The sequence below is a fragment of the Monodelphis domestica genome, chromosome 1, assembly GCF_027887165.1.
Source record: "Monodelphis domestica isolate mMonDom1 chromosome 1, mMonDom1.pri, whole genome shotgun sequence".
Taxonomy (NCBI): Eukaryota; Metazoa; Chordata; class Mammalia; order Didelphimorphia; family Didelphidae; genus Monodelphis; species Monodelphis domestica.
This window is the reverse complement of record NC_077227.1, coordinates 720,156,472-720,300,650: the sequence shown is the minus strand read 5'-3', so window position 1 is coordinate 720,300,650 and position 144,179 is coordinate 720,156,472. Positions and strand designations below refer to the sequence as shown.

Genomic DNA, 144,179 nt, shown 5'->3' with positions numbered 1-144,179 from the left:
CCAACCCTACTTCTAATGCCTAATAATTGTGTGACTCTCGTTATGTCAACTGACCTCTATGACCTTCTGTTTTCTCAATATAAACTACAGGAGGTTACATTCTTTGATAGCTAATAACCTTTTGAGCTCCACATATATGTTCCTGTAGGTTCCCTTCTTCTCCAAACTGTCCTTAAACTAACCATAGTAATAGCAAGAAGCAAAAAGAAAAAAGAAAAAATTATTCCCCTAAAAGATGACATTAGCACCATGTCCAGCTTAGATAGCCTTCCCCCTGACTCAAAGGCATCAAGTGATGACAATGGAATCCTTGTGTTCCTGGGACAGGATCCCCAAACAAAGAACAATAGCATGGGGAGGAGACATTGGGACATTTTAAGAACAGAAACCCAGGAGAGCCTGTAAGTAAAATGAGGTCAGAGTTGGTAAGAAGAAAATAAATAGGACATGCCAAACAACCTTTTTTTTTTACTTTTTTATAAGGCAACTAAAATGTTGCATGAATGGGTAACACTGCATCACAAGGCTACCTGGTTGTGAGAAAAGCAAGGGGTTGTTTCTCACACTATTCTCATGGAAAAGAGGGGAGCTGTGAGCTAAATAGTTCCATTAAAGAAAAAATTAACATGACACTCTGTAATATACATGCAAGTCTGCCAGGAATTGTTTTTATTCATTTAACAATATTTTATGTCTAAGTAATTTCTACTTAGAGAAAAACATGCAAACCAGAGAAGTCACCTCAGGCATGCCCCCAACATTCACAGAAGTTTTCTCTCTCCCCTTCTAAAGTTCTCTATTACAGCTGAGGAAACCACCATCCCATCATTTTCTCTAGGTTGCTGACCTAATGATAAGAGCTAGCATTTATATAGCCTTCATTCTCTGCCAGGAAATGTGCTCTGCACATTTATAATTATTAATCTCATCTGACCCTCACATAACCCATGTGGATAAATAGTACTTTTATGCCCATTTTACAGATGAGGGAAGTGAGGCAAACAGAGGTAAGATCATTTGCCTAAGGTCACACAGCTAGGAAGTGTCTGAGGTTGGTTTTCAACTGCAGCCTTCCTGACTCTACACCCAATATTCAAATAATTGTAGCACCTAGTTTGGCCAAAGAATATCTTCCTCAACTATTCATTACTACTCACCCAACATATCCAATTTTTTTGCCAAAATCATGTCAATTATAATTTTGCAACATCTCTTGAACATATTCCCCTTTCACCTCTGATATTGCCACCAACCTATTGCCTGACCCATATCTCCTCTCACCTGAACCATTGCAGTAGCCTGTTAGTGGATCTGCCTGCTACAAGTATCATCTTCATGCAAGTACATTCTTCACACACTTGCAAAAGTGATTTCCTAAAGCACAGGTCTAAGCATGTTATACTCATACTCAACGATCTCCAGTGGCTCCCTCTCACCTCCAGGATCATATAAAAAATCCTCTGTTTCAGGTTCAAAGATTTTCAAGATTTAACTCACCCTACTTCTCCAGCTTCTTATGTTTTACACTCTGAATATGCTTTTATTCCAGTGACATTGGACTCTTTGATCGACCTCAAAGCATTTTTTTCTGATTGATTTCCATGCTTGGATTGCTCTCTCTCTCCTGGTCTCTCCCTTCTGGCAACCCAAAAGTCCCAGGTAAAATCCCATCTTCTACATGAAGCTTTTTCTAATTCCTCCTAATTGTAGTTACTTCCCTTTTTTGATTATTTCTTATTTAAGCTCTACATTAATGTATGTACAGAGTTGTTTATACATTATCTTCCCAATGAGAGTATGAGCTCCTTGAAAGCAAGGACTGTTTTCTGTCTTTTCATTCTTTTTGTTTAGCATACAATTGTGCATGTGTCCTCTGTTTATTGCTTTTATTTCTCCTGGTTTTGTTACTTCATCATCCACATTTGCTCTTTTATCACATTGAGTTTCTAGTTTCTGCTCCTTTCTTTTTATTCAGATTACCTAAAGATTTGTCTATTTTATTAGTATTGGCAAAGAATCACCTTTTATTGATCATTTCTATGGCTCTTTCCTTATTAATTTATCTATTTGCTTCTAATTTTAATAACTTTCATGCTTATTTTATGTTTTTGATTAGTTGGGTTTCTAATTTCTAAATGCATATTCAGCTTATTGATTCTTTTATCCCTATTTTGTTAAAGTATATTTGTATGGATATGGTTTTTCCCCAAGGGCTACTTAAGGTATTTCCCAGAAAATATGGAATGTTTTTATCACTACTTTTTAATCTTACATCAATATTAATTATTTCTATGATTTCTTCTTTGAATCACTCATTATTTAGGATAGCATTATTAAGTCTCCATTTGGGTGTCTAAGAACTATTATTCTTATGACATGTAAACCTCAAAATTTCTCAGACTTATGAATGTTAGGGGTTTTCCCCATTGGGGAATCTTCTACTTTAAAAAATTCCCTAGAAGATAGTGAGAACTCTACTTGAGTGTGGGGGCTCCTTGCCTTGGGAGTATCCCTACTCCACCCTACTTAAGACTGCTTTGGGACAGAGGGCTCCTTGCTGAACAATGAAAGTGCTTTGATCCATGCTTATGGAAGGGACAGGAAGTTCTTTGAGTCATGACTATTTTAGAATTGATACAATGGGATACTAAGTACCTATAAAGGTGGGGCAACTTGTAAACTACTTAAACCTAAAAGGGTGATAACTTATTCAGAGGTTTTTTTAATGAAATTTGTCGACACAGCAGCATTTTTTCCTGAATTACTAAAGAGATTAAAACTACTCAGCTGTGAATTCAAAATGGGCAGTCCTTTAGAAACATCTACAGTGGTTGGTAGATGTAAGGACTTAGGGGAGGTGACAGAGGAGATTTTGCCCTTAAAAATAAGAGCTCAGAGAAGAGCAAGAGGATCTCAATTTCTGATTCTCATTCTGGAGGATCTCATTCTGAGAGACTCATTTCTTTGAGGACTGATGCTTGAGGGCTCTTTCCTTGGAGATAGATCTCTTTGAGGAGAAGTGCTCCTGGAGGAAATCTCATTCTGAAGGAGAGCTCCTTGAGGAGCTCCTCTGAGGGGCTCTGTCCCTCTGGAGTAGGAGCTCTGGAGGCTCTTGAGAGAGGGCCTTTGAAACAATCTCTGGCTGGAAGACTCTTTGAGGAAGGACACTGGCCTGGTGTCACTATTATCCTTGTTTAGTCAGACCTTGTGGTCAGTGTTAAAAAACTGACTGATTTCTCTTTTAAGACTCAGGTCTACGCCATATTGGCTTGAGGCCCTTCATACTTATTTCTTTCTTACTCTCTCTCTCTTTCTTTGATTACTCATGGTATTGTTAATTAAAATCTCTATAAAACCCAATTGACTTGGGTATTTGAATAATTGGGAATATTTCCCTGGCGACCACCTTATATTTGATTTTAAAACCCAAGACACTGTAGTGAAACATATTTCTGTGGTCAAATTTACTCACCCTCTCTTATATCTATCACAATTTATATCTTCCACTATTTTAACCACTACAGTTTAAGACCTCAACCATTTTAAATCTCACAGACATTGCCCGATGACAAGCACCTCTATAGATTCGTACAGGATCTGAGGGCAATGAATAATCACATTATAAAGAGACACTCTGTAGTTTCTAACATAAATACTATTATTTCCTCTATTCCGAGCACAGCTACATACTTTACAGTAGTAGACTTGTGTTTAGCTTTCTTTTCCATACCTATACATGAGGATTCCAGGCATATTTTTGCTTTCACCTGGAAGGGCTCACAATATTCATGGAGTTGGCTGCCACAGGGTTATGTGGAAAGTCCGAGTTTATTTGAGCAAATTTTGAGCCAAGACACAGACAATATAACATTTAAAAATAGTAAATTAATCAAATATGTAGATGATCTACTCTTGGCTTCAACAGACGCAAAAACATGTCAAGAAGATAGCAAACACCTTCTTTTGGAATTGCACAAAAGAGGACATAAAATCTCAAATGATAAAGTTCAGTGGTGTCTCCCAAAAGTAGAATATTTGGGATTCATCTTGACTGCAGGTGCTGGTTATATTTCTCCAAAACGAATTGAGAATATTCAAAATTTAAGTGCTCCTACTACTAAGAAACAGTTAAGAGCAATTTTAGGAGCAACAGGGTTTTGCAGACAATGGATTCCTTGCTATGGGGAAATTACTAAACCCCTTATAGCATTAACAAAGGATTTGGATCCTGAACCCCTCAAATTAGAGCCTGAACATTTGTCAGCTCTATCAGATCAAAAAAGGCTATCATGTCTGCCCCTGCTCTACGCATCCGAGATTACAAGCCATTTACTTTGTATGTGCATGAGCGAAGAGGAGTAGCTTCTGGTGTGTATACTCAGACTTAGGGACCTTCTCAGCACCCAATTGCTTATTATTCTGCTCAACTAGACCCAGTAGCAGCTGGAGCACCACCATGTCTTAGAGGAATAGCTGCTACAGCCTTATTAGTAACAAAAACTATTGATTTAGTATTGGGATGTCCATTAACAATAATGTGCCCACATGAGGTAGAAGCATTGTTGATAAAACATAGAACACAGGCATTCTCAGATCAGAGAATTACAAAATATGAAATAAACTTATTAAATAGTGAAACATTTTCTGCAGTCAAATTTACTCACCCACTATTTTAATCACTACAATTTATAGCATTCACTCTTTTTATCTACAACAATTTAAGGCCTTCAACTATTTTAAATATAACAGTTTATGGCATCCCACTATTTAAATATAACAGTATCCTCCTACCGCCATGTCTGATCTTGTGAGTAAACTCCTCTAATTAACCCAATAAACCCTAATCAATATGCACATATATAACCAAGGTAATGTGGACTTTCCTTCTTTCTTTGGTATCTCAGTACTCTTGGAGTACCTGCCACCCTACAACTAGCACAATCAGGACAGGATAGTTTACATCTATACACAACTAGAAGATGAAGTTCCTTATGTGAGGAAGAACAAGGAGGCCAATGTCATTAAGTTATAGAGGACACAGAGGGGAGTAAAGTGCAACCATTTGCATTTCCCTAAGCAATTCACTGTCATATTCAATACAGCAGTTTGTCCAAACATTGCCATGTCTCAATCCTCCCCAGTGGCTTCTCCATCTACCATGCTCTTGACTGAGAAACTCAACATATGTCACTGTAACACTGAAGCCATTCCCAGAAAGCTCTCTCTCCTTCAGTCTTCCTCATCTCAGGCGTTTTTCCCCATTATCTCCTCCCTCACTCCTATCTCATATGAAGAGATGGCCCTTTTCCTTGCCTTGCCAAGGCCAACTCCTCTACATGCCCAAATGATTCCATTTCATTCCATCTTCTACAGCAGACTTTCCCCTCTGTTATCCCCACTCTCTTGCTAATCTTCACTATCTCTGTTTATTACCTGCTTCCTCGCTGCCTACAAACATTTCCACATCTCTCTCATCCTCAAAAAAAACCCTGATTTGATCCACCTATTCTGACTATCATCTAATATATCCCCTGCCTTTTATGGCTAAACTCCTTGAGATCCCCTGCAATCATTACTTTTTCCCTTTCTTCTAACCCTCTTCTGTTTTCTCTATGGACTATCTTCCAGTCTCATCATCCAACTGAAAATGCTCTCTTCAAAGTTACCAGCGATCACTTAATTGCCAAATCTAAAATCCCTTTCTCCATTCTCATCCTTCTTGACCTCTACCAACACTTTGATGTTATCAATGATTCTTTTCTTCATATTCTCCTCTCTAGATTTTCACATTTTCAGACAGTCAATAAACATTTATTAAATACCTACTATGTGTTAGATATTGTGCTAAGAACTAGGGATACAAATACTGAAAAAGAAAGACAGTCCTTACCTCAAGGAGATTACAGTCTTATGGAAGAAGATAATGCAGAAAAGGAAGCTGAAAACTAGGGATAAAGATAAGCCTGGCCTCTCTTATTTCTCTATGCTATTTTACTCAGTGGTTTCATGGATTTTGTGGATTCAGTTTTGTGGGTTGTGAATGTCATCCCTTATTTGATCCTGATGAGACCACATTCAGTTGAAGCCCTTCTATTGAGTTGGTACCTATTCATGACCTAGAATAATAGTCATTGCAATTGTAAATAGTTAATATTGATATAGGGTCTTAAAGTTTGCAAATTACTTTACAAATATCTCATTTTATTCCCACAAAACCTGGTAATCTAGGCTCTATAATCATCCATATTTTATAACAGAGGAAATTGAAATGCAGAAAAGAGGTTGTGATTTTGCCCAGGGTCACACAGCTAGTGATTATCTAAAGACAAATTTGAACTCGGGTGTTTCTACCTCCATATCCCTTGCTGTTCCATTTAGCTGAATTAAAATAATCAACAAATATTTAATGAGTATCCATATCTGGAAAACATATGGTGGGAATACATAAAAAAGAATGAAGGCATCTGTACTGAAAGAAGTAGCATTCCAATGGGTAATGGATATACTGTTAATGATGTAATCCTATAAGCAATAGGGACACATTCTATTGACAAATGAAAAAGTTTGGAAATCGAGTCAATATAAGGTTTCTCTTGGAGCCTTTTGTATATACACTTAGTTCTGGCTCTGAAGACAATTACAAAGTTTTTTGTCATCATACTGTTACAGAAAGAAAATAGTCACAAACAGGTATTAAGTCTTTATCATTGTTATTATCATTAAGAAAAAAACTACGTTATAACTAGGTACCAATTCAATATAAAAGACTACAGTTAAATGAGGCCATACAAGGATCAAATTGAGGATAGAATCTAACCCATTAAGTCCCCCTAATAGAGGTTCTGCTCTGGAAATAGTATTCCCTAACCATAAGGAAACAAATCAAAAAGGAGAGGAATTGTGGAGTAGCTAGGGTATGTACTTAGGGTTAGGTGCTTATTGCGGATGAGATATTTGATATTCCTTTCTTCTTATATTTTATCAACTGGGAAAGATGGGGAAAGGGAGAGAAACAAAGAAAGAAAGAAACACACCACTCAGGAAAGGCTGGTATATTGGTGAAGTTGACAAATAAAAAACAAGATGAGAATTGTTAGAGGGGCTGCAGGAAAATTGGTAAATTAATGTACTATTAGTCTCCCCTTTTTTGGAAGGCAATTGGGAAGTGAAATGATTAAAATAAGAAAAAACACTTTTTATATTTTTGACTTTATTAAAGGAAGAAAAACCAGTTTCCCCAGTTGCAATTAACTACCTCCCCACTACTAAGAATCTCCTCCAATTCAAAGTTTCCTCCTAGACATGGGATTGGTCCTTATATAGACCAATCCTACTCAAGGTAGTAGAAAGTAGGGACCCAGTAGGCATGCTGGGAGGAGTTCCACTGGCCAAAACAATTTAAAACACACAGAACCATGCCCCCTCTGAACCTGTACCCTCACTGAACAGCAATACCATTGCTAAGCATATATAGTGAAAAAATAATAATAAAAATAGAGGGAATTAGCCATGCATTCAAATATATTCAGAGCAGATCATTTTGTGGTGGCAACAAATGAATATTTATGGAGTATCCATAAATTGAGGAATAGTTAGACAAATCATCATATATGCATTATAAAGGGAATATTACTGAAACATAAGAAATGATGGAGACAATTTCAGACTGATTCAGAAGGAAGTGAACAGAACCAGGGGAAAAATCTATATTGTATCATAAGCATTTAAAATTTTGATTGGGTTCCTAGATTGTTAAGGTCCTTTTGAGCTCTAAATCCATGATCATCTCATATTTTCTCCTGTTCTCCAAACTGTCCTCCAAGCTAACCCTAGTAATGGCAAGAAGCAAAAAAAAGAGCTGCCCCCCCCCCAGAGAGATGACATTGGCATCATGTCTTGCATAGATGGCCTGCCCACTGGCTCAAAGGAATCAAGGGAGGACAGTGGAATCATTGGGTTCTTGGGAAAGTATCCCAGAAGGGAAAATAATACATGGAAAGAGACATTGGGGAATTTTCAGCACAAAAATCCAGGAGAGCCTCTAAGTAGCACAAACATTAGAGTTGCTGGGGTGAGGAAATGAATATCTAGAAAAGGATTTTTGTATGTAAGCTTTATTGGGACATGGGCATGAACAGGACATTCCAGACAATTTTTTAACTTTTTTACAGATTCACTAAACTGTAATATTAAGTATGATGCTGTATTACCGAGTTTACCTAGATTTCAGTGAAGCCCTGGGTTAAGTTTCTCACATAATAGTGATAGAAAAGTAGAGAACTATAAACTAAGTACTGGTTCCATTAATGAAAAAAAAATATATTGTATTCTCCATCTGAGGGACAAGTCTGCCAGAAGTGATTTTTATTCAATTCACATTATTTTGAATCTAATCACTTGTAAGATAAAAATTAACATCTAGTCCTCCAAATATTATATTTTAAAAGGTTTATTAATAATAACTTGAAGTAGAGGAAAGTAATAGCCTTTAGTAAATAGGAGCTTCCCGTATGACACAAGAAGGCAGGAGAGGCAGTGGAGAGAGAGAGAGAGAGAGAGAGAGAGAGAGAGAGAGAGAGAGAGAGAGAGAGAGAGAGAGAGAGAGAGAGAGAGAAGGGAAGATGGAGTTAGAAAAACTTACTTATACAAGTAATGATACAACATGGGGACAAAATGGAAAGGAATTCTTGGAGATGAAGTCCAAGGGTACAAAATTCTATTTGCACACATTTCTACTTAAAGAAAAAAATGTCCCAACTAGAAAAGTCATATAAGCCAAATCTCTAACACCAGACTTGGAGTAACATTGATGGGGATATTGAGCCAAGAAAATTTCACAGTATAAAAGTGTTTAGGCATAAAACGTTATTTCAATTGGAGGAAGGGAAGACCTTTGTCTAGGAATCTTTCGTGTCACACTTGCTCTTAATCAACAGGGCAAATGATAGGAACTGAACATAGAGATTCTAAAGGAAGGGCTAAACTAGTCCTTATTTTGATGTTAGAGAGCAGCTGCTGTGAGCCTAGGCCCCAGGAGAAAGCAGCTCTTCCCCTGAGTCAGTACTGAATGATATGGGGAGGTTTTTGTTCAGGGCTGAAGCACTGTGTAGGAGGCCAGTGAGTGCTTTGAAAACAGTAATAGATGGCAGCATCCTCAGGCTCCAGACTGCTGATTGTGAGGGTGAAATCCGTCCCAGACCCACTGCCACTGAACCGAGGGGGAACCCCAGAGTAGAGATTGGAAACTCTGTAGATCAGTGCTTTAATAGATTTTCCTTGTTTCTGTTGGAACCAGTGTAGGTAAGTGTTCCCATTACTGTGTAGGAGACTCTGACTGGCCTTGCACTTGATAGTGACTCTTTCTCCCATAGATACAGACACAGAGGCTGGGGACTGAGTCAGAACAACTTCCCCTTGGGAACCTGAAATTAAAGAGAGATTTGAGATTATAGGAACAAGATAGTTTCTGCTCCTTCCCCAAACTTGCCTCTAATCTCTGAAATTTGAAGTATATTAATTCATCTCCACAAAGTTCCTTTGCTCTGACTTCTAAACCACTTCTCAAAGACTGTTCTGACTGAGAAAGAGAATGTGGCAAAGTTCAGATTGCAAAGAAACTCTCCCAGACTCCCATTCTTCATAATCTCCTCCACACATTGTGCTTCCTCACCTGCTAGCCAGAAAAGCAGGAGGCAGAGGACCTGAGTGAGGGATGCCATCTTCACACTGAGCTCTGTCCAGTGCTGATTCATTCCACAACAGGGCAGAGCTTTTAATAAAGATTTGAACAGCAGGGAGGAGTTTAGGGGAAGAGGGAATGCAAAACAGCAAGTAAAAAGAGGGGCCCTAACATGCTCAAAGCTCAGAATATTTGGAGGAGTTCTTCCCTCCCTGTTCCCTAGTAGAAATCAGACCCATTCACAACCTTCAAAGAGTGAGTCTCCTTAAGATGTTCAAATTACAAATTCACAATATTGTCAAAGCTGTTTTCCCCTGAGGTCCTGCCTTTTCCCCTACAGTCCATTCTATGCTTTTCTTGGAAAAAAAAAAACTCTCCTGTCAGTTTTTTACCCTAGGACATATAGTATTTCATGTCACCACATCTTCTTTTGTCTAACCAATCCATTTCAAATCCATTAACTAAAACTTGGGCAAATTCACTTAAAACCCAACTTTCTAATTTTTAAAATGGAGAGAAAATATTTTATTACTTAGTAAAATAATTGAGGAAAATTACTTTGTTAACTTTAAAGAGATAGTAAAATATGAATGACCGTCCTTAGCACTTATTATCTTATTTTTCTCACCTCATTCTAGTAAGTTCAGATGGAGACAAGTCACTGGGCCATATTAATTCTTCCTGTTTAATGTTCTGAAAATGGAAAAAATATCATTTTGTAGTTGAATTGAAGTATTAAGATATAAACTCATCTGGCCTGCTGAAAGTGACTTTCAGACTATAATAATGATAGCTAATATTTATATAACCTCTCTTCTATTTCTCCTATTGTCTCTGTGTTAGTTATTCCAAGTAGCTTGGAGACCATGAATTCCAATTATGATGACCCTTATAAATTGTGATTCTTAAATTTTTATTCATAACGTTAAGTCTAGATGATGTTGGGATATTGTTTGGTTCATGGCAATTCTCTAGTTGAAGTGCAGGTTGAGACCACAAGGATATTTTGAGATACATATTTATAGAATGGGCATTTGTCATTTGTCAATTTGTCAAGATTCTAGTATGTAGTTCTGGTACCTACCCAGGTCAGATCTGAGTCAATAGGTGCTATATTGTATGGGATACAGTCATTCCTCATACTTTGTCTAACATTTTTTTGCATAATCTTTGTTGACCATTTGGCAGAAGCTGTTTTCCCAAACACCCAGCAAAGGAGAAAGAATCACTCCTCTAGAGCCTTTGACAAGAGAACTCAATGCAGGGATTAAAAGCAGATTAAAAAAGAAGATAAAATTTAAAGTCAAATATTGGTGTAGTGGCTAAAGGACCTAAACTATGCAAGACTCAATTCCTGAGTTCCAATCCAGCCTCAGGCTCCTCTCATATTGCCTCTAACCTATTGGCTGGTTCTCATGTCCTCTCTCACCTGAAACACTGCAATAGCCTACTGTTTGGTCTGCCTGTCACAAGAATCTTCCTCACTTAAGTATATTCTTTACTTACCTAGGAAAGAGATTTTCTTAAAACACGGGTCTGAGCATGACACCCCTCCTCAACAACCTTCACTGACTCCCTGTCAACTCCAGGATCAAACAGGAAATCCTCCATTTGGCAGCCAAAGACTTTCTTGATCTAACCCCACTTTTCAAGCAATCTTATACTTTTCACCTCCCACAACACTCTTCAGTCAAGTTACACTGGACGCCTTGCTCTTGCTCAAAACTTTTTTTCTGACTGACCCCCAAGTCTGGAATGTTCTCCATTCATTTCTTCATCTTTTCATAGCCCTAAGTCTGAACTAAAATCCTACCACCAAAATAAACCTATCTTCATTCTTAATTCTAATTCCTTTTCTCTGCTGATTCTTTCCTATTTATCAACTACATTACTTTATTTACATAATTGTTTCCATATTGTCAACCCCAGGAGACTGAATTTTTTGAAAACTGGAGCTAGTCTTTTCCCTTTTACTTTTTTTTTTAGCATATAATTGTGCATGATATATTCTGATTATTCTCTTTATTTGTTCTGGCTTTCTTTTTTTTCCTTTCTTCTGGCTTTCTTATTTCATGTTGCTCAATATTTTATCATATAGAGTATCTTCCCTTATAATTATTCAAATTAATAATGGTTTATTAATTTTATTAGTCTTTTCAAAGATGCAGCTTTAAGTTTTATTTATAACTTATATGACTCTTTCCTGTCCAGTTTATTTGCTTCTAATTTTAATACTTCCTCTTTCATACTTATTTTAAGTTTGTCTGATTGTTGTATTTCTGATTTCTAAATGCATATTCAGCTCACTAATTCCCCCTTCTTTCTATTTTGTTGATGGATATTTCTATGGCTATAGTTTTCCCCCCCGAGGACTGCTTTATCCATATCGCAGAATTTTGGGTATGTTATTTCACCTTTACTATATTCTTGTACAAAGTTACAAGTTAATTTTATGATTTCTTCTTTTAACAACTCATTATCTAGGACTGCATTGATAAATCTCCATTTAGGTCTCTATCTTTTGTTTGTGGCTTTTAAACCAAAGACTACTTTTATGACATTATAGATTTATTACCTGCTTCTGTTTTTATAAAAGATTTATTAACTACTTCTGTTTTCTTACATTTCTTTGCAATATGTCTAGGCCCTATTATATGGTTAATTTTTGTAAAAGCTCCATGTGGTACTTAGTTTTCTAAATATCTATATTCTTTTGCTGTATCATTTAGAAGATTGCACAAGTTCCCCCAGAAACTAACACTTTTGTATTTTCCCCTTTTATCTTTCTGTTAGAGTTGTCTAAAACTGAGAAAGGGATATGAACACCTTTCATTCCTATTGTAATCTTCTATAAAAAATCTTGTAGTTTAGGTAATGTTTTCCTTATGAATTTGGAAGCTACGGAATTCATAGCATTTGTTGTCTAATGTTTTTCTGTGTTATGGAGTTTCCTTATCACTTTTTCTTCTTTGAAGGTTTGTTTTTTATTCATCTGATAGTTTTGCAAAAAATTTTTAATTCATTTAATACATAGCAAATTTTTCTTCTAACTTTTGCCTCTCTTTCTACCTTTTTTATGAAGTAAAATACCTGCATCCCACAGGAGTCACAGAGGCACGTGTTTGAGGATGTGACAGCCAAATGAGCTTTGAAAGGCATTGACCAAGGAGAAGGAGGAGGAGTGAGGTTTTGAACATCGAGTGATGGAAGCAGAATTAGTCTCTTTGCTTCTTTGCCTCACTCTGGGATGCTTATCTCTGAGCTCTTACTTTATCTCATGGTCTCTGGCAAGCAAGAAGTTGGCTGCACTGGAGGATTGAATCATTCCCTAAAGCTAAAAAGACTGAAAACCCTCTTTCTATCTTTCTCTCTTTATTAATAAATGCTTACAAATCTAGTAATAAACCTCCAGATTAATTTCATTTATAACACCTTAAACTACTTAGAACAGTTCCTACCGTAGAGTCTTTTTTTCATAAATGTTTATCAGTTGGCTATTATTATTAATATTATTAATTAATACTATTAGCCAGCCTAGGATGAGCCAAGAACTGATGGCACCAGAAAACTTGTTCCACATCTCAGTGCTTAGATCTCTTAGAATCAAGGACTGGAGCCCACATTGTCATATGATCACAGATATGAGGATGACAGACTACAAGGTGAAAAACCAATGACTTCATATTATGCATGAGGAATATGATTCTTAGAGAATGTATGTGACTTGCTCAGAGACATTCATCCAAGGATCTTTTAAAGATGAAAAAAATCTTTTACTTTCACTTGATGCTTAAGAATTCCAATCCTTCTTCCCCATGTATCATTCATTTAACACTAAAAATAACCTGTTAGTTTGATACAAATGGTATTATTACACCCATTTTACAGATGGTAGAACTGTGGCTCAAAATACTGAACTGGACAAAAGTGACACAGGCTGTCCAGGGTTCCTTCCATGTCCTGCAGCTTCCTGAGCAATGGAGTAAATAATAGGCACTAAAGAAAGGGGTTCTAAGAGGAGAGATGAAATAAGTTTTATCTTGACCCGAGAAAATCAGTTGCTATTAACCCAAGACTCTGGGGAAAGAAGCTTGTCCCCAGAGCTCAGAGACTGAATGAATTGAGGAAGTTTTTGTTAGGGCCTGGAACACTGTGTAAGGCAAGCTAGTAGCTTGCCCACAGAAGTAGTCTGCAACATCCTCAGACTCCAGACTGCTGATTGTGAGGGTGAAATCCATCCCAGACCCACTGCCACTGAATCGAGAGGGAACCCCAGAGTGCAGATTGGAAACTGTGTAGATCAGTGTTTTAATAGGTTCTCTTTGTTTCTGTTGGAACCAATATAGATAAGTGTATCCATTACTGTGTAACAGGCTCTGACTGGCCTTGCACTTGATGGTGACTCTCTCTCCCAGAGACACAGGCAGGGACGTAGGAGACTGGGTCAAAATAATTTCCTCTTGTGAACCTGAAATTAATAATGAGAAATTGGAGGTTAAAGAATCAACAAAAACAAGGAAAGCCTATTAAATTGAGACAGAAAATAGTGCAGCTCAGATGACAAGAGCTCTCCCAACCTCCCATTCTTCTCCATAGTCTCCTTCCCACATTCTCTTTCCTCACCTGGGAGCCAGAGCAAGAGAAAGCAGAGGAACTGAGCTGGGGAGGCCATCTCCACAGGGAACTCTGTCCAGTGCTGGACAGCACTGTGGATAAAGCTGATAAATCACCAGGGAGGAGTTTTGGGGAAGAATGAATGCAAAACAGCATGTAAAATGGGAGCTTTATAATCTCTAAGGCTTAGAACCTTTTTCAGCAGTTCTTCATCATGTATCCCCTGACAGACTTCAGAAACACTTTCAGCCCTCAAACAACAAGTCTCCGTTACATGGTCAAAGTGACAGAATTTCACTATATCTTTAAGGCTGTTTTTCTCCTGTCCTCCTGCCTTTTTCCTACCAGATATTTCCATCCTTTTTCTTAAAAATTTCCCCCTTACAAAAAGTTTCCCCCTTAGTATTCAAGGAAAAATTATATCCCTAAATGCTTATGTCAATAAAATCAATAAATAGCATATAAATGAATTGGGTATGCATCTAAAAAAGAACCTAGGAAAAAAATTAATCCCCCGTTAAAGACTAAATTGGAAATCCTAAAAATCAAAGGAGAAATTTTGTAAGTTGAAAATAGAAAAATTTTATGGAGAAAACAAATAAGATAGATAGAGATTTGGTTAATCTGATTTTTTTGAAAAAGGAAAGAAGAGAATTAAATTACCATTTTCAAAAATGAAAAGGGTGATTACACCTCCAATGAAGAGGGAATTAAAGCAATCTTTTCGAGCAATTTTGCCCTATTATATGACAATAAATATAATAATATAGGTGAAATGGAAGAATATTTTTAAACATATTAATTGCCTAAATTAGCAGAAGTAAAAATAGAATAATTAAATAACCCCATCTATTAAAAAGAAATTGAAGAAGCCATCAATTAACTCCCTAAGAAAAAAATCCCCAAGGCCACATGGATTCATAAATGAATTCTATCAAACATTTAAATAACAATTAATCCCAATATAATTAAGCTCACAGAAAAACTATTTGGCAAAATAAGCAAAAAAAGAGCCCTACCAAATTTTTTATGATGCAAGTATGATCCTGTTAGCTAAACAAGGAAGAACAAAACCAGAAACAAATTACAGATCAATTTCCCTAATGAATATTGAGCAAAAATCTTAAACAAAATGCTAGTAAACTGACAAGAGCAAGATATCTCAAGTATTATTCATTTTGACTTTATGGAATTTATACCAGGAATGCAAAGTTGGTTTAATATTAGATCATATCAATAATAAAACTAACAGAAATCACATGATTGTCTCAATAAATGCAGAAAAAGGCTTTGACAAAAATAAAGCACCTATTCCTAGTAAGAACATAGGAATAAAAGTGCCTTTCCTTAAAATGTTAAGTAGTACTTATTTAAAGCCATTAGCATGTATCATCTACAATAAGGATAATAGAAGCCTTCTCAGAAAGATCAGGAGTAAAGTCAGGATGCCCATTATCATCACTATTATTTAATATGCTAAAATGCTAAAATGCTAGCTTTAGCAATTAGAGAAGGAAAAAGAATGTGAATATTTAATTTCTTCATCACAGAACTGTCTGTTCACATCCTTTGACTATTTCTCAACTGGGGATGATTCATATTCTTATAATTTGACTCAATTCTCTACATATTTGATAAAGGAGGACTTTGTCAGAGACACTTGCTATAAAATTTCCCCCAAAAAATGGTTATTTCCCTTCTAATCTTGGTAATCCTATACATTCTTATAATAGACTTTATTACATTTGGATTTTCAGAACTGTCTTGCTCCCTCCTTACAAAAAAGAAAATCTTATTTAAGAGAGGAGGAGGAGTGGAACCTATTTTTTTCCGTGAACTCCCAGATAGATTAGTTGCAATAGCTTGGAGAAAATCCTGCAAGATAAGTTCATCACTAAGTAATGATACTCATAAGGACTAGAAAAATTATGGGAAAATTGTGTGAATTAATGTAGATTGAAGTAAGCAAAATGAGAAATCTGACTAATATAATGACTACAACATTATAAAGAAAAATAGATTTGAAAGATCTAAGAACTCTTAGTATTGCTATGAGGAGGAGCTATACTTCCTTTCCAGCTTCCTCTCCTCTGCCAAATGATCACATGAATGTATTTTTGAAAACTATTTCAGATTTTGGATTTTCCTCTTACAAACAACAAGTCTTACACCAGAAAGGAGTCACCAAGTTGTATTTGGAGGACAGAAATAAGGGGAGGTCATCAGAGCCAGAGTGCTTGATTTGTTTTGCTTTGTGTTGCTTGTTCTTAGTACCTACATGTTCTTAGAGGGAGATCTGGGTGAGTTTATGCAAGCTGGAATAAAACATAGATTTGGTCATTACTTCACAAGTATGGGATTGGGCAGTGGAGCTACAAGGTGAGGTGACAATACTCAGCTACTACAACTTTGATCCAACTAGATTCAAAAGCATAGAACTTGAAAGTCTCCATAGCAGTTTTCTGAAAGAGGAAGGAGTTGGGTCAGCTAAACACCAGCGATCTGCAGCCTGTACTTTAAGAGGGACTAGAGCAGAGGGGAAGAAACTAAACAATATTTTCATAATCTTTAACCTCCATCTTACTCTTCCAATAAAAGTCTGTTGGAGGAAAGTCTAGACACACCGAACTAGTCAGATATCCATGGATGAAGGATGAAGACATAAAAATCTTGGGAATCTGTCCCTATTTGAGTGGTTGGAGGTTGAGATAACTACTCTCGCCATTGGGTAGAAAATCCTCACTCACTCTGCAGGTGGTGATCTTGCAGGCTAGCTGTTGGGAGAATTCTGAATAAACAGGATATGGATGGTCCCCAGGGCACAAAACCCAAAAAGTTTCTACTCATTTGGCCCCCATCCTGAAAAACATGACTGAACTTTAAGATAAGGAAATCTTTCTCTCTTTTTCTCTTTCTCTGTCTTTATCTCTGTCTCTTTGTCTCACTGGCTCTCTCTGGCTCTACCTCTCTGGCTCTCTGTAGGTGTGTTTCTCTCTTTGTTTCTCCCTCTCCCTTTTCCTCTCTTCCCCAGTTTATAAAATATAAGAATAGAGGAATATCAAATTTCTCACCCTCAATAAGCATCTAATTTCAAAAAGTTATTTTCACTGCAGATTCAATCCAAGAAGTGATTACCAAAATGTACTGTCTTCAAACTACAGGACATTGGGCCCTGTGAATCATAAAACTGCTCAGACTCTACTTCAGGAGATGTGATTAAGCTATTCCCCATTTTTAACAATGGAGGTACTTGGTCAGGAATGTATTGAGAACTTTAAAATTACTCCACCCTACTCAGACAGTGCATTAGGGGAAGATAAAGTTGCAAATTCCTGACTGAACAATGAAAAGTCCCCAACTCATACTTATAGTGAAGCAAAAACCTTAAGCTAGGTCAATTTTTAGATCTAACACAAAAGAGTGCTAAATATCTATAAATGTTAAATTAATCACTAAAAGGTCAAGCAACTTACAAAAGGCAAGCTTAACAAAAGAGGTGTGAAGTACTCAATAGATTTTTTCTCACCAGAGGAGGTGAGAACAAAAGAAGATGTGAACTAAGAATGGATAGTCCTGGGGAAAAGAGTCTACTGTGATTGGTATATGTTAAAATTTAGGGGAGGTAACACAAGAGAAAATTTTCTTTAAAAGGAAGGGGAATTCAAAATTGAAGTTAGTTGGAGTTTGCAGTTAGTTTGGAGGAGTTGTAGACTCTGGACTCAGTTTGAGAGTTGAGAAGTTCAGTGAAAGACTGGAGCTTGCTTGAGAGGATCTTATGGTGAGTGATAAAGACTGACTTGCACTTCCTTAAGGCTGAGGCCTAGGCCATTTGGCCTAGGCCAGTTCTACTATTTCTCTCTCTCTCTCTCTCTCTCTCTCTCTCTCTCTCTCTCTCTCTCTCTCTCTCTCTCTCTCTCTCTCTCTCTCTTTCTCTCTCTCTCTCTCTTTCCTTCCCCTTCCCTTAATTCCTTCATTTATATTAATCAAAATCTCCATAAAACCCAGGTGACTTGGGTATTTTTATATTTGGGAATTTTCCCATGGCGACCACTTAATTTTAGATTTTAAATCAAGACACTAAAAATTATCTTTACAACTTGGCCAAAATCCTTACAGTTTTGGCAATTCACAGTCTGGTAAACCACATTTTCCTGGTTAAAGCCCTCAGGAGAGTACAGGGCAGGACATGAACAAGCCCAAACCTAGATAATATATAGACTCTTGTTATCACCCACAAATATAGAATCACAGCCTGAACCTAGAAACTGATGGGTTTTTATTCCCTTTACTCTTTAACAATGCCCTGATGTTCACTCTGGCCCAACTTTTTCACCTATAGAATGATGTGGAAGGGTCTACAGAGGGGCCCAATATCTGATAGAGAAAAGCAGAGTGACATAATGGGTAAAGTGTTGGACCTTGAATCCCAGGAGGACTGAGATACCAATCCCATTTCTAATACCTTAAATGGTATGCCTGACCATGTCACCTGACCTTTCAGGACCCCAGTTTTAAGGAAAAGGCCGAGTATCAGATTGGTGAAAGTTGGCAAAATAAGGGAAAGGCTGGTATCAGATTGGTGAAGTTGACAAATAAAAAAATGAGAAATGTTGGAGGTGTTAAAGTAAAATAGGAAAATTAATGCACTATTGGTCTCAACTTTTGGGGAATTAAATTGGGAACCATATCCCAAAAGGTACTAAACCCTACACACTCTCTAAGCAGCCATACCATTACAAAGCCTATATATTGAAAAAATAATAAAAGACAGAGGGAAAGAGTCATGCATTCAAACATATTCAGAGCAGCTCATTTTGTGGTGGCAACAAAAGAATACTTGTGGCATATCTATAAATTCAGAATACCTACACAAATCATAATATATGCATTAACAGGAATATTACTAAATGTAATGAATGATGGAGACAATTTCAGACTGATTCAGAAGGAAGTGAACAGAACCAGGGGAAAGTCTATATAGAATCATAAGCATTTTATAAATTAGATTGGGTTCCTGGACTGTTAACTTCCTTTGGAGCTCTAAATCTGTGAACCGATTATTTCTCCTGTTCTCCAAACTGTCCTTAGGCTAACCCTAGTAATGGCAAGAAGCAAAATCAGCTGATTCCCCAGGGAGAGATGACATTGACATCATGTGCTACATACATGACCTGCCAATTGGCTCATAGGCATCAAGGGAAGATAGTGGAATCATTGGGTCCCTGGGACAGTATCCAAGAACAGAAACCAAAACAATTGGAAAGAGACATTGGGGCATTTTCAGCATAAAAATCCAGGAGAGCCTCTAAGTAGCACAAGAATCAGAGCTGGTGGAGTGAGGAAATGAATATCTAAAAAAGGAGCTTTGTATGAAAGCTTTATTGGGACATGGGCATGAACAGGACATTCCTGACTATTTTTAACTTTTTGACAGATTCACTAAACACTGATATTAAATATGATGCTGCATTACAGAGTTTACCTAGATTTCAGTGAAACCCTGAATTAAATTTCTCACATAATTCTGATAGAAAATTACAGAACTATGTACTAAGAACTGGTTCCATTAATGAAAAAAAATTTTGTTCTGCCTCTGAGGGACAAGTCTGCCAGAAACGATTTTTATTTGTTTCACATTATTTTGAATCTAAATAGTTTAAGAATAAAAATTAATACACAATATGCCAAGTATCATATTCTATAAGGTTTATTAATAATGACTGGAAGTAGAGGACAGTAATAGCCTTTAGTAAAGAGGAACTTCCCAGACCATACACAAGGAAGAAGAAGAGAGAGAGAACAGAGAAGGCAGAGTTACACAAACTTATCTATACAGGCAAGGACACAACATGAGGACAAATAGGAAAGGGATTCTGGGAAATGAACTCCAAGTATACAAAATTCTATTAACACACATTTCTACTTAGGGAGGAAAATGACCCAACTAGAAAAGTCATCTCAGCCAAATTTCCATCACAAGACATTTTGGAGTAACATTATTGGGAATATTGAACCAAGAAAATTTCACAGTATAACAATGTTTAGGGATGACATTTTATTTCAGCTGGAGGAAGGGGAGCCCTTTGTCCAGGGATCTTTCATGTCACACTTTCTCTTGAGCAATGGAGATAATAAGAACTGAACATAGAGATTGTAAAAGAAAGGCTAAGATATACCTTATTTTGACATTAGATTACAGCTGCTGTGAGCCTAGGCCTCAGGGGAAAGTAGCTCTTCCTCTGAGTCAGGACTGAATGATATGGGGAGGTTTTTGTTCAGGGCTGAAGCACTGTGTAGGAGGCCAGTGAGTGCCTTGAAAACAGTAATAGATGGCAACATCCTCAGGCTCCAGACTGCTGATTGTGAGGGTGAAATCTGTCCCAGACCCACTGCCACTGAACCGAGAGGGAACCCCAGAGTAGAGATTGGAAACTAAGTAAATCAGAGATTCAATAGATTTTCCTCTTTTCTGTTGGAACCACTGTAGGTAAGTTTTCCCATTACTGTGTAGGAGACTCTGACTGGCCTTGCACTTGATGGTGACTCTCTCTCCCAGAGACACAGACACAGAGGCTGGGGACTGAGTCAGAACAACTTCCCCCTGTGAACCTGGAATTAAACAGACATTTGAGGTTAGAGATCCAAAAGGGGTTTCTGCTCCTTCCCCAAACTTGCCTCTAATCTCTGAAAATTGAAATATATTAATTCATCTCCACAAAGTTCCTTTTTCTGACTTCTAAATCATTTCTCAAAGACTGTTCTAACTAAGAAAGAGAAGGTAGCAAAGCTCAGATTGCAAAGAAACTCTCCCAGACTCCCATTCTTCATAATCTCTTCCACACATTGTGCTTCCTCACCTGCTAGCCAGAAAAGCAGGAGGCAGAGAACCTGAGTGAGGGATGCCATCTTCACCCTGAGCTCTGTCCAGTGCTGAGAGCTTTAAATAAAGATTTGAACAGCAGGGGGGAGTTTGGCAGAAGAGAGAATGCAAAACAGCAAGTAAAAAGAGGAGCCCTAACATGCTCAAGGCTCAGAATATTTGGAGGAGTTCTTCCCTCCGTGTTCCCTCATAGAAATCAAACCCACTCACAACCTTCAAAGAGTGAGTCTCCTTCAAGTGGTCAAAGGACAGAAACACAACATTGTCAAGACTGCTTTTCCCTTGAGGTCCTGCCTTTTCCCCTCCAGGCCCTTCCATTTTTTCCCCTAAAAAAAAATTCTCCCTTCAGTTCTTTACCCTAGGACATATATTATTTCATGTCACCACATCTCCTTTTGTCAAACCAACCATTTTAAACGCCATTAACTAACAGTGCAACCTTAGGCAAATTCACTTAATTGGCCAAAACTCAATTTCCTAATTTGTAAACAGGGGAAAAAATTATTGTATTACATATAGTAAAATAATTTAGGAGTAAAATTACTTTGTAAACTTTAAAGAGCTAGTAAAATATGAGTGATCATCCTTATCACTTACTATCTCATTTTCTCATCTCATTCTAATAAATTCAGACCAAGACAAGTCACTGTGTCATATTAAGTCTTCTTATTTAATGTTCTGAAGATGAAAAAAATATTATTTTAGTTGTTTTGAGACATTAACATATAAATTCATCTGGATTGCTGAAAGTGACTTTCAGACAATAATAATGATAGCTAATATTTATATAACCTTTTAAATATTTCAAAAGCTATACATTAGCTTATCTGTTCTGTATAACCCTTATATGTTTATTTTACAGATTATGTATTTAAAATAATTCTTATTCATTTTACAGATTTCTTTTACAGATTTTGAAGCTGAGGCTGAGAGAGAGCACGTGACTTAACATGGATCACATAGCTAATAAATTACTTAAAGAAGATTGAAATTCAAGTCTTTTTGCCTCCCAATCCTAATCTCTATCCACTCCCCTACCCACACCATTAGAAGAGAACAGAATGATGGGAATTCTATGTCTCATGATATTCCCAAATGCTTTTGATTTCTCCTATTGAGTCTCTTTGTTTTCTTTATTCCATGTAGCTTGGAGATCATGAATTCCACTTAGAATGGTCCTTATTAAATTGTGGTTCTTAAATTTTTATCCATAAGTGTTATGTCTAGATGAGGTTGGGATATAGTTTGTTCAGTGGTAATTCTCTAGTTGTAGGGCAGGTTGAGACTACAAGGATATTTTGAGATATATATTCATAGGATGGGCACTGGTCATTTGTCAGTTTGTCAAGATTCTACTATGTAGTTCTAGGTACCTAGCCAGGTCAGACTTTAGTCAACAGATGCTTCATTTTTACAGGTTACAGTCATTTCTTGCACCTTGTCTAACTCTTTTTTTGCCTAATCTTTGTTGACCATTTGGCAGAAGCTTTTTGCGCAAACACCCAGCACAGGAGAAAGAATAACTCTTCTAGAGACTTTGACAACACAGTTCAATGCAGGGATTGAAAGCAGATTTAAAAAGACGATGATTTAGAGTCAGATAATGGTGCAGTGGCTAAAGACCTAATGTCAGGAAGACTCAATTCCTAAGTTCCAATACAGCCTCAGCCATTTACTAGCTGTGTGACCCAAGTCAAGTCACTTAATCCTGTTTGTTTTAGTTTCCTCATCAGTAAATTGAGCTAGAAAAGGAAATGGCAAATCATCCCAATATCCTTGTCTTCCTGATTCTAGACTCAGCTCTCAAATCATGACATTATCTAGTTGCCCCCAAGGATATCTTCCTCATTGATTCTCTACCATTCCTCCATGATACCCAATATGTTGTCAAGGTATATAAGTTTTTCTTTTGTTATATCTCTTCAACAATCCCCCTAAACTCCTCTGATATTGTCCCCAACTTATTGCCTGGTTCTTGTGTCCTCTCTCACCTCAAACACTGCAATAGCCTGCAGTTTGATCTGCCTGTCACAAGAATCTTCCTCACTTCAATCCATTCTTCACTTTGGAAAAAGATTTTCTTAACACAGGTCTGAGCATGTCACACCCCTCCTCAACAACCTTCACTGACTCCCTGTCACCTCCCGGATCAAACAGGAAATCCTCCATTTGGCATTCAAAGGTTTTCATCATCTAATCCACCCCACACCACTTTTCTAGCCATCTTATACTTTTCACCTCCCACGTCATACACTTCAGTCAAGTTACACTGGACTCCTTGCTCTTTCTCATTTTTTTTTTACTGACCCTCCTTCCACTTCTCCATCTTTTGGCAAGCCAAAAGTCTGAACTAAAATCCTACCACCAAAAGAAGCCTTTCTTCATTCTTCTTAATTCTAATTCCTTTTCTCCATTTATTCTTTCCTATTTATCAACTGTATTAATTTATGTACATAATTGTTTGCAAATTGTCTCCCCTAGGAAACTCTGAGTTCCTTGAAAACAGAGGGCTAGGTTATTGCCTTTTACCTTTTTTGTTTAGCATATAATTGTGCATGATGATTCTGATTATTCTTTTGATTTCTTCTGATTTTCTTATTTCATCTTGCTCATTAGCTTTTTATCATATGGAGTATCTTCCCTTAATATTATTCAAATTAACTAAGGGTTTATTAATTTCATTCATTACAGGAAGTTGCCATACTATAAGAAGAAAAGGAACTAGAACTCTTTTTTGATAGGGAAGAGCATTCCATCGCCTGATTTTTTATATTCTCAGGGATATAGGGAGCCAGCATGATAGTCAAATTTTGTACTTCTATGAGTACTTCACAAAGAGTGTAGATACAAAGAAGTCCTACGACTTATCATGTCAAGTGTCGCAACCTCGAGTCTCACATTAGTATTTCCTGTATGCTCTTTTTGGCACTTTTCAGGTTAAGTCTGTGCTCCTTGTTTTTATCCCATTTCCTGGAATCAGACACAATCATTAATAATAGTCTCATAATATTTTATCAATAAATGGTAGGTTCCCTTAGTTTAAAGCTTTTGGGTATGTATTGACATCATAGCAAGTATATACATGTTAAACTTATATTACTACAAAAACATAATATTAATTATATGTACCTTTAGTACAAGAAATGAGAAAAAAGAAAAAATCATTTATTCTAATCAAAATACAAGAAAAGCAATAATAAAAATAAGGAAAAAATCAGTAATTCAATGTGTTCTCGAAAAACAGCATCCACTTGTCAATGGATTATTATCTCCAATGCATATGATAAGGTACAGTCAATCAGTCCCAACAGAAGGTGCTTTCTTCACATGTGAGCAATGAATCCAAGAGTCCTTCTCTCCAACCTTTATAGATGTTGGAATGGTTAACAATATTTGGAATGGTCCTTCCCATGAAGGCTGAGTTGCTCCAGTATGCTTGATATTCTTAATATACACTTTGTCTCCTGGGTTCAGGTCATGAAGCGAAAAGTCTAGTGGTCTGGCTTGCACTGCAGCTCCGGATTCATGTAATTCATGTAGTTTGTGCTGTAATTCCTGTTTTAGGAAGCAATAGTAATATCTACCCCTAATAGTGATGTATATGCAGGGGGAAAAGTTTTAGCCTGTATAGGTGGATGTCCAAAAAGTATCTCAAATGGTGAGATGTGTAGGTTTCCTCTAGGCCTGCTTCTAAGATAAAATAGGGCCAGAGGGAGAATTTCAGGCCATTTTAAATGTGTCCCAGTGCATAATTTTCCAATCATAGTTTTAAGTTCTTTGTTCATCCTTTCCACTTAGCCTGAGCTCTGGGGATGATATGGAACATGGAATTTGCGAGTTATCCCCAAGCAAGAATATATCGGATTTAGGACAGAATCAGTAAAATGACTTCCTCTATCTGAATCAATACATGCTGGCAGTCCAAAACAAGGAATAATTTCTTTTCAAAGTATCTTAGCAGCAAAATCTGCTGTGGCTCCGGTTGCAGGAAATACTTCTGGCCATCTGGTTAGTTGGTATACAATGAATAGACAAAATTTATAATCTCCAGCCTTTGGCATTGTTATGAAATCTATCTGTAGATGTTCAAAAGGTGTGTAAGCCAGAAGATGCACACCAAAAGCTTTGCCACGAAATGCATGTTGATTATATGCTTGGCAGGTAGAGCAGGCTGAACACACTTTAGAGGCTATGGTAGTTATACCAGGGGCTAGCCATACTCTCTTAACAGAGTCCATGATGTCCTGGGTGCCAAAGTGACCATTTTTATGACCTGCTATGAGCCTAGTACTCTGGGAAAGGCAGCTATTTCCCTGAGCTTAGATGCCAAATGAGTTCTGGAGGTTTTTGTGAGGGACTAAAGAACTGCAGTAGAGGGGCAGCACCCACAGAAGTACTCTGCAATATCCTCAGACTCCAAATTGTTGATTGTGAAAGTGAAATCTGTCCCAGACCCCCTGCCACTGAATCAAGAGGAAAGCCTAGAGTGCAGATTGGAAACTCTGTAGATCAGTGCTTTAATAGATTCTCCTTGTTTCTGTTGGAACCAGTAGAGATAAGTGTTCCCATCTCTGTGTAAGAGGCTCTGATTGGCCTTACACTTGATAGTGACTCTCTCTCCCAGAGACACAGACACAGAGGCTGGGGACTGAGTCAGAATAATTCGCCCTTGTGAACCTGAAATTAATAAGAAGACATCTGAGGTTATAGAACCAAGATTTCTTGTACTCCTTTCCCAATTTATTTAATATCTGATCACTGATATCTACTCATTCTTTTCAACAAAGCTCTAACTCTCATGTCAATCTCAAAGATTTTCCTTATTGAGACAGAGGATGCATCACAGCTCAGCTTTCAAGAGATCTCTATCAGCCTTCAGTCCTCCATAATCTCCTCTCAATATTACCTGGGAGCAAGAGCAGGTGAAAGCAGAGGAGCTGAGCTGGGGACTCCATCTCCACACTGAACTCTGTCAGCGCTGGACAGAGCTACTGATAAAGATTTTAAACAGCAAGGAGGAGTTTGGGGTAGGAGTAAGTGCAAAACAGCTAGTAAGGGAAGGGACCTTATCATCTCCATGGCTGAGAACATTTTGAACATTTCTTCCCCACCTCTCCTGTTGAAAGTCAGACATACTTTCAACCTTCAAATAGTGAGTCTCCCTCCAATCAACAAATAATGGAACCACTACATCTTTTAGGCTATCTTATTCCAACCAGACACTTCCATTTTTTTCTTTAAAAGTCTTCCTTTAATCTTTGGGTTCAGGACAATTATTATTCAACTATCCACAACGTATTTTCTCTAAATTACATCCTACCTCACTACCATTAACTAGAAGTGGGATATTGAGCAAATTCAGTCATGATGAAATTCAGTTTCTTGATCTGTAAATTGGGAAGAAAAACAATTGGGCCACCTATAAGGCAAGATGATGTTGATGCAAAATTACTTGGAAAACCACAATGCCCTATCACAACATTAGTGATTATTCTTAGTTTTTAGTTACATCATTTTTCTCATCTCAATTAGACAGAAGCAGTCCTTATGCAAGTCACTATTTTACTGACTATTATTTTACATTTAATATTCCAAAGTAGGTTAAATGGATCCTTTTGTAGTGAATGAAAGTATTAGGACAATAAAGTTTTTGTATCCTAATATATGATCTGTAGCAGTCCACCCCTAGTTATGGGCAAGGGGAACAGTTGGTATGTAAAAGAACATGCTCAGTCTTGATCATGCTCAGTATTGCACATGGCTGGGAATGCCTCTGACCTTTGACCCCAGCTTCCCCCAGGTTAGGCAGGAACACAGGTTTCTTTGTGCTCACCTGGTTAAGAGAAACCACACCTATACCTTGTCATTAACCAATGAGAATCATTCCTATGTACTGTGTATATTTGCATATCAAAGATTATATATAGCCCAGCAAGCTCCATCTCTCTCTCTCTCTCTCTCTCTCTCTCTCTCTCTCTCTCTCTCTTTCAGGATAGCTGATGGCTGTCCTTGCTGGAGCCTGGCCAGGCTCCATTTCTAATCTTTCTCTATCATCTCTCTGATCTGTGTGGTATTAAATATGGATCTCTGGACTGGTAAAAGCCTTTGGAAGGGTCCTTTGATCAGAGCTTAGCTGTGGCGCATGGAAAATTAATAAAGACTCATTCCTTTCACCTCATATCTCTAATTTGATTCTGTCATCCCCCTTGTGGTATCTAAAACTTATATCCTGTCTCTGTCTTTCTACCTTAAAGCTTCTCTCTCCCCTCTGAGGGAGCTTTATGATCAATTTTTATAGTTACCATTTATCATGGAGAAAAAGATATATTTGTTTCTATTCCCTTTCAGTTCTTTCCAGATATCAATCATATTTTCTTACCTAAGATTATATTTATCTCCTTGATTTCTTTCTTATTTATTTTTGGTTGGATATATCTAGTTCTGAGAAGCATAAGCTTTTTTTTTTTTTGGATCCACTACAAGTATTCTAAGAGTAGTAGTAAAAGCTAAAATTTATATCACCATAAAAGTTTGCAAAGCTTGTTTAATTCTCACAAGAACCCCATGATTAAATTATTATTATCTCTAATCCATATGTGAGGAAACTGAGGCTGAGAGCAACTAAATGAGTTCCCATGAGTCACATTGGCTACAAGTCTAATGTCATCTTCCTCATAGTAGAAAATTACAACTGGCTGCAAATATATGTATATGTATACAGAGATATATTGAGATATGTATGAATGTAGGCATGTATATGTATAACATAACATTATTAAAATACATGTATATAAAGATATGTTAGTAGTCTCTCGGTAACTGAGGATGACGATTGTATTTGTGAGTTTTCATCTATGATGTATAGATGAGTGTGCACAAGGACACTTGTGTATGAAGAAAATTTAAGTGGAAGAGTTGATGCACAGAGACAGTCCCACTCTCTCGGTGTTGGAAGCCTGGGCCCACTGGCATGAAAAATCGTTACTCCTGGAGACTTCCTCAGGTGCATTGGAAGGCCATGTTGTCTTTTGTGCTCCAACACACCCTAAGCACTCCACAGTGTTTTGCTGCGTCGCCATCTCAGCCGTTGAACCTTCTTGTTGGTTTCTTCCGTCTGTTCAGCCGAAGCAGTCTTCACATGCTGAGTGAGCAAAGCATTAGTTCACCAGGGGTCTACAACCCGATGGCTACCCTCACAAGGTTTGGCCGGCATGTTGAAGCTACAAGGAGCCACAAGTGAGAGGTGGGGGTCAGGTGGGGGTCAGAGGCTGGAGAGCTGCCCTAGGAGGGCACAACAAGCCCTCCGTACCAAGGCTGCTACCCCTCCCTGAACACCCCATACACAGATCTAATATAAAAGCGTGCTGAATATCTATAAATGTAAAATTATTCACTAAAAGTTCAAGCAGCTTAAAAAAGGTAAGCTTAACAAAAGAGGTGTAAAGTACTCAATAGATTTTCTCTCACCAGAGGAGGTGAGAACAAAAGAAGATGTGAACTAAGAATGGGCAGTCCTGGGGAAAAGAGCCTACTGTGATTGGTAGATGTGAAAATTTAGGGGATGTGACACAAGAGAAAATTTTCTTTAAAAGGAAGGGGAATTCAAAATTGAAGTTATTTGGAATTTGGAATTAGTTTACTCAGTTTGACAGTTGAGGAGTTCAGTGAAATACTGGAGCTTGCTTGAGAGGATCTTGTGACTGACTCACTCTCCCTTAAGGCTTAGACCTAGGCCAAATGGCCTAGGCCATTTCTATTATTTTCTCTCTCTCTCTCTCTCTCTCTCTCTCTCTCTCTCTCTCTCTCTCTCTCTCTCTCTCTCTCTCTCTCTCTCTCCTTCCCTTAATTCCTTCATTTATATTAATTAAAATCTCCATAAAACCCAGCTGACTTGGGTATTTTCATATTTGGGAATTTTCCCATGGTGACTACTTAATTTTAGATTTTAAATCAAGACACTAAAAATTATCTTTACAATTCGGCCAAAATCTTTACAGTTTTGGCAATTCACAGTCTGGCAAACCACATTTTCCTGGTTAAAGCCCTCAGGAGGGTACAGGGCAGGTCATGAACATCCCCAAACCTAGATAATTTATAGACTCTTGTTATCACTCACAAATATAGAATCACAGCCTGAACCTAGAAGGTGATGGGTTTTTATTCCCTTTACTCTTTAACAATGCCCTGATGTTCACTGTGGCCCAACTTTTTCACCTACAGAATGATGTGGAAGGGTCTACAGAGGGGTCCAATATCCGATAGAGAAAAACAGAGTGACATAATGGGTAAATTGTTGGACCTTGAATCCCAGGAGGACTGAGATGCCAATCCTGCTTCTAATACCTTAAATGGTACCTGACCTTTCTGGCCCTCAATTTTAAGGGAAAGGCTGAGTATCAGATTGGTGAAAGTTGACAAATAAAAAAATGAGAAATGTTGAAGGGGTTAAAGGAAAATAGAGAAATTAATGCACTATTGGGGAATGAATCACCTTTTGGTGAATTAAATTGGGAACCATATCCCAAAAGGTACCAAACCCTACACACTCTCTAAACAGCCATACCATTAGTAAGCCTATATACTGAAAAAATGATAAAAGACAGAGGGAAAGAGTCATGCATTCAAACATATTCAGAGCAGCTCATTTTGTGGTGGCAACAAAGGAATACTTGTGGCATATCCATAAATTTGGGAATAGCTAGACAAATCATCATATATGCATTAAAATGAATATTACTAAAATGTAATGAATGATGGAGACAATTTCAGACTGATTCAGAAGGAAGTGAACAGAACCAGGGGAAAAGTATATATAGAATCATAAGCATTTAAAAAATTAGATTGGGTTCCTGGACTGTTAATTTCCTTTTGAGCTCTAAATCTGGGAACCTATTATTTCTCCTGTTCTCCAAACTGCCCTTAGACTAACCCTAGTAATGGCAAGAAGCAAAATCAGCTGATTCCCCAGGGAGAGATGCCATTGACATCATGTGCTGCATACATGGCCTGCCCACTGGCTCATAGGCATCAAGGGAGGACAGTGGAATCATTGGGTCCCTGGGACAGTATCCCAGAACAGAAAACAAAACAATTGGAAAGGGACGTTGGGGCATTTTCAGTATAAAAATCCAGGAGAGCCTCTAAGTATCACAAGCATCAGAGCAGGTGGAGTGAGGAAATGAATATCTAAAAAAGGAGCTTTGTAGGAAAGCTTTATTGGGACATGGGCATGAACAGGACATTCCAGACTATTTTTTAACTTTTTGACAGATTCACTAAACAGTAATATTAAATATGATGCTGCATTACAGAGTTTACCTAGATTTCAGTGAAGCCCTGAGTTAAGTTTCTCACATACTGATAGAAAATTAGAGAACTATATACTAAGAACTAGGTCCATTAATGAAAAAAAATACTGTCTTCTGCATCTGAGGGACAAGTCTGCCAGAAACAATTTTTATTTGTTTCACATTATTTTGAATCTGAATAGTTTAAGATTGAAAATTAATACACAATATGCCAAGTATCATATTTTATAAGGTTTATTAATAATAACCTGAAGTAGAGGAAAGTAATAGACTTTACTAAAGAGGAACTTCCCAGATCATACACAAGGAAGGAGAGAGAGAGAGAGAGAGAGAGAGAGAACAGAGAAGGCAGTTACACAAACTTATCTATACAGGCAAGGACACAACATGAGGACAAATAGGAAAGGGATTCTGGGAAATGAACTCCAAGTGTACAAAATTCTATTAACACACATTTCTACTTAGGGAGGAAAATGACCCAACTAGAAAAGTCATCTCAGCCAAATTTGCAACACAAGACATTTTGGAGTAACGTTATTGGGAATATTGAACCAAGAACATTTCACAGTATAACAATGTTTAGGGATAACTTTTTATTTTAGATGGAGGAAAGGGGTCCTTTGTACAGGGATCTTTCTTTCATATAACACTTTCTCTTGAGCAATGGAGTAAATAATAGGGACTGAACATAGAGGTTGTAAAAGAAATTTAAGCTAGACCTTATTTTGATTCTAGATAGCAGCTGCTGTGAGCCTAGGCCTCAGGGGAAAGCAGATATTCCCCTGAGTCAGGATTGAATAAAATGGGGAGGTTTTTGTTCAGGGCTGAAGCACTGTGTACACCAGTGAGTGCCTTGAGAACAGTAATACATGGCAACATCCTCAGGCTCCACACTGCTGATTGTGAGGGTGAAATCCGTCCCAGACCCACTGCCACTGAACCGAGGGGGAACCCCAGAGTAGAGATTGGAAACTCTGTAGATCATTGATTTAATAGATTTTCCTACTTTCTGTTGTAACCAATGAAGGTAAATGTTCCCATCACTGTGTAAAAGGCTCTGACTGGCCTTGCACTTGATGGTGACTCTCTCTCCCAGAGACACAGACACAGAGGCTGGAGACTGAGTCAGAACAACTTCCCCTTGGGAACCTGGAATTAAACAGATATTTGAGGTTAGAGATCCAAAAGAGTTTTTGCTCCTTCCCCAAACTTACCTCTATTCTTTAACATGTGAAATATATTAATTCATCTTCACAAATTTCCTTTGCTCTGACTTCTAAATCATTTCTCAAAGACTGTTCTGACTGAGAAAGAGAATGTGGCAAAGCTCAGATTGTAAAGACCCTCTCCTAGTCTCCCATCCTTCATGATCTCTTCTACACATTGTGATTCCTCACCTGTTAGCCAGAAAAGCAGGAGGCAGAAGACCTGAGTGAGGGATGCCATCTTCACACTGAGCTCTGTCCAGTGCTGATTCATTCCCCCCAAGGACAGACCTTTTAATAAAGCTTTTGAACATCAGGGAGGAGCTTGGGGGAAGAAGGAATGTAAAACAGCAAGTAAAAAGAGGAGCCCTATCATGCTCAAGGCTCTGAATATTTGGAGGAGTTCTCCCCTCCCTTTTCCCTACTCAAAATCAGACCCACTCACAACCTTCAAAGAGTGAGTCTCCTTCAGGTGGTCAAAGGACAGAAAATCAACATTGTCAAGACTGCTTTTCCCTTGAGGTCCTGCCTTTTTCCCTCCAGCCCCTTCCATTTTTTTCCTGAAAAAAAAAACTCTCCCTTCAGTTTTTTACCCTAGGAAATATATTATTTCATGTCACCACATCTTCCTTTGTCGAACCAACCTATTTCAAATCCATTAACTAACAGTGCAACCTTAGGCAAATTCACTTAATTGGCCAAAACTCAATTTCCTAATTTGTAAAATGGGGAGAAAATTATTGTATAACATATAGTAAAATAATTTAGGAGTAAAAATACTTTGTAAACGTTGAAGAGCTAGTAAAATATGAGTGACCATTCTTAGCACTTACTATCTCATTTTTCTCATTTATTCTAATAAATTCAGACTGAGAAGAGTCACTGTGCCATATGAATTCTTCCTATTTAATGTTCTGAAGATAAAAAAGTTGTTATTTTTAGTTGAATTGAAGCATTAAGAAATAAACTTATCTGCCCTGCTTTAAATGATTTTCAGGCAATAATAATGATAGCTACTATTTATATATCCTTTTAAAATATTTCAAAAGTTATATATTAGCTTATCTTATACTTATAATCCTACTATTTTTATAACTACTTTACAGATTACAAAAGTGAGGCGGAAAGAGAGCAAGTGACTTAATGTGGATCCCATAGCTAATAAATTACTTAAAGAAGATTGAGACTCAATTCTTTTCGTCTCCCAATCCAAATCTCTATCCATTCCCCCACCCACAACATTGGAAGAGTATAGAAGAATGAGAATTCTATGTCTCATGATATTCAATAATGCTTTTTTCAAAACCCTTACATTCAGTCTTGGAATCAATACTGTGTATTGGTTCCAAGGCAGAAGAGTAGTTAGGGCTAGGCAATAGAGTTTAAGGGACTTGTCCAGGGTCACACAACTGGGAAGTTTCTGAGGCCAGATTTGAACCTAGGACCCTGGCTCTCAATCCACTGAACCACCCAGTTGCCCCCCCCCCCAAATGCTTTTGATTTTGCCTATTAAGTCTCTTTGTTTCTTATTCCATGTAGGTTGGAGATCATGAATTCCAGTTAGGATGGTCCTTATTAAATTGAGGTTCTTAAAATTTTAGCCATATGTGTTATGTGTGTATGATGTTGGGATATAGTTTGGTCAGTGGTAATTCTCTAGTTGTAGGGGAGGATATTTTGAGATATATATTTATAGAATGGGCACTTGTCATTTGTCAGTTTGTCAGAATTCTAGTATGTAGTTCTAGGTACTTAGCCAGGTCAGACTTTTGCACAAATACCCTGCACAGGAGAAAGAATCACTTTTCTAGAGCCTTAGACAAGAGAGATCAATGCAGGGATTGAAAGCAAATGAAAAAAAAAGAAGACGACTTAGATTCAGATAATGGTGCAATGGCTACAGGAACAAAAGTATGGAAGACTCAATTCCTAAGTTCCAATCCAGTCATAGGCACTTACTAGCTGTGTGACCCAGGTCAAGTCACTTAACCTTGTTTGTTTTAGTTTTCCTCATCAGTAAAATGAGCTAGAAAATGTAATAGCAAATCACTGCAATATCCCTGTCTTCCTGATTCTAGACTCAGGACTCAAACTATGATATTATCTGGGGGCCCCCAAGGATAACTTCATCAATGACTCACTACCATTCCTCTATAATAAATGTAGACAGCTCTCACTTGTGGCTCCCAGTAGCTGCTAGCATGCGGCAGTGGCCACAACCCGGGCAACGGCTTCGACAGGTCCGCCTAAACCTTGTGAGGGTAGCCATCGAGTCATCGACCCCTGGTGAACCAGGGCTTTGCAAACCCAGCATGTGAAGACTGCTTCAGCGGAACAGGCAGAAGAAACCAACAAGAAGAGAAACCAACAAGAAGGTTCAACGGCTGAGATGGTGATGCAGCAAAGCACTGTGAAGTGCTTAGGGCATGTTGGAGCACAAAGGGCAACATGGCCATCCAATGCAGCTGAGGAAGTCTCCAGGTGTAACGACTTTTCGTGCCACTGGACCCAGGCTTCCAATGCCGAGAGAGTGGGACTGTCTCTGTGCATTGACTCTTCCACTTAAATCTTCATGCACAAGTGTCTTTGTGCACAAAAATGCACAAAGACAATAGTCATCCTTGGTTACCGAGAGACAACTACTACTACTACTACTACTACTACTACTACTACTACTACTACTAGTACTAATACTATTACTACTACTACATGTAGACAAGGTATATAAGTTTTTCTTTTGTTATATCTCTTTAACAATCCCTGTAAACACCTCTGATATTGCCTCCAATCTATTGCCTGGTTCTCGTGTCCTCTCTCACCTGAAACACTGCAATAGCCTGATATTTGTTCTGCCTGTTGCAAGAATCTCCCTCACTACAGTACATTCTTCATTTACTTAGGAAAGAGATTTTCTTAAAACAACAGGCCTGAGAATGTCACACCCCTACTCAACAACCATCACTGACTCCCTATGTCCTCCAGGATCAAACAGAAAATCTTCCATTTGGCATCCAAAGGCTTTCATAATCTAACCCACCCACCCCCACCCTTCTAGCCATATTACACTTTTCACCTCCCACAACATACACTTCAGTCCACTGACACTGGACTCCTTGCTCTTTCTCAAAACATTTTTTCTGTCTGACCCCCAAATTTGGAATGTTCTCCATCTTTTGGCGAGCCCAAACTCTGAACTAAAATCCTACCACCAAAAGAAGCCTATCTTCATTGTTCCTAATTCTAATTCCTTTTCTCTGCTGATTTTTCCTATTTATCAACTATATTATTTTATGTACATAATTGTTTGCATATTGTCTCCCCTAGGAGACTCTGAATTCCTTGAAAAAAGGGAGCTAGTCTTTTGCCTTTTACCGTTTTTGTTTAGCATATAATTGTGCACTATATATTCTGATTATTCTTTAGATTTCTTCTCCCTTTCTTATTTCTTATTTCATCATCATAAAATAATATTTTATCATATGGAGTATCTTCCCGTATTATTATTCAAGTTAACTAAGAGTTTATTAATTTCATTAGTCTTTTCAAAGATGCAACTTTAATTTTTATTTAAAACTTATATGACACTTTCCTTTCCATTTTATTTGCTTCTAATGTTAATACTTCCTTTCATGCTTATTTTAAGCTTATCTAATTATTGTATTTCTGATTTCTAAATGCATATTCACCTCACCAATTCCCCCTTCTTTCTATTTTGTTGATGTATAATTCTATGGCTATAGTTTTCCCCTGAGGACTGCTTTATCCACATTGCAGAATTTTGGGTATGTTATTTCATCATTACTATATTCTTGTACAAAGTTACAAGTTAATTCTATGATTTCTTCTTTCAACAACTCATTATCCAGAACTGCATTGTTAAATCTCCATTTAGGTCTCTAGCTTTTGTTTGTGGTTTTTAAACCAAAGACTACTTTTATGACATTTTAGATTTATTAACTGCTTCTGTTTTTATTAAAGATTTATTAACTACTTCTGTTTTCTTACATTTCTTTGCAATACATCTGGGTCCTACTATATGGTTAATTTTTGTAAAAGCTCCATGTGGTACTTAGTTTTCTAAATATCTAAATTCTTTTGCTTTATCATTTAGAAGATTGCATAAGTTCCCACAGAATCTAGGTGTTTTATATCTTCTGCCTTTTAGCTTTATCTTAGAGTTGCCTAAAACTCAGAAAGGGATATTAAAACATTTCTTTCCTATTGTATTCTAGTCTATAAGAAGTCATGTAGTTCAGGTAATGTTTTCCTTATGAAATTGGAAGCTACGGAATTCATAGTATTTGTTGTCTAATTCCTTTCAGTGTTATGTAGTATCCTTATCACTTTTTCGTGCTTGAAGTTTTCTTTTTATTCCTCGGATTGTTTTGCACATCCTTTTTTTAATTCATTTAATACATAGCAAATTTTTCTTCCAACTTTTGTCTCTCTTTCTACCCTTCTTATGAAGTAAAATACCTCCGTCCCTCAGCACCCCAGTGGTGGGACAAAGGAGTCACAGAATCTCATGTCTGCTTTAGGATGTGACAGCCAGATGAGCTTTGAAAGCCATTGAACAAAGAGAGGGAGGAGGAGTGCGGTTTTGAAAATCCAGTGAAGGAAGTAGAATTAGTTTCTTTCTTTCTATGCCTGTCTCTGGGCTGTTTATCTCAGAGCTCTTACTTTATCTCTTGATCTCTGACAAAGAACAAGTTGGCTGCAGTGGACAATTGAATCATTCCCTAAAGCTAAAAAGACTGAAAAATCTCTTTATATCTTTATTAATAAATGCGTCCAAACCTAGTAATAAACCTTTAGAATAATTTTTATTTAAAACACCTTAAACCACTTAGTACAGTGCCTGCCATATAGTAGGTTTTTCATAAATGTTTATCATTAGAAGCTATATTCCCCAATTATATGACAATAAATGTAATAAAAAGTGAAATGGAAGAATATTAACAAAAATATAAATTGCCTAGATTAACAAAAGTGGAATTAGAATACTTGACTAATCCCATCTGTTAAAAAGAAATTGAACAAGCCATCAATGAACTCCCTAAGAAAAAAATCCCCAAGGCCACATGGATTCATAAGTGAATCCTATCAAACATTTAAATAACAATTAAACCCAATATAACTAAATTCACATAAAAACTATTTGGCAAAATAAGCAAAGAAAGAGCCCTGCCAACTTTTTTTATACAAATATAATGCTATTAACTAAACCAGGAAGACCAAAACAGAAAGAAAATTACCGACCAATTTCCCTAATGAACATTGATGCAAAAATCTTAAATAAAATACTAGCAAATTTACAACAGCAATATATCTCAAGTATTATTTGCTGAGATCATATGCAATTTATTCTAGGAATGCAAAGTTGGTTTAATATTAGGAAAACTATTAATATATTAGATCATATCAATAATCAAACTAACAGATATCACATGATTATCTCAATAGATGCAGAAAAAGCTTTTGACAAAATGAAATACCCATTCTTATTAAAAACGTTAGAAAGCACAGGAATAAAAAGGTATTTCTTTAAAATAATGAGTAACATTTATTTAAAACCATCAGTAAGTATCATCTACAGTGGGGATAATAGAACACTTCTCAATAAAATCAGGAGTGAAGCCAGGATGCACATTATCACCATTATTATTTAATATTGTACTAAAAATTCTAACTTTGGCAATTAGAGAAAAAAGGAAAGTGAAAGTAGGTAATAAGGGAATTAAACTATCACCCCTTGCAGATAATATGATGTATAGATAATAGAGAGTCCTAGAAAATCAACTAAAAACTAGTGGAAATAGTTAATAACTATATCAAAGTTGAGGATACAAAAAGTGTTTCTAACAAAACTCAGCAGCAAGAGTTAGAAAGAGAAACTCCATTTAAAAACACTCTGGACAGTATAAAATACCTGAAAAAACCTATTTACCAAGACAAACAGAGGAATTCTAGGAACACAATTACAAAACACTTTTTATACAAATTAAGTTAGATCTAAACAATTGGAAAAACATTAATTCCTCATGGGTAGGCTGAGTTAATATAATAAAATTATAATCCTACTGAAATTAGTTGACTTATTCAGTGTCATACCAATCAAACTAACAAAAAAGTTGTTTTATAGAACTAGAAAAAATAAAAAAATTCATCTGGAAGAAAAAAGATCAAGAATATCAAGGGAACTAATGAAAAAAAAATGTGAAGGATGATGGCTTAGTGGTACCAGATCTTTTTTGAAAAAAAAAAACTTATCTTCTCTCTTAGAATCAATACTGTGTATTCAATCCAAGGCAGAAGAGTGGTAAGGTCCAGGAAATGGGGGTTAAGTGACTTGCCCAGGATCACACAGCTAGAAAGTATGTGAGGCAAAATTTGAACCTAGGATCTCCCACCTCTAGGACTGGCTCTCTATACTCAGCTATCCCTGATACCAGATAAAGTAATAATCATCAAAACAATCTAATACTGACTAAGAAACAGAAAGGTGGATCAATAAAGAAGATTAGGGGTAAATGACCTCAGCAATCTAGTGTTTAATAAACCCAAAGATCCAAGCTTTGGGGATAAGAACTCATTATTTGACAAAAAACAAAAATTGCTGGGAAAATTGGAAATGGGTTTGGGAAATTTAGTTTTAGATCAATATCTCACATCCTATACCAAGATAAAGTCAATATGGGTATAGGACTTAAACATAAAGAGTGATATTATGAATAATTTGAAGAAAATAGAATAATTTGCCTGTCGGATCTATAGAGAATGGGAGGATTTATGACAAAACAAGAGAGAAAGAACATTACAAGATGTAAAATGAATAATTTTTATTATATTAATTTAAAAAGGTTTTTTTACAAACAAAAACAATGCAACCAAGATTAGAAGGGAAGCAACAAACTGAAGGGGTACGATTTATAAGAAATTTCTCTGATAATGGTCTGATTTCTCAAATATGTAATGAACTAAGTCAAAGTTGTAAGACAAATCATTCCCCAGTTGATAAATTGTCAATGGATATGAATAGGCAGTTTTGAGATGAAGAAATCAAACCTATTGATAATCATATGGAAAAAATGTTCTAAGAAATGTAAATTAGGAGAACACTGAAGTACCACCTCACACCGATTAGATTGGCCAATATGACAACAAAGGAAAATGATTAATGTTAGAGGCAATGTGACAAAATTGGGATACTAATGAATTACTGGTGGAGTTGCATATCAAATGCAACCTTTATGGAGGACAATTTGGAGTTGTGCCCAATAAACTATAAAACTATTGCATACCCTTTGATTCACTACTAGGTCTGTATCCCAAGGAGATTTTTTAAATGGGAAAGGACTTGTTTGGACAATATTCATACCTGCTTTATTTGTGGTGGAAAAGAATTGGAAACTAAAGGGATATATCTCAATTGGAGAATAGCTGAACAAAGTGTGGTATACAATAGTGATAAAATATTTTAAGCTGTAAAGCATGATGAATAGGATGATGTCAGAAATAGCTAAGAAGACCTACAGGAATTGTTGCAGAGTGCTTTGTGCAAGTCACTATTCTACTTGCTATTTATATTTGATATTCCATTGATGGACAAATAACTTCTTTGCTGTTGGAATGAAAATTTTAGGATATAAACTCTTATTCTTTGGGTCAACTATTCCTAAGTGAAATAAGAAGTTAACATTTAGACAGCTCTTTAAAGTTTGCTAAGCAATTTATATATTACCTTGTTTAATCCTCACAAGAACCTCATGAGGTAATAACTATAATATTCTCTAAATTTCAGAGAAGGAGCCTGAGGCTGAGAAAGAGTGACTTATGTGTTTGGCTGTAAGTTTAACACTATCCACAACACTAACTACAGTTCCAGTAGTAAAACAGGTGGTAGGAAATAATTACAGGATGGAAAAATTGATGGATTTATGTATGGATGGATATTTATAGTGTATTACAAAAATTACATGAGTACTTAAGGAAACAGGAAAATATATAAGTATATATTTATACTTCATCATAGCCCTATATTATTGCTGATTCTATCAAGAATCTATTTTTGAAATGATCTTTGCTCCATATACTTTGGAACTCCTCAGTTCTTACTGTGATGATTATTGTGAAAATATTCTTAAATGTTGACATATAACTGCTACACCCTGGGTATTGAGGGCTATAGTTTTGTCTATGGTGATCCTCCTAGTAGAGGGCATTGGTTGAGTCTTCAAGGATTCTTTGATGTTTATGTGTATATTATGAGGACTTGTCATATGTCTATCCAAATAAAATTAAAAGATTCTTATATGTTATTCTAACTCAACTATGTCATATCTTACTAATGTGGAAATTTCATATTAATCTGAACCCCTTTTTAGTACTCAAAAAACAACCTTTTGATTTTAAAGCAAAAAATCTTTTACATCTGAACATCAGCCCCATATCTCTGTGAGGTCATGCATGGAGTCCTCTCTCCTCTTGTCTACCATGCTAGGAGACACTATGCATGCACTGTGTGGCCATTCCAAACACGACATGATTACTCTTGGTGCCCAGAAACCTGCCTCTTGTATGGAGTGAGGTCTGGATCCAGCAGTCAAAGCAGCTTGGGAAAGGGACATCATGAAGAAGATAAATTGACCCAGGGAACAAAAAGTCACTCTCTTCTCTTGAAACCATAAAGTGAGGAGGTGTACGGTGAGGCTCTGGGCTGGCTCAGTCTCCTCACAAAGCAGGGAACTAGGAAACCTAGCTGGCCTGTCATGTATGGCTCATGTTTCTTCTTTCTCGGGCCTCCTTTTTATTATTGAATAAATAATTGTAAAAGTAAAACATGGTCTCAACAGGATTTTATTTATAACACTAAGTACTCAATAGATGCTAAAAGCATGTAGCTTGAATTGATGTCTTACTCAGTTTTTAACATTTTTCTGCACAATCTTCATTGATCAATACCACCAGTAAAGACTCTTTAAGAACCACCCTTATTAGTAAAAGATTTAAACTCTCTGGTGTAAGTGAAGGGTTTGGAATTAAATAATTGGGAGCTCCTTTCTACCTCATGCATCTTCTGTATTCATGGAAATAATGGCCCTAATTCCTGGACAACTGGTGGCAGACTAGACAAATCTTAGTACATGAATACAGTTGAAAGCTATTGAACCAAAAGCAATGACAGAGACAATTTCAAAGAAACCTAGGAAGACTTTGTGAACTGATTTGGAATGAAGTGTGCAAAATAAGGAGAATAATTTATATCATAACACAAATGTAGTAAATTTGGGGGATTGAATTATTTGACCGCTCTGGTCCTCTGGAGTTCTAAATCTAAAATCCTAAATTTCCCCTGTACAATGGAATGCCCTGAACTCTGATTTTGGTCATGGCAAGAAACATATGGAGCTGAGGGATGGCCCTGGCATCATATCCTGCTTATTTGGCCTTACCAGCAGCTCAGAGACTCCCAGGATTTTGTGGATTCTCAGATTTTCTAGATTATCCTCCGGTGATCATCTATGCCTTGGAGACAAAAAAAAAATGGGCCATAAGGGAAAAGGGTGGAATCCATGTGTTCCTGGGGCAGGATCCCAGGATGGAAAGCAATCCCATTGGAAAGAAGCTTTAGGACACAATGAGCCCAGAGACCTAAGAGAGCTTCCAAATAGCATAAGGTTTAGAGTCAGTGGGATGAGTTTGGATCAAGTAGTTATCATCTAGAAAGGAGTGTTTTGTCCATAAAGCTTTCTCAAGAAAAAGACATATCGGACTAATTTTTTTATGACTAGAAACTGAAACCTTAGATGATGCTGGCCTTAGAGGATCTCCAAGGAAGTCAAGAGTGCTGATGCAGGGTCTGCCTAATGAGATCTTGGGTCCACCCAGAAAGCAAGTGTTTTGATGTTGCCCCAGCTTAATTGACTCTATTTTCAAGTCATCTTACCCTTTCCACTCTTTCTCTGGCAAGTGATTTCATTAAAATCTTTCTAAACTTTTTATTCAGATTTGGATATTTCTTCTCAAATTTACTTGACAGGGGACTAGAAGCTGTGAAGTAAGGAAGGAAATTATATTATGTTGCTATTCACTGAAAAGGCAAGCTTTCTACTAATAAACCTATACTCCAATCAACTCTACCACTGATTTGGCCATCAAAGAGTCATGTACAGGTGCCTATTTCATGAGTCCCAGAATCTGTCTGGTATTTCAGCTGTTCTCCTTTAATCCTCCAGCACCTTACCCACAACTACAGCCACATCCTCATCCTGGAAGCTGCTGGGATTTTATTTCCTTTAATGTTTAGCCCTGTTCCTGATGTTCTCTCTGGCCTGACTTTTTCAGCAGTGAAACAATGTGAAAGGGGCTATATAAGAACCCGCGATACAGGGGAGACAAGTGGGTGGCAAAGCAGGTAGTGTTGGACCTAGAGTCCCACTTGGCCTTGCGTCCCAATTCTACTTCTAATGCCTAATAATTGTGGGAGTCTCATTATGTCTCCTGACCTATATGACATTCCATTTTCTCATCGATGAAAGGAAAACCTGGCATTAGATTCCTGAAGTTGACAAATAAAATAAAATGACAAAAGTTGGAGGGACTATAGTGGAAAAGACCAATTAATACACTATTTCCATCACTTTGGAGGGCAATTTAGAACTGTGCCCCAAAAGGTACTAAACTCTGAATACTCTTTGGATCAGCAATACCATTACTAGACCTATATCCTAAAATGTAAAAGATAGAGGAAAATATCCATATGTACAAACATATTCAGAGTAGATCATTTTGAGGTGGCAACAAACTGGACACTTAGAGAGTATTCACAATTTGAAAAATGGCTAGAAAAATTAATGTATATGAATTAAAAGAAATAATACTGAGCCAAAAGAAATGACAGAGGTAATTCCAGTGAAACTTTGGAAAAATCTATGAACTGATTCAGAGCAAAGTGAGCAAAAGTAGGAGAAATATTTATATAGTAACACAAACAACATAAACTACAAGGGTTGGATTCTTTGATAGCTAATATTCTTTTGAGCTCCAAATCTATGATCCTGTAGGTTCCCCTCTTCTCCAAACTGTCCTTAAACTAACCATAGTAATGGCAAGAAGCAAAAAAAAAAAGAAAAAATTATTCCTCCGAAAGATGACATTGGCATCTTGCCCAGCTTAGATAGCCTTCCCCCTGAATCAAAGGCATCAAGTGATGACAATGGAATCCTCCTGTCCCTGGGATAGGATCCCCAAACAAAGAACAATAGTAATGGGAGCAAACGTTGGGACATTTTAAGAACAGAAATCCAGGAGAGCCTGTAAATAAAATGAGATCAGAGTTGGTAAGAGGAAAATAGACATGAATAGGAAATGCCAAAGAAGCTTTTTTTTTACTTTTTTACAGTCACTAAAGTGTTGCATGAAGGGTAATACTGCATCACAAAGATTACCTGGTTGTGAGAAAAGCAAGGGGTTGTTTCTCACACTATTATCATGGAAAAGAGGGGAGCTGTGAGCTAAATAGTTCCATTAAAGAAAACATTAACATGACACTCTGTAATATACATGCAAGTCTTCCAGGAATTGTTTTTATTCATTTAACATTATTTTATGTCTAAGTAATTTCTACTTAGAGAAAAACATGCAAACCTGAGAAGTCACCTCAGGCATGCCCCCAACATTCACAGAAGTTTTTTCTCTCACCTTCTAAAGTTCTCTATTACAGCTGAGGAAACCACCATCCCATCATTTTCTCTAGGTTGCTGACCTAATGATAAGAGCTAGCATTTATATAGCCTTCATTCTCTGCCAGGAAATGTGCTCTGCACATTTATAATTATTAATCTCATCTGACCCTCACATAACCCATGTGGATAAATAGTACTTTTATGCCCATTTTACAGATGAGGGAAGTGAGGCAAACAGAGGTAAGATGACTAAGGTCACACAGCTAGGAAGTGTCTGAGGTTGGTTTTCAACTGCAGCCTTCCTGACTCTACACCCAATATTCAAATAATTGTAGCACCTAGTTTGGCCAAAGAATATCCTCCTCAACTATTCATTACCACTCACCCAACATATCCAATTTTTTTTGCCAAAATCATGTCAATTATAATTTTGCAACATCTCTTGAACATATTCCCCTTTCACCTCTGATATTGCCACCAACCTATTGCCTGAGCCATCTCTCCTCTCACCTGAACCACTGCAGTAGCCTGTTAGTAGATCTGCCTTCTACAAGAATCATCTTCATGCAAGCACATTCCTCACACACTTGCAAAAGTGATTTCCTAAAGCACAGGTCTAAGCATGTCATACTCCTACTCAACAATCTCCCGTGGCTCCCTCTCACTTCCAGGATCATATAAAAAATCTTCTGTTTAAGGTTCAAAGATTTTCAATATTTAACTCACCCTACTTCTCCAGCTTCTTATGTTTTACACTTTGAATATGCGTTTAATCCAGTGACATGAGGACTTCAAAGCATTTTTAATTGACTGACTTCCATGCTTGGATTGCTCTCTCTCTCCTGGTCTCTCCCTATTGGCAACCCAAAAGTCCCAGGTAAAATCCCATCTTCTACATGAAGCTTTTTCTAATTCCTCCTAATTGTAGTTACTTCCCTTTGTTTATTATTTCTTATTTAAGCTCTACATTGCTGTATGTACAGAGTTGTTTGTACATTATCTTCCCAATGAGAGTATGAGGTCCTTGAAAGCAAGGACTGTTTTCTGTCTTTTCATTCTTTTTGTTTAGCATACAATTGTGCATGTGTCCTTTGTTTATAGTTTTTATTTCTCCTGGTTTTATTTCATCATCCACATTTGCTCTTTTATCACATTGAGTTTCTAGTTTCTGCTCCTTTCTTTTTATTCAGATTACCTGAAGATTTGTCCATTTTATTAATCTTGGCAAAGAATCGCCTTTTATTGATCACTTCTATGGCTCTTTCCTTACTAATTTATCTATTTGCTTCTAATTTTAATAACTTTCATGCTTATTTTATGTTTTTGATTAGTTGGGTTTCTAATTTCTAAATGCATATTCAGCTTATTGATTCTTTTATCCCTATTTTGTTAAAGTATATTTGTATGGATATGGTTTTTCCCCAAAGGCTACCTAAGTTATCTCTGAGAAAATATGGAATGTTTTTATCACTACTTTTTAATCTTACATCAATATTAATTATTTCTATGATTTCTTCTTTGAATCACTCATTATTTAGGATAGCATTATTAAGACTCCATTTGGGTGTCTAAGACCTATTATTCTTATGACATTATGGTCAATCAAGGATGCATTAACGACTTCTGTTTTTTTTTTCATTTTCGTTTGCAATATCTCTCTTCCCTAGTATGTAGGGGTCAATTTTTGTAAAAGTCTTTACTGTATCATTTAGAAGATCACATAGGACTTTTAACTCTAGTTCTTCCAACAATTTGTTCAGTTCCACATTTTCACTATTGGTAAACTTTTTGTTACCCTTGTACAAAGTGTATGTATCTTCTCATAGTTCAGATGTTTTCTTTATGTATTTGGATACCATAGAATTTAGAGTATGCTCATTTCTAATATGGCTTTGTTATATATTATTCCTCTTTAGCTTAATATAGTTATTTTATGTACATCTTTATTTTTTAATGTTTATCTTTGCTTTCTCAAAGAACGTAATTGAAAATAGTTCTTTTCCTCTATTACATATAAAAATTTTTAACATTCATTTTTTTAAGTTTTAAGTTCCATATTTTCTCCCTTCTTCTGCTCCTTTCTTCTTCACGTCCTCCTTACCCACTCCTCTCCCTGATATACTAAGCAATCTGATACAAAAAAATCTTTCTTTAAATTATTTTGATGCATTACAATTTTTTCCTCTATTTATTATCTTTCTTTGTACCCTTATGGCTAAGCATAGTGCCTGCAATATAGTAGATATTTAATAAATATTTTATCAATTGATTATCATTTTAAACTGCCTTTTTGAAATACATTTGAATTCTGAATCTATGAACGTGTCATTCAAGTATGTATTGTGTACCCTTAGAGCAAAGGAACTGCTTAGGATGAGTCATGAACCTATAGCGTCCAGAAACTTTTTCATAACCTGCAGAGTGTAAAAATGGACTTGAATCAAGGACTTCAATCCCCAGAAGTAGTTCCTACACTTCTCCAGAATGCCTTCTAATCTTACTGAAACCTCACCTGGGCCGAGAGCGAGATGGGATATTTAACCTGGTTGTGAATAGGCTCTGCCCTTCTTTTTACTTCTGCTTCGGAGCACACAGGGCTCTCCACCTAGGAGGCAAGATGTGAGTGGTCATGAATAAGCTCTCTGGGCCTAGACATGTGCCTTTCTTACTTGTGTTTTCTTTATATTTTAATCTTCAATAAACCTCTAAAAATATAATACTCCTTGCAGAGAGAAATTAATTTCTAACTGCCTCGGTTCCCTAAATTTTAAATTTTAATCTTAACAAGAGTACAGTTTAGTATTGGGATTCTTTAGTGCAAAGGATTGGAACTTGTATCCTCATAGTATCACAGATGAGAAGATGGCAGATTATGAGGTGGAAGTCCAATGCTTTCATATTGTACTAGAGGAATAGGAGGCAAAGAGGGGCTAAGTTGCTTGTCTAGAATCATTCATTTGTAGATCTTTTAAAGATAAAATTATTAATCACTTACATTCATTTGATGCTTAAGAAATCCAAAATATTTTCCCATATATCCTTCATTTAACCATTTTACAGATGGCGAAACTGGGGTTCAAAATAGGGAACATAGCCAAGGTGAAATGCAATGCTCACAGATCTTCCCATAAGGTCATCCTGCTACTTGAATTATGACCTTTTCTTGTCCTCTAGAAAAGCAGCTGCTATGAGCCTAGGATACTGGGGACACAGTTATTCCCCTGAGCTTAAGGGTCAAATGAGTTGGGGAGGTTTTTGTTAGGGACTAGAGCACTGTGTTAGAGGGCCAGAATGAACAGATATACTCTGCAATATCCTCAGGCTCCAGTCTGCTGATTGTGAGGGTGAAATCTGTCCCAGACCCACTGCCACTGAATCGAGAGGGAACCCCAGAGTGCAGATTGGAAACTCTGTAGATCAGTGCTTTAATAAGTTCTCCTTTTTTGTGCTGATACCAGTATAGGTAAGTGTTCCCATCGCTGTGTAAGAGGCTCTGACTGGCCTTGCACTTGATGGTGACTCTCTCTCCCAGAGACACAGACACAGAGGCTGGGGACTGAGTCAGAAAAATTCCCCCTTGTGAACCTGAAATTAATAAGAAGGCATTAGAGGTTATAGAACCAAGACTGTTTCTGCTCCTTTCCCCCATGTATTTTATCTCTGATCACCAATATCTACTTGTTCTTTTTAACACAGTTCTAACTCTCATGTCAGTATCAAAGATTTTTCTTATTGAGACAGAGGATGCAGCACAGCTCAGCTTGCAAGAGATCTCTATCAGCCTTCAGGCCTCCATAATATCCTCCCCATATTACCTGGGAGCAAGAGCAGGAGAAGGCAGAGGGGCTGAGCTGGGGACTCCATCTCCACACTGAGCTCTGTCCAGTGCTGGACAGGGCTACTGATAAAGATTTGAAACAGCAAGGAGGAGTTTGGGGTAGGAGTAAATGCAAAACAGCAAGTAAGGGAAGGGACCTTATCATCTCCATGGTTGAGAACATTTTGAACATTTCTTCCCCATGTCTTCTGTTGGAAATCAGCATAGTTTCAGGCTTCAAATAGTGAGTCTCCCTCCAGTGGGCAAATGACAGAACCACTAACTCCTACCAGACACTTTCATTTTTTTTTAATTCTCCCTTTAATCTTTGGGCTACAGACAAATATTATTTATCTATCCACAACTTTTTTTTTCTCTGAATCCCATCCTACCTCACTAACATTAACTAGAAGTGGGATCTTGAGCAAATTCAGTCTTGATGAAATTCAGTTTCTTGATCTCTAAATTAGGGAAAAAACAATTGGGCCACCTATAAGGCAAGATGATTTTGATGAAAAATTACTTTGAAAACTGCAATGCCCTATCACGACATGAGCATTTATTCTTAGTTTGTAATTACATCATTTTTCTCTTCTGATTTAAACAGAAGCAATTCTTGTGCAAGTCATATTTTACTGGCTATTATATATTATGTTTAATATTCCAAAGGTGGATAAATAATTGCTTTTGTAGTGAATTAAAATATTAGAACAATAAAGTTTTTCTTTCCTAACATATGGTCAATTCTTTTTTTTAAACCCTGACCTTCCGTCTTGGTGTCAATACTGCCCTCCAACATTTATCACTTTTTTTTGTCATATTAACCACTCTGATAGGTGTAAAGAGATATCTCAGAGTTCTTTTAATTTGCCTTTCTCTAATCAATAGTGATTTGGAGCATTTCCTCATGTGAATATTTAATTTCTTCATCTGAGAACTGACTGTTCACATTCTTTGACTATTTGTCAACTGAGGATGATTTATATTCTCATAATTTGACTCAATTCTATACATATTTGAGAAAGGAGGACTTTGTCAGAGACTTGCTATAAAATTTCCCCAAAAAATGTTATTTCCCTCCCAAACTTGGCAATCTTATCCATTTTATAATAGACTGTATTCAGTTTGAAATTTAAGAACTGTCTTGATCCCTACCCAAAAAAAGAGAATCTTATTTAAGAGAGCAGGAGGAGTGGAGGCTAATCTTTTCTGTGAACTCACACATAGATGACCTGCAATGGCTTGGAGAAAATCCTGCAAAATAAGTTCATTACTAAGTAATGATACTCAGAAGGATTAGAAAAATTATGGGGAAATTGTGTGAATTAATGTAGACTAAAGTAAGCAAAATGAGAAACCTATCTAATATAATGACTACAATATTATGAAGAAAAATAGCTTTGAAAGACCTAAGAACTCCTAGTAATTCTATGAGGAGCCACACTTCCTTTCCAGCTCCCTCTCCTCTGCCAAATGAATATCTTTTTGAAAACTATTTCAGATTTTGGGATTTCCTCTTAAAAACAACAAGTCTTACATGAGAAATGAGTTACCAGATTGTACTTGGAGGACAGAAATGAGGGGAGCTCATCAGAGTCAGAGTGTTTGTTTGTTTTGCTTTGTTTTGCTTGTATCTATATGTTCTTAGAAGGAGATCTGAGTGAGTTTATGCAAGCTGGAATAAAACATAGATTTGGTCATTACTTCACAAGTATGAGATTGGCAGTGTGGCTACAAGGTGAGGTGACAATACTCAGCTTCTACAACTTTGGTCCAAGTAGATTCAGAAGCATAACACTTGAAAGTCTCCATAGCAGTTTTGTGAAAGAGGAAGGAGTTGGGTCAGATAAACCCAGGTGATCTACAACCTGTACTTGAAGAGGGACTAGAGAAGAGGGGAGGAAAGTGAACATAATTTTCTGAATCTTCAACCTCCATCTTACTCTTGCAATAAGTCTGTTGGAGGAAAGTCTACTCACACTGGACTAATCAGATACCCAGGGATGAAGGTTGAAGACATAAAAATCTTGAGAATCTGTCCCTATTTTTGTGGCTAGAGGTTGAGATGACTACTCTCACGATTGGGTAGAAAATACTCACTCACTCTGCAGGTGGTGATCTAGCAGGCTATCTGTTGGGAGAAATATGAATAAACAGGATGTGGATGGTCCCCAGGGCTCAAAAATTGAAAAGTTTGGCCCCCAACCTGAAAAGTATGACTGAACCTTAAGATAAGGGAATCTCTCTTTATCTCCTCCTTTATCTCTGTCTTTTTGTCTCCTTGCCTCTCTCTGGCTCTGCCTCTCTGTAGGTATGTTTCTCTGTTTCTCTCCCTATTGCTCTCTTCCCCAGTTGATAAAATATAAGAAGAGAGGAATATCAAATTCCTCACCCTCAATGAGCATCTAATTTCAATAGGTTATTTTCACTGCAGATTCAATCCAATAAGTGATTGCCAAAATGCACTGTATTCAAACTACAGGAAATTGGACTCTCGGGAGGGTACAGAGCAGGTCATTAACACCCCCAAACCTAGATAATTTATAGACTCTTGTCATCACTCACAAATGTAGAATCACAGTCTCAACCTAGAAGTTGCTGGGTTTTCATTCCCTTTACTCTTTCACAATGCCCTTATGGTCACTCTGGCCCAACTTTTTCTCCTGTAAAATAATGGGGAAGGGTCTAGAGATGAGCCCATAATCTGGTAGAGAAAGGCAGAGTGGCATAATGAGTAAAGTATTGGACCTTGAATCCCAGGAGGACTGAGATCCCAATTCTACTTCTAATACCTTAAATGGTATGACTGGCCATGTCACCTGACCTTTCTGACCCTCTGTTTCCACACGCATTAAGGGAAAGGCTGGTATAAGAGTAATGAAGTTGACAAATTTTAAAAAATGAGAAATGTTGGAGGGGCTGCAGGAAAATAAATTAATTAATGCACTGTTAGTCTCACCTTTTGGGGAATTAAATTGGGAACCATACCCCAAAAGGTACTAAACCCTACACACTCTCTAAACAGCCATACCATTAGTAAGCCTATATACTGAAAAAATGATAAAAGACAGAGGGAAAGAGCCATGCATTCAAACATATTCAGAGCAGCTCATTTTGTGGTGGCAAACAAATGAATACCTGTGGTGTATCCATAAATTCAGGAATAGCTAGACAAATCATCATATATGCATTAAAAGGAATATTAGTGAAGTGTAAGAAATGATGGAGACAATTTCAGAAGGAAGTGAACAGAACCAGGGGGAAATTTTGATGTAGTATCATAAGCATTTAAAAAATTAGATTGGGTTCCAGGACTGTTAAAGTGCTTTTCAGCTCTAAATCTCTGATCCTATAATATCTCAGGCTCTCCAAACTGCCCTTAGACTAACCCTAGTAATGGAAAGAAGCAAAAACAGCTTATCCCCACCAGAGAGAGGCCATTGACATCATGTCCTGCATACATGGCCTGCCCATTGGTTCATATGCATCAAGTGAGGACAGTGGAATCTTTGTGTCCCTGGGACAGTATCACAGAACAGAAAACAAAACAATTGGAAAGAGACATTGGGGCATTTTCAGCACAAAAATCCAGGAGAGCCTCTAAGTAGCAAAGGCATCAGAGCTGGTGAGGTCAGGAAATTGATATCTAGAGAAGGAACTTTGTATGTCAGCTTTATTGAGACATGGGCATGAACAGGACATTCCAGACTATTTTTTAACTTTTTGACAGATTCACTAAACAGTAATATTAAATATGATGCTGCATTACAGAGTTTACCTAGATTTCAGTGAAGCCCTGAGTTAAGTTTCTCACATAATACTGATAGAAAAGTGGAGAACTATGAACTAAGAACTCATTCCATTAATGGAAAAAAATTGTGTTCTGCATCTGAGGGACGTCTGCCAGAAATTATTTTATTTGTTTCACATTATTGTAAATCTAAATAATTTAAGATTAAAATTAATATACAATATGCCAAATATTATATTCTATAAATTTTATTAATAACAACTTGAAGTAGAGGAAAGTAATAGCCTTTAGTAAAGAAGAACTTCTCAGACCATACACAAGGAAGAAGAGAGAGAGAGAGAGAACAGAGGAGGCAGAGTTACCCAAACTTATCAATACAGGCAAGGACACAACATGGGAACAAAAAGGAAAGGGATTCTGGGAAATGAACTCCATGTGTACAAAATTCCATTAACACACGTTTCTACATAGGGAGGAAAATGGCCCAACTAGAAAAGTCATCTCAGCCAAATTTGCAACACAAGATATTTTGGAGTAACATTATTGCGAATAGTGAACCAAGAAAATTTCACAGTATAACAATGTATCATTTTATTTCAGCTGGAGGAAGGGGAGCCACTTTCTCTTGAGCAATGAAGTAAATAATAAGGACTGAACATAGAGATTCTAAAAGAAAGGCTAAACTAGTCCTTATTTTGATGTCAGAGAGCAGCTGCTGTGAGCCTAGGCCTCAGGGGAAAGTAGCTCTTCCTCTGAGTTAGGACTGAATGATATGGGAGGTTTTTGTTCAGGGCTGAAGCACTGTGTAGGAGACCAGTGAGTGTGTTGACCACAGTAATACATGGCAGCATCCTCAGGCTCCAGACTGCTGATTGTGAGGGTGAAATCCGTCCCAGACCCACTGCCACTGAACTGAGGGGGAACCCCAGAGTCTAAATTGGAAACTTGGTAAATCGTGCGTTTAATAGATTTTCCTAGTTTCTGTTGGAACCAGTGTAGGTAAGTTTTCCCATCACTGTGTAAGAGGCTCTGACTGGCCTTGCACTTGATGGTGACTCTCTCTCCCAGAGACACAGACACAGAGGCTGGAGACTGAGTCAGAACAACTTCCCCTTGGGAACCTGGAATTAAAGAGCGATTTGAGGTTAGAGAACCAAACGAGTTTCTGCTCCTTCCCCAAACTTGCCACAAATCTCTGAAATCTGAAATATATTAATTCATCTCCAAAAAGTTCCATTGTTCTGACTTCTAAATCATTTCTCAAAGACTGTTCTAACTGAGAAAGAGAATGTGGCAAAGTTCAGATTGCAAAGAAATTCTCACAGTCTCCCATCCTTCATAATCTCCACACATTATACTTCCTCACCTGCTAGCCAGAAAAGCAGGAGGCAGAGGACCTGAGTTAGGGATGCCATGTTCACACTGAGCTCTGTCCAGTGCTGATTCATTCAGGAACAGGACAGAGCTTTTAATAAAGATTTTGAACAGCAGGGAGGGGTTTGAGAATGCAAAACAGCAAGTAAAAAGAGGAGTCCTAACATGCTCAAAGCTCAAAATATTTAGAGTCCTTCCCTCCCTGTTCCCTACTCAAAATCGGACCCACTCACAACCTTCAAAGAGTGAGTCTCCTTCAGGTGGTCAAAGAACAGAAACACATTGTCAAGACTGCTTTTCCCTTAATGTCCTACCTTTTCCCCTCCAGCCCAATCCATTTTTTTTCCTGAAAAAAAAACTCTCCCTTCAGTTTTTTACCCTAGGAAATATATTATTTCATGTCACCACATCTTCTTTTGTCAAACCAACCAATTTCACCACCACTAACTAACAGTGCAATCTTAGGCAAATTCACTTAATTGACCAAAACTCAATTTCCTAATTTGTAAAATGGGGAGAAATTTATTGTATAACATATAGTAAAATAATTTAGGAGTAAAATTACTTTGTAAACTTTAAAGAGCTGGTAAAATATGAGTGATCATCCTTAGCACCTATGATCTCATTTTTCTCATCTCATTCTAATAAATTCAGACTGAGACAAGTTAGAATGTCATATTAATTCTTCCTATTTAATGTTCTGAAATTTTTTAAAAATTATTATTTTAGTTGAATTGAGGCATTAAAATATAAACTCATCTGGCCTGCTGAAAGTGACTTTCATACAATAATAATGATAAATAATATTTATATAACCTTTTAAATATTTCAAAAGTTGTACATTAGCTTATCTGTTCCTTATAATCCTATTATGTTTATTTTATAGATTATGTATTTAAAATAAATATTATTTATTTTACAGAATTCTATTACAGATTATGAAACTGAGGCTGAGAGAGAGCAAGTGACTTAACATGGATCACATAGCTAATAAATTACTTAAAGAAGATGGAAATTCAAGTCTTTTTGTCTCCCAATCCAAATTTCTATCCACTCCCCGACCCACACCATTAGAGGAGGACAGAATGATGGGAATTATATGTCTCATGATATTCCCAAATGCTTTTGATTTCACTTATATTCCATGTAGCTAGGAGATCATGAATTCCAGTTAGGATGGCCCTTATTAAGTTGTGGTTCTTAAATTTTTATCCATAAGTGTTATGTCTAGATGAGGTTGGGATATAGTTTGATCAGTGGTAATTCTCTAGTTGTAGGGCAGGTTGAGACCACAAGGATATTTTGAGATATATATTAATAGGATGGGCACTGGTCATTTGTCAGTTTTTCAAGATTCTAGTATGTAGTTCTAGGTACCTAGCCAGGTCAGATCTTAGTCAACAGATGCTTCATTTTTATAGGTTACAATCATTTCTTGCACCTTGTCTAACTCTTTTTTTTTGCCTAATCTTTGTTAACCATTTGGCAGAAGCTCTTTACCCGAATACCCAGCACAGGATAAAGAATCACTCTTCTAGAGATGATTGAAAGGAGATTTAAAAAGAAGATAATTTAGAGTCAGATAATGGTGCAGTGGCTGAAAGACCTGTCAGGAAAACTCAATTCCTAAGTTCCAATACAGCCTCAGCCATTTACTAGCTGTGTGACCCAAGTCAAGTCACTTAACCATGTTTGTTTCAGTTTCCTCATCTGTAAATTGAGCTAGAAAAGGAAATGACAAATCACTGCAATTTCCCTGTCTTCCTGATTCTAGACTCAGCACTCAAATCATGACATTATCTAGTTGCCCCTAAGGTGATCTTCCTCAATGATTCACTACCATTCCTCCATCATACCCAATATGTTGTCAAAGAATATAAGTTTTTCTTTTGTTATATCTCTTGAACAATCCCCCTAAACACTTCTGGTATTGTCCCCAATCTATTGCCTGGTTCTCATGTCCTCTCTCACCTGAAACATTGTAATAGCCTGCTGTTTTCTCTGCCTGTCACAAGAATCTTCCTCACTTCAATACATTCTTCACTTACCTAGGAAATAGATTTTCTTAACATGGATCTGAGCATGTCACACACTCTTCAACAGCCTTCACTGACTCCCTGTCACCTCCCAGATCAAACAAGAAATCCTCCATTTGGCATCCAAAGACTTTCATGATCTAACCCACCCCACCCCACTTTTCTAGCCATCTTATACTTTTCACCTCCCACAACATACTCTTCAGTCAAGTTACACTGGACTCCTTGCTCTTTCTCAAATTTTTTTTGACTGACCCTCGAGGTAGGAATGTCCTCCTTCCACTTGTTAGGGTCCGAGTGGAAGTACCCTGCAAAGGAACATGCAAAGACAATGCAAAGACAGCAGGGAGAGGTTTATTTACTAGTGCTAGGATGGTTCCGCAATAGAACCGTGCGGGGTAGGATCAGGAGTGCACATATATAAAGCAGCTTAAAACAACAGGATATCTGTTGTGGCCTTGTCTGTTTCAACAGTTGTGGCCTTGTGGAGGATGTCTTACCATTTTTCCAGGTTATCTGTCTCAACTGTGGCCTTGCAGTTTTTCCCAGGATATCTCTCCCAACTGTGGCCTTGGAGTTTTTTCAGGAACTGTTCATTTGGACACAGTGCAAACCCCACCCCTTCCCTTCATTCCCCAGTTCTTTTTATTTTATGATGCTCATTCAGGGGCGAGCCGAGACCTCCAGGGGCAGGGCATTAGCGTAGCCATTGGGGGCCTGTCAGAGCCTGATACTGCTGCCTGAGGACCATGAGCTGGATTGTGTGGACCTGATCCTTCACAAAGAGGACCAGTCAGTGGACTATACAAGGCCCGAAAGTGATAAGGAAGAAGAGAATTAACACCAGTCCTGCTATAGTGGAGATGAGGATGGTGAGCCAGGGGGAATTTCACAAACGCTTGCTGGTACCAAGGTTGGGAGTGAGTGAGTTCACATTCTCAGGCATCTAAACTACGCTTAAGGTCAGCTACTGACTCCCAGATTACCCCTGTGTGGACCATATATATGCAGCACTCTTCCTTGAGGATGACACAGAGGCCTCCCTCCTTTAGGAACACGAGATCGAGGTCCCTTCGGTTCTGGAGTATGACTTCTGAAAGGGAGGATAGCGATTTCTCTAGGGCATCTAGTGATTTTTCTATATGCCTTAAATCCTCATCTACAGCAGTGTGTAGGTGCCTTAGGTCTGCTATTTGACAAAGGGAGGTTATACCTATGCCAATCCCTGCCAAGCCAAATAGCGTGGCTAGGGTCAGTGCAAGGATAGGTTCCCATTTCTGACAGCCTATTCTTTGATGTTCCCAATAGTCCAGCAGCTCTGTCCCTGGATAGTATAGTACTCAGGGCAGAATGGTGACTAGGATACAAAACTCAGGGTCCTGGGACAATGTCACGGAGGAAACACAAGGGGTCAATCCTGAGGAGGTGCAGGCCCAGTAAGCACCTGATGGGGAAATGTCATAATATGGTGGTCGGGAATCAAGGCAAAGCCAGCAGTTGGCAGTGAGGTGAGGTTTAACTACCACTGAGGCAGTTTCATATTTTGTTGGATATGCTTCTATCCAACCTGAAAAAGTGTCTATCAGGTTTAAAAGGCACCTGGACCCATTTTTCTGTGGCTTGATTTCTGTAAAGTCTACCTCCAAGGGGGCAGCTGGGCAGCTCAGTGGATTGAGACCTAGCCCTAGAGATGGGAGGCCCTAGACACTGGCCTCAGACACTTCCCAGCTGTGTGACCCTGGTCAAGTCACTTGACCCCCATTGCCTAAAAAAAAAAAAAGTCTACCTCCCACTGTTCTCCTGGCTCCAGCCCTCTTCACCGGGTGCCCCCTGGTTCCTTCGATCCCCCCTTTTGATTAACTCGCGCACATGTCTCACATCCTTAAGTGATGTCTTTGCAGATTCTGTGCATAGTAGGAAAGAAAAAGTCTTCGTCCAGTATATCACTCAGTTTTGTGCCTCTACTATGTGTGGTGTCATGTATTCTTTTTGCTAGCTGTCTCCCCACTGCTTCTGGTAAGTGAATCCTGCCATCTGGCAGGCCCAGCCATCCATAGGGGAACCACGCAGCCTCCAGGAAGGCCAGAATCTCAGGCCCCACCTGGTTCAGTGCCACCTGCCATCCTATCCCCTCCTCTCTCCAAGTATCTAAGGGGAAAAGGGCAATGGTCTCAATATTCCATAACTTCTTCAGAGCTGAGAATGGGTGTAGAGCTGTCCCTTCCTATGGTCAGGAGAGAGGTACTGGCTATAGGCAATGTCTAGGGCTTCAGGTTGGAATGGTTGATGAGGTCACAAATGTATAAGAACACCTATCCCACAGGGGAGTAGCCAAAACTCAAACAGGGAGGGGAATGCTTCAGACACCGAGCCTTTAAGGGCATGTCCTCAGTGAATTCCAGGGTCCCAGGTCAGTGGAGACCTGCTTGGAGATCTGAAGGGTGTCCAGCCACTGCTTCCCCCAATTGGCAGTGTGATATGGAAATCACTTTAAAAGTCTGATATATATTAATTTAAGGTTGCCAAGGAATTCAGCTATGTAATTCCTAAATGAAAACTCAAGTCAGCAGTCAACCTTTTATGGAGTTTTTAATTACAAACAGGAGGAAGAAAGGCATTAGAGAGAGAGAGAGAGAGAGAGAGAGAGAGAGAGAGAGAGAGAGAGAGAGAGAGAGAGAGGGAGAGAGGGAGAGAGAGAGAGAGAGGGAAGAGAAGGGAATAGGGTTTAAATACCCCCTCTGCTTAGGTTTGGGCCAAAGACCCAAGGCCTTAGATAGCCGAGGCAAAGAAAAGAGATCAGTCCCTATCACTCATGTGACCAAAATGGAGAAAAAGTCTCAGGGCCTCCACCTCAAGCACCAGGCACCAACCACCTCCTTTCCTTCACACAGGAAGTCCTCAGACTCCTCAGCTGTCCTCTACCTCAATTCCGGTGTCTCCCCTGTGCCAATGGTGGCTCTAGCTTAACCCAGGACCTCCCAGAGGTCTGTCCCCTTTGCACATGTCTGTTGAAGGTCATATTCTCAAATAATTAAATCTTGAGCTTTGCTGCAGCCCTTCCTAAATCCTGTTACCCTGAGTAGGGTGGAGATTGTAGTTTCCAAGACCTGATTCTGTCATTCCAAGTATCTACATTATTATTGATCAGGAAATAGCCAAATCCCATCCTCTAAAGAATGGTTTGAAACAGGGTTGAATACTTTTGAAATTCACAATTCCCCCTGAGGCCCAAGGAAGGCTAACTTCTCCAATGTGTCTTGTAAACATACTAGCTATGAAATTACAATAGTTAGAGATAAAGGAAAAGTAGGAGAGATAGAGAGAGACAGCAAAAACCAATGTTTTGCTGGGAACATTGACAAAAGCCAATTAGGGGGCAATATCTGGAGTGGTCCTTCCCAAGAAGGCTGAGTTGCTCTAGTACACTGGAAATTTTTAATATACACCTTGTCTCCCGGGTTCAGGTCGTGAAGTGAAAAGTCTAGTGGTCCGGCTTGTACTGCAGCTCCAGATTCATGAAGTTCATGCAGTTTATGCTGTAATTCCTGTATATAGGAAGCAATAGTAGTATCTCCCCCTAATAGTGATGTATATGCCGGGGAGACAGGCTTAGCCTGTATAGGCGGATGTCCAAAAAGCATCTCAAATGGTGAAATATGTAAGTCTCCTCTAGGCCTGCTTCTAAGATAAAATAAGGCCAGAGGGAGAATTTCAGGCCATTTTAAATGGGTCTCAGTGCATAATTTGCCAATCATAGTTTTAAGTTCTTTGTTCATCCTTTCTACTTGGCCTGAGCTCTGGGGATGATATGGAACATGGAATTTGGGCGTTATCCCCAAGCAAGAATATATTTGGTTTAAGACAGAATGAGTAAATGACTTCCTCTATCTGAATCAATACATGCTGGCAGGCCAAAACGAGGAATAATTTCTTTTAAAAGCACCTTAGCAACAAAAGCCGCCATGGCTCGGGTCACAGGAAATGCTTCTGGCCATCTGGTCAGTTGATCTACTATGACCAGACAAAATTTATAATGTCCGGCCTTTGGTATTGTTATGAAATCTATCTGTAGGTGCTCAAAAGGCGTGTAAGCCAGAGGACACTCACCGAAAGCTTTGCCACGAAAGGTGTGTTGGTTATATGCCTGGCAGGTAGAGCAGGCTGAACACACTTTAGAGGCTACGGTAGTTATACCGGGGGCTATCCATAATCTCTTAACAGAGTCCACAAGGCCCTGGGTAGCAAAATGACCATTTTTATGCACAGATTGGCAAATTTGGTGATAGAAACTTCTAGGGAGCAGGGGTTCCCTTCAGACGATACCCATACTCCATTAATCTGTTTTGCTTTAAATTTTTGTTTCCATTTTTCCACTTCCTTTTCATTATAGGAAAGTGATAAATTTAAATTATCAGTGGTTGTTAATGTTAAAATTAATCCAGGTCCTTCTAAGACTGCTAGTTTTGCAACAGCATCTGCTCGGTCATTTCCTCTAGAGACAGGGTCAGAGCCACCTGTATGGGCAGAGCAATGAACTACAGCTAGGGCTTTAGGCAGTTTGAGAGCAGAAAGAACTTCATTAATAATTTCTGCATTAGCTATGGATTTTCCAGCTGAGGTTAAAAATCCTCTCTGGAGCCATAGCATCCCGACTGAGTGACAAATGCCAAAAGCATATCTAGAATCCTTCTAAATTGTTGCCTTTTTACCCTTGGCAATTATACAGGCATGTTTCAGAGCTATGAGTTCTGCCCCTTGAGCGCTAATATTAGAGGGCAGCGAAGCTGAACACTCAGTGGCAAATTCTGTGACTACAGCAGCTCCAGTGTAGCGTATGCCATCCCTCATAAAAGAAGAATCATCAGTAAATAAGATCAGGTCTGAGTTGTTTAAGGGAGTGTCCAGGAGATCATCTCGAGGCTTTTCTGCCATGGACACTAGTGTTTCACAACTATGTAATTGTTCTCCTGAAGTTGGTAAATCTGGAAGCAAGATGGCAGGGTTAAGAGTTGAACAGCGCTTCAAGGTAATGTTTTCATTGTTTAACAGGGTTATTTTATATCTTGTAATTCGCTGATCAGAAAATGCCTGTGTTCTATGTCTTAACAACAATGCTTCTACATCATGTAGGCACATAATTATTAATGGGCATCCCGAGGAAAGTCAGGCAGACACTGGAATGTGAAAGACCTTTTGGGTTCTAGTGCCCCAAGGTTTCAAAAAAAATTGGTCCTAGTTGCAATAGGGGGGTGCTCCCATGTGCTGGAAAATGCTGATTGTGACCATAAGGAGAGTGCAGAGGCAGGGAAGAAACAGGAGTCTGCTTTTTTTGCACCCAGGAGAGTCAAACAGACAGGGGGCACATGGGATCCTGCCCCGTCCTCCACTGCTACCCAGTTCTCATCCAAAAGAGGTCAGGTCAGGTGGGGTGGAAAGTGGGAAACCATAGGTGGAGAGTTCTTTATGATCGAGGGAGGGAGGGAGAGAAACAGTCATTCCCCAGCCTGGGTCCCTGGTTCTGTTTTGGGCAAAAAGTGTCCTTTCCCTTCTCTAATGCCCCAGGTAGCCCCTAACTCTACTCCATAGCCTAGGACCCCCAGAATTTGTTCAAGGGTTTCCCCTCTCCCTGCATTGCACTAGGCTGAAAGAAGTAACATTAGGTCATTGAGTGCTGTGGAAAGGAAAAGAGCAGGTCCTAAAGCCCACTGGATTCCATATGGGCAAAAAGGCCCCTTCCATCCCATTCAAGCCAAAAGAAAAAAAAAAGGTGGGGTGGGATGGGACCAAGGAAGGAGTGTTTCTCACCAATCCAAAGTGATCTGATATGGGAAAAACAGCATCCTGTTCCCTCTCTCCACCAGTTTGTTTCACATATGAAGGCAGGCCAGCAAACTAAAGCCCACCCCCTTTTTTTTACCTAAGCTATACCTACTCAAAACTTCTCTCAGAACAAAATTAAGGCCCTAAAAAAAGTCCCTGACTGATGGTGGCCAACTGGCAAATTTGACATAATATTTCTACCCAGATATATATTTTATGAAGTTATTAGGAAGGGGTAGACAATTACTCCTAAGTAACCTGACCTCACGATTCCTAGCCTGACAGTCTCTTTCCTCTTTTCTCCCCCTCACCTACCTCCTCTGTTCTCTTTTTGGTTCTCCCCCAATTCTCTTCAATTCTCCCACTTAGAAGCCCAAAGACTTGACTTTTATTGCCAAACGAACATACACAGATGCAAATCTGACACAATTATGCTATATCAGGAATGTTTGATAGACATGTAAAGTTACTCAGGAAGAGGAGGGGATGAGCTTCATTGACACATCAGATAATATAATTGAAAATACTTCCTTTCCTCTATTACATGTAAAATTCTTAACATTAATTTTTTTAAGTTTTAAGTTCCATATTTTCTCCCTTCTTCTGCTCCTCCCTCCTTCACATCCTCCTTGCCCACTCCTCTCCCTGATACAGAAAGCAAGATGATGAATAAAATCTTTCTCTGTTTAAATTATTTTGATGCATTACAAATTTTTCCTCTATCTGTTCTCTTTCTTTGTATCCTTATGGCTTAGCACTGTGCCTGCAATGTAGTAGACATTTTATAAATATTTTATCAATTGATTATTAATTTCAACTGCCTCTGTGAAATATATTTGAATTCTGAATCTATGAACTTGTCATTCGAGTAAACATTGTGTAGCCTTAAACCAAATGGGCTGCTTAGGATGAGTCATGAACCTATAGCATGCAGAAACTTTTTCATAACCTGGGAAGTACAGTTTAGTATTGGGATCATTTAGTGCTAAGGGTTGTAACTTGTATTCTCATAGTATTATAGATGAGAAAATGACAGATTATGAATGGAAGTCCAATGCCTTTATATTGTACTTGAGCAATAGAAGGAATAGAGGTGGTAAGTTTCTTGTCTAGATTCATTCATTCAGAGATCTTTTAAAGATAAAATTAATAATCACTTACTTCCATTTGATGCTGAAGAATTCCAAAATATTTTCCCATGTATCCTTCATTTAACCATTTTATAGATGGTGAAACTGGGGTTCAAAATATAGAACATAGCCAATGTGAAATGCATAACCACAGCTCTTCCCATAAGGTCATCATGCCACTATAATAATGGAGTAAATAATAGGGGCTGAAGAGAGCTGAAAGAAGTCTTTTCTTGACCTCTAGAAAAGTAGTTGCTATGAGTCTAGGACTCTGGGGAAGGCATCTATTCCCATGACCTTAGAGGCCAAATGGGTTGGGGAGGTTTTTGTTAGGGACTAGAGCACTGTGCATACATACTCTGTACATACATATGTGTACATACTCTGCAATATCCTCACACTCCAGATTGTTGATTGTAAGGGTGAAATCTGTCCCAGACCCACTGCCACTGAATCAAGAGGGAACCCCAGAGTGCAGATTAGAAACTCTGTAGATCAGTGCTTTAATAGGTTCTCCTTGTTTCTGTTGGAACCAGTAGAGATAAGTGTAAGAGGCTCTGACTGGCCTTGCACTTGATAGTGACTCTCTCTCCCAGAGACACAGATACAGAGGCTGGGGACTGAGTCAGAACAATTACCCCTTGTGAACCTGAAATTAATAAGAAGACATCTAAGGTTATAGAACCAAGATTGTTTCTATTTACCCAATTTATTTAATCAATGTTCACTGATATCTACTTGTTCTTTTCAACAAAGTTCTAACTCTCATGTCAATCTTAAAGATTTTTCTTTTTTTTTTTTTTTTAAATATATTTTATTTGGTCATTTCCAAGCATTATTCGTTAAAGACATAGATCATTTTCTTTTCCTCCCCCCCCCAACCCCCCATAGCCGACGCGTAAGTCCACTGGGCATTAGATGTTTTCTTGATTTGAACCCATTGCTTTGTTGATAGTATTTGCATTAGAGTGTTCATTTAGAGTCTATCCTCTGTCATGTCCCCTCAATCTTTGTATTCAGGCAGTTGCTTTTTCTCGGTGTTTCCACTCCCATAGTTTATCCTTTGCTTATGAATGGTGTTTTTTTCTCCTGGGTCCCTGCAAGTTGTTCAGGGACATTACACCACCACTAATGGAGAAGTCCATTACGTTCGATGATACCACAGTGTGTTTGTCTCTGTGTACAATGTTCTCCTGGTTCTGCTCCTCTCGCTCTGCATCACTTCCTGGAGGTTGTTCCAGTCTCCATGGAACTTCTCCACTTTATTATTCCTTTTAGCACAATAGTACTCCATCACCAACATATACCACAGTTTGTTCAGCCATTCCCCAATTGATGGGCATCCCCTCGTTTTCCAGTTTTGGGCCACCACAAAGAGCGCAGCTATGAATATTTTTGTACAAGTCTTTGTGTCCATTATCTCTTTGGGGTACAGACCCAGCAGTGCTATGGCTGGGTCAAAGGGTAGATATTCTTTTGTTGCCCTTTGGGCATAGTTCCAAATTGCCCTCCAGAATGGTTGGATCAGTTCACAACTCCACCAGCAATGAATTAATGTCCCTACTTTGCCACATCCCCTCCAGCATTCATTACTTTCCTTTGCTGTTATGTTAGCCAATCTGCTAGGTGTGAGGTGATACCTCAGAGTTGTTTTGATTTGCATCTCTCTGATTATAAGAGATGTAGAACACTTCTTCATGTGCTTGTTAATAGTTTTGATTTCTTTATCTGAGAACTGCCTATCCATTTCCCTTGCCCATTTATCAATTGGAGAATGGCTTGATTTTTTGTACAATTGATTTAGCTCATTATAAATATGAGTAATTAAACCTTTGTCAGAGGTTTCTATGAAGATTTTTTCCCAATTTGTTGTTTCCCTTCTGATTTTAGTTATATTGGTTTTGTTTGTACAAAAGCTTTTTAGTTTGATGTAGTCAAAATTATTTATTTTACATTTTGTGATTCTTTCTATATCTTGCTTGGTTTTAAAGCCTTTCCCCTCCCAAAGGTCTGACATGTATACTATTCTGTGTTTACCCAATTTACTTATGGTTTCCTTCTTTATGTTTAAGTCACTCACCCATTTTGAATTTATCTTGGTGTAGGGTGTGAGGTGTTGATCTATTCCTAGTCTCTCCCACACTGTCTTCCAATTTTCCCAGCAGTTTTTATGAAATAGTGGATTTTTGTCCCAAAAGCTGGGATCTTTGGGTTTATCGTATACTGTCTTGCTGAGGTCGCTTTCCCCCAGTCTATTCCACTGATCTTCCTTTCTATTTCTTAGCCAGTACCAAATTGTTTTGATGACTGCTGCTTTGTAATATAGTTTTAGGTCAGGGACTGCAAGGCCCCCTTCATATGTGTTTTTTTTCATTATTTCCCTGGATATCCTTGATCTTTTGTTCTTCCAAATGAACTTTGTTATGGTTTTTTCTAAATCAGTGAAGAAGTATTTTGGTAGTTCAATGGGTATGGCACTAAATAGATAAATAAGTTTGGGTAGGATGGTCATTTTTATTATATTGGCTCGTCCTATCCATGAGCAGTTAATGTTTTTCCATTTGTTCAAGTCTAGTTTTAGTTGTGTGGCGAGTATTTTGTAGTTGTGTTCATATAGTTCCTGTGTTTGTCTTGGGAGGTAGATTCCTAGGTATTTTATTTTGTCTAAGGTGATTTTGAATGGGATTTCTCTTTCTAGTTCTTGCTGCTGAGCTGTGTTGGAGATATATAGAAAAGCTGATGATTTATGTGGGTTTATTTTGTATCCTGCAACTTTGCTAAAGTTGTTGATTATTTCAATTAGCTTTTTGGTTGAATCTCTAGGATTCTTTAAGTAGACCATCATGTCATCCGCAAAGAGTGATAACTTGGTCTCCTCCTTGCCTATTTTGATGCCTTCAATTCCTTTATCTTCTCTAATTGCTACTGCTAGTGTTTCTAGTACAATGTCAAATAGTAGAGGTGATAATGGGCATCCTTGTTTCACTCCTGATCTTATTGGGAATGCATCTAGTTTATCCCCATTGCAGATGATATTAGCTGTTGGTTTTAGATATATACTGTTTATTATTTTTAGGAATGACCCTTCTATTCCTATGCTTTCTAGTGTTTTTAATAGGAATGGGTGTTGTATTTTATCAAAGGCTTTTTCTGCATCTATTGAAATAATCATGTGATTCTTGCTAGTTTGCTTGTTGATGTGGTCAATTATGTGGATGGTTTTCCTAATGTTGAACCAGCCCTGCATCCCTGGTATGAATCCTACTTGATCATGGTGAATGATCCTTCTGATCACTTGCTGGAGTCTTTTTGCTAGTATCCTATTTAAGATTTTTGCATCTATATTCATTAGGGAGATTGGCCTATAGTTTTCTTTCTCTGTTTTTGGCCTGCCTGGTTTTGGAATCAGTACCATGTTTGTGTCGTAAAAGGAGTTTGGTAGAACTCCCTCTTTGCTTATTATGTCAAATAGTTTGTATAGTATTGGGATTAACTGTTCTCTGAATGTTTGATAGAATTCACAGGTGAATCCATCAGGCCCTGGGGACTTTTTTTTAGGAAGTTCTTTGATGGCTTGTTGGATTTCAATTTCTGATATGGGATTATTTAGGAATTCTATTTCCTCTTCTGTTAGTCTAGGCAGTTTGTATTTTTGTATATATTCATCCATTTCTCCTAAATTGGTGTATTTATTGCCATATAATTGGGCAAAGTAATTTCTAATGATTGCCTTAATTTCCTCCTCATTGGAGGTGCTGTCCCCCTTTTCATCTTTAATGCTGTGAATTTGCTTTTCTTCCTTCCTTTTTTTAACTAGATTGACCAGTACCTTGTCTATTTTGTTTGTTTTTTCAAAGTACCAGCTTCTTGTCTCATTTATTAAATCAATAGTTCTATCACTTTCGATTTTATTAATTTCTCCCTTAATTTTTAGGATTTCTAATTTGGTTTTCTGCTGGGGGTTTTTAATTTGATCACTTTCCAGTTTTTTCATTTGCATTTCCAATTGATTGATCTCTGCTCTCCCTTGTTTGTTAATATAAGCATTCAGGGATATGAATTTACCTCTGATTACCGCTTTGGCTGCATCCCAAAAGGTTTTTGGAGTATCATATTGTTTAATTTCCAATTGGTTTTAGATTTGGTTTTCCATGTACCATTACTAATCATTATTTTTATTGCCTTGTGATCTGAGAAGGCTGCATTCATTATTTCTGCTTTTCTGCATTTGTGTGCTATGTTTCTGTGACCTAATGTATGGTCAATTTTTGTGAATGTGCCATGTGGTGCTGAGAAGAAGGTGTATTCCTTTTTATCCCTATTTATTTTTCTCCATATGTCTATTAATTCTAATTTTTCTAAGATTTCATTCACTTCTTTTACCTCTTTCTTATTTATTTTTTGATTTGATTTATCTAAATTTGATAATGGTTGGTTTAAGTCTCCCACTAGTATGGTTTTATTGTCTATTTCTTCCTTCAATTCTCCTAGTTTCTCCATTAGAAATTTGGGTGCTATATTATTTGGTGCATACATATTGATTAATGATATTTCCTCATTGTCTATAGTCCCTTTTAACAAAATATAATTACCTTCCCTATCCCTTTTGATCAGGTCTATTTTTGCATTGGCTTTATCAGATATCATGATTACCACTCCTGCCTTCTTTCTATCAGTTGAAGCCCAGAAGGTCTTACTCCATCCTTTAATTCTGACCTTGTGGGTGTCAACCCGCCTCATGTGTGTTTCTTGAAGACAACATATGGTAGGGTTTTGGATTCTAATCCATTCTGCTATTCGTCTACGTTTTATGGGTGAGTTCATCCCATTCACGTTCAAAGTTATGATTGTCATTTGTGGACTCCCTGGCATTTTGATTGCCTTCCCTAATTCTAACCTTTTCTTCTTCGGCTCTACCTTTTAGTCCAGTGATTTACTTTGAAACAGTCCCCCTTGTCCCCTCCCTTGATGTTTCCCTTTTTAGTCCCTCCCTTTTTGTTCCCTCCCCCTCCCCCCTCTCTTTCCCTCCCTTTTTGTTCTCCCTCTCCCCCTCCCCCCCTTGGTTTTCCCTTCTCCTTACCCTTGTTGGGTAAGATAGAATTCAAGATCCCAATGGATCTGGAGGTTTTTCCCTCTCAGAGCTGATTTCCCTGAGATTGAGGTTTAAGTAACCCCCCCCCCCTCTCTTCCTCTCCTTCTTATAGGAGTTTTCTTCCCCTCCCCTTCCCATGTGAATCTTTGTGTGAGAATGATTATTCTATTTGGTCTTTCTTTACCCCCTATTTATACATTACATTTTCCCCACATGTTAGTATACATAGGTTGATATAAATGTAGTCCTTATAGAAGAGAGTTTGAGTAAAAGAAGAAGATAACATTTTCCCCTTTCCTTAATATTTACCTTTTCAGGTATTCCTTGCTCTTTGATTTTCGGTATCAAACTTTCCACAGAGCTCTGGTCTTTTCTTTGCAAAAAGTTGGAAGTCTTCTATTTTGTTGAATGCCCATACTTTCCCTTGGAAGTATATAGTCAGTTTTGCTGGGTAGCTGATTCTTGGTTGGAGACCCAGCTCTCTTGCCTTTCTGAAGATCATGTTCCATGCCTTACGATCATTCAGAGTAGAACTTGCAAGGTCTTGGGTGACCCTGATTGGCATTCCTTTATATCTAAATTGTCTTTTTCTGGCTTCCTGTAGGATTTTTTCTTTTGTTTGATAGCTTTGGAATTTGGCAATTACATTCCTGGGAGTTGTCTTTTGGGGGTTTAGTGTAGAAGGTGTTCTGTGAGCTCTGTCAGTGGCTGTATTGCCCCCTTGTTCTAGAATCTCTGGGCAATTTTCTTTGATTATATCTTGTATCACCATGTCCAGTTTGGTGTTTATTTCTGGCTTATCTGGGAGTCCAATTATTCTTAAATTATCCCTTCTCCCCCTATTTTCCAGATCTATCACCTTGTCGGTGAGATATTTTATGTTCTCTTCTAATTTCTTGGTATTTTGGCTTTGCTTTATTGATTCTTGCTCTTTTACACGATCGTTGTCTTCCAGCTGCCTGATTCTGGCCTTTAAAGCCTGGTTTTCTTTTACAGTTTGGTCAAACTGGTTTTGTAGATGCGTGAATTTCTTTTGCATTATTTCCAACTTTTCCTCCCAGAAGGCTTCCATCTTTTTGGTCATTTCTGATTCAAATTCTTCATAGGTTTGTGGAGAGTTTCCATTTCCTTTGGAAGGTTTTGGAGCATTTTCTTTTATATTATCTTCTGTCTGCTCTGTATTTTGTATTTTGGCTCCATAGAATGTGTCCAAAGTCGCCCCTTTCTTCTTATTTTTCTTGGTATTTTGGGGCTTCTGTGGTTCTGTGGAGTTTGTCATCTCTGAATGTGGAGGATTAGTTTTTCTTGTCTCTTTCTGGTGTTCAGAGGCAGTCCTGGGCAGATAGTTCTATGGGCTTTCCCTGGGTTAAACTGAATATGCCTCACTGGAACTGGAATGGAAGGGTCGGACCACGAGGCCACACTCCCCCCCCCCCCCCCCCCCCCCCCCCCCCCCCCCCCCCGCTCGCTTTCCGGAAGTTGCCTTCAGAATCGCTGGCCGTGAGGCTGTTTCGAAGGCCTGCGGGGGGATGGGCTGCCGCTTCCCCAAGCTCCGAGAGCACAGACTTTCACTGAGACTTGGATAGCAGGATCCAGCCCGTGAGGCTGTCTTGCCCGCCCTGAGGGTTGCTGTTGTTTTGACCAGCTCTCTGCAGCGGAAGCCCCAGGCAGTAACTTTCACCGGGACTGTAGAAGGCCCTGAGGGTTGTTGTTTCCGAGGACCCTGCTCTCTGAGCCGGCCGGGCTGCGGCTTCCGGGAGCCTTGGACTCTGCGCTCCTACCCCTGAGGTCCGAGGGATCTCGGGTTCTGGCTTTTAAGGGGAGCCGTACCTTTTGAACCGGGTCCAGGTCCAGGAGGAGGGTTCCCAGGGTCTGTGCTGTTGATCGTTTTGAATTTCGGCGCCTTAGGAGCTTATCGTTTGAGATTGGTCGGGAAGGGTTTTCCGGAGATCTGAGCTTTAGCTTTCTCTAAGCCGCCATCTTAACCGGAAGTCCTCTTAAAGATTTTTCTTATTGAGACAGAGGATGCATCACAGTTCAGCTTGCAAGAGATCTCTATCAGCCTTCAGTCCTCCATAATCTCCTCCCCATATTACCTGGGAGCAAGAGCAGGAGAAGGCAGAGGAGCTGAGCTGGGGACTCCATCTCCACACTGAGCTCTGTCCAGTGCTGGACAGGGCTACTGCGTCTATTCATCTCTGAAGCTGAAGTCAAACCACTTCTGTTTCATTTTAAGGAATAGAATTTCATTGCAATCAGTCATTTTAGTGAAGAATAATGCTTGTGTAATATCTATCCATTTGAATATAGTTAACAACTGAACCTATTTTATGATAGGAAACTTATTTGATATATATTGTTCTCTGTGTATAATTTAGAATTAATTACTTAGAGTATCTACTTCTCTCTTCTTTTGTTACAATTTAAATCAGTCTCTTGTAAATAAATTTTTTGCGTGTATCCATTGCATAAAGGAGTAAAGAGCCTCTACCTACCAAGAGTTTTGTTATATATTTTTTCATATAAAGGATTAGATCCCTATTCCTACCTAATTTTTCCTAAAGGAATTATAATGAACTGGATTGGGAAATTTTCAAGAAAGAAACAAAATCGGATAATCATGTATGTCCAATATAAATTATTCTCATGAGGCATGTAGAAACACAAATTTTATAAAGTTTCAAGTGAGTTATGGATTCCTTATTTGCTGTTATTATAGCTCTATTGTTAACAAGATCAGAACCATAAAGTTTAAGCTGATTTTCACCACATCAACTAGTTTCTGGAGTATTCATATTTGAGAGCTATACAAACGTGTATTGACATGTTTTATAAAGGATTTTTGTTACAACACCTAAAAAAAATTTCTACAAGTAATTTGGAACCAGAGAAGCAAATCTACTGAAGAGACCATTTCAATGTTCCTCCAAAAATGAAGCCTATTCCAGGATATCCAAGAAGACATGTTTCCAGAGACCAGACAAGTACATGAAACATTTGAAATATAAGATGAAATTTGTTGATTAAGTGGATATTAGTTGTGGATTACTAAAATGCAAAAAGACTTGATGTTAGTTAATATTGATGATCCTTATTATATTACTTTGCCTTTCTATTTCATTGTATTTGTATAAACAGTTCTCTCTATTATCTTGGCATCATAAGAATTTCCCCTCTGATATCTAGCTCAGAGTTTTAGATTTTTTTAACCCTGACCTTCACTCAGTATAATTCTAAGACAGAAGAGTGGCAAGGACTAGGTAATCAGAGTTAAATGACTTGCCCAGGTCATGCAGCTAAGAAGTATCTCAGGCTGCATTTGAACCTAGGTCCTCCTGATTCCAGATTTGGTGTTCTATTCACCTAGCTGTCCCAAAGTTCAAAAATTCTCATCAATATTGTTGACCTTACACTAATCAGTAAGGGAAATTTGTGACAAGTTTCCCATTGACAAAAGCAGGGAAATTGAGAAAACCAAGTCATTCTGATTCCATTCTAAAACCAATTCAATTTCACTCCCAATGTGTTGTAAAATTGTCTAAGCCGTGTTTCTTTGACTCTGTACTTAGTTCAGAAATTCAGCTAGCTGTAATGACTTAAATTCACTTCTCTTACTAATTCCTAATTCCCTTCTTTGTTCAGCTTTTATATAATATTTGAACTGGCTTATGGGTGGTATGGCAATATACCGTATCCTCCTGCTGCCATGTCTGATCTTGTGAGTAAACTCCTCTAATTAACCCAATAAACCCTAATCATATGCACACATATAACCAAGGTAATGTGGACTTCCCTTCTTTCTTTGGTATCTTGGTATTCTTGGAGTATCTGCCACCTTACAACTAGCAAAATCAGGACAGGACAGTTTACATCTTTACACAAATAAAAGATGAGGTTCCTTATGTGACGAAGAACAAGGAGGCCAATGTCATTCTGTTATAGAGGACAGAGAGTGGAGTAAAGTGCAACCATTTGCATTTCTCTAAACAATTCACTGTCATATTCAATAAAGCAGTTTGTCCAAGCCTTCCCATGTCTCAAACCTCCCAGTGGCTTCTCCATCTACCATCCTCTTGACTTAGAAACTCAACATATGTCACTGAAACACTGAAGCTATTCCCAGAAAGCTCTCTCTCCTTCAGTCTTCTTCATCTCAGACATTTTCCCCATTATTTTCTCCCTCACTCCTATCTCATATGAAGAGATGGCCCTTCTCCTTGCCTTGCCAAGGTCAACTTCTCTACATGCCCAAATGATTCCATTTCATTCCATCATCTACAGCAGACTTTCCCCTCTGTTATCCCCACTCTCTTGCTAATCTTCACTATCTCTGTTTATTACATGCTTCCTCGCTGCCTACAAACATTTCCACATCTCTCTCATCCTCAAAAAAAAACAACCCTGATTTGATCCACCTATTCCTACTATCATCTTACATATCTCCTGCCTTTTATGGCTAAACTCCTTGAGATCCCCTGCAATCATTACTTTTTCCCTTTCTTCTATCCCTCTCCTGTTTTCTCTATGGACTATCTTCCAGTCTCATCATCCAACTGAAAATGTTCTCTTCAGTTACCAGCTATCACTTAATTGCCAAATCGAAAATCCCTTTCTCCATTCTCATCCTTCTTGACCTCTCCCAACACTTTGATGCTGTCAATGATTCTTTTCTTCACATTCTCCTCTCTAGATTTTCACATTTTCAGTCAGTCAATAAACATTTGTTAAGTACCTACTATGTGCTAGACATTGTGCTAAGAACTAGGGATACAAATACTAAAAAAGAAAGACAATCCTTACCTCAAGGAGATTACAGTCTTAGGGAAGAAGATAATGCAGAAAAGGAAGCTGAAAACTAGGGATAAAGGTGAGCCTGGCCCCTCTTATTTCTCTATGCTATTTTCCTCAATGGTTTCATGGATTTTGTGGAGTCAGTTTTCTGGGTTGTGAATGTCATCTCTAATTTGATCCTGATGAGGCCACATTCAGTTGAAGCCCTCCTAATTGAGTTGGTACCTACTCGTGATGTAGAATAATAATAGTCATTGCAATTGTAAATACTTAATATTGATATAGGGTCTTAAAGTTTTCAAAGTACTTTACAAATATCTCATTTATTCCCACAAAACTTGGTAATCTAGGCTCTATAATCATCCATATTTTATAATGGAGGAAATTGAAATGCAGAAAAGAGGTTGTGATTTTGCCCAGGGTCACACAGCTAGTGATTATCTAAAGTCAAATTTGAACTCTTGTGTTTCTACCTCCATGTCCCTTGCTGTTCCATTTAGCCGAATTAAAATAATCAACAAATGTTTAATAAGCATCTGTATCTGGAAAACGTATGGTGGAAATACATGAAAAAGAACTAAGGCATCTGTACTCAAAGAAGTAGCATTCCAATGGGTAGTGGATATATTGTTAATGATGTAATCCTATAAGCAATAGGGACACATTCTATTGACAAATAAAAAGTTTGGAAATCGAGTCAATATAAGGTTTCTCTTGGAGGCTTTTGTATATACACTCAGTTCTGTCTCTGAAGACAATTACAAAGCTTTTTGTCATTATACTTTTACAGAAAGAAAATAGTCACAAACAGGTATTAAGTCTTTGTCACTGTTATTATCATTAAGAAAAGACTAGGTTATGACTAGGTACCAATTCAATATAAAAGACTATAGTTAAATGAGGCCAAACCAGGATCAAATTGAAGATAGAATCTAACCCATTAAGTCCCCCTAATACAGGTTCTGCTCTGGAAATAGTATTCCCTAACAATAAGGAGACAAATCAAAAAGGTGAGGAATTGTGGAGTAGCTAGGGTATGTGCTTAGGGTTAGGTGCTTACTGAGGGTGAGATATTTGATATTCCTTTCTTCTTATATTTTATCACCTGGGGAAGATGGGGAAAGGGAGAGAAACAAAGAAAGAAACACACCACTCAGGAAAGTCTGGTATCATATTGGCGAAGTTGATAAATTAAAAAAAAACAAGATGAGAATTGTTAGAGGGGCTGCAGGAAAATTGTAAATTAATGCATTATCAGTCTCCCCTTTTTTTGGAAGGCAATTGGGAACTGAAATGATTAAAATAAGAAAAAATACTTTTTATATTTTTAACTTTTTTAAAGGAAGAAAAACCAGTTCCCCCAGCTGCAATTAACTACCTCCCCCCAATACTAATAATCTCCTCCAATTTAAAGTTTCCTCCTAGGCATGGGATTGGTCCTTATATAGACCAATCCTACTCAAGGGAGTAGAATGGAGGGACCCAGTAAGCATGTTGTTAGGAGGAGTTCCACTGGCCACAACAATGTAAAACAGACAGAACCATGCCCCCTCTGAACCTGCACCCTCTCTGAATAGCAATACCATTGCTAAGCATATATAGTGAAAAAAATAATAATAAAAACAGAGGGAAAGAGCCATGCACTCAAATATATTCAGAGTAGATCATTTTGTGGTGGCAACAAATGAATATTTGTGGAGTATCCATAAATTGAGGAATAGCTAGACAAATCATCATATATGCATTAAAGGGAATATTACTGAAACATAAGAAATGATAGAGATAATTTCAGACTGATTCAGAAGGAAGTGAACAGAACCAGGGGAAAAATCTATATAGTATCATAAGCATTTAAAAAATTAGATTGGGTTCCTAGATTGTTAAGGTCTTTTTGAGCTCTAAATCCATGATCATGTCATATTTTCTCCTGTTTTCCAAACTGTCCCCCAAGCTAACCCTAGTAATGGCAAGAAGCAAAAAAGAGCTTCCCCCCCACCCCCAGAGAGATGACATAGGCATCATGTCTTGCATAGATGGCCTGCCCACTGGCTCAAAGGAATCAAGGGAGGACCGTGAAATCTTTGTGTCCTTGGGAAAGTATCCCAGAACAGAAAATAATACAATTGGAAAGAGACATTGGGGCATTTTCAGCACAAAAATCGAGGAGAGCCTCTAAGTATCACAAGCATCAGAGCTGGTGGGGTGAGGAAATGAATATCTAGAAAAGGAGCTTTGTATGTAAGCTTTATTGGGACAATAGCATGAACAGGATATTATAGACTATTTTTTAACTTTTTGACAGATTCACTAAACTGTAATATTAAGTATGATGCTGTATTACCGAGTTTACCTAGATTTCAGTGAAGCCCTGAGTTAAGTTTCTCACATAATAGTGATAGAAAAGTAGAGAACTATAAACTAAGTACTGGTTCCATTAATGAAAAAAAATATATTGTATTCTCCATCTGAGGGACAAGTCTGCCAGAAATGATTTTTATTCAATTCACATTATTTTGAATCTAATCACTTGTAAGATAAAAATTAACACCCAGTCCTCCAAATACTATATTTTAAAAGGTTCATTAATAATAACTTGAAGTAGAGGAAAGTAATAGCTTTTAGTAAATAGGAGCTTCCCAGATGACACAAGAAGGCAGGAGAGGGGGCAGGGGGAGAGAGAGACAGAGAGAGACAGAGACAGAGAGAGACAGAGACAGAGAGAGAGAACCAGAGAGAGAGAACCAGAGAGACAGAGACAAAGACAGAGACAGAGAGAGACAGACAGAGAGACAGAGAGAGAGAGAGAGAGAGAGAGAGAGAGAGAGAGAGAGAGAGAGAGAGAGAGAGAGAGGAGAGGGAGAGGGAGAGAAGGGAAGATGGAGTTAGAAAAACTTACTTATACAAGTAAGGATACAACATGGGGACAAAAAGGAAAGGAATTCTGGGAGATGAAGTCCAAGGGTACAAAATTCTATTTGCACACATTTCTACATAAAGAGAAAAGTGTCCCAACTAGAAAAGTCATCTAAGCCAAATCTCTAAGACCAGACATTTTGGAGTAACATTGATGGGGATATTGAGCCAAGAAAATTTCATAGTATAAAAATGTTTAGGCATAAAACGTTATTTCAATTGGAGGAGGGGGAGACCTTTGTCTAGGAATCTTTGGTGTCACACTTGCTCTTAATCAACAGGGCAAATGATAGGAACTGAACATAGAGATTCTAAAGGAAAGGCTAAACTAGTCCTTATTTTGATGTAAGATAGCAGCTGCTGTGAGTCTAGGCCTCAGGGGAAAGCAGCTCTTCCCCCTAGTCAGGACTGAATGATATGGGGAGGTTTTTGTTCAGGGCTGAAGCACTGTGTAGGAGGCCAGTGAGTGTATTGAAAACAGTAATAGATGGCAGCATCCTCAGGCTCCAGACTGCTGATTGTGAGGGTGAAATCCGTCCCAGACCCACTGCCACTGAACCGAGATGGAACCCCAGAGTGTAGATTGGAAACTTTGTATATCAATAATTTAATAGATTTTCCTCTTTTCTGTTGGAACCAGTGTAGGTAAGTGTTCCCATTACTGTGTAAGAGGCTCTGACTGGCCTTGCACTTGATGGTGACTCTCTCTCCCAGAGACACAGACACAGAGGCTGGAGACTGAGTCAGAACAACTTCCCCTTGAGAACCTGAAATTAAACAGATATTTGAGATTATAGGAACAAGATAGTTTCTGCTCCTTCCCCAAACTTGCCTCTAATCTCTGAAATTTGAAATATATTAATTCATCTCCATAAAGTTCCTTTGTTCTGTATTCTAAATCATTTCTCAAAGACTGTTCTAACTGAGAAAGAGAATGTGGCAAAGCTCAGATTGCAAAAAAACTCTCCCAGTCTCCCATCCTTCATAATCTCCTCCACACATTGTGATTCCTCACCTGCTAGCCAGAAAAGCAGGAGGCAGAGAACCTGAGTGAGGGATGCCATCTTCACACTGAGCTCTGTCCAGTGCTGATTCATTCCCCAACAGGACAGAGCTTTAAATAAAGATTTGAACAGCAGGGAGGAGTTTAGGGGAAGAGGGAATGCAAAACAGCAAATAAAAAGAGGAGCCCTCTCATGCTCAAGGCTCAGAATATTTGGAGGAGTTCTTCCCTCCCTGTTCCCTAGTAGAAATCAGACCCATTCACAACCTTCAAAGAGTGAGTCTCCTTCAGGTGGTTAAATTACAAATTCACAACATTGTCAAGGTTGCTTATCCCCTGAGGTCCTGCCTTTTCCCCTACAGTCCATTCTATGCTTTTTCTGAAAAAAAAAAAAACTCTCCTGTCAGTTTTTTGCCCTAGAACATATAGTATTTCATGTCACCACATCTTCTTTTGTCTAACCAATCCATTTCAAATCCATTAACTAAAACTTAGGCAAATTCACTTAATTAACCAAAACCCAACTTTCTAATTTATAAAATGGGGAGAAAATATTGTATAACTTAGTAAAATAATTGAGGAGGAAAATTACTTTGTTAACTTTAAAGAGCTAGTAAAATATGAATGACCGTCCTTAGCACTTATTATCTTATTTTTCTCACCTCATTCTAGTAAGTTCAGATGGAGATAAGTCACTGGGCTATATTAATTCTTCCCATTTAATGTTCTGAAAATGGAAAAAAATATCATTTTGTACTTGAATTGAAGTATTAGGATATAAACTCATTTGGCCTGCTGAAAGTGACTTTCAGACTATAATAATGATAGCTAATATTTATATAACCTCTCTTCTATTTCTCCTATTTTCTCTGTGTTAGTTATTCCATGTAGCTTGGAGACCATGAATTCCAATTATGATGACCCTTATAAATTGTGATTCTTAAATTTTTATTCATAACGTTAAGTCTAGATGACGTTGGGATATAGTTTGGTTGGTGGCAATTCACTAGTTGAAGTGCAGGTTGAGACCACAAGGATATTTTGAGATAGATATTTATAGAATGGGCATTTGTCATTTGTCAATTTGTCATGATTCTAGTATGTAGTTCTGGTACCTAGCCAGGTCAGATCTGAGTCAATAGGTGCTACATTGTATGGGACACAGTCATTCATCATACTTTGTCTAACATTTTTTTTTGCATAATCTTCGTTGGCCATTTGGCAGAAGCTGTTTTCCCAAACACCGAGCACAGGAGAATCACTCTTCTAGAGCTTTTGACAAGAGAGCTCAATGCAGGGATTGAAAGCAGATTAAAAAAGAAGACAAAATTTGAACTCGAATATTGGCATAGTGGATAAAGGACCTAAACTATGGAAGACTCAATTCCTGAGTTCCAATCCAGCCTCAGGCACTTACTAGCTGTGTGAACCAGGTTAAGTCACTTAACCTTGTTTGTTTCACTTTTCCTCATCTGTAAATTGAGCTAGAAAAGGAATGTTCCTGATTCTAGACTCAGCACTCAAATCATGACATAACCTAGCTGCTCCCAAGGAGATCTTCCTCAGTGATTCACTACCATTCCTCCATCATACCCAATTTTTTGTCAAGGTATATAAATATTTCTTTTGTTATATCTCTTGAACAATCCCCCTAAACTCCTCTGATATTGCCTCTAACCTATTGGCTGGTTCTCCTGTCCTCTCTCACCTGAAACACTGCAATAGCATGCTGTTTGGTCTGCCTGTCACAAGAATCTTCCTCACTTAAGTATATTCTTTACTTACCTAGGAAAGAGATTTTCTTAAAACACGGGTCTGAGCATGACACACCCCTCCTCAACAACCTTCTCTGACTCCAGGATCAAACAGGAAATCCTCCATTTGGCATCCAAAGACTTTCTTGATCTAACCCCACCCCACTTTTCTAGCAATCTTATACATTTCACCTCCCAAAATATACTCTTCAGTAAAGTTACACTGGATGCCTTCCTCTTTCTCAAAACTTTTTTTCTGACTGACCCCCAAGTTTGGAATATTCTCCATTCATTTCTTCATCTTTTCATAGCCCTAAATATGAACTAAAATCCTACCATGAAAAGAAACCTATCTTCATTCTTCTTAATTCTAATTCCTTTTCTCTGCTGATTCTTTCCTATTTATCAACTACATAACTTTATTTACATAATTGTTTCCATATTGTCAACCCTAGGAGACTGAATTTTTTGAAAACAGGAGCTAGTCTTTTGCCTTTTACTTTTTTTTTTGGAAATAATTGTGCATGATATATTCTCATTATTCTCTTTATTTCTTCTGGCTTTCTTATTTCATGTTGCTCAATATTTTATCATATGGAGTATCTTCCCTTATAATTATTCAAATTAACAAAGGGTGTATTAATTTTATTAGTTTTTCCAAAGATGAAGCTTTAAGTTTTATTTATAACTTATATGGCTCTGTCCTGTCCAGTTTATTTGCTTCTAATTTTAATACTTCCTCTTTCATACTTATTTTAAGTTTATCTGATTGTTGTGTTTCTGATTTCTAAATGCATATTCAGCTCACTAATTCCCCCTTCTTTCTATTTTGTTGATGGATATTTCTATGGCTATAGCTTTCCCCCTGAGAACTGCTTTATCCATATCGCAGAATTTTGGGGTTGTTATTTCATCTTTACTATATTCTTGTAAAAAGTTACAAGTTAATTTTATGATTTCTTCTTTCAACAACTCATTATCTAGGACTGCATTGTTAAATCTCCATTTAGGTCTTGATCTTTTGTTTGTGGCTTTTAAACCAAAGAGTACTTTTATGACATTATAGATTTAATACCTGCTTCTGTTTTTATAAAAGATTTATTAAGTACTTCTGTTTTCTTACATTTCTTTGCAATACATCTGGGCCCTACTATACGGTTAATTTTTGTAAAAGCTCCATGTGGTACTTAGTTTTCTAAATATCTAAATTCTTTTGCTTTATCATTTAGAAGATTACACAAGTTCCCCCAGAAACTAACACTTTTGTATTTTCCCCTTTTATCTTTCTGTTAGAGTTGTCTAAAACTGAGAAAAGGATATTGACACTTTTCATTCCTATTGTAATCTTCTATAAAAAATCTTGTAGTTTAGGTAATGTTTTCGTTATGAATTTGGAAGCTACGGAATTCATAGCATTTGTTGTCTAATTCTTTTCTGTGTTATGGAGTTTCCTTATCACTTTTTCTTCTTTGAAGATTTGATTTTGATTCATCAGATAGTTTTGCAAATCTTTTGTTAATTCATTTAATACATAGCAAATTTTTCTTCTAACTTTTGCCTCTCTTTCTACCCTTTTTGTGAACTAAAATACCTCCATCCCAGTGGTGGGACACAGGAGTCACAGAGGCACGTGTTTGAGGAAGTGACAGGTGGATAAGGTTTGAAAGCCATTGACCAAGGAGAAGGAAGAGGAGTGAGGTTTTGAACATCGAGTAATGGAAGCAGAATTAGTCTCTTTGCTTCTTTGCCTGACTCTGGGCTGCTTAACTCTGAGCTCTTAGTTTATCTCATGATCTCTGGCAAACAAGAAGTTGGCCACACTGGAAGACTGAATCATTCCCTAAAGCTAAAAAGACTGAAAACCCTCTTTCTATCTTTCTCTCTTTATTAATAAATGCTTATGAATCTAGTAATAAACCTACAGATTAAATTTTATTTAAAACACCTTAAACTACTTAGAACAGTTCCTACCATAGAGTCTTTTTTTCATAAATGTTTATCAGTTGGCTATTATTATTAATATTATTAATTAATACTATTAGCCAGCCTAGGATGAGCCAAGAACTGATGGCATCAGAAAACTTGTTGTACATCTCAGTGCTCAGATCTCTTAGAATGAAGGACTAGAGCCCACATTGTCATATGATCACAGATAAAAGGATGACAGACTACAAGGTGGAAGACCAATGGCTTCATATTATGCGTGAGGAATATGATTCTTAGAGAGGGTATGTGATTTGCACAGAAACATTCATCCATGGATCTTTTAAAGATAAAAAAATCTTTTACTTTCACTTGATGCTTAAGAATTCCAATCCTTGAAAAGAGGAACTTCCGGTTAAGATGGCGGCTTAGAGAAAGCTGAAGTTCAGATCTCCGGAAAACCCTTCCCTACCGATCTCAAACTAGAAGCTCCTAAGGCGCTGAAATTCAAAACGATCAACAGCACAGACCCTGGGAACCCTCCTCCTGGACCTGGACCCGGTTCAAAAGGTACGGCTCCCCTTAAAAGCCAGAACCCGAGATCCCTCGGACCTCAGGGGTAGGAGCGCAGAGTCCAAGGCTCCCGGAAGCGGCAGCGGCGCCGGGCTCAGAGAGCAGGGTCTGAGGAACAACAACCCTCAGGGTCTTCTACCCAAGTCCCAGTCCGGGTGAAAGTTACTGCCTGGGGCTTCCACTGCAGAGAGCCTGTCGGTTCGGGTGAAAGTTACTGCCTGGGGCCTCCGCTGCAAAGAGCTGGTCAAAACAACAGCAACCCTCAGGGTGGGCAAGACAGCCTCACAGGCTGGATCCTGCTATCCAAGTCTCAGTGAAAGTCTGTGCTCTCGGAGCTTGGGGAAGCGGCAGCCCATCCCCCCGCAGGCCGACGAAACAGCCTCACGGCCAGGGATTCTGAAGGCAACTTCGGGAAATCGAGCCAGGGGGAGAGTGTGGCTTCGTGGTCCGACCCTTCCATTCCAGTTCCAGTGAGGCATATTCAGTTTAACCCAGGGAACGCTCATAGAACCAACATCTGCCCAGGACTAAAGCCTCTGATCACCAGACAAAGACAAGAAAAGCCAATCCTCCACGTTCAGAGATGACAAACTCCACAGAAGCACAGAAGCCCCAAAATACCAAGAAAAATAAGAAGAAAGGGGCGACTCTGGACACATTCTATGGAGCCAAAATACAAAATACAGAGCAGATAGAAGAAGATATACAAGAAAATTCTCCAAAATCTTCCAAAGGAAATAGAAACTCTCCACAAACCCATGAAGAATTTGAATCAGAAAGGACCAAAAAGATGGAAGCCCTCTGGGAGGAAAAGTGGGAAATGATGCAAAAGAAATTCACGCATCTACAAAACCAGTTTGACCAAACTGTAAAAGAAAACCAGGCTTTAAAGCAAGAACTAATAAAGCAAAGCCAAAACACCAAGAAATTAGAAGAGAACATAAAATATCTCACCGACAAGGTGATAGATCTGGAAAACAGGGGGAGAAGAGAAAATTTAAGAATAATTGGACTCCCAGAAAAGCCAGAAATAAACACCAAACTGGACATGGTGATACAAGATATAATCAAAGAAAATTGCCCAGAGATTCTAGAACAAGGGGGCAATACATCCACTGACAGAGCTCACAGAACACCTTCTACACTAAACCCCCAAAAGACAACTCCCAGGAATGTAATTGCCAAATTCCAAAGCTATCAAACAAAAGAAAAAATCCTACAGGAAGCCAGAAAAAGACAATTTAGATATAAAGGAATGCCAATCAGGATCACACAAGACCTTGCAAGTTCTACGCTGAATGATCGTAAGGCATGGAACATGATCTTCAGAAAGGCAAGAGAGCTGGGTCTCCAACCAAGAATCAGCTACCCAGCAAAACTGACTATATACTTCCAAGGGAAAGTATGGGCATTCAACAAAATAGAAGACTTCCAACTTTTTGCAAAGAAAAGACCAGAGCTCTGTGGAAAGTTTGATACCGAAAATCAAAGAGCAAGGAATACCTGAAAAGGTAAATATTAAGGAAAGGGGAAAAATGTTATCTTCTTTTACTCAAACTCTCTTCTATAAGGACTACATTTATATCAACCTATGTATACTAATATGTGGGGAAAATGTAATGTATAAATAGGGGGTAAAGAAAGACCAAATAGAATAATGGTTCTCACACAAAGATTCACAGGGGAAGGGGAGGGGAAGAAAACTCCTATAAGAAGGAGAGGAAGAGAGGGGGGGGGGGGGTTACTTAAACCTCAATCTCAGGGAAATCAACTCTGAGAGGGAAAAACATCCAGATCCATTGGGATCTTGAATTCTATCTTACCCAACAAGGGTAAGGAGAAGGGAAAACCAAGGGGGGGAGGGGGAGAGGGAGAACAAAAAGGGAGGGAAAGAGAGGGGGGAGGGGGAGGGAACAAAAAGGGAGGGACTAAAAAGGGAAACATCAAGGGAGGGGACAAGGGGGACTGATTCAAAGTAAATCACTGGACTAAAAGGTAGAGCCGAAGAAGAAAAGGTTAGAATTAGGGAAGGCAATCAAAATGCCAGGGAGTCCACAAATGACAATCATAACTTTGAATGTGAATGGGATGAACTCACCCATAAAACGTAGACGAATAGCAGAATGGATTAGAATCCAAAACCCTACCATATGTTGTCTTCAAGAAACACACATGAGGCGGGTTGACACCCACAAGGTCAGAATTAAAGGATGGAGTAAGACCTTCTGGGCCTCAACTGATAGAAAGAAGGCAGGAGTGGTAATCATGATATCTGATAAAGCCAATGCAAAAATAGACCTGATCAAAAGGGATAGGGAAGGTAATTATATTTTGTTAAAAGGGACTCTAGACAATGAGGAAATATCATTAATCAACATGTATGCACCAAATAATATAGCACCCAAATTTCTAATGGAGAAACTAGGAGAATTGAAGGAAGAAATAGACAATAAAACCATACTAGTGGGAGACTTAAACCAACCATTATCAAATTTAGATAAATCAAATCAAAAAATAAATAAGAAAGAGGTAAAAGAAGTGAATGAAATCTTAGAAAAATTAGAATTAATAGACATATGGAGAAAAATAAATAGGGATAAAAAGGAATACACCTTCTTCTCAGCACCACATGGCACATTCACAAAAATTGACCATACATTAGGTCACAGAAACATAGCACACAAATGCAAAAAAGCAGAAATAATGAATGCAGCCTTCTCAGATCACAAGGCAATAAAAATAATGATTAGTAATGGTACATGGAAAACCAAATCTAAAACCAATTGGAAATTAAACAATATGATACTCCAAAACCGTTTAGCTAAAGAAGAAATCATAGAAACAATTAATAATTTCATCAAGGAAAATGACAATGGCGAAACATCCTTTCAAACCTTTTGGGATGCAGCCAAAGCGGTAATCAGAGGCAAATTCATATCCCTGAAAGCTCATATTAACAAACAAGGGAGAGCAGAGATCAATCAATTGGAAATGCAATTGAAAAAACTCGAAAGCGATCAAATTAAAAACCCCCAGCAGAAAACCAAATTAGAAATCCTAAAAATTAAGGGAGAAATTAATAAAATCGAAAGTGATAGAACTATTGATTTAATAAATAAGACAAGAAGCTGGTACTTTGAAAAAACAAACAAAATAGACAAAGTACTGGTCAATCTAATTAAAAAAAGGAAGGAAGAAAAGCAAATTCACAGCATTAAAGATGAAAAGGGGGGCAGCACCTCCAATGAGGAGGAAATTAAGGCAATCATTAGAAATTACTTTGCCCAATTATATGGCAATAAATACACCAATTTAGGAGAAATGGATGAATATATACAAAAATACAAACTGCCTAGACTAACAGAAGAGGAAATAGAATTCTTAAATAATCCCATATCAGAAATTGAAATCCATCAAGCCATCAAAGAACTTCCTAAGAAAAAATCCCCAGGGCCTGATGGATTCACCTGTGAATTCTATCAAACATTCAGAGAACAGTTAACCCCAATACTATACAAACTATTTGACATAATAAGCAAAGAGGGAGTTCTACCAAACTCCTTTTATGACACAAACATGGTACTGATTCCAAAACCAGGCAGGTCAAAAACAGAGAAAGAAAACTATAGACCAATCTCCCTAATGAATATAGATGCAAAAATTTTAAATAGGATACTAGCAAAAAGACTCCAGCAAGTGATCAGAAGGATCATTCACCATGATCAAGTAGGATTCATACCAGGGATGCAGGGCTGGTTCAACATTAGGAAAACCATCCACATAATTGACCACATCAACAAGCAAACTAGCAAGAACCACATGATTATCTCAATAGATGCAGAAAAAGCCTTTGATAAAATACAACACCCATTCCTATTAAAAACACTAGAAAGCATAGGAATAGAAGGGTCATTCCTAAAAATAATAAACAGTATATATCTAAAACCAACAGCTAATATCATCTGCAATGGGGATAAACTAGATGCATTCCCAATAAGATCAGGAGTGAAACAAGGATGCCCATTATCACCTCTACTATTTGACATTGTACTAGAAACACTAGCAGTAGCAATTAGAGAAGATAAAGGAATTGAAGGCATCAGAATAGGCAAGGAGGAGACCAAGTTATCACTCTTTGCGGATGACATGATGGTCTACTTAAAGAATCCTAGAGATTCAACCAAAAAGCTAATTGAAATAATCAACAACTTTAGCAAAGTTGCAGGATACAAAATAAACCCACATAAATCATCAGCTTTTCTATATATCTCCAACACAGCTCAGCAGCAAGAACTAGAAAGAGAAATCCCATTCAAAATCACCTTAGACAAAATAAAATACCTAGGAATCTATCTCCCAAGACAAACACAGGAACTATATGAACACAACTACAAAACACTCTCCACACAACTAAAACTAGACCTGAACAAATGGAAAAACATTAACTGCTCATGGATAGGACGAGCCAATATAATAAAAATGACCATCCTACCCAAACTTATTTATCTATTTAGTGCCATACCCATTGAACTACCAAAATACTTCTTCACTGATTTAGAAAAAACCATAACAAAGTTCATTTGGAAGAACAAAAGATCAAGGATATCCAGGGAAATAATGAAAAAAAACACATATGATGGGGGCCTTGCAGTCCCAGACCTCAAACTATATTACAAAGCAGCAGTCATCAAAACAATTTGGTACTGGCTAAGAAACAGAAAGGAAGATCAGTGGAATAGACTGGGGGAAAACGACCTCAGCAAGACAGTATACGATAAACCCAAAGATCCCAGCTTTTGGGACAAAAATCCACTATTCGATAAAAACTGCTGGGAAAATTGGAAGACAGTGTGGGAGAGACTAGGAATAGATCAACACCTCACACCCTACACCAAGATAAATTCAAAATGGGTGAGTGACTTAAACATAAAGAAGGAAACCATAAGTAAATTGGGTAAACACAGAATAGTATACATGTCAGACCTTTGGGAGGGGAAAGGCTTTAAAACCAAGCAAGATATAGAAAGAATCACAAAATGTAAAATAAATAATTTTGACTACATCAAACTAAAAAGCTTTTGTACAAACAAAACCAATATAACTAAAATCAGAAGGGAAACAACAAATTGGGAAAAAATCTTCATAGAAACCTCTGACAAAGGTTTAATTACTCATATTTATAATGAGCTAAATCAATTGTACAAAAAATCAAGCCATTCTCCAATTGATAAATGGGCAAGGGACATGGATAGGCAGTTCTCAGATAAAGAAATCAAAACTATTAACAAGCACATGAAGAAGTGTTCTACATCTCTTATAATCAGAGAGATGCAAATCAAAACAACTCTGAGGTATCACCTCACACCTAGCAGATTGGCTAACATAACAGCAAAGGAAAGTAATGAATGCTGGAGGGGATGTGGCAAAGTAGGGACATTAATTCATTGCTGGTGGAGTTGTGAACTGATCCAACCATTCTGGAGGGCAATTTGGAACTATGCCCAAAGGGCGACAAAAGAATATCTACCCTTTGACCCAGCCATAGCACTGCTGGGTCTGTACCCCAAAGAGATAATGGACACAAAGACTTGTACAAAAATATTCATAGCTGCGCTCTTTGTGGTGGCCCAAAACTGGAAAACGAGGGGATGCCCATCAATTGGGGAATGGCTGAACAAACTGTGGTATATGTTGGTGATGGAATACTATTGTGCTCAAAGGAATAATAAAGTGGAGAAGTTCCATGGAGACTGGAACAACCTCCAGGAAGTGATGCAGAGCGAGAGGAGCAGAACCAGGAGAACATTGTACACAGAGACTAATACACTGTGGTATCATCGAACGTAATGGACTTCTCCATTAGTGGCGGTGTAATGTCCCTGAACAACTTTCAGGGATCCAGGAGAAAAAAAACACCATTCATAAGCAAAGGATAAACTATGGGAGTGGAAACACCGAGAAAAAGCAACTGCCTGAATACAGAGGTTGAGGGGACATGACAGAGGATAGACTTTAAATGAACACTCTAATGCAAATACTATCAACAAAGCAATGGGTTCAAATCAAGAAAACATCTAATGCCCAGTGGACTTACGCGTCGGCTATGGGGGGGGGGGGGGAGGAAAAGAAAATGATCTATGTCTTTAACGAATAATGCTTGGAAATGATCAAATAAAATATATTTAAAAAAAAAAAAAGAATTCCAATCCTTCTTCCCCATGTATCATTCATTTAACACTAAAAATAACCTGTTAGTTTGATACAAATGGTATTATTACACCCATTTTACAGATGGTAGAACTGTGGCTCAAAACACTGAACTGGACCAAAGTGACACAGGCTGTCCAGGGTTCCTTCCATGTCCTGCAGCCTCCTGAGCAATGGAGTAAATAATAGGCACTAAAGGAAGGAGTTCTAAGAGGAGAGATGAAATAAGTTTTATCTTGACCTGAGAAAATCAGTTGCTATTAACCCAAGACTCTGGGGAAAGAAGCTTGTCCCCAGAGCTCAGAGACTGAATGAATTGAGGAAGTTTTTGTTAGGGGCTGGAACACTGTGTGTAAGGAAAGCTAATAGCTTGCCCACAGAAGTACTCTGCAACATCCTCAGACTCCAGATTGCTGATTGTGAAGGTGAAATCTGTCCCAGACCCACTGCCACTGAATCGAGAGGGAATCCCAGAGTGCAGATTGGAAACTCTGTATATCAGTGCTTTAAGAGGTTCTCTTTGTTTCTGTTGGAACCAATATAGATAAGTGTACCCATTACTGTGTAACAGGCTCTGACTGGCCTTGCACTTGATGGTGACTCTCTCTCCCAGAGACACAGGCAGGGAGTTAGGAGACTGTGTCAAAATAATTTCCCCTTGTGAACCTGAAATTAATAATGAGAAATTAGAAGTTATAGAATCAACAGAAATAAGGAAAGCCTATTAAATTGAGGCAGAAAACAGCTCAGCTCAGATTACAAGAGCTCTCCCAACCTCCCATTCTTCTCCATAGTCTCCTTCCCACATTCTCTTTCCTCACCTGGGAGCCAGAGCAAGAGAAAGCAGAGGAGCTGAGCTGGGGAGGCCATCTCCACAGGGAACTCTGTCCAGTGCTGGACAGCACTGTGGATAAAGCTGATAAAGCAGCAGGGAGGAGTTTTGGGGAAGAATGAATGCAAAACAGCATGTAAAATGGGAGCTTTATAATCTCTAAGGCTTAGAACCTTTTTCAGCAGTTCTTCATCATGTATCCCCTGACAGACTTCAGAAACACTTTCAGCCTTCAAACAACAAGTCTCCGTTACATGGTCAAAGTGACAGAATTTCACTATATCTTTAAGGCTGTTTTTCTCCTGTCCTCCTGCCTTCTTCCTACCAGATATTTCCATCCTTTTTCTTAAAAATTTCCCCCTTACAAAAAGTTTCCCCCTTAGTATTCAAGGAAAAATTATATCCCTAAATGCTTATGTCAATAAAATCAATAAATAGCATATAAATGAATTGGGTATGCATCTAAAAAAGAACCTAGGAAAAAATTAATCCCCAATTAAAGACTAAATTGGAAATCCTAAAAATCAAAGGAGAAATTTTATAAGTTGAAAATAGAAAAATTTTATGGAGAAAACAAATAAGATAGATAGAGATTTGGTTAATCTGATTTTTTTGAAAAAGGAAAGAAGAGAATTAAATTACCATTTTCAAAAATGAAAAGGGTGATTACACCTCCAATGAAGAGGGAATTAAAGCAATCTTTTGGAGCTATTTTGCCCTATTATAAGACAATAAATATAATAATACAGGCGAAATGGAAGAATATTTTTAAAAATATAAATTGCCTAAATTAGCAACAGTAAAAATAGAATACTTAAATAGCCCCATCTATTAAAAAGAAATTAAAGAAGCCATCAATTAACTCCCTAAGAAAAAATCCCCAAGGCCACATGGATTCATAAGTGAATTCTATCAAACATTTAAATAACAATTAATCCCAATATAATTAAGCTCAAAGAAAAATTATTTGGCAAAATAAGCAAAAAAGAGCCCTACCAAATTTTTTATGATGCAAGTATGATCCTGTTAGCTAAATGAGGAAGAACAATACCAGAAACAAATTACAGACCAATTCCCCTAATGAACATTGAGCAAAAATCTTAAGCAAAATGCTAGTAAACTGACAAGAGCAAGATATCTCAAGTATTATTCATTTTGATCTTATGGAATTTATACCAGGAATGCAAAGTTGGTTTAATATTAGGAAAAGCATCTGCATATTAGATCATATCAATAATAAAACTAATAGAAATCAGATGATTTTCTCAATAAATGCAGAAAAAGGCTTTGACAAAATAAAGCACCTATTCCTAGTAAGAACATAGGAATAAAAGTGCCTTTCCTTAAAATGTTAAGTAGTACTTATTTAAAACCATTAGCATGTGTCATCTACAGTAAAGATAATAGAAGCCTTCTCAGAAAGATCAGGAGTGAAGTCAGGATGCCCATTATCATCACTATTATTCAATATTTTGCTAAAATGCTAGCTTTAGCAATTAGAGAAGGAAAAAGAATGTGAATATTTAATTTCTTCATCACAGAACTGTCTGTTCACATCCTTTGACTATTTCTCAACTGGGGATGATTCATATTTTTATAATTTGACTCAATTCTCTACATATTTGATAAAGGAGGACTTTGTCAAAGACACTTGCTATAAAATTTCCCCCAAAAATGATTATTTCCCTTCTAATCTTGTTAATCCTATACATTCTTATAATAGACTTTATTACATTTGAATTTTCAGAACTGTCTTGCTCCCTCCTTACAAAAAAGAAAATCTTATTTAAGAGAGGAGGAGGAGTGGAACCTAATTTTTTCTGTGAACTCCCAGATAGATGTGTTCAAGAGCTTAGAGAAAATCCTGCAAGATAAGTTCATTACTAAATAATGATACTCCTAAAGACTAGAAAAATTATGGGAAAATTGTGTGAATTAATGTAGATTAAAGTAAGCAAAATGAGAAATCTGACTAATACAATGACTACAATATTATAAAGAAAAATAGCTTTGAAAGATCTAAGAACTCTTAGTATTGCTATGAGGAGGAACCATACTTCCTTTTGAGCTCCCTCTCCTCTGCCAAATGATCACATGAATGTATTTTTGAAAACTATTTCAGATTTTGGATTTTCCTCTTACAAACAACAAGTCTTATACCAGAAAGGAGTCACCAAGGTGTATTTGGAGGACAGAAATAAGGGGAGGTCATCAGAGCCAGAGTGCTTGATTTGTTTTGCTTTGTGTTGCTTGTTCTTAGTACCTACATGTTCTTAGAGGGAGATCTGGGTGAGTTTATGCAAGCTGGAATAAAACATAGATTTGGTCATTACTTCACAAGTATGGGATTGGGCAGTGGAGCTACAAGGTGAGGTGACAATACTCAGCTACTACAACTTTAATCCAACTAGATTCAAAGGCATAGAACTTGAAAGTCTCCATAGCAGTTTTCTGAAAGAGGAAGGAATTGGGTCAGCTAAACACCAGTGATCTGCAGTCTGTACTTTAAGAAGGACTAGAGCAGAGGGGAAGAAACTGAACAATATTTTCATAATCTTTAACCTCCATCTTACTCTTCCAATAAAAGTCTGTTGTAGGAAAGTCCACTCATACTGAACTAGTCAAATACCAAAGGATGAAGGATGAAGACATAAAAATCTTGGGAATCTGTCCCTATTTGAGTGCTTGGAGGTTGAGATGACTACTCTCACCATTGGGTAGAAAATCCTCACTCACTCTGCAGGTGGTGATCTAGCAGGCTAGCTGTTGGGAGAATTCTGAATAAACAGGATATGGATGGTCCCCAGGGCACAAAACCCAAAAATTTTCTACTCATTTGGCCCCCATCCTGAAAAACATGACTGAATTTAAGATAAGGAAATCTTTCTCTCTTTTTCTCTTTCTCTGTCTTTATCTCTGTCTCTTTGTCTCACTGGCTCTCTCTGGCTCTACCTCCCTGGCTCTCTGTAGGTGTGTTTCTCTCTTTGTTTCTCCCTCTCCCTTTTCCTCTCCTCACCAGTTTATAAAATATAAGAATAGAGGAATATCAAATTTCTCACCCTCAATAAGCATCTAATTTCAAAAAGTTATTTTCACTGCAGATTCAATCCAAGAAGTGATTACCAAAATGTACTGTCTTCAAACTACAGGACATTGGGCCCTGTGAATCTTAAAACTGCTCAGATTCTACTTCAGGAGATTTGATTAAGCTATTCCCCATTTTTAACAATGGAGGTACTTGGTCAGGAATGAATTGAGAACTTTAAAATTACTCCACCCTACTCAGACAGTGCCTTAGGGGAAGATAAAGTTGCAAATTCCTGACTGAACAATGAAAAGTCCCCAACTCATACTTATAGTGAAGCAAAAACCTTAAGCTAGGTCAATTTTTAGATCTAACACAAAAGAGTGCTAAATATCTATAAATGTTAAATTAATCACTAAAAGGTCAAGCAACTTACAAAAGGTAAGCTTAACAAAAGAGGTGTGAAGTACTCAATAGATTTTCTCTCACCAGAGGAAGTGAGTACAAAAGAAGATGTGAACTAAGAATGGATACTCCTGGGGAAAAGAGTCTACTGTGATTGGTAGATGTGAAAATTTAGGGGAGGTAACACAAGAGAAAATTTTCTTTGAAAGGAAGGGGAATTCAAAATTGAAGTTAGTTGGAGTTTGCAGTTAGTTTGGAGGAGTTGTAGACTCTGAACTCAGTTTGAGAGTTGAGGAGTTCAGTGAAAGACTGGAGCTTGCTTGAGAGGATCTTGTGGTGAGTGATAAAGACTGACTTGCACTTCCTTAAGGCTGAGGCCTAGGCCATTTGGCCTAGGCCAGTTCTACTATGTCTCTCTCTCTCTCTCTCTCTCTCTCTCTCTCTCTCTCTCTCTCTCTCTCTCTCTCTCTCTCTCTCTCTCCCCTTCCCTTAATTCCTTCATTTATATTAATCAAAATCTCCATAAAACCCAGGTGACTTGGGTATTTTCATATTTGGGAATGTTCCCACAGCAACCACTTAATTTTAGATTTTAAATCAAGACACTAAAAATTATCTTTACAGTTTGGCCAAAACCTTTACAGTTTTGGCAATTCGCAGTCTGGCAAACCACATTTTCCTGGTTAAAGCCCTCAGGTCATGAACATCCCCAAACCTAGATAATTTATAGTCTCTTGTTATCACCCACAAATATAGAATCACAGCCTGAACCTAGAAGGTGATGAGTTTTTATTCCCTTTACTCTTTAACAATGACCTGATGTTCACTCTGGCCCAACTTTTTCACCTATAGAATGATGTGGAAGGGTCTACAGAGGGGCCCAAAATCTGGTAGAGAAAGGCAGAGTGACATAAAGGGTAAAGTGTTGGACCTTGGATCCCAGGAGGACTGAGATGCCAATCCCACTTCTAATACCTTAAATGGTATGCTTGACCATGTCACCTGACCTTTCTTCCCCTCAGTTTTAAGGAAAAGGCTGAGTATCAGATTGGTGAAAGTTGACAAAATAAGGGAAAGGCTGGTATCAGATTGGTGAAGTAGACAAATAAAAAAATGAGAAATGTTGGAGGGGTTAAAGGACAATAGGGAAACTAATGCACTATTGCGGAATTAATCACCTTTTGCTGAATTAAATTGGGAACCATATCCCAAAAGGTACTAAACCCTACACACTTTCTAAACAGCCCTACCATTACTAAGCCTATATACTGAAAAAAAAATAATAAAAGACAGAGGGGGAAAAGCCATGCATTCAAACATATTCTGAGCAGTTCATTTTGTGGTGGCAACAAAGGAATACTTGTGGTATATCCATAAATTTGAGAATAGCTAGACAAATCATCATATATGCATTAAAATGAATATTACTAAAATGTAATAAATGATGGAGACAATTTCAGACTGATTCAGAAGGAAGTGAACAGAACCAGGGGAAAGTCTATATAGAATCATAAACATTTAAAAAATTAGATTGGGTTCCTGGACTGTTAACTTCCTTTGGAGCTCTAAATCTGTGAACAAATTATTTCTCCTGTTCTCCAAACTGTCCTTAGGCTAACCCTAGTAATGACAAGAAGCAAAATCAGCTGATTCCCCACCAGAGAGATGACATTTACATTATGTGCTGCATACATGGCCTGCCCACTGGCTCATAGGCATCAAGGGAGGACAGTGGAATCATTGGGTCCCTGGGACAGTATCCCAGAAAAGAAAACAAAACAATTGGAAAGAGACATTTGGGCATTTTCAGCATAAAAATCCAGGAGAGCCTCTAAGTAGCAGAAGCATCAGAGCTGGTGGGGTGAGGAAATGAATATCTAAAAAACGAGCTTTCTATGAAAGCTCTATTGAGACATGGGCATGAACAGGACACTCCAGACTATTTTTAACTTTTTGACAGATTCACTAAACACTAATATTAAATATGATGCTGCATTACAGAGTTTACCTAGATTTCAGTGAAACCCTGAGTTAATTTTCTCACATAATTCTGATAGAAAAGTAGAGAACTATGTACTAAGAACTGGTTCCATTAATGCCTCTGAGGGACAAGTCTGCCAGAAATGATTTTTATTTGTTTCACATAATTTTGAATCTAAATAGTTTAAGATTAAAAATTAATACGCAATATGCCAAGTATTATATTTTATAAGATTTATTAATAATAACTTGAAGTAGAGGAAAGTAATAGCCTTTAGTAAATAGAAACTTCCCAGACCATACACAAGGAAGAAGAAAGAGAGAGAACAGAGAAGGCAGAGATACACAAACTTATCTATACAGGCAAGGACACAACATGAGGACAAATAGGAAAGGGATTCTGGGAAATGAACTCCAAGTATACAAAATTCTATTAACACACATTTCTACTTAGGGAGGAAAATGACCCAACTAGAAAAGTCATCTCAGCCAAATTTCCATCACAAGACATTTTGGAGTAACATTATTGGGAATATTGAACCAAGAAAATTTCATAGTATAACAATGTTTAGGGATGACACTTTATTTCAGCTGGAGGAAGGGGAGCCCTTTGTCCAGGGATCTTTCATGTCACACTTTCTCTTGAGCAATGGAGTAAATAATAAGAACTGAACATAGAGATTGTAAAAGAAATTTAAGCTAGACCTTATTTTGATGCTAGATAGCAGCTGCTGCGAGCCTAAGACTCAGGGGAAAGCAGCTCTTCCTCTGAGTCAGGACTGAATGGTATGGGGAGGTTTTTGTTCAGGGCTGAAGCACTGTGTAGGAGGCCAGTGAGTGTGTTGAAAACAGTAATAGATGGCAGCATCCTCAGGCTCCAGACTGCTGATTGTGAGGGTGAAATCCGTCCCAGACCCACTGCCACTGAATCGAGGGGGAACCCCAGAGTCTAAATTGGAAACTTGGTAAATCAATTGTTTAATAGATTTTCCTTGTTTCTGTTGGAACCAGCGTAGGTAAGTTTTCCCATCACTGTATAAGAGGCTCTGACTGGCCTTGCACTTGATGGTAACGCTCTCTCCCAGAGACACAGACACAGAGGCTGGAGACTGAGTCAGAACAACTTCCCCTTGGGAACCTGGAATTAAAGAGAGATTTGAGGTTAGAGATCCAAAAGGGGTTTCTGCTCCTTCCCCAAACTTGCCTCTAATCTCTGAAAATTGAAATATATTAATTCATCTCCACAAAGTTCCTTTTTCTGACTTCTAAATCATTTCTCAAAGACTGTTCTAACTAAGAAAGAGAATGTGGCAAAGCTCAGATTGTAAAGAACCTCTCCTAGTCGCCCATTCTTCATGATCTCTTCTACACATTGTGATTCCTCACCTGCTAGGCAGAAAAGCAGGAGGCAGAGCACCTGAGTGAGGGATGCCATCTTCACCCTGAGCTCTGTCAGTGCTGAGAGCTTTAAATAAAGATTTGAACAGCAGGGAGGAGTTTGGCAGAAGAGAGAATGCAAAACAGCAAGTAAAAAGAGGAGCCCTAACATGCTCAAGGCTCAGAATATTTGTAGGAGTGTTCTCTCATAGAAATCAAACCCACTCACAAACTTCAAAGAGTGAATCTCCTTCACTTGGTCAAAGGACAGAAACACAACATTGTCAAGGCTGCTTTTCCCTTGATGTCCTTCCTTTTCCCCTCCAGTCCCTTCCATTTTTTTCCCTAAAAAAAATTCTCCCTTCAATTCTTTACCCCAGGACATATATTATTTCATGTCACCAAATCTCCTTTTTTCAAACCAACCAATTTCAAAGTCATTAACTAACATTGCAACCTTAGGCATATTCACTTAATTGGCCAAAACTCAATTTCCTAATTTGTAAAATGGGGAGAAGATTATTGTATAGCTTATAATAAAATAATTTAGGAGTAAAATTACTTTGTAAGCTTCAAAGAGCTAGTAAAATATGAGTGACCATTCTTAGCACTTACTATCTCATTTTTCTCATCTCATTCTAATAAATTCAGACCAAGACAAGTCACTGTGTCATATTAATTCTTCCTATTTAATGTTCTGAAGATGAAAAAAAATATGATTATTTTAGTTGAATTGAGACATTAAGATATAAACTCATCTGGCCTGCCGGAAGTGACTTTCAGACAATAATAATGAGAGCTAATATTTATATAACCTTTTAAATATTTCAAAACTATACATTAGTTTATCTGTTCTGTATAATCCTTCTGTTTATTTTACAGATTATGTATTTAAAATAATTATTATTTATTTTACAGATTTCTTTTACAGATTTTGAAACTGATGCTGAGAGAGAGCACATGACTTAACATGGATCACATAGCTAATAAATTACTTAAAGAAGATTGAAATTCAAGTCTTTTTGCCTCCCAATCCAAATCTCTATCCACTCCCCGACCCACACCATTAGAGGAGGACAGAATGATGGGAATTCTATGTCTCATGATATTCCCAAATGCTTTTGATTTCTCCTATTGAGTCTCTTTGTTTTCTTTATTCCATGTAGCTTGGAGATCATGAATTCCACTTAGGATGGTCCTTATTAAATTGTGGTTCTTAAATTTTTATCCATAAGTGCTATATCTAGATGAGGTTGGGATATAGTTTGCTCAGTGGTAATTCTCTAGGTGTAGGGCAGGTTGAGACCACAAGGATATTTTGAGATATATATTAATATGATGGACACTGGTCATTTGTCAGTTTGTCAAGATTCTAGTATGTAGTTCTAGGTACTTAGCCAGGTCAGATCTTAGTCAACAGATGCTTCATTTTTATAGGTTACAATCATTTCTTGCACCTTGTCTAACTCCTTTTTTTTGGCTAATCTTTGTTGACCATTTGGCAGAGGCTTTTTGCACAAATACCCAGCACAGGAGAAAGAATAACTCTTCTAGAGACTTTGACAACACAGTTCAATGCAGGGATTGAAAGCAGATTTAAAAAGACAATGATTTAGAGTCAGATAATGGTGCAGTGGCTAAAGACCTAATGTCAGGAAGACTCAATTCCTAAGTTCCAATACAGCCTCAGCCATTTACTAGCTATTTGACCCAAGTCAAGTCACTTAACCATGTTTGTTTTAGTTTCCTCATCAGTAAATTGAGCTATAAAAGGAAATGGCAAATCATCCCAATATCCTTGTCTTCCTGATTCTAGACTCAGCTCTCAAATCATGACATTACCTAGTTGCCCCTAAGAATATCTTCCTCATTGATTCACTAATATTCCTCCATCATACCCAATATGTTGTCAAGATATATAAGTTTTTCTTTTGTTATGTCTCTTCAACAATCCCCCTAAACTCCTCTGATATTGTCCCCAACTTATTGCCTGGTTCTCATGTCCTCTCTCACCTCAAACACTGCATTAGCCTACTGTTTGATCTGCCTGTCACAAGAATCTTCCTCACTTCAATACATTCTTCACTTACTTTGGAAAAAGATTTTCTTAACACAGGTCTGAGCATGTCACACCCCTCCTCAACAATCTTCACTGACTCCCTGTCACCTCCCGGTTCAAACAAGAAATCCTCCATTTGGCATTCAAAGGTTTTCATCATCTAACCCACCCCACCTCACTTTTCTAGCCATCTTATACTTTTCACTTCCCACAACATACACTTCAGTCAAGTTACACTGGACTCCTTGATCTTTCTCAATTTTTTTTACTGACCCTCCTTCCACTTCTCCATCTTTTGACAAGCCAAAAGTCTGAACTAAAATCCTACCACCAAAAGAAGCCTTTCTTCATTCTTCTTAATTCTAATTCCTTTTCTCCACTGATTCTTTCCTATTTATCAACTGTATTACTTTATGTACATAATTGTTTGCAAATTGTCTCCCCTAGGAAACTCTGAGTTCCTTGAAAACAGAGGGCTAGGTTATTGCCTTTTACCTTTTTTGTTTAGCATATAATTGTGCATGATGATTCTGATTATTCTTTTGATTTCTTCTGTCTTTCTTATTTCATCTTGCTCATTAGCTTTTCATCATATGGAGTATCTTCCCTTATTATTATTCAAATTAACTATGGGTTTATTAATTTCATTCATTACAGGAAGTTGCCATACTATAAGAAGAAAAGGAACTAGAACTCTATTTTGATAGGGAACCGTCGTCATTCCATCGCCTCATTTTTGACATTCTCATGGATGTAGGGAGCCAGCATGATAGGCAAATTTTGTACTTCTATGAGTACTTCACAAAGAGTATAGATACAAGGAAGTCCTATGATTTATCATGTCAAGCGTCGTAACCTCGAGTCTCACATTAGTATTTCCTGTATGCTCTTTTTGGCACTTTTCAGCTTAAGTCTGTGCTCCTTGTTTTTATCCCATTTCCTGGAATCAGACACAATCATTAATAATAGTCTCATAATATTTTATCAATAAATGGTAGGTTCCTATAGTTATAGTACGTATTGACATCATAGCAAGTATATACATGTTAAACTTATATTACTGCAAAAACATAATATTAATTATATGTACCTTTGGTGCAAGAAATGAGAAAAAAGAAAAAATCAATTATTCTAATCAAAATACAAGAAAAGCAAATAATAAAAATAAGGAAAAAATCAGTAATTCAGTGTGTTCTCGAAAAACAGCATCCATTTGTCAATGGATTATTATCTCCAATGCATATGATAAGGTACAGTCAATCAGTCCCAACAGAAGATGCTTTCTTCACATGTGAACAATGAATCCAAGAATCCTTCTCTCCAACCTTTATAGATGTTGGAGTAGTTAACAATATTTGGAATGGTCCTTCCCACGAAGGCTGAGTTGCTCCAGTATGCTTGAAATCCTTAATATACACTTTATCTACTGGGTTCAGGTCATGAAGCAAAAAGTCTAGTGGTCTGGCTTGTACTGCAGCTCCAGATTCATGTAATTCATGTAGTTTGTGCTGTAATTCCTGTTTTAGGAAGCAATAATAGTATCTACCCCTAATAGTGGTGTATATGCAGGGGGAAAAGGTTCAGCCTGTATAGGTGGATGTCCAAAAGCATCTCAAATGGTGAAATATGTAAGTCTCCTCTAGGCCTGCTTCTAAGATAAAATAGGGCCAGAGGGAGAATTTCAGGCCATTTTAAATGGGTCTCAGTGCATAATTTTCCAATCATAGTTTTAAGTTCTTTGTTCATCCTTTCCACTTGGCCTGAGCTCTGGGGATGATATGGAACATGGAATTTGGGAGTTATCCCCAAGCAAGAATATATTGGATTTAGGACAGAATCAGTAAAATGACTTCCTCTATCTGAATCAATACTGGCAGTCCAAAATGAGGAATAATTTCTTTTAAAAGTATCTTAGCAGCAAAATCCGCTGTGGCTCCGGTTACAGGAAATACTTCCAGCCATCTGTTTAGTTGGTATACAATGATTAGACAAAATTTATAATGTCCAGCCTTTGGCAGTGTTATGAAATCTATCTGTAGATGTTTAAAAGGTATGTAAGCCAGAGGATGCACACCAAAAGCTTTGCCATGAATTGCATGTTGATTACATGCTTGGCAGGTAGAGCAGGCTGAACACACTTTAGAGGCTATGGTAGTTATACCGGGGGCTATCCATACTCTCTTAACAGAGTCCATGATGTCCAGGGTGCAAAAGTGACCATTTTTATGACCTGCTATGAGGCTAGGACTCTGGGGAAGGCAGCTATTCCCCTGAGCTTAGAGGCCAAATGAGTTCTGGAGGTTTTTGTTAGGGGCTAGAGAACTGCAGTAGAGGGGCAGCACCCACAGAAGTATTCTGCAATATCCTCAGACTCCAAATTGTTGATTGTGAAGGTGAAATCTGTCCCAGACCCACTGCCACTGAATCAAGAGGGAACCCCAGAGTGCAGATTGGAAACTCTATAGATCAGTGCTTTAATAGGTTCTCCTTGTTTCTGTTGGAACCAGTAGAGATAAGTGTTCCCATCTCTGTGTAAGAGGCTCTGACTGGTCTTAAACTTGATGGTGACTCTCTCTCCCAGAGACACAGACACAAAGTAGGGACTGAGTCAGAACAATTCGTCCTTGTGAACTTGAAATTAATAAGAAGACATCTGAGGTTATAGAACCAAGATTACTTCTACTCCTTACCCAATCTATTTAATCTCTGATCACTGCTATCTACTCATTCTTTTCAACAAAGTTCTAACTCTCATGTCAATCTCAAAGATTTTTCTTATTGAGACAGAGGATGCATCACAACTCAGCTTGCAAGAGATCTTTATGAGCCTTCAGTCCTCCATAATCTCCTCCCCATATAAAATCTGATAAAGATTTTAAACAGCAAGGAGGAGTTTGGGGTAGGAGTAAGTGCAAAACAGCTAGTAAGGGAAGGGACCTTATCATCTCCATGGCTGAGAACATTTTGAACATTTCTTCCCCACCTCTCCTGTTGAAAGTCAGACATACTTTCAACCTTCAAATAGTGAGTCTCCCTCCAATGAACAAATAATAGAACCACTACATCTTTTAGGCTTATTCCAACAAGTCACTTTCATTTTTTTCTTTAAAATTATCCCTTTAATCTTTGGGTTCAGGACAATTATTATTCAACTATCCACAACATATTTTCTCTAAATTACATCCTACCTCACTACCATTAACTAGAAGTGGAATCTTGAGCAAATTCAGTCATGATGAAATTCAGTTTCTTGATCTATAAATTGGGAAGAAAAACAATTGGGCCACCTATAAGGCAAGATGATGTTGATGCAAAATTACTTGGAAAACTACAATACCCTATCACAACATTAGTGATTATTCTTAGTTTTTAGTTACATCATTTTTCTCATCTCAATTAGACAGAAGCAGTCCTTATGCGAGTCACTATTTTACTGACTATTATTTTACATTTAATATTCCAAAGGTGGACAAATGGTTGCTTTTGTAATGAATGAAAGTATTAGGACAATAAAGTTTTTGTATCCTAATATATGATCAATTTTTATAGTTACCGTTTATCATGGAGAAAAAGATATATTTGTTTCTATTCCCTTTCAGTTCTTTCCAGATATCAATCATATTTTCTTATCTAAGAATATATTTATTTCCTTGACTTCTTTCTTATTTATTTTTGGTTGGATATATCTAGTTCTGAGAAGCATAAGCTTTTTTTTTTGGACCCACTACAAGTATTCTAAGAGCAGTAGTAAAAGCTAAAATTTATATCACCCTAAAAGGTTGCAAAGCTTGTTTAATTCTCACAAGAACCCCATGATAAAATTATTATCTCTAATCCATATGTGAGGAAACTGAGGCTGAGAGCAACTAAGTGAGTTCCCATGAGTCACATTGGCTAAAAGTCTAAAGTCATCTTCATTATAGTAGAAAATTACAACTGGCTGCAAATATATGTATATGTATACAGAGATATATTGAGATATGTATGAATGTAGGTATGTATATGTATAACATAACATTATTAAAATACATGTATATAAAGATATAGTAGTATTCTCTCTGTAACCGAGGATGACGATTGTATTTGTGAGTTTTCATCTACGATGTATAGATGAGTGTGCACAAAGACACTTGTGCGTGAAGGAGATTTAAGTGGAAAAGCCGATGCACAGAGACAGTCCCACTCTCGGCGTTGGAAGCCTGGGTCCAGTGGCACAAAAAATCATTACATCTGGAGACTTCCTCAGCTGCATTGAATGGCCGTGTTGTCTTTTGTGCTCCAACACGCCCTGAGCACTCCACAGTGCTTTGCTGCTTCGCCATCTCAGCCATTGAAGATTCTTATTGGTTTCTTAGATCTGTTCAGCCGAAGCAGTCTTCACACGCTGGGTGAACAAAGCATCAGTTCACCAGGGGTCTACGACCCAATGGCTACCCTCACAAGGTTTGGCCGGCCTGTCGAAGCTACTAGGAGCCACAAGTGAGAGCTGGGTGTCAGGTGGGGGTCAGAGGCTGGAGAGCTGCCCTAGGAGGGCACAACAAGCCCTCCGTACCAAGGGCGCTACCCCTCCCTGAGCACCCCTTACACCCCATACACAGATTAATATAAAAGCATGCTAAATACCTATAAAGGTAAAATTATTCACTAAAAGGTCAAGCAACTTAAAAAAGGTAAGCTTAACAAAAGAGGTGTGAAGTACTCAATAGATTTTCTCTCACCAGAGGAGGTGAGAACAAAAGAAGATATGAACTAAGAATGGGTCGTCCTGGGGGAAAGAGTCTACTGTGATTGGTAGATATGAAAATTTAGGAGATGTGACACAAGAGAAAATTTTCTTTAAAAGGAAGGGGAATTTGAAATTGAAGTTAGTTGGAATTTGGAGTTAGTTTACTCAGTTTGAGAGTTGAGGAGTTCAGTAAAATACTGGAGCTTGCTTGAGAGAATCTTTTGGTGAGTGATAAAGACTGACTCACTCTCCCTTAAGGCTTAGGCCTAGGCCAAATGGCCTAGGCCATTTCTACTATTTTCTCCTCCTCTGTCTCTGTCTCTGTCTCTGTCTCTGTCTCTGTCTCTGTCTGTGTGTGTGTGTGTGTTTGTCTCTCTCTGTCTCTCTCTCTGTCTATCTGTCTCTCTCTCTCTCTCCTTCCCTTAATTCCTTCATTTATATTAATTAAAATCTCCATAAAACCCAGTTGACTTGGGTATTTTCATATTTGGGAATTTTTCCATGGCGACCACTTAATTTTAGATTTTAAATCAAGACACTAAAAATTATCTTTACAGTTTGGCCAAAACCTTCACAGTTTTGGCAATTCACAGTCTGGCAAACCACATTTTCCTGGTTAAAGCCCTCAGTAGGGTACAGGCCAGGTCATGAACACCCCCAAACCTAGATAATTTATAGACACTTTTTATCACTCACAAATATAGAATCACAGCCTCAACCTAGAAGCTGATGGGTTTTTATTCCCTTTACTCTTTAACAATGCCCTGATGTTCACTCTGGCCCAACTTTTTCACCTATAGAATGATGTGGAAGGGTCTACAGAGGGGCCCAATATCTGGTAGAGAAAAGCAGAGTGACATAATGGGTAAAGTGTTGGACCTTGAATCCAAGGAGGACTGAGCTGCCAATCCCACTTCTAATACCTTAAATGGTATGCTTGACCATGTCACCTGACCTTTCTGGCCCTCAGTTTTAAGGAAAAGGCTGAGTATCAGATTGGTGAAAGTTGACAAAATGAGGGAAAGGCTGGTATCAGATTGGTGAAGTTGACGAATAAAAAAATGAGAAATGTTGGAGGGGTTAAAGGAAAATAGGGAAATTAATGAACTATTGGGTAATTAATCAACTTTTGCTGAATTAAATTGGGAACCATATCCCAAAAGGTACTAAACCCTACACACTCTCTAAACAGCCATACCATTAGTAAGCCTATATACTGAAAAAATAATAAAAGACAAGGAAAAAGCCATGCATTCAAACATATTCTGAGCAGTTCATTTTGTGGTGGCAACAAAGGAATACTTGTGGCATATCCATAAATTTGGGAATAGCTAGACAAATCATCATATATGCATTAAAATGAATATTACTAAAATGTAATAAATGATGGAGACAATTTCAGACTGATTCAGAAGGAAGTGAACAGAACCAGGGGAAAAGTCTATATAGAATCATAAGCATTTAAAAAATTAGATTGGGATCCTGGACTGTTAATTTCCTTTGGAGCTCTAAATCTGTGAACCCATTATTTCTCCTGTTCTCCAAACTGTCCTTAGGCTAACCCTAGTAATGGCAAGAAGCAAAATCAGCTGATTCCCCACCAGAGAGATGACATTGACATCATGTGCTGCATACATGGCCTGCCCACTGGCTCATAGGCATCAAGGGAGGACAGTGGAATCATTGGGTCTCTGGGACAGTATCCCAGAACAGAAAACAAAACAATTGGAAAGGGACATTAGGACATTTTCACCATAAAAATCCAGGAGAGCCTCTAAGTAGCAAAGGCATCAGAGCTGGTGGGGTGAGGAAATGAATATCTGAAAAAGGAGCTTTGTATGAAAGCTTTATTGGGACATGGGCATGAACAGGACATTCCAGACTATTCTTTAACTTTTTGACAGGTTCACTAAACAGTAATATTAAATATGATGCTGCATTACAGAGTTTACCTAGATTTCAGTGAAACCCTGAGTTAAGTTTCTCACATAATACTGATAGAAAAGTAGAGAACTATGTACTAAGAAGTGGTTCCATTAATAAAAAAAAATACTGTCTTCTGCATCTGAAGGACAAGTCTGCCAGAAATGATTTTTATTTGTTTCACATTATTTTGAATCTAAATAGTTTAAGATTAAAAATTAATACACAATATGCCAAGTATTATATTTTATCAGATTTATTAATAATAACTTGAAGTAAAGGAAAGTAATAGCCTTTACTAAAGAGGAACTTCCCAGATCATACACAAGGAAGGAGCAAGACAGAGAGAACAGAGAAGGCAGAGTTACACAAATTTATCTATACAGGAAGGACACAACATGAGAACAGAAACGAAAGGGATTCTTGGAAATGAACTCCATATATACAAAATTCTATTAACACACATTTCTACTTAGGGAGGAAAATGGAACAACTAGAAAAGTCATCTCAGCCAAATTTCCATCACAAGACATTTTGGTGTAATGTTATTGGGAATATTGAACCAAGAACATTTCACAGTATAACAATGTTTAGGGATGACATTTTATTTCTGCTGGAGGAAGAGGAGCCCTTTTTCTAGGGATCTTTCTTTCATATAACCCTTTCTCTTGAGCAATGGAGTAAATAATAAGGACTGAACATAGAGATTGTAAAAGAAAGTCTAAGCTAGACCTTATTTTGATGCTAGATAGCAGCTGCTGTGAGCCTAGGCCTCAGGGGAAAGTAGCTCTTCCTCTGAGTCAGGACTGAATGATATGGGGACCTGTTTGTTCAGGGCTGAAGCACTGTGTAGGAGTGAGTGCTTTGAAAACAGTAATAGATGGCAGCATCCTCAGGCTCCAGACTGCTGATTGTGAGGGTGAAATCTGTCCCAGACCCACTGCCACTGAATCGAGAGGGAACCCCAGTGTATAGATTGGAAACTCTGTAGATCAGTGCTTTAATATGATCTTTTTTCTGTTGGAACCAGTACAGATAAGTGTACCCATCACTGTATAAGAGGCTCTGACTGGCCTTGCACTTGATACTGACTCTCTCTCCCAGAGACACAGACACAGAGGCTGGAGACTGAGTCAGAACAACTTCCCCTTGGGAACCTGGAATTAAAGAGAGATTTGAGGTTAGAGAACCAAAAGGGGTTTCTGCTCCTTCCCCAAACTTGCCACAATTTTCTGAAATTTGAAATATATTAATTCATCTCCATAAAGTTCCTTTGTTCTGACAACTAAACCACTTCTCAAAGACTTTTCTGACTGAGAAAGAGAATGTACCAAAGCTCAGATTGCAAAGACCCTTTCCCATTCCCCCATCCTTTATAAGCTCCTCCACACATTGTGATTCCTCACCTGCTAGCCAGAAAAGCAGGAGGCAGAGCACCTGAGTGAGGGATGCCATCTTCACACTGAGCTCTGTCCAGTGCTGATTCATTCCGCAACAGGACAGAGCTTTTAATAAAGATTTTGAACAGCAGGGAGGAGTTTGGGGGAAGAGGAATGCAAAATAGCAAGTAAAAAGAGGAGCCTGATTGTGCTCAAGGCTCAAAATATTTGGAGGAGTTCTTCCCTCTGTGTTCACTAGTAGAAATCAGACCTACTCACAACCTTCAAAGAGTGAGTCTCCTTCAGGTGGTCAAAGAACAGAAACACAACATTGTCAAGGCTGCTTTTCCTAGAGGTTCTGCCTTTTCCCCTCCAGGCCCTTCCATTTTTTCCTAGAAAAAAAAAACTCTCCCTTCAGTTCTTTACCCCAGGACATATATTATTTTATGTCACCACATCTTCTTTTGTCAAACCAACCAATATCAAAGTCATTAACTAACATTGCAACCTTAGGCAAATTCACTTAAATGGCCAAAACTCAATTTCCTAATTTGTAAAATGGAGAGAAGATTATTGTATAACTTATAGTAAAATAATTTAGGAGTAAAATTACTTTGTAAGCTTCAAAGAGCTAGTAAAATATGAGTGACCATCCTTAGCACTTACTATCTCATTTTTCTCATCTCATTCTAATAAATTCAGACCAAGACAAGTCGCTGTGTCATATTAATTCTTCCTATTTAATGTTCTGAAGATGAAAAAAAATATGATTATTTTAGTTTAATTGAGACATTAAGATATAAACTCATCTGGCCTGCCAGAAGTGACTTTCAGACAATAATAATGAGAGCTAATATTTATATAACCTTTTAAATATTTCAAAAGCTATACATTAGTTTATCTATTCTGTATAATCCTTCTATGTTTATTTTACAGATTACGTATTTAAAATAGTTAGTATTTATTTTATAGATTTCTTTTACAGATTTTGAAACTGAGGCTGAGAGAGAACACATGACTTAACATGGATCACATAGCTAATAAATTACTTCAAGAAGATTGAAATTCAAGTCTTTTTGCCTCCCAATCCAAATCTCTATCCACTCCCCGACCCACACCATTAGAGGAGGACAGAATGATGGGAATTCTATGTCTCATGATATTCCCAAATGCTTTTGATTTCTCCTATTGAGTCTCTTTGTTTTCTTTATTCCATGTAGCTTGGAGATCATGAATTCCACTTGGGATGGTCCTTATTAAATTGTGGTTCTTAAATTTTTATCCATAAGTGCTATATCTAGATGAGGTTGGGATATAGTTTGCTCAGTGGTAATTCTCTAGTTGTAGGGCAGGTTGAGACCACAAGGATATTTTGAGATATATATTAATAGGATAGGCACTGGTCATTTGTCAGTTTGTCAAGATTCTACTATGTAGTTCTAGGTACCTAGCCAGGTCAGATCTTAGTCAACAGATGCTTCATTTTTATAGGTTACAATCATTTCTTGCACCTTGTCTAACTCTTTTTTTTTTTGCCTAATCTTTGTTGACCATTTGGCAGAAGCTTTTTGCACAAACACCCAGCACAGGAGAAAGAATTACTCTTCTAGAGACTTTGACAACACAGCTCAATGCAGGGATTGAAAGCAGATTTAAAAAGACAATGATTTAGAGTCAGATAATGGTGCAGTGGCTAAAGACCTAATGTCAGGGAGACTCAATTCCCAAGTTCCAATACAGCCTCAGCCATTTACTAGCTGTGTGACCCAAGTCAAGTCACTTATCCCTGTTTCTTTTAGTTTCCTCATCAGTAAATTGAGCTATAAAAGGAAATGGCAAATCATCCCAATATCCTTGTCTTCCTGATTCTAGACTCAGCTCTCAAATCATGACATTATCTAGTTGCCCCTAAGAATATCTTCCTCATTGATTCACTAATATTCCTCCATCATACCCAATATGTTGTCAAGGTATATAAGTTTTTCTTTCATTATATCTCTTCAACAATCCCCCTAAACTCCTCTGATATTGCCTCCAACCTATTGCCTGGTTCTCATGTCCTCTCTCACCTCAAACGCTGCATTAGCCTACTGTTTGATCTGCCTGTCACAAGAATCTTCCTCACTTCAATACATTCTTCACTTACTTTGGAAAAAGATTTTCTTAACACAGGTCTGAGCATGTCACACTCCTCCTCAACAATCTTCACTGACTCCCTGTCACCTCCCAGATCAAACAAGAAATCCTCCATTGGGCATTCAAAGGTTTTCATCATCTAACCCACCCCACCCCACTTTTCTAGCCATCTTATACTTTTCACCTCCCACAACATACACTTCAGTCAAGTTACACTGGACTCCTTGATCTTTCTCAATTTTTTTTTACTGACCCTCCTTCAACTTCTCCATCTTTTGGCAAGCCAAAAGTCTGAACTAAAATCCTACCACCAAAAGAAGCCTTTCTTCATTCTTCTTAATTCTAATTCCTTTTCTCCACTGATTCTTTCCTATTTATCAACTGTATTACTTTATGTACATAATTGTTTGCAAATTGTCTCCCCTAGGAAACTCTGAGTTCCTTGAAAACAGAGGGCTAGGTTATTGCCTTTTACCTTTTTTGTTTAGCATATAATTGTGCATGATGATTCTGATTATTCTTTTGATTTCTTCTGGCTTTCTTATTTCATCTTGCTCATTAGCTTTTCATCATATGGAGTATCTTCCCTTATTATTATTCAAATTAACTAAGGGTTTATTAATTTCATTAGTCTTTTCAAAGATGCAACTTTATGTTTTATTAATATGGCTCTTTTCTTTCCAGAATAATTGACCTGTCAGCTATATGAAGAATAGAAGGATTTATGACCAAACAAGAGAGAAAGAACATTACAAGACATAAAATAAATAATTTTGATTATACTAACTTAAAAAGGATTTTTACTAACAAAACCAATGTAACCAAGATGAGAAGGGAAGCAACAAACTGAGGGGGGTGTAAGTTATAACAAATTTCTCTGATAAAGGTCTGATTTCTCAAATATGTAATGAACTAAGTCAAATTTATAAGACAAATCATTCCCCAATTGATAAATGGTCAATGCATATGAATAGGCAGTTTTGAGATGAAGAAATCAAATTTATCAATAATCATATAAAAAATGTTCTAAATATCTCTTGATAAGAGAAATGAAAATTAAAAGAATGCTGAGGTAACACCTCACACCTACCATATTGGTCAATATGACAGAAAAGTAAAACGATTAATGTTAGAGGCAATGTGACAAAATTGGGACACTAATGAATTGCTGGTGGAGTTGTGTATCAAATCCAACCTTTCTGGAGGACAATTTGGAATTATACCCAAAACCTATAAAAGAATTGCATACCCTTTGATCCAGCAATACCACTACTAGGTCTGTATCCCAAAGAGATTTTTAAAATGGGAAAGGACTTGTTTGGGCAAAAATATTTATAACTGCTCTATTTGTGGTAGCAAAGAATTGAAAACTAAAGGGATGTCCCTCAATTAGGGAATGGCTGAAAAAATTGTGGTATATGATAGTGATGGAATACTATTATGCTGTATAGAATGATAAAAAGGATGATTTCAGAAATAGCTGAGATAACCTACATGAATTTTTGTAGAGTGCTTTGTGCAAGTCACTATTTTACTGGCTATTATTTTATATTTGATATTCTATTGATGGAAAAAATAACTGTGTAAGAATTGAAATAATATTTCTACCCAAATATATATTTTTATAAAGTTTATTAGAAAGGGTAGAAATTCATTCCTCTAAGTAACTTGACCATGAGGTACCTACCCTGCAAGTCTCTCCTTCCTTCCCTTTTACCTGCCTCCTTTCTCCCCACATTAATTCTAAAGGCCCAAAAGCCCCGTTAAAGACCTCCCACTCAATTTTTATTCAGATACATCATGTTCAAGGACCCAAAACCTGGTGCAACTGTATTATGTCAGGAATGTTTGATGGACAGGTCAAGATACTCAGGAGAAGAAGGGATGGACACAATCCCCACTGTGATCCTTTGGGAGACCCATCTCCCCAATGAATCATTTAAACATAACTATTTTATAAATCTAAATATCTTCTAGCTAAAAGTACATACAATATTGCATTTTTCTATGAGGAAGTTATAGGTGAGAGTGAAATACAAAAACAAACAGACGCTTTGACAAAATGCCAATTGGGGGAAATCCCCTTTGGTATAAGAGTTTACATTCAGAATAAGTATGTCCAACTCCCTTTAATTCAGTTCATTATATCCTAAAGTTCAGTCTGGATCTTTTGATGCAGTCTGTAGCTTCTTCAAGCATCTTTACAGCACCTCCTCCAAAAGGATCCACTTTCTTGATTTTGGGGTGTTGGCAAGCTTCTTTTCCTGGAAATTTCTCCAAAAAATTTTAAATCTTGGATTTTAGGATAATCACACAATCCCCCCTGAGGAGGGTGTTGACAAACACCAGAATCACACTGGGATACATGACTGAGTTATGAGGCATATTGTAACAGACAAAGGAGTGGTTTCCATAAACTGTAACCACGAAAATATGGGTTCAAGACTTTGAATTTCCCAAACTCTAAAGATAATTTTTAGTGTCTTGATTTTATATTAAAATATAAAGTGGTCGCCATGGGAAAAATTCCCAAATATGAAATGCCAAAGTCAGCTGGGTTTTATGGAGGTTTTAATTAACACAAGGTAAGGAATTAAGGAAAGGGAGAGAGAGAGAATAAGAGGAAATAGGGCCTAGGCCTCTCTCCTTAAGAGAGAGTCCTAAGTCAGGCTTTAATCACTCACCACAAGATCCTTCCAAGCAAAACTCGAGTGTTCAGAGAGACCCTCCAGTTCAGCTCCTGAGCTCAACTAAGTTCAGCCACCAAGAGCTCTCTAATTCCACTTCCGAAGCTGAACTAAGTCCAGAGACCTCTGACCTCCTTTTAAAGAGAATTTTCTCCTATGTCACCTCCCCTAAATTTTCCCAGTGGGGGGTGGGACAACCACTTCCCTGCCTGGGTCCCTGGTTCTGTTTGGGGCAAAAAGTGTCATTTCCCTTCTCTACTGCTGCAAGGAGCCCCTAAATCTACTCCACAACCCATGACCCCTAGAATTTGTTCAAGGGATTCCCCCCCTCCCTGCACTGCACTAGGTTGAAAGAAGGAACACTAGGACATTGCATGCTATGGAAAGGAAAAGAGCAGGAGTTCCTGTTGGGTCTTAAAACCCACTGGATTCCATATTGGCAAAAAGGCCCCTTCACCCCTATTCAAGCCAAAGGAAAAAAAAAAAGGTGGGGTGGGATGCCACCAGGGAAGGAGTGTTTCTCACCAATCTAAAGTGATCCGATATGGGAAAAACGGCATCCAGTTCCCTCACTCCACCAGTTTGTTTCCATATGAAGGCAGGCCAGCAAACTGAAGCCACACACCCCCTTTTTTTTACCTAAGCAATACCTACTCAAAACTTCTCTCAGAACAAAATTAAGGAGCTAAAAAAAAGTCCCTAACTGATGGTCGCCAACTGTCAGAATTGGAATGATACTTCTACCCAGATATATATTTTATAAACTTTATTAGGAAGGGGTAGACAATTATTCCTAAGTAACCTGACCTAGTGATTCCTAGCCTGCCAGGCTCTTTCCTCTTTCCTCCCCCTCACCTGCCTCCTCTGTTCTCATTTTGGTTCTCCCCCAATTCTCTTCCATTCTGCCACTCAGAAGCCCAAAGACTTGACTTTTATTAACAGCTAAACATACACAGATGCAAACCTGGCACAACTATGCTATGTCAGAAATGTTGGATAGACAAGTAAAGTTACTCAGAAAGAGGAGGGGATGAGCTTCAGTTACACATCAGATAATGTAACTGAAAATACTTCCTTTCCTCTATTACATGTAAAAATTCTTAACATTCATTTTTTTAAGTTTTAAGTTCCATATTTTCTCCCTTCTTCTGCTCCTCCCTCCTTCACATCCTCCCTGCCCACTCCTCTCCCTGATACAGAAAGCAAGATGATGAATAAAATCTTTCTCTGTTTAAATTATTTTGATGTATTACAAATTTATCCTCTATCTATTCTCTTTCTTTGTGCCCTTATGGCTTAGCACAGTGCCTGCAATATAGTAGACATTTTATAAATATTTTATCAATTGATTATTAATTTCAACTGCCTCTGTGAAATACATTTGAATTCTGAATCTTTGAACTTGTCATTCAAGTAAACATTGTGTAGCCTTAAACCAAATGAGCTGCTTAGGATGAGTCATGAACCTATAGCATGCAGAAACTTTTTCATAACCTGGGAAGTAGTTTAGTATTGGGATCATTTAGTACTAAGGGTTGTAACTTGTATTCTCATAGTATTACAGATGAGAAAATGACAGATTAGGAAGTGGAAGTCAAATGCCTTCATATTGTACTTAAGGAATAGGAGGCACAGAGGTGGTAATTTGCTTGTCTAGAATCATTCATTCATAGATCTTTTAAAGATAAAATTAATAATCACTTACTTTCATTTCATGCTTAATAATCTCAACATATTTTCCAATGGAACCTTCATTTAACCATTTTATAGATGGTGAAACTGGGGTTCAAAAGTGGAATATAGGCAAAGTTAGATGCAATGCCCACAGCTCTTCCCATAAGGTCATCCTGCCACTTCAACAATGGAGTAAATAATAGGGACTGAAGAAAGGAATTCTAAGAGGAGGACTGAAGGAAGTCTTTTCTTGACCTCTACAAAAGCAGCTGCTATGAGCCTAGGACTCTGGGGAAGGCAGCTAGTCCCCTGAGCTTAGAGGCCAAATGAGTTCTGGAGGTTTTTTTGAGGGACTAGAGAACTGCAGTAGAGGGGCAGCACCCACAGAAGTATTCTGCAATATCCTCAGACTCCAAATTGTTGATTGTGAAGGTGAAATCTGTCCCAGACCCACTGCCACTGAATCAAGAGGGAACCCCAGAGTGTAGACTGAAAACTCTGTAGATCAGTGCTTTAATAGGTTCTCCTTGTTTCTGTTGGAACCAGTAGAGATAAGTGTTCCCATCTCTGTGTAAGAGGCTCTGACTGGCCTTAAACTTGATACTGATTCTCTCTCCCAGAGACACAGACACAGAGGCTGGGGACTGAGTCAGAACAATTACCCCTTGTGAACCTGAAATGAATAAGAAGACATTTGAGGTTATAGAATCAAGATTGTTTCTGCTCCTTTCCCAATCTATTTAATCTCTGATCACTGATATCTACTTGTTCTTTTCAACAAAGTTTTAACTCTCATGTCAATCTCAAAGATTTTTCTTATTGAGACAGAGGATGCAGCACAGCTCAGCTTGCAAGAGATCTCTATCAGCCTTCAGTCCTCCATAATCTCCTCTCCATATTACCTGGGAGCAAGAGCAGGAGAAAGCAGAGGAGCTGAGCTGGGGACTCCTTCTCCACACTGAACTCTGTCCAGTGCTGGACAGGGCTACTAATAAAGGTTTGAAACAGCAAGGAGGAGTTTGGGGTAGGAGTAAGTGCAAAACAGCTAGTAAGGGAAGGGACCTTATCATCTCCATGGCTGAGAACATTTTGAACATTTTGAACATTTCTTCTCCACCTCTCCTGTTGAAAGTCAGACATACTTTCAACCTTCAAATAATGAGTCTCCCTCCAGTGGACAAATAATGGAACCACTACATCTTTTAGGCTCTCTTATTCCAAACAGACACTTCCATTTTTTTCTTTAAAATTATCCCTTTAATCTTTGCATTTGGGACAAATATTATTCAACTATCCACAATGTATTTTCTCTAAATTACATCCTACCTCCCTTGCATTAACTAGAAGTGGAATCTTGAGCAAATTCAGTCATGATGAAATTCAGTTTCTTGATCTATAAATTGGGAAGAAAAACAATTGGGCCACCTATAAGGCAAGATGATGTTGATGCAAAATTACTTGCAAAACTACAATACCCTATCACAACATTAGTGATTATTCTTAGTTTTTAGTTACATCATTTTTCTCATCTCAATTAGACAGAAGCAGTCCTTATGCGAGTCACTATTTTACTGACTATTATTTTACATTTAATATTCCAAAGGTGGATAAATGGTTGCTTTTGTAGTGAATGAAAGTATTAGGACAATAAAGTTTTTGTATCCTAATATATGATCAATTTTTATAGTTACCATTTATCATGGAGAAAAAGATATATTTGTTTCTATTCCCTTTCAGTTCTTTCCAGATATCAATCATATTTTCTTATCTAAGAATATATTTATCTCCTTGGCTTCTTTCTTATTTATTTTTGGTTGGATATATCTAGTTCTGAGAAGCATAAGCTTTTGTTCTTTGGACCCACTACAAGTATTCTAAGAGCAATAGTAAAAGCTAAAATTTATATCACCCTAAAAGGTTGCAAAGCTTGTTTAATTCTCACAAGAACCCCATGATAAAATTATTATCTCTAATCCATATGTGAGGAAACTGAGGCTGAGAGCAACTAAGTGAGTTCCCATGAGTCACATTGGCTACAAGTCTAATGTCATCTACATCATAGTAGAAAATTACAACCGGCTGCAAATATATGTATATGTATATAGAGATATATTGAGATATGTATGCATGTATGCATGTATATGTATAACATAACATTATTAAAATACATGTATTTAAAGATATAGTTAGATAGATATACATAGATATACCGCATCATGTTTTGATTTTGTTTTTATTTTTTTTCTAAATCACCACATTTGGAAAGATCTTTGTTCCAAATAGTTTGGAGATGCAAAATTCTTATTATGATAGTCCCTATTAAAATGTTCTTACGTTTTGGCATGTAACTGCTATATTCAGGTGATTGTGGGGTATGCTCTAATTTCTAATAATGCTCCAGCTTCAGAGAGGTTCATTGGTAGAGTCTTATGAGATACTTTAATGTTTATATATATATATATATATATATATATATATATATAATAAGGATATGTCTAAAGTCTGTCCATGAACATTTACAAGATTCTTAGGTGTTATCCTAGCATCTTAACCCGGTCACACCTTACTAAGTACTCAATAAGTACTAAATATTTACAGCCTAATGTGATGTCTTTCTAATATTCGCTTAAATAACCTGCATTGATGAATAGGTCCAGCTCAGATTCCTTAAGTGTAACCCTTGATAGTTTTAAACTCTCCAGTCTTAGTGAAGGTGTTGGACTGAAATTCCTGTGAGCTACTTTCTACCTCTAAGTAAGTACATCTTCATCTTCCATATTCATGAAGCAATCATACTGACTCCTGGACTCACTAGGAATGTAGTAGAATGCTATTGAACAACAAGAAATGACAAAAATATCTTCAAAGAAATATAGGAATCATTTCTGAACTGATTCAGAATGAAGCAAACAGGAGAAGAATAACAATTCATATGGTAACACAAAAAATGTAAAAATGCAGGAATTGAATTTTTTGACCACTAAATCCCTCTGGAACTCTAATTCTATAATCCTGTGATTTCACCTGCATCCTGAATTACCTTGAGATATGATTCTGGTCCCAGGAAGAAGCATGTAAAGCCATTTTCTTGAAAGATAGTATTATCATCATCATGTCCTGTTTAGCTACTTCCCACTGACTCAACGATCCCACTAGAGAGTATATATTCAGAGATTTTCCTGAATCATCCTTTACTACTCAACTCCACAACGGTAACAAAAGAGAAAAAAAAAGAATTAAGGAAATGGAATGGAACCCCTCTTGTGAATTTCAAAACTACTTCACCCTATTCAGACCATTCTTTAGAAGATCAGATTTAGCTATTTCCTGATCAATAACAATAAAGATACTTGGAATAACAGAATCAGGTCTTGGAAACTACATTCTCCACCCCACTCAGAGTAACAAGATAAGGAAGAGCTGCAGCAAACTCAAGATTTAATTATTTGAGAATATGGCCTTCAACAGACATGTGCAAAAAAAAAGGACTGACATCTGGGCAGTCCTAAGTCAAGCTTGAGCCAGCATTGGCATATGTGAGATGCAGGAAGTGAGGTAGAGAACAGCCTCTGGAGTTCTCAGGACTTCCTGTAAGGAGGGCTAGAGTTCAGTTGGATGCCTAAGCCTGAGGTTGGAGGAGCCCTGCAGATGTTTTTCCTTCAGACTGGTCACATGAGTGATAAAGACTTATCCCTTTCCTTGCCTTGGCTCTACAAGGCTTCAATGCCCGCTTTGGCTCAGCCTGACCCAGAATAGTTCTGAGTTAAACTTCTTACCTTCCCTACCTCTTTCCTTCTCTCTCTTTTTCCTTCTCTCTCTCTCTCTCTCTCTCTCTCTCTCTCTCTCTCTCTCTCTCTCTCTCTCTCTCTCTCTCTAATATATTCTTCCTCCTGTTGTAAATGAAAACACCATAAAAATTTGGCAGCTAACTTGGGTATTTTATTATTTGGGATTTCCCTTGGCGACCATTTAAATTTAGATTTTTTTCAGTCTCAACCATAATATTCACCCTTTACACCCCTTTACACTCTGTCCCTAAGTTAGAATTCTAGAACAGAGAGCAAGCCTATTGGAAAGGCATTAGGACATTTTAAGCACAGAAAACCAAGAGAATTTTCAGGTAGCACAGGAGTCAAAGGTGGTGGGGTAGATCTGGGTCAAATAGTTAGCATCTAGACAGGACTGTTTCATTCATAAAGGCTTATCAAAAACATGACATATAAGACTATCTTTTTTCCCTTTTTTAGAGAGTCAAAAAACTGATACATTAAATACAATGCTATATTATATAGTTTACCTAGATTTCAGAAAAGCATTGGGTTATATTTCTCAAATTCTTTCTAAGGAAAAGATAGGCAGCTTTGAGTTAACTGGTAGTTCTGTTAAAGAATAAATTTTATTACAGACCTCTGCATTTGAAGAACAAGTCTGGCAGAAATGATTTTAATTCTTTTTACATTATTTTAAGTCTAAGCTTTCCTACTTAGAGAGAGAAATTTCTAAACCAGAAAAATCATCTCAGCATTCCTCTAACTAAAGACCATTTGAAGTAACACTTATAGGAATGTTGAAGCAGGAAAGTCACACAATATGGCAAGAATTGGAACCAATCTTCTATTTTTGCTAAAGGTACAGAAATTAGAAGAGAAACAATTAGTTAGGGAAAACCTTTGCCACAAGTTTTTCTGATATACGACATATATGTATAACTGATTCAAATATATGAGATCAAAAGACATTCTTCAATAAATAAATGTTCAAAGAATATAAAAAGGAAGTTCCCAAAAGAAAAAATCAGGTTACCATGTCAAAATTGCTCCAGATCATTAATAATAAGAGAAAAGCAAATTAAAATGACTGAGATTTCACTTCATACCTAGCCCACTGACAAATTTGACAAGAAAAAGAATTGTATTTCAATGTAGAAGAAGACAGGACAGACACACATGTACTATTGATGTAGACATTATTTGGCCCACTCATGATGAAAAATAATTTGGAAGTATGCCTTAAAAAGTCACTAAATTGTGATTACTCTTTGATTTAGTCATATCAAAAGTAAGTTTAAACCTGAAAGATATCAAACAAAAAGGGGAAGGATTCATATGAAAAAAATATTTATAATAGCATGGAAAACTAAGGGTGGGGGCCTATCAGTTGGAGATTGACTGAACAAACTGGCAAAGAATATATTTGAATATGATTTTATGGCATAACAAATGACAAAATTGATGATTTCGAAGGAATATGGCAAAATTTATGTGAAAAGATTTAGACTAAGGTGAGCAAAACTAGGAATCTAACAATTTTCCCACATGCCCTCCAACATTTATCACTTTTTATTTTCGGTCATATTAGTCATTCTGTTAGGTGTAAAGTGATGTCTCAGAGTTGTTTCAATTTACATTTCTCTAATCAATAGTGATTTGGAGTGAATATAGATAGTTTTAATTTCTTCATCTGAGAACTGTCTGTTCACATCCTTTGACTATTTGTCAACTGGGGACGATTCATATCCTAATACTTTGACTAAATTCTCTACATATTTGAGAAAGGAGGACTTTGTCAGAGACACTTGTGGAAAGGAAAACTGAAGCAAGTTTTGGACTTTCTGCCACTCAGGTGGAACAAACAGAAGTTGGAATGTTAGAGAGAAGATACTGATAAGAATGACAGTTGGTGGGAGGAGGGGAACTTGTAGAATGACAGTTGGTCTCCTGAGGCTCTCTTCTGGGCCCTCAGACTGGCAGGAATGCTTTCTCCCTGTCTCTGGATAGAAGTGCCTCTATTCCTGATTTTTGCAACTGTGTGCTCTACCTGGATTCCTGTGATCATGTCATCGAATAAAAGGATTAAAAGGGAGCAGTTTGAATTGGAAGGTCTGCTTTTAGGGGCATCATCAGGAAGAGACAGGCCCAACCAGACCTGAAGGTCAGAACTTTTTCTTCCTTTTGCTGTCTACTGCTAAAGACTTTGAACTTAAGAAAGCTAGCACAGATTAGCATAGGCAGGAATAAAAGAAACCCTCCACCAGCCTGGGAGGCCTGGTCTCAGCTCAAAAGCTGAGAGAGACTCAATCCCAATCTAGGGAAATCCTTATTCCCTCTTCCCTGATAACTCCCCAATCCAAACTTGTTATTAAATTCATCTTTATTTAAATAAACCTCAGTCAGATAAGAGGATTATCATTTCAAGGGACATAGAGGGAACAGAATCCAAGGATAGTCATTCAACCATAAATGGTCCTTATTGGACCCCTGATGGGTGACCTTGGTCTGGGGTGAGGTTTGTCCCTCAGGAGGGTCTGTGCTTACCTGTCCTGTTTTATCTTCCACATCAATCAATAGAGAAGACTTCCCCTCGGGCTATTATATGTGGCCCATTTCTGGGAACCCCATTTTTCAAAGATGGTCACTCAGCAGGTGGTATCTCTCTCTTTTTACCTCACTGGCAGGCATATTCCTTATCCCCTGTACTGCTTCAGTCCTCTACAATATCCTTTCACTATTACACACTTGCTATAAAATTTACCCTCAAAATTGTTATTTCCCTTCTAATCCTAGTAATCCTATCCATTTTTATAATAGACTGTGTTCAATTCAAATTTTAAGAACTGTCTTGCTACCTCCCTACAAAAAAAAAAAAGAGAGAGAATCTTATTTAAGAGTGCAGGAGGAGTGGAGCCTAAAGTTTTCTGTAAACTCCCAGATAGATTAGCTGCAATAGATTGGAGAAAAATCCTGCAAGGTAAGTTCATTACTAAATAATGATACTCATAAGGACGGGGGAAATTATGGGAAAGGGGAAATACTGATAATGTGTGGGGAAAGGTACAAAGAAATAACCTTGTAGCATCCCCATATTTGTAAACTTGCAAAATGTCTTAAATTCATCTGTTTATGCAAGGTCTTATGTCTTATGAACCACTGGGGAATTCCTAAACAATTAATTGGCTTACTAAAAATTTCAAATTTGTTTAGAATGTAGAAATTATTTCTAATGATTTTGATGCCAAAGTTTGTTTAAGCTCAAGGAAAAGAAGAAACAGAAGTGAAATCTTCTCCATATGTGTGAACTTTGGCAAACTCTTATTGTTTATTGTAATAATTTGAGAAAAATAACAACTATCTAGCTCTAAGTTGTGATTAATGAAATTTAATAATTGACATAAAATCTCCTGGGACAGTAACTGATGTTATTCTGAGTTTTGAATTTAGCTAGCTACAATTTTATAATGGGTCGTTGTCAGTAATCCACCATTTAAGAGAAATTCCACAAGATATTCAGAAGAAGTTTGATCCTGAATTGCAGGTATTGAGGTCTGTTTCTGCAGAAAGACTAAAGGAACAACTTTAAACTGGCCAAAAGTAGGATCTTCTTGACTCAGTTTCCCCATTTCATTGCTTCCTTTTGAATGAGAATATCTCTTACCTGGTTAATCCTGAGCCTGGCTGTGAGGCAGAATTTTTACTGTATGGCTGATTGTCTACAATGACTTGTATCTGAAAATAGAGATTAGGATGATTTATCCTCCTATATATGTGTTGAGTCTTTTTGTGCTCTTGGGCTTAGGCCTGAGGGACCAGCTTTTAGGCTGTTATAATTATGTCCCTGCTCTTTTCTTTTCATATCAAAATTCTATCATCAGGAAAAGTAGTATGTAAAAGATATAAGCATAAGGCAATTATATAAGATCTAATTGTTTTTAATCTGAATGTGTAATCATTCTATATACCAAACAACTAAGTAAATTAGTGCTTGAACTTCTCATCTGTCTGCTAATACTTACATTGTCATATATAAGATTAAGTCCCTGAAATTTCTTATTCTTCCAGAGTGCTATGAGGATAACTGAAGAAAAGTAAAGAAAAAAAAAACCTTATGAAACAAATATTTGAGTCTATTCATCTCTGAAGCTGAAGTCAAACCACTTCTGTTTCGTTTTAAGGAATAGAATCTCATTGCAATCAGTCATTTTAGTGAAGAATAATGCTTGTGTAATATCTATCCATTTGAATATAGTTAACAACTGAACCTCTTTTACTATAGGAAACTCATTTGACATATATTGTTCTCTGTATACAATTTAGAATTAATTACTTAGAGCATCTAGATCTCTCATTTTTTGTCACAATTTAAATCAGTCTCTTGTAAATAAATTTATTTGGGTAACCATCGCATCCAGGAGTAAAGAGCCTCTACTTACCAAGAGTTTTGGTATATATTTGTTCATGTAAAGGATGAGATCCCTATTCCCATCTGATTTTCCTAAAAGAATTATAATTAACTGGATTGGATAATTTTCAAGAAAGCAACTAAATTGGATAATCATGTATGTCCAATATAAATTATTCTCATGAGGCATGTAGAAACACAAATTTTAAAAAGTTTCAAGTGAGTTATGGATTCCTCATTTGCTGTTATTATAGCTCTATTGTTAACAAGATCAGAACCATAAAGTTTAAGCTGATTTTCACCACATCAACTAGTTTCTGGAGTAGTAAAATTTGAGAGCTATACAAACGTGTATTGACATGTTTTGTAAAGAATTTTTGTTACAACACCTAAGGAATTTCTACAAGTAATTTGGAACCAGAGAAGCAAATCTACTGAAGAGACCAGTTCAATGTTGCTGCAAGAATGAAGCCTATTCCAGGATATCCAAGAAAAGGTGTTTCCAGAGACCAGACAACTACATGAAACATTCGAAATATAAGATGAAATTTGTCGATTAAGTGGATATTAGTTGTGGATTACTAAAATGCAAAAAGACTTGATGTTAGTTAATATTGATGATCCTTATATTACTTTGCCTTTCTGTTTCATTGTATTTGCATAAACAATTCTCTCTATTATCTTGGCATCATAAGAATTTCCCCTCCAATATCTAGCTCAGAGTTTTAGATTTTTTTAACCCTTACCTTCTCTCAGTATAATTCTAAGACAGAAGAGTGGCAAGGGCTAGGCAATCAGAGTTAAATGACTTGCCCAGGGACATATAGCTAAGAAGTATCTCAGGCTGCATTTGAACCTAGGTCCTCCTGATTCCAGATTTGGTGTTCTATTCACCTAGCTGTCCCAAAGTTCAAAAATTCTCATCAATATTATTGACCTTAAACTGACCAGTAAGGGAAATTTGTGACAAGTTTCCCATTGACAAAAGCAGGGAAATTGAGAAAACCAAGTTATTCTGATCCCATTCTAAAACCAATTCAATTTCACTCCCAATGTGTTGTAAAATTGTCCACGTCGTGTTTCTTTGACTCTGTACTTAGTTCAGAAATTCAGCTAGCTGTAATGACTTAAATTCACTTCTCTTACTAATTCCTAAATCCCTTCTTTGTTCAGCTTTTATATAATATTTAAACTGGCTTATAGGTGGTATGGCAATATACAGTATCCTCCTGCCACCAGGTCTGATCTTGTGAGTAAACTCCTCTAATTAACCCAATAAATCCTAATCAATATGCACACATATAACCAAGGTAATGTGGACTTCCCTTCTTTCCTTGGTATCTTGGTACTCTTGGAGTATCTGCCACCCTACCACTAGCACAATCAGGACAGGACAGTTTACATCTTTACACAACTAGAAGATGAGGTTCCTTATGTGATGAAGAACAAGGAGGCCAATGTCATTCAGTTATAGAGGACACAGAGGGGAATAAAGTGCAACCATTTGCATTTCTCTAAACAATTCACTGTTCTATTCAATACAGCAGTTTGTCCAAGCCTTTCCATGTCTCAAACCTCCCAGTGGCTTCTCGATCTCCCATCCTCTTGACTGAGAAACTCAACATATGTCACTGAAACATTGAAGCTATTCCCAGAAAGCTCTCTCTCCTTCAGCCTTCCTCATCTCAGACAATTTCCCCATTATTTTCTCCCTCACTCCTATCTCATATGAAGAGATGGCCCTTCTCCTTGCCTTGCCAAGGTCAACTTCTCTACATGCCCAAATGATTCCATTTCATTCCATCATCTACAGCAGACTTTCCCCTCTGTTATCCCCACTCTCTTGCTAATCTTCACTATCTCTGTTTATTACCCGCTTCCTCGATGTCTACAAACATTTCCACATCACTCTCATCCTCAAAAAAAAACCCTGATTTGATCCACCTATTCTGACTATCATCTTATATATCTCCTGCCTTTTATGGCTAAACTCCTTGAGATCCCCTGCAATCATTACCTTTTTCCCTTTCTTCTAACCCTCTCCTGTTTTCTCTATGGACTATCTTCCAGTCTCATCATCCAACTGAAAATGTTCTCTTCAGTTACCAGCTATCACTTAATTGCCAAATCGAAAATCCCTTTCTCCATTCTCATCCTTCTTGACCTCTCCCAAAACTTTGATGCTGTCAATCATTCTTTTCTTCATATTCTCCTCTCTAGATTTTCACATTGTCAGTCAGTCAATAAACATTTAAGTACCTACTATGTGTTAGACATTGTGCTAAGAACTAGGGATACAAATACTAAAAAAGAAAGACAGTCCTTACCTCAAGGAGATTACAGTCTTATGGAAGAAGATAATGCAGAAAAGGAAGCTAAAAAGTAGGGATAAAGGTGAGCCTGGCCCCTCTTATTTCTCTATGCTATTTTACTCAATGGTTTCATAGATTTTATGGAGTCAGTTTTCTGGGTTGTGAATGTCATCCCTTATTTGATCCTGATGGGGCCACATTCAGTTGAAGCCCTCCTAATTGAGTTGGTACCTACTCATGATGTAGAAAAATAGTCATTACAATTGTAAATAGTAGGCATGCTGGGAGAGGAGTCCCACTGGCCACAACAATTTAAAACACACAGAACCATGCCCCCAAAGATATTAAACTCTGAACCCTCTCTGAACAGCAATACCATTACTAATGTGAGATTTAAAATGGTTGAGGTCTTAAACTGTAGTGATTAAAATAGTGGAAGATATAAATTGTGATAGATATAAGAGAGGGTGAGTAAATTTGACCTCAGAAATATGTTTCACTACAGTGTCTTGGGTTTAAAATCAAATATAAGGTGGTCACCAGGGAAATATTCCCAATTATTCAAATACCCAAGTCAATTGGGTTTTATAGGGATTTTAATTAACAATACAATGAATAATCAAAGAAAAGAGAGAAAGAGAGAAAAAGGAAATAAGTATGAAGAACCTTAAGCCAACATGGCCTAGACTTGAGTCTTAAGAGAGAGAGATCAGTCAGTTTTTTAACACTCACCACAAGGTTTGACTAAACAAGGATTCTAATAACACCAGGCCAGCGTCCTTCCTCAAAGAGTCTTCCAGCCAGAGATTGTTTCAAAGGGCCTCTCTCAAGAGCCTCCAGAGCTCCTACCCCAGAGGGACAGAGCCCTTCAGAGGAGCTCCTCAAGGAGCTCTCCTTCAGAATGAGAGTCAGAAATCAAGATCCTCTTCTCTTTGCTCTTCTCTGAGCTCTTATTTTTAAGGGCAAAATCTCCTATGTCACCTCCCCTAAATCATTACATCTACCAATCACTGTAGATGTTTCTAAAGGACTGCCCATTTTTAGTCCACACCTAAGAAGGTGTGGATTTTTGAGTAATTCACACCAGGAAAGCTCTGAGTAAGTTTTCCAGTTCTTTGTTCCTTGTAAATTCACAAGTTGCTTGACCTTTATAGGGACTTAGCTTAAGAAAAGTATGGGTTTAAGTACTTTTCATTGTTCAGAAAAAAGTCTACAACTTTATCTTCCCCTAGGGCAGACCGAAGTAGGTAAAGTAGAATTCTCACATTCCTGCTTTAAGTAGAGTTCACTGCCCAAATGGGGAATCTTAATCTTATCCAAATCTTAATCCAATCTTATAAAGTAGGGTCTGGGAAATTTTAAGGTTTACACTAAGCATATATACCGAAAAAAAATGATAATAAAAAACTCAGTGAAAGAGCTACACATTCAAATATATTCAGAGCAGCTCATTTTGTGGTGGCAACAAATGAATATTTATGGAGCATTCATAAATTGAGGAATAGCTAGACAAATAATCATATATGCATTAAAAGGAATATTACTGAAACATAAGAAGCGATGGAGACAATTTCAAAAAAGTCTGAGAAGAGTTTATAAACTGATTCAGAAGGAAGTGAGTAGAACCAAGGGAACAATTTGTACAGTATCATAAGCATTTAAAAAATTAAATTGGGTTCCTAGAATGTTAAGGTCCTTTTGACCTCTAAATCCGTGATCACCTCATGTTTTCTCCTGTTCTCCAGACTGTCCTCCCAGCTAACCCTAGTAATGGCAAGAAGCAAAAAAGAGCTGCCCCCCCCCAGAGAGATGACATTGACATCATGTCTTGTATAGATGGCCTGCCCGCTGGCTCAAAGGAATCAAGGGAGGACAGTGGAATCTTTGTGTCCTTGGGAAAGTATCCCAGAACAGAAAATAATACATTTGGAAAGAGACATTGGGGCATTTTCAGCACAAAAATCCAGTAGAGCCTCTAAGTAGCAGAAGCATCAGAGTTGGTGTGGTGAAGAAATGAATATCTAGAAAAGGAGCTTTGTATGTAAGCTTTATTGGGACATGGGCATGAACAGGACATTCCAGACTATTTTTTAACTTTTTGACAGATTCACTAAACTATAATATTAAGAATGATACTGTATTACCGAGTTTACCTAGATTTCAGTGAAGCCCTGGGTTAAGTTTCCCACATAATACTGATAGAAAAATAGAAAACTATGAACTCAGTACTGGTTCTGTTAATGAAAAGAAATATTGTGTTCTGCATCTGAAGGACAAGTCTGCCAGAAGTGATTTTTATTTGTTTCACATTATTCTGAATCTAAACACTTGTAAGATGAAAAATGAACATCCAATACTCCAAGTATTATATTTTAAAAGGTTTATTAATAATAACTTGAAGTAGACTTCCGGTTAAGATGGCGGCTTAGAGAAAGCTAAAGCTCAGATCTCCTGAAAACCCTTCCCGACCAATCTCAAATGATAAGCTCCTAAGGCGCCGAAATTCAAAACGATCAACAGCACAGACCCTGGGAACCCTCCTCCTGGACCTGGACCCGGATCAAAAGGTACGGCTCCCCTTAAAAGCCAGAACCCGAGATCCCTCGGACCTCAGGGGTAGGAGCGCAGAGTCCAAGGCTCCCGGAAGCCGCAGCCCGGCCAGGCTCAGAGAGCAGAACCCTCAGGGCCTTCTACAGTCCCGGTGAAAGTTACTGCCTGGGGCTTCAGCTGCAGAGAGCTGGTCGAAACAACAGCAACCCTCAGGGCGGGCAAGACAGCCTCACGGGCTGGATCCTGCTATCCAAGTCTCAGTGAAAGTCCTTGCCCTAGAGCTTGGGTTAGCTGCAGCCCATCCCCCCGCAGGCTGACGAAACAGCCTCACGGCCAGCGATTCTGAAGGCAACTTCCATAAAGCAAGCCGGGGGGAGAGTGTGGCCTCGTGGTCCGACCCTTCCATTCCAGTTCCAGTGAGGCATATTCAGTTTAACCCAGGGAAAGCTCATAGAACCATCTGCCCAGGACTAAAGCCTCGGATCACCAGAGATAAGAAAAGCTAATCCTCCACATTCAGAGATGGCAGCAAACTCCACAGAAGCACAGAAGCCCCAAAATACCAAGAAAAATAAGAAGAAAGGGGCGACTTTGGACACATTCTATGGAGCCAAAATACAAAATACAGAGCAGACAGAAGATAATATAAAAGAAAATGCTCCAAAACCTTCCAAAGGAAATGGAAACTCTCCACAAACCTATGAAGAATTTGAATCAGAAATGACCAAAAAGATGGAAGCCTTCTGGGAGGAAAAGTTGGAAATAATGCAAAAGAAATTCACGCATCTACAAAACCAGTTTGACCAAACTGTAAAAGAAAACCAGGCTTTAAAGGCCAGAATCAGGCAGCTGGAAGACAACGACCTTGTAAAAGAGCAAGAATCAATAAAGCAAAGCCAAAATACCAAGAAATTAGAAGAGAACATAAAATATCTCACCGACAAGGTGATAGATCTGGAAAATAGGGGGAGAAGGGATAATTTAAGAATAATTGGACTCCCAGAAAAGCCAGAAATAAACACCAAACTGGACATGGTGATACAAGATATAATCAAAGAAAATTGCCCAGAGATTCTAGAACAAGGGGGCAATACAGCCACTGACAGAGCTCACAGAACACCTTCTACACTAAACCCCCAAAAGACAACTCCCAGGAATGTAATTGCCAAATTCCAAAGCTATCAAACAAAAGAAAAAATCCTACAGGAAGCCAGAAAAAGACAATTTAGATATAAAGGAATGCCAATCAGGGTCACACAAGACCTTGCAAGTTCTACTCTGAATGATCGTAAGGCATGGAACATGATCTTCAGAAAGGCAAGAGAGCTGGGTCTCCAACCAAGAATCAGCTACCCAGCAAAACTGACTATATACTTCCAAGGGAAAGTATGGGCATTCAACAAAATAGAAGACTTCCAACTTTTTGCAAAGAAAAGACCAGAGCTCTGTGGAAAGTTTGATACCGAAAATCAAAGAGCAAGGAATACCTGAAAAGGTAAATATTAAGGAAAGGGGAAAATGTTATCATCTTCTTTTACTCAAACTCTCTTCTATAAGGACTACATTTATATCAACCTATGTATACTAACATGTGGGGAAAATGTAATGTATAAATAGGGGGTAAAGAAAGACCAAATAGAATAATCATTCTCACACAAAGATTCACATGGGAAGGGGAGGGGAAGAAAACTCCTATAAGAAGGAGAGGAAGAGGGGGGGGGTTACTTAAACCTCAATCTCAGGGAAATCAGCTCTGAGAGGGAAAAACATCCAGATCCATTGGGATCTTGAATTCTATCTTACCCAACAAGGGTAAGGAGAAGGGAAAACCAAGGGGGGGAGGGGGAGAGGGAGAACAAAAAGGGAGGGAAAGAGAGGGGGGAGGGGGAGGGAACAAAAAAGGAGGGACTAAAAAGGGAAACATCAAGGGAGGGGACAAGGGGGACTGTTTCAAAGTAAATCACTGGACTAAAAGGTAGAGCCGAAGAAGAAAAGGTTAGAATTAGGGAAGGCAATCAAAATGCCAGGGAGTCCACAAATGACAATCATAACTTTGAACGTGAATGGGATGAACTCACCCATAAAACGTAGACGAATAGCAGAATGGATTAGAATCCAAAACCCTACCATATGTTGTCTTCAAGAAACACACATGAGGCGGGTTGACACCCACAAGGTCAGAATTAAAGGATGGAGTAAGACCTTCTGGGCTTCAACTGATAGAAAGAAGGCAGGAGTGGTAATCATGATATCTGATAAAGCCAATGCAAAAATAGACCTGATCAAAAGGGATAGGGAAGGTAATTATATTTTGTTAAAAGGGACTATAGACAATGAGGAAATATCATTAATCAATATGTATGCACCAAATAATATAGCACCCAAATTTCTAATGGAGAAACTAGGAGAATTGAAGGAAGAAATAGACAATAAAACCATACTAGTGGGAGACTTAAACCAACCATTATCAAATTTAGATAAATCAAATCAAAAAATAAATAAGAAAGAGGTAAAAGAAGTGAATGAAATCTTAGAAAAATTAGAATTAATAGACATATGGAGAAAAATAAATAGGGATAAAAAGGAATACACCTCCTTCGCAGCACCACATGGCACATTCACAAAAATTGACCATACATTAGGTCACAGAAACATAGCACACAAATGCAGAAAAGCAGAAATAATGAATGCAGCCTTCTCAGATCACAAGGCAATAAAAATAATGATTAGTAATGGTACATGGAAAACCAAATCTAAAACCAATTGGAAATTAAACAATATGATACTCCAAAACCATCTAGTTAAAGAAGAAATCATAGAAACAATTAATAATTTCATCGAGGAAAATGACAATGGCGAAACATCCTTTCAAACCTTTTGGGATGCAGCCAAAGCGGTAATCAGAGGTAAATTCATATCCCTAAATGCTTATATTAACAAACAAGGGAGAGCAGAGATCAATCAATTGGAAATGCAAATGAAAAAACTGGAAAGCGATCAAATTAAAAACCCCCAGCAGAAAACCAAATTAGAAATCCTAAAAATTAAGGGAGAAATTAATAAAATCGAAAGTGATAGAACTATTGATTTAATAAATGAGACAAGAAGCTGGTACTTTGAAAAAACAAACAAAATAGACAAGGTACTGGTCAATCTAGTTAAAAAAAGGAAGGAAGAAAAGCAAATTCACAGCATTAAAGATGAAAAGGGGGACAGCACCTCCAATGAGGAGGAAATTAAGGCAATCATTAGAAATTACTTTGCCCAATTATATGGCAATAAATACACCAATTTAGGAGAAATGGATGAATATATACAAAAATACAAACTGCCTAGACTAACAGAAGAGGAAATAGAATTCCTAAATAATCCCATATCAGAAATTGAAATCCAACAAGCCATCAAAGAACTTCCTAAGAAAAAATCCCCAGGGCCTGATGGATTCACCTGTGAATTCTATCAAACGTTCAGAGAACAGTTAATCCCAATACTACACAAACTATTTGACATAATAAGCAAAGAGGGAGTTCTACCAAACTCCTTTTACGACACAAACATGGTACTGATTCCAAAACCAGGCAGGTCAAAAACAGAGAAAGAAAACTATAGGCCAATCTCCCTAATGAATATAGATGCAAAAATCTTAAATAGGATACTAGCAAAAAGACTCCAGCAAGTGATCAGAAGGATCATTCACCATGATCAAGTAGGATTCATACCAGGGATGCAGGGCTGGTTCAACATTAGGAAAACCATCCACATAATTGACCACATCAACAAGCAAACTAGCAAGAACCACATGATTATCTCAATAGATGCAGAAAAAGCCTTTGATAAAATACAACACCCATTCCTATTAAAAACACTAGAAAGCATAGGAATAGAAGGGTCATTCCTAAAAATAATAAACAGTATATATCTAAAACCAACAGCTAATATCATCTGCAATGGGGATAAACTAGATGCATTCCCAATAAGATCAGGAGTGAAACAAGGATGCCCATTATCACCTCTACTATTTGACATTGTACTAGAAACACTAGCAGTAGCAATTAGAGAAGATAAAGGAATTGAAGGCATCAAAATAGGCAAGGAGGAGACCAAGTTATCACTCTTTGCGGATGACATGATGGTCTACTTAAAGAATCCTAGAGATTCAACCAAAAAGCTAATTGAAATAATCAACAACTTTAGCAAAGTTGCAGGATACAAAATAAACCCACATAAATCATCAGCTTTTCTATATATCTCCAACACAGCTCAGCAGCAAGAACTAGAAAGAGAAATCCCATTCAAAATCACCTTAGACAAAATAAAATACCTAGGAATCTATCTCCCAAGACAAACACAGGAACTATATGAACACAACTACAAAACACTCGCCACACAACTAAAACTAGACTTGAACAAATGGAAAAACATTAACTGCTCATGGATAGGACGAGCCAATATAATAAAAATGACCATCCTACCCAAACTTATTTATCTATTTAGTGCCATACCCATTGAACTACCAAAATACTTTTTCACTGATTTAGAAAAAACCATAACAAAGTTCATTTGGAAGAACAAAAGATCAAGGATATCCAGGGAAATAATGAAAAAAAACACATATGATGGGGGCCTTGCAGTCCCTGACCTAAAACTATATTACAAAGCAGCAGTCATCAAAACAATTTGGTACTGGCTAAGAAACAGAAAGGAAGATCAGTGGAATAGACTGGGGGAAAGCGACCTCAGCAAGACAGTTTACGATAAACCCAAAGATCCCAGCTTTTGGGACAAAAATCCACTATTCAATAAAAACTGCTGGGAAAATTGGAAGACAGTGTGGGAGAGACTAGGAATAGATCAACACCTCACACCCTACACCAAGATAAATTCAAAATGGGTGAGTGACTTAAACATAAAGAAGGAAACCATAAGTAAATTGGGTAAACACAGAATAGTATACATGTCAGACCTTTGGGAGGGGAAAGGCTTTAAAACCAAGCAAGATATAGAAAGAATCACAAAATGTAAAATAAATAATTTTGACTACATCAAACTAAAAACCTTTTGTACAAACAAAACCAATATAACTAAAATCAGAAGGGAAACAACAAATTGGGAAAAAATCTTCATAGAAACCTCTGACAAAGGTTTAATTACTCATATTTATAAAGAGCTAAATCAATTGTACAAAAAATCAAGCCATTCTCCAATTGATAAATGGGCAAGGGAGATGGATAGGCAGTTCTCAGATAAAGAAATCAAAACTATTAACAAGCACATGAAGAAGTGTTCTACATCTCTTATAATCAGAGAGATGCAAATCAAAACAACTCTGAGGTATCACCTCACACCTAGCAGATTGGCTAACATAACAGCAAAGGAAAGTAATGAATGCTGGAGGGGATGTGGCAAAATAGGGACATTAATTCATTGCTGGTGGAGCTGTGAACTGATCCAACCATTCTGGAGGGCAATTTGGAACTATGCCCAAAGGGTGCTAAAAGAATATCTACCCTTTGACCCAGCCATAGCACTGCTGGGTCTGTACCCCAAAGAGATAATGGACACAAAGACTTGTACAAAAATATTCATAGCTGTGCTCTTTGTGGTGGCCCAAAACTGGAAAATGAGGGGATGCCCATCAATTGGGGAATGGCTGAACAAACTGTGGTATATGTTGGTGATGGAGTACTATTGTGCTAAAAGGAATAATAAAGTGGAGAAGTTCCATGGAGACTGGAACAACCTCCAGGAAGTGATGCAGAGCGAGAGGAGCAGAACCAGGAGAACATTGTACACAGAGACAAACACACTGTGGTATCATCGAACGTAATGGACTTCTCCATTGGTGGTGGTGTAATGTCCCTGAACAACCTGCAGGGATCCAGGAGAAAAAAACACCATTCATAAGCAAAGGATAAACTATGGGAGTGGAAACACCGAGAAAAAGCAACTGCCTGAATACAGAGGTTGAGGGGACATGACAGAGGATGGACTCTAAATGAACACTCTAATGCAAATACTATCAACAAAGCAATGGGTTCAAATCAAGAAAACATCTAATGCCCAGTGGACTTACGCGTCGGCTATGGGGGGGGGGGGAGGAAAAGAAAATGATCTATGTCTTTAACGAATAATGCTTGGAAATGATCAAATAAGATATATTAAAAAAAAAAGACTAAAAAAAAATAATAACTTGAAGTAGAGGAAAGCAATAGCCTTTAGTAAAGAGGAGCTTCCCGGATGACACAAGAATAAGGAGGGAGAGAGAGAGACAGAGAGAGACAGAGACAGAGACAGAGACAGAGACAGAGACAGAGACAGAGACAGAGACAGAGACAGAGACAGAGACAGAGAGAGACAGAGACAGAGAAGGGAAGATGGAGTTAGAAAAACTTACTTATACAAGTAAGGATACAACATGGGGACAAAACGGAAAAGAATTCTGGGAGATGAAGTCCAAGGGTACAAAATTCTATTTGCACACATTTCTACGTAAAGAGAAAAATGTCCCAACTAGAAAAGTCATCTAAGCCAAATCTCTAAGACCAGACATTTTGGAGTAACATTGATGGGGATATTGAGCCAAGAAAATTTCATAGTATAAAAATGTTTAGGCATAAAACTTTATTTCAATTGGAGGAGGGGGAGACCTTTGTCTAGGAATCTTTCGTGTCACACTTGCTCTTAATCAACAGGGCAAATGATAGGAACTGAACATAGAGATTCTAAAGGAAAGGCTAAACTAGACCTTATTTTGATGCTAGATAGCAGCTGCTGTGAGTCTAGGCCTCAGGGGAAAGCAGCTCTTCCTCTGAGTCAGGACTGAATGATATGGGGAGGTTTTTGTTCAGGGCTGAAGCACTGTGTCGGAGGCCAGTGAGTGCCTTGATAACAGTAATACATGGCAGCATCCTCAGCCTCCAGACTGCTGATTGTGAGGGTGAAATCTGTCCCAGACCCACTGCCAATGAACCGAGGGGGAACCCCAGAGTGTAGATTGGAAACTTTGTAGATCAGTGCTTTAATAAATTTTCCTTGTTTCTGTTGGAACCAGTAGAGATAAGTGTTCCCATCACTGTGTAAGAGGCTCTGACTGGCCTTGCACTTGATGGTGACTCTCTCTCCCAGAGACACAGACACAGAGGCTGGAGACTGAGTCAGAACAACTTCCCCTTGGGAACCTGGAATTAAAGAGAGATTTGAGATTATAGGAACAAGATAGTTTCTGCTCCTTCCCCAAACATGCCTCTAATCTCTGAAATTTGAAATATATTAATTCATCTCCATAAAGTTCCTTTGTTCTGTATTCTAAATCATTTCTCAAAGACTGTTCTAACTGAGAAAGAGAATGTGGCGAATCTCAGATTGCAAAGAAACTCTCCCAGACTCCCATCCTTCATAATCTCCTCCACACATTGTGCTTCCTCACCTGCTAGCCAGAAAAGCAGGAGGCAGAGGACCTGAGTGAGGGATGCCATCTTCACACTGAGCTCTGTCCAGTGCTGATTCATTCCCACAAAGGTCAGAGCTTTAAATAAAGATTAGAACAGCAGGGAGGAGTGTGGCAGAAGAGAGAATGCAAAACAGCAAATAAAAAGAGGAGCCCTCTCATGCTCAAGGCTCAGAATATTTGGAGGAGTTCTTCCCTCCCTGTTCCCTAGTAGAAATCAGACCCATTCACAACCTTCAAAGAGTGAGTCTCCTTCAGGTGGTTAAATTACAAATTCACAACATTGTCAAGGTTGCTTTTCCCCTGAGGTCCTGCCTTTTCCCCTACAGTCCATTGTATGCTTTTCTTGAAAAAAAAAAAAACTCTTCTGCCAGTTTTTTGCCCTAGAACAAATATTATTTCATGTCACCACATCTTCTTTTGACTACCCAATCCATTTCAAATCCATTAACTAACACTTAGGGAAATTCACTTAATTGGCCAAAACTCAACTTTCTAATTTGTAAAATGGGGAGAAAAATATTGTATAACTTAGTAAAATAATTGAGGAGGAAAATTACTTTGTAAACTTTAAGAGAGCTAGTAAAATATGAATGACCATCCTTAGCACTTATTATCTTAATTTTCTCATCTCGTTCTAGTAAGTTTAGACAGAGACAAGTCACTGGGCTATATTAATTCTTTCTATTAAATGTTCTGAAAATGGAAAAAATATCATTTTATAGTTGAATTGAGGTATTAAGATATAAACTCATCTGGCCTGCTGAAAGTGACTTTCAGACTATATTATGATAGTTAATATTTATATAACCTCTCTTCTATTTCTCCTATTGTCTCTCTGTTATTTATTCCATGTAGCTTGGAGATCATGAATTCCAATTATGATGACCCTTATAAATTGTGATTCTTAAATTTTTATCCATAACATTATGTCTAGATGATGTTGGGATATAGTTTGGTTAGTGGTAATTCTCTAGTTGAAGAGCTGGTTGAGACCACAAGGATATTTTGAGATAGATATTTATAGAATGGGCATTTGTCATTTGTCAATTTGTCAAGATTCTAGTATGTAGTTCTGGTACCTACCCAGGTCAGATCTGAGTCAATAAGTGCTACATTTTGTAGGATACAGTCATTCCTCATACTTTTCTTACATTTTTTATTTTGCATAGTCTTTGTTGACCATTTGGCAGAAGCTGTTTTCCCAAACACCCAGCACAGGAGAATCACTCTTCTAGAGCCTTTGACAACACAAGTTCAATGCAGGGATTTTTCAATCCCTGAAAGTGGCTAAAGTGGCTAAAGTGGCTAAAGTGGCTAAAGAACCTAAACTATGCAAGACTCAATTCCTGAATTCCAATCCAGCCTCAGGCACTTACTAGCTGTGTGAACCAGGTTAAGTCACTTAACCCTGTTTGTTTCAGTTTTCCTCCTCAGTAAATTGAGCTAGAAAAGGAAATGGCAAATCATCCCAATATCCCTGTGTTCCTGATTCTAGACTCAGCACTCGAATCATGAAATTATCTAGCTGCTCCCAAGGAGATCTTCCTCAGTGATTCACTAACATTCCTCCATCATACGCACTATGCTATCAAGGTATACAAGTTTTTCCTTTGTTATATCTTTTGAACAATCCCCCTAAATTCCTCTGATATTGTCTCTAACCTATTGCCTGGTTCTCATGTCCTCTCTCACCTGAAACACTACAATAGCCTGCTGTTTGGTCTGCCTGTCACAAGAATCTTCCTCACTTAAATGCATTTTTACTTACCTAAGAAAGAGATTTTCTTAAAACACAGGTCTGAGCATGACACACCCCTACTCAACAACCTTAACTGACTCCCTGTCACCTCCAGGATCAAACAGGAAATCCTCCATTTGGCATCCAAAGACTTTCTTGATCTAATCCCACTTTTCTAGCAATCTTATACTTTTCACCTCCCACAATATACTCTTCAGTCAAGTTACACTGGATGCCTTGCTCTTACTCAAAACTTTTTTTTTCTGACTGACCCCCAAGTTTAAAATGTTCTCCATCCATTTCTTCATCTTTTGGTAACCATAAGTCTGAATTAAATCCAACCACCAAAAGAAACCTATCTCCATTCTTCTTAATTCTAATTTCTTTTCTCTGTTGATTCTTTGCTATTTATCAAACTACAAAACTTTATTTACATAATTGTTTCCATATTGTCACCCTAAGAGACTGAATTTTTTGAAAACAGGAGCTAGTCTTTTTTTGCCTTTTACCTTTTTTTGTTTAGCATATAATTGTGCATGATATATTCTGATTATTCTCCTTCTTTCTTCTGGCTTTTGAATTTCATGTTGCTCAATATTTTATATGGAGTATCTTCCCTTATAATTATTCAAATTAACAAAGGGTTTATTAATTTATTAGTCTTTTCAAAGATGAAGCTTTAAGTTTTATTTATAACTTATATGACTCTTTCCTGTCCAGTTTATTTGCTTCTAATTTTAATACTTCCTCTTTCATACTTATTTTAAGTTTATCTAATTGTTGTGTTTCTGATTTCTAAATGCATATTCAGCTCACTAATTCCCCCTTCTTTCTATTTTGTTGATGGATATTTCTATGGCTATAGTTTTCCCCTGAGCACTGCTTTATCCACATCTCAGAATTTTGGGTATGTTATTTCATCATTACTATATTCTTGTACAAAGTTACAAGTTAATTCTATGATTTCTTCTTTCAACAACTCATTATCCAGGACTGCATTGTTAAATCTCCATTTAGGTCTCTAGCTTTTGTTTGTGGCTTTTAAACCAAAGACTACTTTTATGACATTTAGATTTATTAACTGCTTCTGTTTTTATTAAAGATTTATTAACTACTTCTGTTTTCTTACATTTCTTTGCAATACATCTGGGCCCTACTATACGGTTAATTTTTGTAAAAGCTCCACATGGTACATAGTTTTCTAAATATCTATATTCTTTTGCTGTATCATTTAGAAAATTGCACAAGTTCCCCCAGAAACTAACACTTTTGTATTTTCCCCTTTTATCTTTCTGTTAGAGTTGTCTAAAACTGAGAAAGGGATATTAACACCTTTCATTCCTATTGTAATCTAGTCTATAAAAAATCTTGTAGTTTAGGTGTTTTCCTTATGAAATTGGAAGCTACGCAATTCATAGCATTTGCTGTCTAATTCCTTTCTGTGTTATGGAGTTTCCTTATCACTTTTTCTTCTTTGAAGGTTTGTTTTTGATTCATCTGATAGTTGTGCAAAATTTTTTAATTCTTTTAATACATAGCAAATTTTTCTTCTAACTTTTGCCTCTCTTTCTACCCTTTTTCTGAAGTAAAATACCTGCATCCCTCAGCAACCCAGTGGTGGGACACAGGAGTCACAGAGGCACGTGTTTGAGGATGTGACAGCCAGATGAGCTTTGAAAGGCATTGACCAAGGAGAAGGAGGAGGAGTGAGGTTTTGAACATCAAGTGATGGAAGCAGAATCAGTCTCTTTGCTTCTTTGCCTGACTCTGGGCTGCTTATCTCTGAGCTCTTACTTTATCTCATGGTCTCTGGCAAGCAAGAAGTTGGCTGCACTGGAGGATTGAATCATTCCCTAAAGCTAAAAAGCCTGAAAACCTCTTTCTATCTTTCTCTCTTTATTAATAAATGCTTACGAATCTAGTAATAAACCTCCAGATTAATTTCATTTATAACACCTTAAACTACTTAGAACAGTGCCTACCATAGAGTCTGTTTTTCATAAATGTTTATCAGTTGGCTATTATTATTAATATTATTAATTAATACTATTAGCCAGCCTAGGATGAGCCAAGAACTGATGGCACCAGAAAACTTGTTCCACATCTCAGTGCTCAGATCTCTTAGAATCAAGGACTGGAGCCCACATTGTCATATGATCACAGATATGAGGATGACAGACTACAAGGTGGAAGACCGATGGCTTCATATTATGCATGAGGAATATGATTCTTAGAGAGGGTATGTGACTTGCCCAGAGACATTCATCCATGGATCTTTTAAAGATGAAAAAAATCTTTTACTTTCACTTGATGCTTAAGAATTCCAATCCTTCTTCCCCATGTATCATTCATTTAACACTAAAAATAACCTGTTAGTTTGATACAGATGGTATTATTACACCCATTTTACAGATGGTAGAACTGTGGCTCAAAATACTGAACTGGACCTAAGTGACACAGGCTGTCCAGGGTTCCTTCCATGTCCTGCAGCCTCCTGATCAGTGCAGTGAATAATAGGCACTGAAGAAAGGGGTTCTAAGAGGAGAGATGAAATAAGTTTTATCTTGACCCGAGAAAATCAGTTGCTATTAACCCAAGACTCTGGGGAAAGAAGCTTGTCCCCAGAGCTCAGAGACTGAATGAATTGAGGAAGTTTTTGTTAGGGGCTGGAACACTGTGTGTAAGGCCAGCTAATAGCTTGAGCACAGAAGTACTCTGCAACATCCTCAGGCTCCAGACTGCTGATTGTGAGGGTGAAATCCGTCCCAGACCCACTGCCACTGAACCTAGAGGGAACCCCAGAGTGCAGATTGGAAACTCTGTAGATCAGTGCTTTAATAGATTTTCCTTGTTTCTGTTGGAACCAGTAGAGATAAGTGTATCCATTGCTGTGTAACAGGCTCTGACTGGCCTTGCACTTGATGGTGACTCTCTCTCCCAGAGACACAGGCAGGGACGTAGGAGACTGGGTCAAAACAATTTCCCCTTGTGAACCTGAAATTAATAATGAGAAATTGGAGGTTATAGAATCATCAGAAACAAGGAAAGCCTATTAAATTGAGGCAGAAAACAGAGCAGCTCAGATTACAAGAGCTCTCCCAACCTCCCATTCTTCTCCATAGTCTCCTTCCCACATTCTCTTTCCTCACCTGGGAGCCAGAGCAAGAGAAAGCAGAGGAGTTGAGCTGGGGAGGCCATCTCCACAGGGAACTCTGTCCAGTGTTGGACAGCACAGTGGATAGAGCTGATAAAGCAGCAGGGAGGAGTTTGGGGGGAGAATGAATGCAAAACAGCATTTAAAATGGGAGCTTTATCATCTCTAAGGCTGAGAACATTTTTCAGCAGTTCTTCATCACGTGTCCTTTGACAGACATCAGACACACTTTCAGCCTTCAAACACCAGGTCTCCTTTTAAATGGTCAAAGTGACAGAATCACTACATCTTTAAGGCTGTTTTCTTCCTGGCATCCTGCTTTCCTCCTACCAGATATTTCCATCCTTTTTCTTAAAAATTTTCCCCCTTAGTATTCAAGGAAAAATTATATTCCTGAATGCTTATGTCAATAAAATCAATAAATAGCATATAAATGAATTGGGTATACAACTAAAAAAAAAACTAGGAAAAATTTTAATCCCCAATTAAAGACTAAACTGGAAGTCCTAAAGATCAAAGGAGAAATTTTATAAGTTGAAAATAAAAAAAAATTTATGGAAAAAACAAATAAGATTGATAGAGAATTGGTTGATTTGATTTTTTTGAAAAAGGAAGGAAGAGAATCAAATTACCATTTTCAAAAATGAAAAGGGTAATTACACCTCCAATGAAGAGGGAATTAAAGCAATCTTTTGGAGCTATTTTGCCCTATTATATGACAATAAATATAATAATACAGGCAAAGTGGAAGAATATTTTTAAAAATATAAATTGCCTAGATTAGCAAAAGTAAAAATAGAATACTTAAATAACCCCATCTATTAAAAAGAAATTGAAGAAGCCATCAATTAACTCCCTAAGAAAAAAATCCCCAAGGCCACATGGATTCATAAGTGAATTCTATCAAACATTTAAATAACAATTAATCCCAATATAATTAAGCTCAAAGAAAAACTATTTGGCAAAATAAGCAAAAAAAGAGCCCTACCAAAATTTTTATGATGCAAGTATGATCCTGTTAGCTAAACGAGGAAGAACAAAAACAGAAACAAATTACAGACCAATTTCCCTAATGAACATTGAGGCAAAAATCTTAAAACAAAATGCTAGTAAACTGACAAGAGCAAGATATCTCAAGTATTATTCATTATGACCTTATGGAATTTATACCAGGAATGCAAAGTTGGTTTAATATTAGGAAAAGCATCCACATATTAGATCATATCAATAATAAAAATAACAGAAATCACATAATTATCTCAATAAATGCAGAAAAGGCTTTGACAAAATAAAGCACCTATTCCTAGTAAGAACATAGGAATAAAATGACCTTTCCTTAAAATGTTAAATAGTACTTATTTAAAACCATTAGCATGTATCATCTACAATAAAGATAATAGAAGCCTTCTCAGAAAGATATGGAGTGAAGTCAGGATGCCCATCATCATCACTATTATTTAATATTTTGCTAAAATGCTAGCTTTAGGAGTTAGAGAAGGAAAAAGAAAGTGAAAGTAGGCAATAAGGAAATTAAACTATCACCCACTGTGGATAATGAGATGGTATACAGAGAGTCCTAGAAAATCCACTAAAAACTAGTTGAAATAATTAATAACTTTATCAAAGTTGAAGGATACCAAATAAACCTGTAAACATCATCAGTATGAATATATATTTCCAAAAAAACTCAGCAGCAAGAATTAGAAAGAGAAACTCCATTTAAAAACATTATAGACAGTAAAAAATAACTGAGAACCTATTTGCCAAGACAAATGCAGGAATTATAGGAACACAATTACAAAACACTTTTTACACAAATAAAGTTAGATTTGAACAATTTGGAAAATATTAATTACTCGTGGATAGGCTGAGTTAATATGATAAAATGACAATTCTACCTAAATTAATTTACTTATTCAGTCCCATACCAATCAAACTAACAAAAAAAAACCCGCTTTTTTTAGAGCAAGGAAAAATCACAAAATTCATCTGAAAGAACAAAAGGTCAAGAATATCAAGGGAACTAATAAAAATATGAAAGTTGGTGGCCTAGTGGTACCACATATTTTTTAACTCTTATCTTCTATCTTAGAATCAATACTGTGTATTAATTCCAAGGCAGAAGAGTGGTAAGGTTTAGGAAATGGGAGTTAAGTGACTTGCCCAGGGTCACATATCCTAAAAGTATCTGAGGCCAGATTTAAAAGTAGGTCCTCCCATCTCTAGGCCTGGCTCTCAATCCACTGAATAGCCCAGCCACCCCCAAAACCAGATCTTAAGATATACTTTAAAGCAATAATCATCAAAACAATTTGATGCTGGCAAAGAAACAACTGTATCTTCCCCTAGGGCAGACCCAAGTAGGTAAAGTAGAATTCTCACATTCCTGCTTTAAGTAGAGTTCACTGCCCAAATGGGGAATCTTAATCTTATCCAAATCTTAATCCAATCTTATAAAGTAGGGTCTGGGAAATTTTAAGGTTTACACTAAGCATATATACCGAAAAAAAATGATAATAAAAAACTCAGTGAAAGAGCTACACATTCAAATATATTCAGAGCAGCTCATTTTGTGGTGGCAACAAATGAATATTTATGGAGCATTCATAAATTGAGGAATAGCTAGACAAATAATCATATATACATTAAAAGGAATATTACTGAAACATAAGAAGCGATGGAGACAATTACAAAAAAGTCTGAGAAGAGTTTATAAACTGATTCAGAAGGAAGTGAGTAGAACCAAGGGAACAATTTGTACAGTATCATAAGCATTTAAAAAATTAAATTGGGTTCCTAGAATGTTAAGGTCCTTTTGAACTCTAAATCCGTGATCACCTCATATTTTCTCCTGTTCTCCAGACTGTCCTCCCAGCTAACCCTAGTAATGGCAAGAAGCAAAAAAGAGGTGCCCCCCCCCAGAGAGATGACATTGACATCATGTCTTGTATAGATGGCCTGCCCGCTGGCTCAAAGGAATCAAGGGAGGACAGTGGAATCTTTGTGTCCTTGGGAAAGTATCCCAGAACAGAAAATAATACATTTGGAAAGAGACATTGGGGCATTTTCAGCACAAAAATCCAGTAGAGCCTCTAAGTAGCAGAAGCATCAGAGTTGGTGCAGTGAAGAAATGAATATCTAGAAAAGGAGCTTTGTATGTAAGCTTTATTGGGACATGGGCATGAACAGGACATTCCAGACTATTTTTTAACTTTTTGACAGATTCACTAAACTGTAATATTAAGTATGATGCTGTATTACCGAGTTTACTTAGATTTCAGTGAAGCCCTGAGTTAAGTTTCCCACATAATACTGATAGAAAAATAGAAAACTATGAACTCAGTACTGGTTCTGTTAATGAAAAGAAATATTGTGTTCTGCATCTGAAGGACAAGTCTGCCAGAAGTGATTTTTATTTGTTTCACATTATTCTGAATCTAAACACTTGTAAGATGAAAAATGAACATCCAATACTCCAAGTATTATATTTTAAAAGGTTTATTAATAATAACTTGAAGTAGAGGAAAGCAATAGCCTTTAGTAAAGAGGAGCTTCCCGGATGACACAAGAATAAGGAGGGAGAGAGAGAGACAGAGAGAGACAGAGACAGAGACAGAGACAGAGACAGAGACAGAGACAGAGACAGAGACAGAGACAGAGACAGAGACAGAGACAGAGACAGAGACAGAGAAGGGAAGATGGAGTTAGAAAAACTTACTTATACAAGTAAGGATACAACATGGGGACAAAAAGGAAAGGAATTCTGGGAGATGAAGTCCAAGGGTACAAAATTCTATTTGCACACATTTCTACGTAAAGAGAAAAATGTCCCAACTAGAAAAGTCATCTAAGCCAAATCTCTAAGACCAGACATTTTGGAGTAACATTGATGGGGATATTGAGCCAAGAAAATTTCACAGTATAAAAATGTTTAGGCATAAAACTTTATTTCAATTGGAGGAAGGGAAGACCTTTGTCTAGGAATCTTTGGTGTCACACTTGCTCTTAATCAACAGGGCAAATGATAGGAACTGAACATAGAGATTCTAAAGGAAAGGCTAAGCTAGGCCTTATTTTGATGCTAGATAGCAGCTGCTGTGAGCCTAGGCCCCAGGAGAAAGCAGCTCTTCCCCTGAGTCAGGACTGAATGATATCAGGAGGTTTTTGTTCAGGGCTGAAGCACTGTGTCGGAGGCCAGTGGGTGCCTTGATAACAGTAATACATGGCAACATCCTCAGGCTCCAGACTGCTGATTGTGAGGGTGAAATCCGTCCCAGACCCACTGCCACTGAACCGAGGGGGAACCCCAGAGTAGAGATTGGAAACTTTGTATATCAATGATTTAATAGATTTTCCTGGTTTCTGTTGGAACCAGTAGAGATAAGTGTTCCCATCACTGTGTAAGAGGCTCTGACTGGCCTTGCACTTGATGGTGACTCTCTCTCCCAGAGACACAGACACAGTGGCTGGAGACTGAGTCAGAACAACTTCCCCTTGGGAACCTGAAATTAAAGAGAGATTTGAGATTATAGGAACAAGATAGTTTCTGCTCCTTCCCCAAACATGCCTCTAATCTCTGAAATTTGAAATTTGAAATATATTAATTCATCTCCACGAAGTTCCTTTGCTCTGACTTCTAAATCATTTCTCAAAGACTGTTCTATCTGAGAAAGAGAATGTGGCAAAGCTCTGATTGCAAAGAAACTCTCCCAGTCTCCCATCCTTCATAATCTCCTCCACACATTGTGCTTCCTCACCTGATAGCCAGAAAAGCAAGAGGCAGAGGACCTGAGTGAGGGAGGCCATCTTCACCCTGAGCTCTGTCCAGTGCTGATTCATTCCCACAAAGGTCAGAGCTTTAAATAAAGATTAGAACAGCAGGGAGGAGTGTGGCAGAAGAGAGAATGCAAAACAGCAAATAAAAAGAGGAGCCCTCTCATGCTCAAGGCTCAGAATATTTGGAGGAGTTCTTCCCTCCCTGTTCCCTAGTAGAAATCAGACCCATTCACAACCTTCAAAGAGTGAGTCTCCTTCAGGTGGTTAAATTACAAATTCACAACATTGTCAAGGTTGCTTTTCCCCTGAGGTCCTGCCTTTTCCCCTACAGTCCATTCTATGCTTTTCTTGAAAAAAAAACTCTTCTGCCAGTTTTTTGCCCTAGAACATATATTATTTCATGTCACCACATCTTCTTTTGACTACCCAATCCATTTCAAATCCATTAACTAACACTTAGGGAAATTCACTTAATTGGCCAAAACTCAACTTTCTAATTTGTAAAATGGGGAGAAAAATATTGTATAACTTAGTAAAATAATTGAGGAGGAAAATTACTTTGTAAACTTTAAGAGAGCTAGTAAAATATGAACGACCATCCTTAGCACTTATTATCTTAATTTTCTCATCTCGTTCTAGTAAGTTTAGACAGAGACAAGTCACTGGGCTATATTAATTCTTTCTATTAAATGTTCTGAAAATGAAAAAAATATCATTTTATAGTTGAATTGAGGTATTAAGATATAAACTCATCTGGCCTGCTGAAAGTGACTTTCAGACTATAATAATGATAGTTAATATTTATATAACCTCTCTTCTATTTCTCCTATTGTCTCTCTGTTATTTATTCCATGTAGCTTGGAGATCATGAATTCCAATTATGATGACCCTTATAAATTGTGATTCTTAAATTTTTATCCATAACATTATGTCTAGATGATGTTGGGATATAGTTTGGTTAGTGGTAATTCTCTAGTTGAAGAGCTGGTTGAGACCACAAGGATATTTTGAGATACATATTTATAGAATGGGCATTTGTCATTTGTCAATTTGTCAAGATTCTAGTATGTAGTTCTGGTACCTACCCAGGTCAGATCTGAGTCAATAAGTGCTACATTTTGTAGGATATAGTCATTCCTCATACTTTGTCTTACATTTTTTATTTTGCATAGTCTTTGTTGACCATTTGGCAGAAGCTGTTTCCCCAACCCCCAGCACAGGAGAATCACTCTTCTAGAGCCTTTGACAACACAAGTTCAATGCAGGGATTTTTCAATCCCTGAAAGTGGATAAAGTGGCTAAAGTGGCTAAAGAACCTAAACTATGGAAGAATCAATTCCTGAGTTCCAATCCAGCCTCAGGCACTTACTAGCTGTGTGAACCAGGTCAGGTCACTTAACCCTGTTTGTTTCAATTTTCATCAGTAAATTGAGCTAGAAAATGGCAAATCATCCCAATATCCTTGTGTTCCTGATTCTAGACTCAGCACTCAAATCATGACATTATCTAGCTGCTCCCAAGGAGATCTTCCTCAGTGATTCACTAACATTCCTCCATCATACGCAGTATGCTATCAAGGTATACAAGTTTTTCCTTTGTTATATCTCTTGAACAATCCCCCTAAATTCCTCTGATATTGTCTCTAACCTATTGCCTGGTTCTCATGTCCTCTCTCACCTGAAACACTACAATAGCCTGCTGTTTGGTCTGCCTTTCACAAGAATCTTCCTCACTTAAATGCATTTTTACTTACCTAAGAAAGAGATTTTCTTAAAACACAGGTCTGAGCATGACACACCCCTACTCAACAACCTTAACTAACTCCCTGTCACCTCCAGGATCAAACAGGAAATCCTCCATTTGGCATCCAAAGACTTTCTTGATCTAACCCCACTTTTCTAGCAATCTTATACATTTCACCTCCCACAATATACTCTTCAGTCAAGTTACACTGGATGCCTTGCTCTTACTCAAATTTTTTTTTCTGACTGACCCCCAAGTTTAAAATGTTCTCCATCCATTTCTTCATCTTTTGGTAACCATAAGTCTGAATTAAATCCTACCACCAAAAGAAACCTATCTTCATTCTTCTTAATTCTAATTTCTTTTCTCTGCTGATTCTTTGCTATTTATCAAACTACATTACTTTATTTACATAATTGTTTCCATATTGTCACCCTAAGAGACTCTGAATTTTTTGAAAACAGGAGCTAGTCTTTTGCCTTTTACCTTTTTTTGTTTAGCATATAATTGTGCATGATATATTCTGATTATTCTCCTCCTTTCTTCTGGCTTTCGAATTTCATGTTGCTCAATATTTTATCATATGGAGTATCTTCCCTTATAATTATTCAAATTAACAAAGGGTTTATTAATTTATTAGTCTTTTCAAAGATGAAGCTTTAAGTTTTATTTATAACTTATATGACTCTTTCCTGTCCAGTTTATTTGCTTCTAATTTTAATACTTCCTCTTTCATACTTATTTTAAGTTTATCTGATTGTTGTGTTTCAGATTTCTAAATGCATATTCAGCTCACTAATTCCCCCTTCTTTCTATTTTGTTGATGGATATTTCTATGGCTATAGTTTTCCCCTGAGGACTGCTTTATCCACATCTCAGAATTTTGGGTATGTTATTTCATCATTACTATATTCTTGTACAAAGTTACAAGTTAATTCTATGATTTCTTCTTTTAACAACTCATTATCCAGGACTGCATTGTTAAATCTCCATTTAGGTCTCTATCTTTTGTTTGTGGCTTTTAAACCAAAGACTACTTTTATGACATTTAGATTTATTAACTGCTTCTGTTTTTATTAAAGATTTATTAACTACTTCTGTTTTCTTACATTTCTTTGCAATACATCTGGGCCCTACTATACAGTTAATTTTTGTAAAAGCTCCATGTGGTACTTAGTTTTCTAAATATCTATATTCTTTTGCTGTATCATTTAGAAGATTGCACAAGTTCCCCCAGAAACTAACACTTTTGTATTTTCCCCTTTTATCTTTCTGTTAGAGTTCTCTAAAACTGAGAAAAGGATATGAACACCTTTCATTCCTATTGTAATCTTCTATAAAAAAAAATCTTGTAGTTTAGGTGTTTTCCTTATGAATTTGGAAGCTAAAGAATTCATAGCATTTGTTGTCTAATGTTTTTCTGTGTTATGGAGTTTCCTTATCACTTTTTCTTCTTTGAAGGTTTGTTTTTGATTCATCTGATAGTTTTGTAAAATTTTTTAATTCTTTTAATACATAGCAAATTTTTCTTCTAACTTTTGCCTCTCTTTCTACCCTTTTTGTGAAGTAAAATTCCTCCATCCCTCAGCACACCAGTGGTGGGACACAGGAGTCACTGAGTCACATGTCTGTTTGAGGATGTGACAGCCTGATAATGATTCAAACCCATTGGCCAGGGAGATCGAGGAGGAGTGATGTTTTGAAAAGCCAGTGAAGGAAGCAGAATCAGTGTCTTTGCTTCTGTGCCTGTCTCTGGGCTGTTTTTCTCTGAGCTCTTACTTTATCTCGTGATCTCTGGCAACCAAGATGTTGGCTGCACTGGAGGATTGAATCATTCCCTAAAGCGAAAAAGACTGAAAACCCTCTTTCTATCTTTCTCTCTTTATTAATAAATGCTTACGAATCTAGTAATAAACCTCCAGATTAATTTCATTTATAACACCTTAAACTACTTAGAACAGTGCCTACCATAGAGTCTGTTTTTCATAAATGTTTATCAGTTGGCTATTATTATTAATATTATTAATTAATACTATTAGCCAGCCTAGGATGAGCCAAGAACTGATGGCACCAGAAAACTTGTTCCACATCTCAGTGCTTAGATCTCTTACAATCAAGGACTGGAGCCCACATTGTCATATGATCACAGATATGAGGATGACAGACCACAAGGTGGAAGACCGATGGCTTCATATTATGCATGAGGAATATGATTCTTAGAGAGGGTATGTGATTTGTGCAGAGACATTCATCCATGGATCTTTTAAAGATGAAAGAAAATCTTTTACTTTCACTTGATGCTTAAGAATTCCAATCCTATGTGAAACCCAGTGGAATTGTGCATTGGCTATGGGGGAGAGGGGAAGAAAATGATCTTTGTCTCTAATGAATAATGCTTGGAAATAATCAAATAAAAATTATTAAAAGAAAAAAACTAAAAACACTTACAAAATATTTGTTAAATTGAAATGAATAAACTTGTGACCTTTAAAAAAAAAGAATTCCAATCCTTCTTCCCCATGTA

The 144,179-nt window shown here is 37.6% G+C and overlaps 12 gene segments (V, D, J or C); all 12 read right to left on the bottom strand.

The window, feature by feature from the left end:
• Positions 1 to 9,057: 9,057 nt before the first annotated feature.
• On the bottom strand, positions 9,058 to 9,735 carry LOC100617224 (immunoglobulin kappa variable 2-30-like). The segment is given in 2 exon segments: positions 9,058 to 9,422; positions 9,671 to 9,735. Coding segments are annotated over 2 exon segments (414 nt in total).
• Positions 9,736 to 20,537: 10,802 nt separating this feature from the next.
• LOC100619564 (immunoglobulin kappa variable 2-30-like) lies at positions 20,538 to 21,199 on the bottom strand. The segment is given in 2 exon segments: positions 20,538 to 20,902; positions 21,151 to 21,199. Coding segments are annotated over 2 exon segments (414 nt in total).
• A 10,069-nt stretch (positions 21,200 to 31,268) lies between these two features.
• LOC100617109 (immunoglobulin kappa variable 2-30-like) lies at positions 31,269 to 31,927 on the bottom strand. The segment is given in 2 exon segments: positions 31,269 to 31,630; positions 31,879 to 31,927. Coding segments are annotated over 2 exon segments (411 nt in total).
• A 14,708-nt stretch (positions 31,928 to 46,635) lies between these two features.
• Positions 46,636 to 47,311, bottom strand: LOC130457425 (immunoglobulin kappa variable 2D-29-like). The segment is given in 2 exon segments: positions 46,636 to 46,955; positions 47,186 to 47,311. Coding segments are annotated over 2 exon segments (369 nt in total).
• Positions 47,312 to 51,661: 4,350 nt separating this feature from the next.
• Positions 51,662 to 52,353, bottom strand: LOC100617029 (immunoglobulin kappa variable 2-30-like). The segment is given in 2 exon segments: positions 51,662 to 52,059; positions 52,305 to 52,353. Coding segments are annotated over 2 exon segments (447 nt in total).
• Positions 52,354 to 74,496: 22,143 nt separating this feature from the next.
• LOC100619633 (immunoglobulin kappa variable 2-30-like) lies at positions 74,497 to 75,158 on the bottom strand. The segment is given in 2 exon segments: positions 74,497 to 74,861; positions 75,110 to 75,158. Coding segments are annotated over 2 exon segments (414 nt in total).
• Positions 75,159 to 85,885: 10,727 nt separating this feature from the next.
• LOC107651291 (immunoglobulin kappa variable 2D-29-like) lies at positions 85,886 to 86,634 on the bottom strand. The segment is given in 2 exon segments: positions 85,886 to 86,220; positions 86,376 to 86,634. Coding segments are annotated over 2 exon segments (384 nt in total).
• A 5,935-nt stretch (positions 86,635 to 92,569) lies between these two features.
• On the bottom strand, positions 92,570 to 93,231 carry LOC103099565 (immunoglobulin kappa variable 2-30-like). The segment is given in 2 exon segments: positions 92,570 to 92,934; positions 93,183 to 93,231. Coding segments are annotated over 2 exon segments (414 nt in total).
• A 9,481-nt stretch (positions 93,232 to 102,712) lies between these two features.
• LOC100619523 (immunoglobulin kappa variable 2D-26-like) lies at positions 102,713 to 103,336 on the bottom strand. The segment is given in 2 exon segments: positions 102,713 to 103,038; positions 103,288 to 103,336. Coding segments are annotated over 2 exon segments (375 nt in total).
• Positions 103,337 to 129,520: 26,184 nt separating this feature from the next.
• On the bottom strand, positions 129,521 to 130,269 carry LOC130453530 (immunoglobulin kappa variable 2-30-like). The segment is given in 2 exon segments: positions 129,521 to 129,972; positions 130,221 to 130,269. Coding segments are annotated over 2 exon segments (414 nt in total).
• Positions 130,270 to 134,641: 4,372 nt separating this feature from the next.
• Positions 134,642 to 135,180, bottom strand: LOC107650654 (immunoglobulin kappa variable 2-30-like). The segment is given in 2 exon segments: positions 134,642 to 134,976; positions 135,132 to 135,180. Coding segments are annotated over 2 exon segments (384 nt in total).
• A 4,093-nt stretch (positions 135,181 to 139,273) lies between these two features.
• Positions 139,274 to 139,942, bottom strand: LOC103104461 (immunoglobulin kappa variable 2-30-like). The segment is given in 2 exon segments: positions 139,274 to 139,638; positions 139,894 to 139,942. Coding segments are annotated over 2 exon segments (414 nt in total).
• Positions 139,943 to 144,179: the final 4,237 nt, after the last annotated feature.